The sequence below is a fragment of the Budorcas taxicolor genome, chromosome X (genome assembly GCF_023091745.1).
Source record: "Budorcas taxicolor isolate Tak-1 chromosome X, Takin1.1, whole genome shotgun sequence".
Taxonomy (NCBI): domain Eukaryota; kingdom Metazoa; phylum Chordata; class Mammalia; order Artiodactyla; family Bovidae; genus Budorcas; species Budorcas taxicolor.
This window is the reverse complement of record NC_068935.1, coordinates 15,539,956-15,669,274: the sequence shown is the minus strand read 5'-3', so window position 1 is coordinate 15,669,274 and position 129,319 is coordinate 15,539,956. Positions and strand designations below refer to the sequence as shown.

At 48.2% G+C, this 129,319-nt stretch overlaps 1 protein-coding gene across 1 annotated transcript; it reads right to left on the bottom strand.

The window, feature by feature from the left end:
• Window positions 1-8,381: 8,381 nt before the first annotated feature.
• On the bottom strand, window positions 8,382-68,867 carry FRMPD3 (FERM and PDZ domain containing 3). The gene is made up of 14 exons (XM_052663752.1): window positions 68,597-68,867; window positions 64,590-64,692; window positions 62,082-62,127; window positions 51,999-52,103; window positions 47,166-47,273; window positions 44,204-44,335; window positions 42,123-42,242; window positions 38,567-38,703; window positions 38,141-38,267; window positions 35,923-36,012; window positions 33,702-33,881; window positions 22,399-22,543; window positions 12,910-13,731; window positions 8,382-11,335 (listed from the first exon to the last, which is right to left on the bottom strand). The coding sequence occupies exons 1-14, from the start codon at window positions 68,865-68,867 to the stop codon at window positions 8,382-8,384; spliced, it is 5,340 nt and encodes a 1,779-aa protein (XP_052519712.1).
• Window positions 68,868-129,319: the final 60,452 nt, after the last annotated feature.

The window sequence follows — 129,319 nt, the reverse complement described above, 5'->3', positions numbered from 1 at the left end:
ATTCCTTTTATTAATGTATAGCAAGACACTGATACTCAGAGGGAGGAAGTGAATGCCCAAGGTCACACAGCTAGTTCTTGAAAGAGCTGCAAGTAGAACCCAAATCTCCTGGCTCCTAGTGCCGCTCTGTTACAGAGCCAAGCTAGCATGGGCTCAGGGCTGCAGAAACGCAAGTCAGATCAAAGCCTCTTCCATTGTTCAGCAGGGGGAACATCTGCCTGTTTTTGACTCAGTTCTTTGAATTTTTCCAGGTCCCTGGAGGCATTGTACATTCCTGCTGTGCCAGGCTAGGAAAGGGTCAGGAATGCTTGTCCTTGTCTCGGTTTCCTACCAATTCTCCTGTCCTTGGGGGCCAAGAATCATGCCATTGCCATATGGCATTCTCCCCCTTTTTCCTCTAAATTGTACTAGGAAGCAGGAATTTATAGGAAATGTACCATTTCCTATTGTACTAGGAAACAAGAATCTGCAAACAGCTTGCCCATACTGCAGATTTACCTTCAAATTTATATGAGGGAAATTCCCTGGTTGTCCAGTGGTTAGAACTCTGTATTTCCACTGATGGGGGCATGAGTTCAGTCCCTGGATGGGGAACTCAGATCTCACAAGCTGTGTGGCTTTCCCCCTCACCCCAATATTTTTTATATGAGGTAGGAGAGATGGGTGGGTGTCTGAGTTTACAAGTAGACAGGCTGAGGGACTGAATGATTAGGATTCTAGAGAAGGCAAAGAGAACTCTGTTTACCTCAGTGCTTAGACCATCCCCACTGGCATAATGCCATAACTGAGAGAAGGGATTTCCGATGGCCATGTTACCTAGGTCACAGGCATGCATACAAATTCAAATATCACATTCATTGCATCCTGCACTGGATATGACTAAAGCTAGCTTTGTAGGAACCCGTGAGGCATGGTATAAATTGATTTGAGTGTTAATCAGATGGCTCCGAAACCAAACATAGGCCTGTAATACTAGTTTTTATGTGGGGAGAGGAAAAGGAGGAAGACGTCATTTTGTAGGGGTGGGGGGAGGCCTAGAGGGTTATTACCATGTCGGGCATTGACCGGAGAAGGCGATGGCACCCCACTCCAGGACTCTTGTCTGGAAAATCCCATGGATGGAGGAGCCTGGTGGGCTGCCGTCTCTGGGGTTGCACAGAGTCGGACACAACTGAAGCGACTTAGCAGCAGCAGGGCGTTGACAAGCCAGAGGAATGCTTGAGGGCCCAGAGTGTCCTGGCAAGGGAGAACCAGGGATAGGGAAAGAACCAGGGGGTGGGAACCAAAGCCAGCTTTGCCTTCTAAGCCATCTTGCTGTGATCTGGGAGCTGAACTGCCTCCCCACCCCCTGCCCCCATGGGTCTTCAAAAATCATTTCTCCTGCTGCCCTTGGCCCACTGCCATAGGTTGGCAAACTTAAAGGTGGGAGTGGGATGCACAGGAGCTAAACACAGGCGCTGCAGCAAGAACTCAAAGCTGTCCCTGAGAAGCTGGCTTAGAATTTGAAATGGAAAGTTGTTTCCTGTGAACTAAGCCTGAATGTTGAAAAAAATAAAAAATGAGAAGCTCAAGTTTCCTTGAATTATAGCTGCTTTAAACAAAGAGGATAAGAATGGAGAGGAGAGGAAGGTGTCAGAGAAACCAGCTGGGGTACTGGCCAATGGCTGAAAAGAGCTTTGGGTCTGTCTGACAGGGAGCCTTGGGTCCCAGGATGGGGTTGTCTACTGAGGGAGCAGGTGGGCTTTCCAATTTCAAAAGAAAGGTCTGAGAGGGCACAGACCTCACACATGCCTTTTTGAGGGGAAGGTGATTTTTGTCGGAAAATAATGGATATTTGAAGGAAACAGACACCCAGTTTCCCAGTGCCAGGCTCTTGGTACAAGCTTAATTAGTTTCTGTGGACTGGCTGCAAACGGAGCAGTTCGATTTGCACTTGTTAATCTCTATAGCTAGGACTTTTTACAGCTGTTTTTTCAGCACCACCTCATTAATCCTCCCAGCTGCCGAGGGAGGCTGAAGACTCAGTCATCTTCATTTTAGAGAAGAGATCCAAAGAGAAGAAATGATTTGTACCCCATCAGATGACAAGTCAGCGGCCGTGCTGAAAATAGAACCGAGCCCTGATTCCAGGGGGAACCACTCACCTTACGCACATGGCCACCCTGCTTTGCCTGCTCATTGCAGAGGAAGAAATTTTGGCTGGCACAGAATCTGACTTCTCTCAGTCTGTGCCCAGGGCTGTGGTTGGTGGTTTATTTGCAAAGTCGTGTCTGGCTCTTAGCGATCCCATGAACTTTAGCTTGCCAGGCTCCTGTGTCCATGGGATTTTCCCAGGCAAGAATACTGGAGTGGGTTGCCATTTCCTCCCCCGGGGATCTTCCCGACCCAGGTATCGAACCCATGTCTCCTGTATATTGCAGGCAGATTCTTTACCACTGAATCATGGGACTGACCCTGTGCTAAAGTGTGTCAGAGGCAACACTGGGGCTGAGAAGGAGACTTTGATAACGTGTTCCATCTCCTCCTGGCGCCCCTTCCTGGGACTCTGTCATGCCAGGTCTCTCATACCCAAAGAGGTGCCTGACCCCCAGGGCCCAGATACACAGAAATAGGTGAGCCTTAGCTGTCCTCCCCTTGGGGCTTGCATCACTATATAGTTCATCTGATGGACTCAGAGCGTGTCCAGCATTTCCACCAATGCACATCTAGGGGTAGAGAAGGGTGAACCTGGACGCTGGTGCAGTAGACATGGAAATGAAGCCAGAAGTATCAACCATGCATCTTGAGTGTCTTTTGAAATAATATGTTTTCTTTACAGGAAGTTCAACTTCTTCATTCCTCTCCAAATTTTTACATAAAAACATTGAAGATTAGGGACTTGCCTGGTGGTCCAGTGGCTGAGACTCTGCACTCCCAGTGCAGGGAGTGGTTCAATCCCTGGTCAGGGAACTAGATCCTGCATGCTGTGACTATGACCCTCTCCAGCCAAATAGATAAATAATAAGTAAAATAAATATTTTTAAAAATTTGAATATATCATTCATATGGTATTTGCCTACAAAATCTTTGAGAAAAATGCCAGTGCATAAGGAGTATGGGTCATAGCCATAGGAAACTCAGATTTCCATTTGAGGAACATGCGGGAGGGGTGTTCCCCTCATTTTGATGATGGTGACTTTTTGGACACAGCTGCTTTATATGACTCCACTGGTTCTGAGAGTCACATGGCACTGGGGGCACTGGGTGAAGAGTCAGCTGGGCTTGCAGTATCCTGCACCTTCTACCCCAACCTTACCAATGACCCACATGCTGCCTGTACCTTGAGCAACAGTTACAGGCCATCCTCTGATGAATGTGGCTGCGCCTGTGCTTCTGTTTTCAGGGGGAGGGGCTTTAAAGTTGGTGCTAGGCTGAGTACTGCAGGGTAGCAGGTGAAAGCTTGGTCTGAGTTTGGAAACCAGCTAGCTTACTGCTTACCAGCTGTATGACCAAGGTAGTGAGTTAACCTCTCTAGGCTTCAGTTTCCTCCAAGAAAAGTGGATATGCTTGTAGTATCTCTAAGGATCTTAGAAAGTTTAAATAAGAACATGCATGTGTGCATGTGTGCTAAGTCACTCAGTTGTGTCCGACTCTTTGTGACTCCGTGGTCTGTAACCCATGACCAGGCTCCTCTGTCCATGGGATTCTCCAGGCAAGAACACTGGAATGGGTTGCCATGCCCTCCTCCAGGGGATTTTCCTGACCCAGGGATCAAACCCATGTCTCTTGTGTCTGCTGCATTGGCAGGTGAGTTCTTTACCACTAGTGCTACCTGGGAAACCCGATAAGATCATGCATGTAAAGTACTTAACACAGCACCCAGCATACGGTAGATGCTCATACACGTGTGTGTGTGTGTGTGTGTATGCACGCACATACATTTAAAGGCAGGGATCAAATTTTTCTGTGTTGTGGAAGGCTCCCAACTTATTCATAGTCCTTTCAGCCAAAGCAGTGAATATTAGAATGAGGCGTCAATATGCAGAGGGGACAGTCATCGCAGATGGGAGGGCAAGAAGCTCACAGTGAGCACACTGCTAAGTGGTAGGTCCAGAACCTGCAGCTGGAAAGGTCGGTGAGGGCACCAGACAGTGTCCCTGAGATACTGGGAGCATGGGCAGCACCTGCAGACTTGGTGGTGTGTGGGCCTTGATCATGAGTGGGAAGCAGAAACCCAAAGTGAAACAAGAAGTTCTGTACCTGTGAGAAGTCAGGCCTCCACGGTTTCCATGTAATGGTTGCTCCCAGCAAGTCAAGGCGTTGAAACCAAGAAACCCACCTGGAATCCAGGACATTTTGCCCAGACCCGAGACTGAACCCTCAGGGGTCATTTCCTCTGAAGACACACACCCAGAGTCTGGCTCCCAGCATGACAGGATGGAGCATGGGATGGAGTTAGTGCTCCCATCCTAGTGGCTCTTTGGAGAAATTTGATCCTAAGACAGAAAACCATACCCCTTCCTAGTGCTGGTAGCCGATCTTCCCCTGCCCCTTTGGCAGTAGAAGTTCTGGCTCAGGCGGGCCCTTTCAATTCATTGTTGATGAAATTGCCTATGATCCACAGTGTCTTGATAGCAGTTTGGAAAAAAAAAATGTGACTGTGCCAACACCACAGGCATCCTGGGCCCACGCCAGTAGCGTGAACTTATTTTCCTCGAATGGCCTGAAGTTGGAAAGGCAGGCATCAGGCTCTGGGGACTTGTGTCAGGTACAGGATGGCTGGAGAGGATCAGCTTCCGGCTCCAGCTCAGGCCAAAGATGGTGAGGAAGGTTCTGGTGGGGAGAAGCCTGTGCCACCCCCCACCCAGGTCTCCCAGATACTGCAGAGAACCACCCCAGGTCAGGAGAAAAGGAGTCCATTGAGCGCCTCAGGGGAGTTTGTGAAGCTTTTGGAAAGTAACTGGTGAAACTCAGCTCTGAGTCTGTGGTACACTTTTTCTAGTTGGCACAAAGGTATCTCATAGACTTGTGGGGACCTGTGATTACCACAAAGACCCAGAACAGGAGAAATAGAATCAGCACCCACCATTAGATATCTCTGAAAAACCAGAGAAGTCAGCTCTGTGTAGGGTCCTGCTGCTTCTATTGTACGGAAATACCCCTCTCCCTAGAAATCACCAGAGGCCATTGCAAAGTCTGTAATGGACGTGACTCCTCATCTTTGATAGGATGCCAGGCTGCTGGGCCTCATCCAACTGCACTGACTAGGGTTAGCCATTCCCAGAGAGAGGGCCTTTTTCACGAGGGACAGAGGTCTGGCAGGACTCTCTCACGGCAGTCATGTCATTCAACACATTCATTCAACAAATATTTATTGAACACCTACTATGTGCCAGGCAGGTACTGTGTGGGTGTGCACCCAGACTATAGAACTGAATGAGATATGCTTTCTGACTATAAGGAGCTACCGGTGTGGTACAGGACTGCAAGTTTCTGGACTGTCCAATCAGGTCATTGTGAGTGGTGGCAGGCCTCCGTTCACACTGGGACTGACTTCAAGAGTCCCAACCTTGATGTCATGGGATGTATCCCTGGCGGCTATTTCCCCAAAGAGTTCTGCCACCAGGTCACCCTGTGTGGCCTCCCAAATGCAGAGCCACCCAGCCTGACTATGCTGTCTCTGGTTCCTCCTCCATGCTTGGCTTCCAAACCACCTTAGCCATGACCTTTGCAAACATGAGAAAAAGCATCTGTGCCCAAGCTTTGGGAGGAAGTGACTCTTTAGGGCTACTGTACACAGTTGTATAGGATGTACACTCGGCCAGCGAAGCAAGTGGGGCTGAAATTACCAAGCTATGTGTCCAAAGGCCTAGCATCACCCAGAGGACTAGGTCTGCCCCCACTAATTCATCATGGCAGGTGGGTGCAGCAGGGAGAAACTTTTCCTAGTTGGCACAAAGGTATCTCATAGACTTGTGGAACCTGTGATTACCACAAGGACCCAGAATAGGAGAAATAGAATCACTACCCCGGTTAGGTAACTCTCTGAAAAACCATCTCTGCTTAGGGTCCTGCTGCTTCTATTGTATGGAAATACCCTTGTCCCTAGAAGTTGCCAGAGGCCATTGCAAAGGATTGGCTACCTTTAACTACAGGCTAGTTCTGAGGTAACTGGGAGCAGTTTCAGAGGGAGAGGCCCCATTTCCCAAAGCAACTTGAAAGCTGACCTGAACCTCTGTCCCTCAACTCCCGGGCTGCCCAGGGCTCCCGGCATGGAGCACATGGTGTTTCTGTGCTGCCCTTGCTGGCAGCCACGGTGGCCAATGGAGCCAAAGGCCGCAGGGCCAAGTGAAAGGAGCACCGTATCCAACTCCTGTGACCAACAGGAGACTTCTAAGAGGGGCAAAGGGGAGGCTGGAAGAGCAGGGTTCTCAGCTCTCCTTGTCCACCGGGGCCCAGATAGATGGGTGAGGGGCCCAGTGGCAGCATTCAGAGGGTTGCCAGCAATCGACAATTCAGGGACACAAGGACTCCCACACAGAGGCACTGCAAAGACTTATTGGGATAGTAAGATGAATAGATTTAATCATTCTTGTTTGAAAAACAAGACATAAATTAGTATATATATAGAATTTATATATTTTATGTAGTATATATACTATATACAGACATTAGAAAATGTGTCCTCTCCATGAGGTTGAGGGAGAGGTGAAGGATGGCGGTGGAATGATTGACACAGGTGGGGCCTAAGTGGTGAAGAGGCAGGATCAAAAGGTTGGGAGAAGAGGGAGACCATGTCAGCACGTGGGCTCACAGTGGTCGTGGGGGCAAGGGTTCCCCACCTGGCTGCATCTCTGGCCCATTAAACAACTTGGTCCTGTGGGAGGAGAGGCAAGGAAGAGGGGGGGTGCTGGCTTTTGCAGAATGAGCTCCTCTAATCCTTGCCGGGAGGAATTGCCACTCAGGGGGTCTTTTATCACACTCGGGGGTACCAAGGATAGGTGGGGCTTGAGCACAGTGTACATCTTTATAAAACTCATATAAGAACGGGAGGTTTCACATGAGCCTCTCACGGAATGATGAATGAGGCAGACACAGGGCACGAGCATGTGGGAAATGGGGAGTATGGAGAGGTGCATGAGAAGCAATCTATACAGAAGAAACATTGGCTTTCTTTGTTCCCTACAATGGGCAATTAGTAGGGACTCCGTGTCTTCACTCCCAGGAACACTGTTGGGGGACGGTGACGGCAGCAGATGTGTGTCAAGAAGAATGCAAAACAGTGTGAATTCCCTTCCAGATGACTCCAGGGGAGGGGAGAGAGAGAGAAAGGGAGAGAGAGAGGTGCAGGACTGCACCGGGTAAGGCGCTCAGCTTCTTTTCTTAGAGAGACAAATCCACAGGGTCAATACACAGCCAAAAGCATATACTCAGGATTAACATATCACGCTAGCTTCCAGAAGTTTAAGATATAGTCATCGATACCCCCCACCCCCAACCCCCTGCCCCCCACCCCCCACCCCCCACCCCCAATCTGTAGCTAAGTCGGACTCCTAAGGACAGTCTGTCTGGTAGAGAGATGTTGAGAGGAGTCGCATGCTGGCAGCGACAGCCCCTGTGCTGGGCCGGGCTGGGCAGGGCGGGCTCCGAGGCCTGCACTGGGTCTCCCCAGGGCAGACGTGGTCACCAGGTACCTTACCCAGGACAAGCGGGGTAATCCCAGATGCCTGCTCCCTAGTGGACTGAGCTGCCCTGCCCGTCAGCGAGGGACAGGGCACTTTGGGGATGGCTGGTGTGGAGCTACTGGGCCCAGGGGCGAGTGCTCCCAAGGCTGCCAGCCTATAGAGCTGGCCGCCAACAGCCCAGAGTGGCTGTTTTCTGCAGACCCACCACCTGGGCACCAGCCCTCAGGGTGGCTCCTGCCGAGTGAGTGAGAGCTTGGGCACATCTGGGCTGTGTGCCCTCTCCCCTCTGCTTGCTCGGGACCGCCATGGCCCTGGAGGGGAACAGGTGCCAAGAGGAGCTCAAGACCCACGGGTCTCCGGCTTCAGGCCTGCCTCCCTCTGACTCCCACAGTGGAGCAGGAAGTGGACCTGACGTCACGTCTCAGCCCTAGAGAAGAGAGAAAATACAGCTCTGTGACGGGCGTAGTGACGGGGGGGCCGTGGCCCTCACAGTGACGCCCAGAGGCCAGGGAAGGGGCGAGGATACCCAGGGTGGCAGCTGCCTGGAGCCCTCAGGGACAGCCTCCAATCCAGGGACTTCTCAGTCCCTGGAGACTGAGGGCTCAGGGGGCCCCTGACTGGCCCAGCAGACACATATACTCACCACAAGATGCAAAGACCACAAAGCTCAAACCTGGGGCCACGGTTGGAGAAGGGGGGCAGGCCTGGGCAGATGGCCTACTTAATAAGGGTCTTTAAGGAGCGGGTGAATGTGCTCATAACAGTCGCTGAAGTTGGGGAGCCTGGTGGGTGGCCCCCAGCTGCCCCCATAGCTGTTGCTGCCTGCTGTTGCTGCTGCTGCTGCTGGTTAAGGTTCCGGGCAGTGGACTCCTCAGCTGCGCGCAGCAGGAAGGTGTAGTTCCTCACCACCTCCTCCACCTTGGCCAGCAGCTCCTGGCGCTGGGCCTCAGAGCGCACGATGAATACCAGCCGCACGAAGGTCTCAATGAGGCTGCTCAGCACCTGGAAGCTGCCCGTGATGGCTGCCAGCATGTGCGTGGGGCTCTTGTCCACGTTGGCCACGCGGCGGCAGGAGGCCCGGAGCTCTTTGAACTTGAGAGCCAGCTCCAGTTTGTATTCAGAGATCTGGGAGACATAGGGCTTGGGGGCACGGGCCTCAGGACTGGCCACACACTGCCGCAGGACCGTCAGCAGCTCATTGGTGTCCAGCCGGGCGGCCAGGAAGCCGTCGGGCAGGCCATAGGCATGGGCCCGCAGGGCATTGATCTTGGCCAGGCTTCCCTCGAAGGTGGACACCCGCAGGTCGATCTCCTGGGTGCGGGATGCCTCGGGGCTGCTGCTGCTACAGGTGGCGGCGTCTAGCACCTGCAGGGTCCTGCTCACCACGGGCACTACCTGCTCGTCCAGCTTCATGCCGGGCAGGATCTTCATGGGGATGGAGTACGAGAGCTCGTCCTTGCCATCGCTGGCGTCATCTGCCATGTCACACTTGCGGTAGTAGAAGCAATAGCGGATGGAGCAGCACTTGCCGCTCTCACTGTCCTCGTCCAGCTCCGCGGGCTTCCGGTACACCTCTTCTGGCAGTGAGAACACGGCCATCTGTCGGGGCCCTTTGGTCTCAGGGGCGACATGGACATAGGAGGGGTCTCCCAAGGTCGGGGACTCTAGCGACTTGCTTTTGGGACCCACGCCTAGGGGGAGGCCCGCCTCTACCTCCTTGGCCTCCCTGGGCAGCATGCCCAGGGGTGGGTGCGGGTAGATGTCTGAGGTCAGTGAGGCCCTGTCACCCTGGTCCAGCTCACTGATGCTGTAGCGGCGCATCAGTTTCCTGTAGTTGGGAGCTCCGAGACACTCGCCCCCGGAGGCACAAGTGGTCAGGCAAGAAACACCACTCTCAGGGTCCGATCGGCACTCTCGGGACTCCAGGCTGGTGGAGCGGATGCGCCTGACACTGGTGGGGGTGTCGAGGCTCAAGCCTGGGCCGGCCTCTGGCTGCCTCTGGGTAGGGGGGACCCTGTCCCGATCCTTCCCCCGGAGGCTGGGCACTGGCGTCTGGGGAGCCTGAGGGCGGGCCCCCCGGCACATGCGCTTGCAATCGCAGCTGCGCCTCTGCTCACGGGACATGCCGGGTCCCTGCTGCACGGGGCTGCTGCGGAGCTGGCAGCTGCAGCGGCCTGGCGCTGGGGGTTGCAGGTACTCGGTGCTTGGCAGCTCCCCCTGGCTTGGCGGCTTGAGGAGTTCCTCGAGGAACTCCAGCTCATACTGCTTCACCTTCTGCAGCTGGGCCTGCCGCTCATCGGTCTCCTTCTTCTGGCGTGTTGGGAAGGTGGCAGAGAATAAATTACGGAGCCGGAAAGGACCCCGGGAAGATTTGGGCTTGGCAGGGCCTTCGGAGGCTGAGTGGGCTCCATCCAGGGTGGTTTCGATCTTTCTGGAGGGCATAGTGCTCACCTGCCGGCTGGCGGCTTGAGGCCTCAGTGGGCTCTGGCCTCGTGGTGGGCCGCTGGGGCTCTGCAGAATCATGGGGTAGCCGACTCGGGGGACCAGGCTGGTCTCCTCAAGTTTGCTGCTTTGGGGGGTGCTCTCCAGCTGCCCCTTCTCCCCATGGCCAGAGACGGTGCCCTGTTTGTGCACAGAAGGCTTGGCACCCTCGGGCCCACCCTTGCCTGCCACCTCCCCAGTACCTTGCTTGCCCGCTGACTCTCGACTCGCTCGAGACAGATAGGTTTTGGGAGGGAAATTTTGAACAGGCAGCCTGTCCTCTTGTGGGGAGAGGTGCAGGCTCTCAGCTCGGCTGCCTGTGGGTGCTCTGGAGCTGGAAGAGACCTCTGGGCTCAGCTGCTGCTGGGAACTGCGTGAGATCTCTGGAGCACCGGGGCTCATTTTGAACTTCAGATTCTTAGTGGCACTGCCACTCATTGTGCTAATTTCTGGCCTTACTAGGCTGACCTCTGACCTCCCCATGCTGGCCTCTAGCCTTCTCTCCCCACTGCTGGGGGTGTTCCCCAAGGCTCCGGCAGGGGCAGGTAGGCTCTTAGTGTGAACCACCTGCTGTAGGGCAGCTGAGATGATGGCTGGGGTCACGCTGCCCTTTGGGTCCAGGATAAGCTTGGGGCTCAACCTGACCTCCTTGGGCAGATTCTCCCTTAGCTCAGAGACCTGCTCTTCACTAAGGGATGGCGTGGCCGCCCTCAGTGACATCTCTAGGCCTGCCCTAGTGTGGCCAGGCCCTTTGTCCTCAGGAACTGGGGACAGCAGGCTCAGATTCTTCGGCTCACTCAGCTGTGGGGACAGTGCTGGGTGCACTGCCAGGGTGTATGTTCTCTCACGCTGTGGCTGGGCCTCCGATGAGGGCAGCTTCCTCCGAGCACCAGGGGGACCAGGACTCTGGCCTGCAACTACTGGCTGGAGGGATGAGTTGGGATCTGGGCGCCCGAGAGAATAAGGGGCCGTGAGAACAGCCTGGGCCGCGCAACTCTGGATCCGGAAGGGCAGGTCCTTGCGGGTCAGGAGGCTGTCCTTGTTGAGGTGCTGGGCCAGGAAGTAGGTGGTGTTCTGGTGCTGCTTCATGGCCGACATCATCTCCGACATGTCTGTGAGCTCTGAAGAGTTGGTCTCATGGCCCGAGTCCAGTGATGATTCAGGGGTGATTGTGGCCAGCACAATCAGACCTGGAGGGACAGGAAGAGGGGTCTGCAGCACTTACTCAGATCAAGTCCTTTCCGATCATATGTAGACAGTCTGTGAGGGTCAAGGTTAGTCAATAGGATTTCAAGCTGGGAAAATCCAGTCAGCCCTGGGGGCCCTGCAGGGCTGAGAATGTGAAGCGGGGAGGGGAGGGGACAAAGTGGCAAGCTGGGAGAGGGGTGATGAAGGGCTGGAATCCAAAAGAGAAACAATAGAGGCCAGAGAGAAGATCGGGCAGTTTGATGGCAAATTAACATGCAAATCACAGGCAACATAACATGCTAATAATCATCACTATTTTTAGACTCAACAGCCTAGGAAATTTTTGTTAATTGTCCTGAAGAGAGCTGACAAAGAGAGCTCCCTATCTCTGGCACTCCTCATTTGGCCAGGCCAGCCTACTGTCTCCGCAGCTGAGACCATTTAGCAGACCTTGGCCTCTCTCTGGCTACCACATGGGCCTCTAGCCTGGGAGCAGCTAGTGCTTGGAGCTCCAGACTCTGAGTAGAGAGTCATGCTAGGCCTAGGGGTTAAACACATAGGGGCTGCCCAACACCAAGGATGCTCTTACAGACAGAAAAGGCACATGCTCACCCTGGTCAGCTAGGCTCCCTCTGACCTCAATAGCTTCACTTTCTGTCCACACTTGTCCTTGCCTCATATGCTTTCCCATATGCCTTCTTCCTCCCTATTTCTTTCCTTTCACTACAGCACTGACCTCTTTTAGGCATATGTATATGGAAGGATGACAAGCGGCTATGGGTGCATGTCAGACATGTGGGCTTGTTTATAAGATGGATGTATGTGGGTCTATAACAGGGAATAGCATGCATGTTGTATGGCTTGCCTACCAAATAATAATAACAATGGCTATGACTTACTGAATCCCTACTATGTACTAGGAAGTGTTTATGTACTTTGCAGGAATGATCTCAATTTAATCCTCACAACACCCCTGTGATAGGACTGCTGTTCTCAAATCCATTTAAGATGATGAAAGTGAGACTCAGAGAAGGTTAAGTGGCTTGGAAAAGCAAAGGTGACACTGAAAAGTGGTGAAGGACCCAGGACTTGGGTGCATCTGACTGAGAGCCAAAACTCTGAGGCGGGATAAAGCCCTTAGCCCTGAGCAGTGATGGCTCCTGGCTCCTCTGATCCCAGGTCCCTACATGGTTAGTTGGTCATTTTGTTTTTCTTCCAGACACATGCATGCTGGATGCTCTTTGCCTGTCTTCTATATCTCTCACAGTTTTGCTCTGATCCTCCATCCTGGCCTGGCTCCATAGCTGTCATGGCCCCAATCCCTGGGGTCCATCCGCAAGACATTTCCAAAGCGATGGGATGGTGAGAGCCAGACCTGTAGTGGGGGCTGAGCAGTAGCTCCCTGTCACAGCATCATTGCTTCCCCAACCCTATCTGAACTGCCTCTGGGCCATCCACTGCCCTGACACACCACGCTGACTTTGAACTCTGCTTGGAAAGAAGAAATGTCACCTGCTGGCCCTGCCTGGCCAGGACAAGGAAGGGGAGGCAAGAGAGAGGAGGAACGGGCTGTTACCTGCAGTCTGTGGGGGTGGGGGATGTGGTCCATCCTCTGAGGCTGCCAGGGCTTCCAGAGCCTGCAGAGTGGACACCAGGGCATCATCTAGCTCCTGGGCATGATCTCGGACTGTCCGGGTCTGCACGCTGTCAATCAGTGTCACTGGAATCTCATCATACAGGAGCCCCCGCAGGTGGCGTCCTTGCTCCTGGCTCTGGGCAGCCCGGCGCTTGGGGTCATCCTCATCAGAACTGTTGTCTCGGAAACCAGGAGGTGGGGCAGCGATGGCAGGCAACAGCGAAGTGCTCTCATCTTCTTCCTCTTCCTCCTCCTCACTCCCAGGGGGTGGGAGGGACATCAAGTCCACCATATTGTCACGAGAGGAGCCAGACCTCCCACCTTTGCGAGGGCCCAGCTGCTCCTGGAGTTTGGCTTTGCAAGAGTCACAGTAGAAGTTCAGGGCTTCAGCCCCAAGGGAATTGTCCAAGGTGTAGGAGCGGGCCCTGCTGGCACAGGGCTCGTGGTCTAGGCTAGCTGCATCAAAATCATCAGGGATCGCCTCATAACCTTGGCCAGAGCTCTTGGACGTGGGGTCAGACTTGGTCCGGGGCCTGGTCTCCTCAAAAAAGATTAAGTTTTCATTGACATCCATCCGGCTTTCCTGTTCCTTCCTTTGTTCCCGCATGTGGAGGTAGCAAAAGCTGACAAGCTCAGAGTCGGCAGGTGGGGGTGTGCAGCGGCTTGACTTCCTGGGGCTGGTGCCCATGCTGCCCACATAACTACTCTCCTTTTTCCCCAGGTGGCCCCCAGTGACAGGGCGGTGGGCGCTGTGCATGTAATCTAAACCCAGAAAGAGAATCAAGAGATGAGTCCTTGTGCTGAGGACTGTGGCTGAGTTCACTTGGCGTCTTGGGCCTGGGTCTCTGGTGCCCAGCTGGGTGGTGGGTACTGAGAGAGAGCATGATTTGGCTGCTAGAGATGAGGGGAGGGGCAGCCAGGCTGCTGCTGACCCTGAAAGTACAGTGAGTAGAATTGAATGGCCTGGGTGGCTAAGAGCCCCCAGGGATGGGGGCAATGGGGGCCCCCATGGGGGGCCTTTTCTGCAATGGGAAAAGGCATGTGGTGAGGTGGGGCAGGGATGAACACCTTGGTGTCTGGGCACAGCTGGACTCTTACATGGGTATATGTCTGGTCCAAGAGTCAGCTGTACGGGTGAGGTTTGTTTCATGTTCCCTCGGAACTGTCACTGTCTCCAACCCCACTCTATTCAGAGCCTGTGTTATACTTGTGCGATGTTGTATTCTTCTAGCAGAAGGAAATGAAACTGACAAGTTAGTAGTGCTTTAGTGAGAAAGTGTACAACAGGTAGTACAATTCCAAGAGTGTGTATTTCAAAGAGGATGGTCAATGGAGGGCACCTAAAAGAATAGAGCTCTACTAGTAGAATTTGGGGCATCTGAATGTGTCAAGCATATGAGAGAGATGCTGGCATGTACATTATGTGGGAGGAGAGTAGGGGGAGCATTTTTTTCAATTCCTCAAATCACATCACTTCTCTGTATTTATATAGGGCTAGCCTGCCTGCTCTACGTACATGTGGCAAAATATTCTAGTCAAGTATTTTTTTTTCCTGACCATGCCTCACTGAAGAGGGATCTTAGTTCCCTGACCAGGGATGGAACCCATGCCCCATGCATTGGAAGCACAGAGTCTTAACCACTGGACTGCCACGGAAGTCCACTACCAAATGGATTTTAGAGAAAGTAAGTGCAGGAGGAGTTCAGAGAAGAGAGAGAGGCTTTCAGTCTAGAATGATCAGAGAAGACTTTCACAGAGGTGATTTAACAATGGTAAGTGTGCTGATCTGAGGATTATTCATAGCAAATGCTTTCTTTCTGGATGGCTTCTCTCTTTTAGTCTGTTTTTTGCGGCCCCTTCCCATGTTACTTGTGAGAATATACTCAGACAATGCCAGTTTCCTTTGCTATCAGCAGACAAACTGATGGCAAACACTAACTTAGGCTAAGGCTATATATACATGATCCCATTTAATCCTCACAACAACCCAATGAGGTAGGTGCTATCATTATCCCCATTTTACAGAGAAAGAAACTGATCCATTCATTTTGTGACTTATCCAAGGTCACATGACTTATAAATGGAAGTCTGGATTTTTTTTTTTTTTTTGGCTATGCTACACAGCTTTTGGGGTCTTAGTTTCCCAACCAGAGATTGAACCCAGGACCTTGGAATTGAAAGCTCAGAGTCTTAACCATTGGAACAGCTGGGAATTCCTTGGCAGTCTGTATTTGAGCCCAGGTTTGAGAGACTACAAAGCCCATGTATTTTTTTTCTTAAACTTTTTATTTTATGTTGGAATATAGACAGTTAACAATGTTATGATAGTTTCACTTGGGCAGCAAAGGGACTCAGGCAATTTATGCATGTATCAAAGCTAGTGGAGGTGATGGAATTCCAGTTGAGCTATTTTAAATCCTAAAAAATGATGCTGTGAAAGTGCTACACTCAATATGTCAGCAAATTTGGAAAACTCAGCAGTGGCCACAGGACTGGAAAAGGTCAGCTGTCATTCCAATCCCAAAGAATGGCAATGCCAAAGAATGCTCAAACTACCGCACAATTGCACTCATCTCACATGCTAGTAAAGTAATGCTTAAAATTCTCCAAGCCAGGCTTCAGCTACATGAACCTTGAACTTTCACATGTTCAAGCTGGTTTTAGAAAAGGCAGAGGAACCAGAGATCAGATTGCCAACATCCGCTGGATCATGGAAAAAGCAAGAGAGTTCCAGAAAAACATTTATTTCTGCTTTGTTGACTATGCCAAAGAAACAGTATAGAGGACAGGAAAACAAAGAAACAGCAGTGAAACTAAGAGCTGGTTTTTTGAAAAGATCGATAATACCAACAAACTGTTAGCTGTACAGACCAAGCTAAAAGAGAGATAATTCAAATTATTAAAATCAGGAGTGAAAGAAAGGACATTACTACTGACTCTCCAGAAATAGAATCATTTATAAGGTGAATATTTTGAATAAGCTTATGCCAACAAATTAGATAACCTAAGATAAAATGGACAAATTCCTAGAAATACACCAATTACCAAAACTGAATTAAGAAGATAGAAAATCTAAATAGGCCAATAGCAGGAAGATAAACTGAATCAGTAATTAACTCTCCCCAAATTAATCAAGTCAATCAGTCAGTCTGTCCAAGCCCCAAATGGCTGCACTGGTGAATTTCATAAAGTGCTCAAAGAAGTAATTTATAGTAATTCTTTGCAAACCCTTCCAAGAAATGATAAGGAACAGACACTTCTCAGCTCATTTTATGATTGTCAATATTACCTTGATACTAAAACCAGACAAAAACATCACACAGGAGAACTACAGACCAATATTCTTTATGAATATAGATACAAAATATAATATAGTCCTCAACAAAATACTAGCAATCAGAATCCAGCAACATATATCAAGAATTACACATCATGCCCAAGAGGGATTTATTGCAGGAATGCAGCATTGGTTTAACATTTAAAAATCAATTAATGTAATATACCACATTAACAGAATAGAGGACAAAAACCACATGATCATCTCAATAGACACAGAAAAATCATTTGACAAAGTCCAACATCTTTCACGATAAAACTCAACAAGATAGCAATAAAAGGAAATGTCCTCAACATGATAAAGGTTAACTGTGACAAACCTAAGTTAATTTCATACTTGATGGTGAAAGACTGAAAGCTTCTCCCTAAAATAAGGAAAAAGTCCAGATTTCTACTTTCACCACTTCTATTCAACATCATACTTGGATTTCTAGCCAGGACAATTAGTGAAATGAAATACAGTCATCCAGATTGGAAAGAAAGGAGTAAAACTATCTCTATTTGTAGATCTTATATATAGAAAATCCCAAGGAATCCACTAATAAACTATTACAACTAGTAAACAATCTCAGCAAGACATCCCTGAGAGTCCAGTGGTTAAGACTGTGCTTCCACTGCAGGGGGCACAGGTTCCATCCCTGGCTGGGGAACTAAGATCCTGCATGCCACACGGTGCAGTGAGAAAAACAAAACCAAAAAAGCCCAATATCAGCAAGCTTACAGTATAAAAGCTTCCTATACAAAGATCAATTGTATGTTTATGCAGTAGCAAGAAATAATCTGATAATAAAATTAGGAAACAATTCTATTTACAATAGCATAAAAATAATATACTTAGGTATAAATTTAATAAAAGAAGCACAAGAATTATATACTGGAAACTACAAAACATTTGTGAAAGAAATTGAAGAAGATTTAAATAAATGGAAAGATACTGTGTGTTCATGGACTGGAAGACTTAATATTGCTAAGATGGCAATACTTCCCAAGTTGATCTATAGATTCAACACAGTCCCTGTCAGAATTCCAGCTGACTTTATAGAAGTGAAGTGAAAGTCATTCAGCCACATCCAACTCTTTGCAACCCCATGGACTATACTCCATGGAATTCTCCAGGCAAGAATACTGGAGTGGGTTGCTGTTCCCATCTCCAGGGGATCTTCCCAACCTAGGGATCGAACTCAGGTCTCCTGCATTGGAGGTGGACTCTTTACCAGCTGAGCCACAAGTAGAAACTGACGAGCTAATTCAAAAATTCACATGGAATCAGGAGATCCAGAATAACCAAAACAATCTTAAAAAGATCAAAGTAGGAGGACTCATATGTCCTGATTTTAAAACTCACTATGAAGCAATGGTAATTAAAACTGTGGTACTGGCATAAGCTTAGACATTATAGGTCATATGGAATAGAACTGAGAGTCCAGAAAAAAAATCCCTTTTTTATGGTCAAATAGGCCAATTTAAGAGCTTCCCTGGTGGCTCAGAGGTTTAAAAAAATCTGCCTGCCAATGCAGGAGACATGAGTTCAATCCCTGTGTCAGGAAGATCCCCTGGAGAAGGGCATAGCAACCCACTCCAGTATTCTTGCCTGGAGAATTCCCTGGACAGAGGAGCCTGGTGGGCTACAGTCCATGGTGTTGAAAAGAGTTGGACACGACTGAGCACACACACACATGGTGCCTCTCTAAATATAGAGTCATGTAACCACATTGAGTGGGTTCAATTTAGATCATAGTGGCTGACTCTAGGGAACTCTGGGTCAGTGGGGGAATGGTATGTAATGACCTCTGTGCTTTAGGTAAAAAGTGCTCTAGGGGAGCAGCGAGCCAGGAGCACGAACTAGCAGTTCAGGAGGTCTCTACCCACAGGCACTGTCCACAGGACCCAGCCATGTACCAGGTGCTAACTCTCTGTGAGGCAGATGAATAATCAGCATAGCCAGCCTGGCAACAAGCTGCCATCAGAGGTGGGTCCCAGGGGCATGTGCACTAAGCAGATGGTGACTTCTCTCAGCCAAGGTCCTGATGTCCAAAGGTGGCTTCCCTCCCTGCAAGATGGAAACATCTCCCAGCACCAGGTTGTCAAGGCCAGGTGACACACAGCCTGCCACTTGGTGCTGTGGTGTGCAGATCCAAGGAGCAGCATGGGGCTGTGTGGCAGAAACAGTATGCCTGGAAAAGCCCACATCTCCGGACAGAAGGTTACAGATGCCAGTAAACTCAGCTATGATATGCTGACGGCTGGGACAGCGTGCCTCTCAGACTGAATCTGCTGTAAATTGCTCATCAGCTTTCCCCAAGAGGGATGCCCTAGTCTAGCCCCCTGTACTCAGCTACTCTTAAATGCTTGCAATGAAATAGGATGGTGATTCAACTGTGCTGTGCTTAGTTGCTCAGCTGTGTCTGACTCTTCACGACCCCATGGGCTGTAACCTGCCAGGATTCTCTGTCCATGGGGATTCTCCAGGCAAGAATACTGGAGTGGATTGCCATGCCCTCCTCCAGGGGATCTTCCCAACCCAGTGATTGAACCCAGGTCTCCCGCATTGGTGGCGGTTTGTTTGCCGTCTGAGCCACCAGGGAACCCCGGTGATCCAACTAGATCACTATATAAGTATATGTGTGTGTGTGCTCAGTTGTGTCCAACCCTTTGCAACCCCACAGACTGTAGCCTGCCAGGCTCATCTGTCCACGGACTTCTTCAGGAAAGCATACTGGAACAGATTGCTATTTCCTCCTCCAGGGGATCTTCCTGACCCGGGGATCAAACTCGCATCTCTTGTGTCTCCTGCATTGGCAGGCGGGCTCTTTACCTACATATGCTCAAGTATATCTCACACACATATACACACACACAGCAGGATGTTGACTTAGCTAGCCTCCTATTACTTGGCCTTGCTATATTCTACAGTCCAATAATCATTACTGGTTATAATAATGACCTAGAGGCTTTGGAATAAGTTCATGTTCTTTCTGACTCATCATTAAAAAAGCCTGTTACGTTCAATCTAGCTTTAGCACTCTGTGCATGTCATGGAGTTTTAACTTCATGAAAATCAGTAAGCCATGCATGGGCTATGTAGTAGCCATTAAGCATAATACTTAATTCACTAGACCAAGCTGCTTTAAAACCATGGGAGAAAACGTAGAGTGAGCTCCTCCAACTGTCGTCCCAGTTGGGGCCCCCAAATCTTATTTCCATGGATTTCCCCAGGATACAAGGGAATACAAGGCTGGAGAGAGAAGGTGTCTGCCTCTGGATTTCCCACAGCTGGAGAACTGGGATTTGTCTGAGTCTTTCTCAAGCCCAGGTATTGTTCTGTTGTGTCAGCTGAATTTCCCCGAAATAAATGCAAAGGCACTAACTGCACTGCGAAGACAAGCACCATGTCTGTTACTCCTGGCTCTATCCGCACTGCCTGGCACATAGTGAATACTAGAGAAATAATTGTTGAGTGAATAAATGAAATACCTCCTGTGGGGAAACTACTGACAAAACCCAAGAGGTAATCCCTTCCTTCCCACATCCCCATTTTCCTTTTTCATTCAGTCTCAGAGGAGAGGAGGTGCTTTCTCTTTTCAACTCTTTTCTCTTTTCTACTTTTCTACTTCTCTTTTCTACTGCTGTGGGTTTAACAGCATCCTTTTGGCCCAGCCAGCTGAGAACTGAATCAAGCTAGTTGGCAGTCAGTAACTGCCAAGGGACAAGAATAGAGAGCAGGCCAGGGAGACCAGGCCCTGAGTGGTCTGGAGCTTTGGTTCCTAAAGGTAAAGCCCAGCTGAAGTTGGCAGGATTCCTTTTCCCTATAGGCCTTGGCTAAGTAACACAGCACTGGGCCTTCTGTTCTGAAATGAAAGTGCGGGCCAACAGAGGAAAGCCATCTCAGCTTTGTACCAGGGACTGATGGCCCCTCACTGTAACCTGGGCAGAGGGCTCCTCAGTGGTACCCATTGCTGTCTTTCTAGCCTGTCCTTGGGGCCAAGGGAGAAATGCACACCAGCCCCTGACAGGCAGAGCCAGGAGGCTCGCCCTGTGCCACTGGCTGAGAACACTGGGTGGCTGCTATTGAACCCAGCATCTGACAGTCCCAAAGGCCATACAACTAGGCCCTGCTGTGGACTCAAGGCCTTGGGGAGGTGAAGCACTGCAAACAGCAGGGATACCACTGTTGTCTGTGTGGCTCCCACATGGATAAGTGAGGCCCTGTGGTAGAGACAGCCTGAGCCCCCATCACTCTGCAGGCCCAAGGGGGCTCTCAGGAATCGGGGAAGGACCCAAAAGCCACGTCCAGTTTTTTTGGAAACCTCCTTCCAGGCTGCAACACCTCCATGAGAAATGGATTTGCCTTTGGAATAGCAGCAGGGTTGCAACATACAATGTGCTCAGTGGAACTGCCAGGACACAGAAGCCTGTGCCGCTTACTTGGTGCCATTGTTCCCACAGCAAGGAGAGTACTTAAGGACAGCACTGGCTAGGGTGAGATGACAGAAACACTTTGGCAGGCCGTGTGGGACTGGCAGAGTCACTCCCAGGGTCTTGTGAAAGTGGATCCCTTTAAACAACCGTCATTTCCACACCTGGTCCTCAGCTGGGTTCCAGGCTTTTCTTTCTGGCTTTCCTTTTCCATTTCTCCCTCTTGGTGCTGTTCAGTAAGAGGTATCACTGGATGTGATGACAGAGAAGAAGACCACAGGCGACACTGACAAGGTTAACGCTGGCCTTGGCATCCTTTGGCCATCAGAGGTTTGATAGTGCAGATGGCAGCTCAGCGCCTCGGCTCCTCCTATTCTAAGTCAGGTCCTATGCTTCTCTACGTAGAACCTCCTTCATGTGCCTTGAGGCCACTGATCCTTTCCTACATCTGTGTTTGGTGGATTGCCTTCTAATTCCTTTGGACAGGGGCTTCCCCGGTGGTCCAGTGGCTAAGACTCCGAGCTCCCAATGAAAGGGTTTGATCCTTGGTCAGGGACTAGATCCCACATGCCATAACTCAGAGTTCACATGCCACAACTTAAAAAAAAAAAAATCCTGCATGCTACACAAAGATGGAATATCCCGCATGCTGCAACTAAAACCTGGCACAGCCAAATAAAATAATAATAATTCCTGTGAACAATGTGATGAGATGTAAATACAGGCTTGTCACCACGTTCGTGATGAAGAGATTATGAAGTGAGAGGGTGGGTGTGAGTGTACACAGCCCACAGGCTGCTGGTTCATCCCCCGGAAGTGTGTTTCTACTCCTCACTCTACATCACAGGTAACCATACTGCAAACCAAGACAGCCTTAAAGAGAAAAGAGACAAGCAGCAAGGCAAGCGGATGGAGCCGTCAGCATGTGAGGAAGGCAACTCCTGGGCAGTCAGTCTCAACTTCCGCCCACGATGTTTGGGTGCTGGGACAAGGCAGGCCTCGGGGGTAATACATGGAATGTCTGTTGTTTTGGTCTCCTCCCTCTCCTCCTACTGTGGTTCAGGACAGCAGTAACTGGACTGGGTTGATCTGTCCTAAGGCCCCTATGTGTTGCATCACCACCACAGCTCTGGGTGATACACTGAGTTGCCTCACTGGGAAGCCTTCTGTTGGGGGCCAGCCCTTGACTCTGTCTGATCCTAGTGATCATTCCCTCCTATCTCTGAGCCTCTTGCTGGGCTTGCATAGCCCCTGCCTTCCACGGCCTTTTACTCCAGGCGGCTCTGGCAGTGCCCACTCTGATGGACAAAAGACAGGTTTTAGCTTCATTTTCAACTGAGCCAGGACATCTGTGCATCTCTCCTAGATCACTGTACCTCTAAAGCTTTGCCTTAGATCCCATGTGATTCTCCAATTGGTTCTATGGATTGCTCGTTTGCTGTTTTTATGTTATGCTTGTTGACCAACTCAGACACAATGTATTGTCACTGGCATCCTTTGTGGGACAGGCCTATATGAAGGCCAGCTGTCTTTTCCACTGGCTTGGGCCAGGTGAGACACAGTGGTGTATCATGGACTCCTGGTAAACCAGGAGCTGGAAGAAAGGGGTGAGCCTTCCTCCATGTCTGCAGGGTCCAAAGGGCCTCTGAGACACTGAAAACTCAGGCTGAGCCCTACCTGCCTTGATCATTGGAGGTGGAAGAGGCTGGCTGGCGGGCCTGGAGAAGACCATCTTCTTGGAATCCAGCAGGAGGCGGCAGTAGCCCGCAATCAGGCAGGCAAAGTTGGTGGCTTCGGGCCACTCCATCAACAGCACCAGAGGCTGGGGGAGAGACAGGAGAAAACGTGAGGAGGCAGGAGGGAGGGGAACAGGTGCATGTCCAGGAGAACAACAACAAAGACGAGATGACTTGCATAGTTATGAGAACATCCTTTCTGAACCCCACATTAAGGCACCTAGGCTGACAGATAATTTCTTCTGATTTGAGAATTTATTTATAGTCAACTCTTCCCCAGGTATCAAAACTAAATCAACCTTTAATTACACATTTAATGAACCACTTTTACTGAAACAGACTAAAATTATACAACATCACATGACTGCCGTGTGGCTGTTTGGGTTTATTGAGGCTCGGCAGATGGGCAAGCCTGCTGAGAGAACAAGGCTGAACCTGGGAGTCTAGGCTAGTTTGGGGAAGATCCTTGACAGGAAGTTCCTCAGATGCATGAACTATCTCTTACTCAACTGTATAACCTGCTATGATACCCAGAACAGCTCCCCGGACAGGGACACTCTGAGCAATCCAGTCCTCACTGTGTCTTCTGGGCCACAAAATCTTTCTGTTCTGTAGTCCTGCTCAGACCTGCATGCTGTTCCCCCCATTTCCCTCTATTTCCCAAAGTGCCCTCACAGTGTTAACTGGTGCCACTTAAAAGAGTTTCTTAGTCAAATATGTATGTGAAACACTGAGTTAAACAAAGCTATGCACACAATTATACTTACGGGAATTCTCAGATCCTTTAATATATTAATGTGCGCTGTGAAACTTCAAGAGGAGGGCTTTAATACTGTAACTTTTCCCAAGTATTTGATCAAAAACTCTATTTTTATAGAACATCTCATAGTAGCAGGGCTGCTTTTTTTTTTGGGGGGGGGGGGGTTGTTTTATTTAACCCACACTGGAAAATACTAGCATACTCTGTTGACTTCTGTTCCTGACCCTAAATCAGTCAAATTAATCTTGGGGTTAGCCAGCTAACTACTTCAAAGACCTGGCAATGATATACCAACCCCCCCCCAAAAAAAAACAAAACAGAAAAAAACCAACCACAAAAAACACCAACAACTTTTCCAGAAAACTTCCCAATATCTGTATTCTTCAAGTGTGGCTTGAGAATAAATTTGAAGCAGACTGAAGCCAGCCATGAGAGTATTTTCCCTGCCATAGTGAAGTGGCCTCCAGGTAAAGACCACTGAAGACTAGCTGAAGAGGAAGCCATGGGGTCATGAGTCATCTTGTCTTTTGAGGGTTTCTGGACCAAGCATTAAGAGCAAAAAGAATTAAGAGGAGGGAATGAGCCTCCTCTGACTAGTGAAGAAACTACTCCAACAGTCCAGGTAAGGGGTAATTAGGACCCTACTAGGTGGTGTTGGAGAAGACTCTTGAGAGTCCCTTGGACTGCAAGGAGATCCAACCAGTCCATTCTGAAGGAGATCAGCCCTGGGATTTCTTTGGAAGGAATGATGCTGAAGCTGAAATTCCAGTACTTTGGCCACCTCATGCGAAGAGTTGACTCATCGGAAAAGACTCTGATGCTGGGAGGGACTGGGGGCAGGAGGAGAAGGGGACGACAGAGGATGAGATGGCTGGATGGCATCACTGACTCGATGGACATGAGTCTGAGTGAACTCCAGGAGTTGGTGATGGACAGGGAGGCCTGGCGTGCTGTGATTCATGGGGTCGCAAAGAGTCGGACACGACTGAGTGACTGAACTGAACTGAACCGAGGGGCTTTCTTGATAGTTCAGACAGTAAAGAATCTGCCTGCAGTGCAGGAGACCTGGGTCCGATCCCTGGGTCAGGAAGATCCCCTGGAGAAAGGAGTGGCTGCCCATTCTCATATTGTTGCCTGGAGAAACCCCACAGACAGAGGAGCCTGGTCGGCTACAGTCCATGGGGTCACAGAGTTGGACACGAATGAACAACTAACACTTCTACTGTCATGGCAGTAGCAGTAAAAAGGCACATCACAAACACTTGATGGAACTTGGTCACAACTTGACTAGCCCTATTTGGCTGGACCATCACCTTGGGAACAATTCTGAATCCAAACCAGCTCAGCTTTTAGCTAAAGTTGTACCAGTCGGTTTTTTGCTCTCTCAGGATCCTGAAACATAGCTTGCATTGAATATTTTCAGTTCATATAGACCAGGGATTGGCAAACTTTTTCTGCAAAAGGCTGCTGCTGCTGCTGCTGCTGCTGCTGCTGCTGCTAAGTCAAGTCAGTTGTGTCCAACTACGTGCCAACCCATAGACGGCAGCCCACCAGGCTCCCCCGTCCCTGGGATTCTCCAGGCAAGAACACTGGAGTGGGTTGCCATTTCCTTCTCCAATGCATGAAAGTGAAAAGTGAAAGTGAAGTCGCTCAGTTGTGTCTGACTCTAGACAGTAAATATTTTAGGCCTGGGAGGCCACACAGGCTATGTTGCAGCTTTGCTATTGTAATGTGAAAAAAGCCATAGATAATCTGGAGGCTAAACAAATAGTTGTGGTGGTCTTCTCCAAAAACTATTTCTAGAAACAAGTGCTGGTGGGTCAGGTTTGCTTCATAGTTTGCCACCTAATCTATGAGTAAAGCTACTTTCCAACTAAATACAATAGTCTGTATTCACATTCACACCTCTCAGCTTGTTTCATTTGTCAACAGTGATCTCATAGTCCTTTGAAATTCTTCTCTGGACTTGTTTCTGAGAGATGACACTGTGCTTTAGTTCTATAAGCTCTGACCACATTTGTCTCTTTCTCTCTCTCTCTGGGTCTCTTCTTGTGTAACCTCCCTGGGACCTGATGTCTCAGGCTCAGTCCTCAGGCATCAGCTTTCATTTTTGAGCTAGGGATCCCAAAGTCACTATTTCTAGTCCATTCCCCTCTTGAACTCTTTTCCTATCTCAGAGCTTGTACCGTGCTGGGTCTATATCACACAGTCTTGTGCTGGATCGAATCCTACCTTAAGTTGTTTAATAGTTATTGTTCATCCAATTATACTGCACGCCACAGTAAGGCATTTTGCATTCTGCCCCATAGGCAGTGAGTCAGTGATGCTCGTGTGGAACTCATTCAACACCATCAGGGAAAAAACAAAAAGGAACCATCTTTACCCAGAAGAGCAATGACTATTCTCTAGTGATAAAGGGACAAGGGTTGAGACACTACCTTTGAATCATTGTTTGGAAGGGGTAGAGGAGATGTTTGTACCTCCAGTTAACACATGCTTCTCAATCACCACAGAATGGTCAACTTTGTGTACAACAAAGTAGAGACAGAGGGGAATGGGATGGGGTGGTGAGGCAGGGGGAGAATAAGATCCCCTTCCTTTCTGCCTCACCCCCTGCCACCAACAGCAGAAGGATACATAGAGTGGGTGTGGATAACTGCTACTGCCATTACTAAGGCCTCTTGCCATTACTACAAGCTAGGCTGGCCTCTGGAGCATTCACAGACATCATGGCCATTGCTTCATTCTGGACCCTCATAATCTTCTTCTAAGACCAAATCTTCTCAAGGTACATGTAAATGGGTCACAAGTGTGCTGAGATCCTGAGCCCCTCAGCCTCTGGCCAAAACTGCCTCATCTGTTTATTCCAGTGGGCCATACAAATTGTGATATTTTCATGATTAGGAAAAGGTGAGGATACACTAAGCTGAGGACCTTTGATAGCCTCCTGATTGGCCTGCCTTTTTTTGTTTGTTCGTTTTCCGGCTATGCTGCACAGCATATGGGATCTCAGTTCCTGACCAGGGAGCAAACCTGTGCCCCTGTAGTGGAAGCACAGAGTCCTAACTACTGGACCACCAGGGAAGTCCCGGCCTCTTTGCTTCCAGTCTCTAGTCACTTCACCTCCATATCGCTGCCTGAGCATCTAAAACACAACTCTCACTTAAAATCTTTACTATCTCATCACCTAAAATCTGCTGCCTTCCAACGTCACACAAAGCCTCTCGTGACCCAACCTGCAGCTCCAAGCACATCTCCCACTAACTCTGACTCCTCTCATCACTGTCCTTCACCATATGCTACAGCAACGCCACATCATTTACAGGGTGCTAGACAGGCCCTGTGTCTTTACCCTCTCATACCTTAACCTATGCCATTCCCTCTGGCTGAAATGCTCCCATGCCCTGTCCACCTAGCAAGCCACTACACGCTGGCTAAATGGCTCAAGGACCACATGACCCCCTGAGAGATGCAGCCTTTCATCCTAGAGCAGGGCCAGCGTAGGTCCTGCCCTCATGGAGCTTATAATCCATCGGAAAATAAGACATAAATGAAGGGAACTTCCTCAGTGACTAGGACTCAGCACTTTGACTGTGGTGGTCTCGGTTCAATACCTGGTTGGGGAACTAAGATACCACAAGCCTCTCAGTGCAGCCAAAAAAATAAATGAAGTAATCATACAAAGGAATATGATTGCAAGGTGTGATAAGCACTATGAAGAGAAAGTGTGTGTGCATGCTAAGTCACTTCAGTCATATCTGACTCTTTCCAACCTCATGGACTGTAGCCTGCCAGGCTCCTCTATGCGTGGGATTTCCCAGGCAAGAATACTGGAGTGGGTTGCCATTCCCTTCCCCAGGGGATCTTCCTGAGCCAGGGATTGAACCCTTGTCTCTATGTATCCTGCCTTGGCAGGCGGGTTCTTTACAACTAGGGCCACCCAATATGAAGGGAAAGTTGAGAGACCTATCAGAACATAGAAAGTACTGGACTGGTGGGTAGGTGGGTGTGAATGTGTGCATGGGTGACTACTTTGGGTTCAGAAGCTGGAGAGAGCTTCTTTGCGGAAATGGCATTGACTGACAAATAGAATGAGAGGCCACTGGACCAAAGCACAGGCTGACTGACTGATGGACAGACTAGCTGGCTGCAAGCAGTCTGACTCACTGATGCCCTGGCTGATGAGCTGGCTGCAGGACAGGCAGAATGCCTAACAGCCTGACATCTTGACTGGTTAGCTGGCTGGCTGGCCAATGGATAGATCAGAGGCTGAGTGCCTAACTGGCTGATTGACTGAACTGTCTGCCTTCAATGTCCCCTCTTCTCTCCTACCCCCACTATGGCCCACTGTCAGTAATAAAACAGTATGAAGCAAAATCTTATGCCCAGAGAGGGCCAAGCATAGCCTGAGTTGGCTCAGCAAAGCACATCAGCAGCCTCGCATCTGCATCCCCATACAACCCAATCAGCTCCAGCATGGGCCAAATGTAGCTGGTGAAAGGAACACAGAGGCAGTTTTTGCCAGCAGGGGTAAAAAAAAAAAAAAAAATCAAATCAGAGGCAGGCAAGCAGAGAGATTGGATAGGTTTTCTTAGAAACCTTCAAAAACAACATTTTATTTTAAATAGGATTTTAATGATCATGACGTCTAATGTAATGCTTGTCCCGACAGAAACCACTAGAGCAATAAGGCTCAAACATGAGAACAGGAGACACACTGGGCCACAAGAGATCCTTTGGGACTTTCGTGTGATTTCTTTCTTTCTCCCCCTTATAGGTTTCCGTGGTAATGGGGTATGGTAATGGCTCAGAGCCATCTCAGTCCCAGACTGCTGTCTCCTGGAGAAAGATATTTGCAGACTACCTCATGTTCACCTCACTCAGAGCAAGTAAACTGAGTGAAAACTGTAACTAAATAGGCCCAGTGAAAAAGTGAAAGTGACAGTCACGTCCAACTCTTTGCGACCCCATGGATGTAGCCCACGAGGCTCCTCTGTCCATGGGATTCTCCAGGCAAGAATACTGGAGTGGGCTACCATTCCCTTCTCCAGGGAATCTTCCTGACCCAGGGATTGAACCCAGGTCTCCAACATTGCAGGTGGATTCTTCACTGTGTGAGCCACTGGGGAAGCACTTAAATAGGCCCAAGCCATCTTCAAATGGAAAAGAAGAGGAGAATGGAGTTGGAGGCATGGCCAGCCCTGAGAAGGTACAGCAGGGATTCATTGGACATGCTGTAGCACCAACTTCCTGGGGTGCCCTGGGAGTGTGAAGGCATCCAGCAGTTGGGGATGCCAGCTAGGGAGGGGACTGGCCTTGGGGGAGTCTCAGCTCACACTAGCATCCCTGAAAACAGGAAAAAATGGGAATTTAGAGGCCTGGAGGAGTAAGGAACAAGATGGTTGTCCTTGAGTCCCAGGGGGCTGTCCCTTTGCATTCTTGCCTCCACAGCACCAGGAAAGGCTAATTGTAATAGTCAGCCAATTCGGGGGCAAGGCAAAATATCACTTTAAGGCAGTGGTTCTCAGGCCAGATGCACATTAAAATCACCTGGGAAGCTTTAAAAACTTATCTACTCCTGACCTCATCCCCAGAAATTCTGGTTTTTAAATGGTTCGAAAAGAAGGGTCTGGGCAGCCAGTGGTTTTTAAATCTCCATATGTGAATCAAATGTGCAGTCAGAGCTGACTGCCTTAAGTGGACAGTCTCAGTTATTAAGGCCCTTCCAGAATATTCCCAAGCCAGAATAGCACATCTAGGGGGAAATGGCCAACTCAGGTTTCTAACTTCATGTTCCTTGTTCAGTAAGTTCAAAGAGTCTTTCCTCAGTGTACCTCATGCAGTGGTGTGCTGGTAAACATTGAACAACCAGTTCTCCAAAGTCCTGATTTGTAGCATTTGCTAACTTCCCCGGCATACATACTCTCACCATGGCTGTGTTCAGTTATCAACATGACCTCACTGAATGCAGAGCTGGGAGGGATATATATGCCCAATCAGCTCTCATGTGCCTGGGTGAGTTGGGTCCAGCACAACACTGGCCCTACAGAGAGACTCCTACTGAGCCCAGGAAGTCACCCTCCAGTGCAGAGCTTCCCAGACTGTCTTCCCAAATCCTCCTCCTTGTGCACATATATGGGAGAGGCATTGCTCAGTAACCACAGATACTGCTAATATAAAGTGCCTCCTGGAAGCGTCCTTAATCCCCCAGCCAGAATTAATTTTACCCTCCTCTGTATTCTAACATGGGCTTCCCATGTTAAGCACCTGGCAGCCAATGCAGCAGACTCAAGAGACACAGTTGCAGTCTCTGCATCGAGGAGGAAATGGTAACCCATCCCAGTACTCTTGCCTGGGAAATCCCATGGACAGGGGAGCCTGGTGGGCTACACTCCATGGGGTCACAAAAAGTTGGACGTGACTGAGCATGCATGCACGCACTCTAACATGATCTTGCTACCTCTTCTCCTTTGGTGTGCATATAAAGGTGTACTTCTTTCTTTCCTACAAGACAGTAAGCTTCTTGAGGGCTAGGAGCCATGTTTTCTTTTTCTTTTTTTTTTCATCTTTGTATCTCCCATTGTGTTTAGTGTCCTTCCAAGCAACAGTAAATTCATAGTAAATGACTGTCTAATGAAACCTGGATCATTTTGTCTCTCAGCCTTCCTCTTTTCCTCCTACCAGTATATCACCAATTCTGCCAGTTTACCTGAAAAAGGAACGCTTCCCTGTCCATTTCACAGGGCACTGACTTGTAAATAGAGATGCTCATGTCAGACATCTGTGAACACAGATGTGCCAGATTTTATGTTAACAGAAGTTGGGTTCTAGATGGAACATTTATCAGAGAAATGACACTTGAACAGAGTGAATGAGAGCTTCCTATTTGAAGGAATCTTAGTTTCCTGTTGCTTCTGTAACAAATTAAACTTAGTGATTTAAACAGTACATGCGTATTCTCTTATAGTTCTGGATATCAGAAGTTTGACACAAGTCTCATGGGCTAAAATCAAGGGTAGGCAGGCCTGTGTCCCTTCTGGAGGCTTTAGGGCAGAATGGGTTTCCTTGCCTTCTCTGGCTTCTAGAGGCTGTCCACATTCCTTGGTTCATGGTCCCTTCTTCCATCCTCAAGGCCAGCCAGGTTGGGCTGATTCCTTCTCACATCACATCACTCTGACCTTCTCTTCTGTCTCCCTCTTCCACTTACAAGGACCTTTATGTTGACACTGGGCCCACCTGGCTAATCCAGGCTAATCTATTTATTTTAAAGTCAGCTGACTAGCAATCTTAATTCCATCTACCACCACAATTCTCCTTGCCATATAACATAGTGTATCCACAGGATCTTGGGCTTAGGGCATGGGAATTTTAGGGGAGGTGTATGATTCTGCTTACCACACGTGATAAACCTTTTGACAAAATAGAAACATTTTAATAGAAATTAGAATTCTCCCATGGTTTCTCATATGCATTTTATCAGTGCCTGTAAGTAGAGCCAATCTGATCTATCTACCACTTGACGGTTGTATCATCTACCTAACGATTTGCTGCTTCTCACTCAGCAAAGCATAACCTTCTCATACCCTCCTCCATGCACCAACAAGATGTCCTGTTTACCCTGCGATGTAGTGTCTCACCACTTCAGCCAGCCATAGTGTGGACCGTCTGTGAGCCGTCTGCACGGCATCGTGCTTCAGTGCATTCGGTATACAGGCAGCAGGCAGCAAGGGGTAGGTATAAGACCTCTGCACTGTGTGTGTAAGAGAGAAATGTGTATGGGGATACGCAAGCAAACTCTTAGTGATTCTATGTTTCACCCTCGCTCTTGTCCATTATCACAGCTATTCCTCCAGTTCAGGCCCTGCCCTGGTCACTTTACCCTTGTACTTGCACTACTTTCCCTCTCTGCCTCCCTGACTTTGCATTAGCCTTGCAAACATCCATCTGGTACGCTGGTCTCAGTCAGCTTTTGGCTTGTCATTCCTCTCTTCAAGGGCCTAGAGTGGATTCCTAGTATTCAAACACATTGACTCTCAGTTCCTCAGACTGGCCTTCGAAACTTTTCACCAGCTTATTCTGCCCACCTCCAATCTCTCTCCAATCTCTTTTCTCGTTATTCTCCTCTCCAGCCAAGCAACTATGCTTATCGACCCGCACATATGGCTTACTTATTTCCGTGCTTGCTCTCTGTCTGTGAACACATTCCACTTCTCCTTGCTAATCCATGCCTATCACTTCAAGATCCAGCTTCAAACACTCTCTTGTGGGAAGCAAGCTCTGGTTAACCCCTTCCTCTTCTTTTGTTCCAGATTCCACACCACACTTAACCACAAAATTGACTTCATATGAACTTTTCCTCAATGCTGTTTTGCATTGGCAAAAATAACAGGTTGCATTTGTTGAGTCCTTACTCTGTGTCAGACAGTGTCCTAAGACATTTTACCTCATTTTCTCATTTAATCCTGAATGACGACCTTTGGAGACAGGCACTCCATTTTGCAGTTGAGGAAATCAGTGTTCAGAAAGGTTAAGACACTTTCTCAAGGCCACACAGCTAGGAAGTGGCAGAGCTGAGATTTGAACCTGGTCCGTCTGATTCCAGAGGTCCATCCATACATGTTCTGATGTGGTATGATTAAGGCAGGTCATGTGCCTTTATGAGTCTCCCCAGTAAGAGCGTGACCCCTCCTGGGTGGCATTCATGCCCACAACTGTGGCCAGATCACTCCTAGAAATGAGAGGAGGGTTCCTCACTCAGGCAACACCCAGCAACTCTGCTGGGGCTGGTTCCTCCCAGAACCACAGATGCAGAGGTCAGTGGTTCTCCAACTTGACGGTACTACAGAATCACCAGGGAACTGAAAAAGAAAGAAATCCTGATGCTTGGGCTTCAGCCTGACCAATTAAATCACAAACTCTGGGAACAGGGTTCAGTCATCTGTATTTTTTAAAAAAAAACTCTAAAGGAAATTCTGTTGTGTAGCCAATGTTGAGAATCACTCGCCAAACAGAGGAGACTCAGTTGGAAACCAGTTTCTCAGTTTTAAACCCTTTTAATTTCTCAGGAAGCCATATCTTCCCTGTATGTCTTGTCTTTCCTCCCCCACTTCCCTGTCTGTTTGGCTTTTCACCCAACAACATCTGAGGAGGGCAGCAATCATTGGTCGAGGCCACAAGCCAATTAAATACCGGCTCCAGGAAGGTTCCTAAACCAATGCAAAGCCTGTGAATCACAGGTGGAAAAAAATTAACATGTTAAAGCTTCCTGGGTTTCACAAAGACAAAAATAAATAATTTGCTCTTTTAGAAACAGCAAACATTCCACCTCTTAATCTGCTAACAATACCCTCCCCCCCCCTCCCCGCCCCCAGGAAATCCTTTAAGATTAAGAAAGGAAACTTGCACCTCCTCTAACAGCTTCTGCCAGCTGGCAGGCAGGCCTGCCCCCCATCCACACTGGTCACTGGGTGTTCAAACAGGAGAGCCATAGAGGGGGGTGGCTGATCACGGCTGCCAGATTCTGTACAGGCGACAGCTGCTTGCCAGTCTGAAGGAGTTGATCTATGGGAAAGGTTGTAAGATCCTAGAAGAACTTGACTCTGGAAGGTGAAATGGGGATGAAGCTCTGCCTGCTCCCTGTCCCCCCAGGACCCCTTGGTTCTGTCCACACACTCAGACACTCCTCTCCTCCATGAATCCAAGTGTGTCCACATATGGCACCCAACTGGTGTGCACACATCCCTTCAGCCTCCGGGGAAGCCAGGGGGGCCTGGGGAGGCCAGAGTCCCAGGGGCTGGTCCATTTACCCCAATTCCCCACATGAATATCAAGTCCTATGTGTGCTGTGACATGAGAAGGATTGGGAAGAGATGGCCTGGGGGTAATTCCAAGTTCCCCAATCTCTGTGCCCATTGCTAAAAACCTCTCACGGGTAGACTAGACACTTTCTAGCCTTCTCTAGCATGACCTTAATAGGGGGTCAAGGGCCTCCCTGGCGGCTCAGTGGTAAAGAACCTGCCTACCAATGCAGGAGACTCCAGTTGAATCTCTGATCTGGGAAGATCCCACAACCGCTGAGCCTGTACTCTTGAGTCCAGAAGCTGCAACTACTGTGCCCTAGAGCCCATGTTCCACAATGAGAGGCAATGAGGAGCCCGTGCACCAAAACGAAGAGTAGCCCCCACTCATCGCAACTAGAGGAAAGCCCATGCAGGAAAGCCCGTGCAGCTGTGAAGACCCAGTATAGCCCGTAAATAAATAAATACACCAAAATTTTAATTGCAAAGGTGATTTAAAAAAATGAGGTCAAGATAGCATGTCCCAGAGGGTTCAAAAGAAGAAGATAAGCCCCCAATGGCCCAGGATCTGAACCACTTCAGAATCACTGAACCTCACCTCATGGGCTAAAACTGTTTGTCAAGTTTACTTCTTCCTCTCTTCCCCAGGCCTGTTCCTGAGAAGGAACCCCTCGAAGCTGGACTTACCTTGGCATCCATGATGCTGGTCTCCACCCGGGCCACGCCCTGGTTCTCCCGGAACAGCTGGATCTTGCTGATCTTGCTGAACTCGGACAGCACAGTGGTGAGGTTGGTTTTGAGGTCAATAACATGGCTGATGCCGTGACGGGGTCCCACCAGGAGGGTGGTGGCTGACTGCTTCTCATCCTGGGGGCCCAGCGTGGTGCACAGCATTCACAGAAAGAAGGGCAGAGGAAGTGGGGCAGAAGAGGTGGAAGACGGAAAGAGAAAACAGGCATTGGACTGGCTCTGCTGGGAGATCTGGAAATATCTGGAGCTCAGGGTCAGGGCAAGAAGACAAACTCGAGGGGAAAATAGTCTGGGATGCCCCTGTTCCTAGGACAGGGCCCTGGATCGTTGGTCTAAATGGACACATTAGCTTCAGTAGCAGGGAGAGTGAAGTGGGCAGCAACAGGGCTAGTTCTAGCAAAATCATCAAAGAGGTGAGGTCTGTTTTGGTGCCTTTGAAGTACCCTTGTCCTACTAAACCCCAGAGATTTTCCCATTGGTTGCCTTGGGCCACTCAAGGCTCCCGTGGTGCTCTGTCTGAACAGGTGGCATCCTGTGTTTGGTCTTTACCCTCCCCCCCCCAACAGCTTGCACTTCTCACCTGGGGCTAAAAGCTAAACTGACAAAGTAGCCTGGAGGGGGATCTCCCTCCCTAAGAAGCTATTTGCCCTCTATAATAGGCACTATGGGCTTCCCCAGTTGACTCAACAGTAAAGAATCCACCTGCAATGCAGGAGATATGGGTTCGACCCGTGGGTCAGGAAGATCCCCTGGGGAAGGGAATGGCAACCCACTCCAGTACTCTTGTCTGGGAAATCCCATGGACAGAGGAGCCTGGTGGGCTACAGTCTATTGGGTCGAAAGAGTGGGACACAGCTAAGTGCACACACACGTAATAGGGACCACAGTAGTCTCACCCCAGAGGAATGATCTATAAGAATTTCAGCAGTGGACTTCCTAGGACCCTCAAATCCCAGTACGTAAATGGTCACCTCTGTTCCTGAGGGACTGGATTCCCTTAAGTGGTCCTGACAGGCTCCTTGGTGCTATCAAGCCTGAGCCCTCTGCCGGCCCATTCCCTGGCATTGGCATCACCCCAAGGAACCTCTTCCATCTGTTCTAGACACTTTGATAAGTTGCTTTCCATCAGTGTGCCCCATGAGCATGACAGCGTGTTCCCCAGAGCATGACAAACACCTGGATCCAGTAAGCAAATGATTTGAATTTCCTTTCACGGAAACACACGAGGGTAAACTAGCCTGGGGCACAGTCTTAGGGGGACCACTTATGCCCTACCTCAGAGGAGCATTCCTATACTGAAGGCCCTGGGTGGGGCTGGTGCAAGGGGCATCCAGGCTGGGGGATTGAGGGAATATGGGTAAGAACAATGAAATAAGGCAGGGGTTGGCAAATTCTGGCCCACAAGCCAAATCCAGTCCTCTGCTAATTTTTGTCCAACCCACGAACTGAGAATGGTTTTGTACATTCTTAAATGGCTGGAAACAATTCCAAAGAACCATATTTTGTGACACATAAAAATCATATGAAATTCACGTTTCAGTGTCCGTAAACAAAGAGCTGTTGGAACAGAGCCAGGCCCGTTTGTTTAGGCTTTGTTGACGGCCACTCTTGTGCCACAATGGCAGGGCTGAGTGCTTGCGACAGGGACCCCTGTGGCCTGCCTGCCAAGCCTAGGCAATTCACTTATCTGGCCCTTTACAAAAAAAGTTTGCTGACCCCTGAAACTGAGAAAAGGAGGCACAAAAGAGCCTGGAGGGATACTGAAAATAAATATTGTCTCCTACTTTACATTTTATTTTTTGGCTGCACCACATGGCCTGTGGGATCTTAGTTCCCCAACCAGGGATTGAACCCAGGGCCTTGGCAGCAACAGCACCATGTTCTAACCACTGGACTTCCAGGGAATTCCCCAAAGTTTTTACATTTTACTTTATTTATTTATTTATTTATTTTGCCTCCTACTTTAACCATTTTACCAGAGGTGGGACCAGAACATCACAGGACCCAATAGGGAAAAGGAAGAATGGGAGGGAAGTCTTTTAGAAATATTCACTGACAGGGAATGCCACCCAAAAGATCTAATGGAGTCCCTTCTGTCCCCCCAACCCAAGGACAAGTGCCCCTAAAGAGCTCCCACCCCCTCACTGGCCTCACTTACCAGGCCCACAGTGTTGAACAAAACGCCCGTGAACGTTGGAAGTTCATTCAGAATTCGAAGATACTGGAGTTTGGCCTGAATTGCAGAGCCCTGTGGAAACAACCCACCCAGAAGTGTGAGAAACTTGACGTGCAGAGGAAAGGCAAACCCATGTTTTCAGGAAGGAGGCTCAACAGTTTTGGATAGGCACTAGTCAGACCAGTCAGCAAGCCCCACTGCGGGACCTTTGGGAGAAAAAATCACAGGAAGGTTCCAGTTTGGACAGCTCTTGCCAGACTTTAGCATCCCACCTCCCTTCCAAAACCCTCCTGCTACCTCCAGGTCCTCATTCCTGAAGAACTGAGCTTACTCATTTTCTTCCTGGGTTAATCTCAATGCATTTCCCCAACTTCAACACCCCATGACATCTATACTTCTCTCCTGAGATCCTTGATGACCACTAGGTGCTGGCCATCCCCAACTTGATACCTTTATCCTGAGCACTCCTAACTCCCCACCCTGCTCTTCCTCTGGCAGAAAAATTTCCAGCAGTGGTCCAGGCATTCCCTGGGCATTCAGGCCAGAAACCTGTGAGTCACCAAGTCATCTTGATTCTACCTCTTAACTCCCTCTCCACCCTACACCCCTCTTCTCTTGCTCCATGGTCATTGTCTCAAGGTCTGCCATTTGCACCTGGCAGCCAGGTTACCTTCAGTACCAACACTCATTTCCCTTCACATCTTCAGTGAGAGGGAGCAGCCTAAAACTTAAATCACATCAGCTGCCCAATTAAACCCTTTGATGGCTCTCTGCTGCCTACAGGATGAAGGATAATCCCTTTTCACAGCACACGAGGCCCTCCACGAACAGGTTCCTGCCAACCTCTCTGGCCTCTTCTCTTGCTTGCACCCTACCCAGGAAGGTTTCTTGAACCTTCTCTACTGGTTTATGTCAGATTTCTCTGCCTGGGGATGTTCCTCCCTGCAACTCGTCTAGACAAACTCCTATCTGTCCTTTAAGACCTATCTCTGGCATTGGATGGCATCACCAACTCAATGCACATGAGTTTGAGCCAACTCTAGCAGACAGTGAAGGACAGGGAGGGCTGGCATGCTGCAGTCCATGGGATCTCAGAGTCGGACACAACTGAGAGACTGAACAGCTGGCATCAAATGCACCAATTCCTGGCCTTTTCTATCTCCTCCAGGCTGGGCTGGCTGTTTCTCCTCTAAGCTTCCAGGGAACCTGCATGGGTTGGATTTGTGACTGCCTCTCGTTTTCCCACCAGCCTATGCTTGACTCAGGGCAGAGACTCGGCTTTCTTCATCTTTATGTCTCCAGCCCAAGTGCTGGGGGAGGGGGGAGCGGGAGGGGGGCAGCGGCGCTCAAAAATAATGTTTGCTGAGGAGATGGTTAGGAGCCCTGAAACTCTCCACTGGGAAGAAAACAATCTGATTAAATATGCGCAGCAAGGTAGGAATGGCTTAACTCTCCGGGGAAATTTGCATCTTAAAAGAGAAGCTAGTTGGGCATGCAGGGAATGGGCGCGATATAAGAGGCCAACTGTGTCTTGTGTCTCCATCTGCGTGTGGATTCTGGGGCCTCTCACCACCGCCTCTTAGGAGGCAAGTGGACTGAGCCTTACAAGTCAGAGAAGGGCCTTCAGGGCTGGGGAGGCAGGGAGTGGGAGTCCCTCAGAGGGCACCCCAGAAAGGGAAGGAAAGTACAGCAGTGACCTGAGCCCTCAAAGTGACCTGGAGTGCCCAGCAGTGATCTGGAGTCCTATTATCCAGCTCAGACCTTGTCCCGTGGGGCTGGGCTTTTATCTCCCTGTACCAGGACTAATGAACTAGAAAGCTAATGGAGGACAGAGTAGTCGTTTCCATGGGAAATGTGTCTCCTCAGGGTTCGGGGCTTGTCCACATGACAGGTGCTTCACCAACAATGACTAAATCGGTGAAACAACCCAAGAATTTTTTCTGCCTGCATCTTGGTCCCTTTGGTTTGAGGATCCTGGGCTTTCCCAGTGACTTGCCACTGAGCTGTCTCTGGGGGAGGCTCAGGCTTGGGGAAAAATCCTCTCCACAATCATCAACCATATCTGGTCAAGCTGGATGTGTATCCAGGTCAAAAACAGTGGGGAGAGTCCCCAGAAGACCAGACTTGCTGGGAAACCACGCAGGAGTCCCCTAATGCCACTAGTGCCCCAGCAGGGGGCCCCGGGGCCAACTCTGGATACCTTGGTGCCACTGGAAGGATGTGTTTGGTGTGCCTTCAGCTGCTGAGAGAGAGATTTCCGGAGGGTCTTTTCTTTGATGCCCTGTAGGAGGGAGGGGGGAAGAAAGGGTTCCAGGCCCCACTCCTTCCTAAAAGCAGAAGAAAAGTAGGAAATTAGAGAGACAAAGTGAGACAGGAAAGGAATATGGCAAGACAGAAACAGACTGAAATCAGAGACAGAGGTGGAGGAATGGAGACTAGGGGAGACAGGAGGCAGACAAGTAGAAGCTGGAGCTCAAGGGCATCTTGGTCTAGGGGTTGTGAGGAAGTCCAGTTCTCACTCTCATCCCAGGCCCATGGTCCTGAAAAGCATAGCACAGCTCAACCACTGTACCTTCTCCCTGCGTAGCTATGTGCCCCCCTCCTGAAGGGCCCTGGCACAACTCACTCCACATTCTTGAGTGAGATCTTCTGACTAGGTCGAGTAGCTGAGACAGTGATATAGATGTGGAGGGCAGCAAGGCCCAAAAGCATCTCCGGCTTGGGGTCCATTCCAAAGCGTTCTCGGATGACATCATTCCGACTCTGCAAGAGAGGGCAGTCCAACACATCAGTTAGAGATCTTTCAGCCACTGCACCACGGACTCCCTTACATCCCAGAAGAGAATCCTGGTGTCAGTAAGCATCCCAGATCAAAGGGAAGAGGAAGGTTCTGCCCTTGGGGAAGAGACACTATTTGCTTCATTCAGCAGGTAGTTGACTGCCCCCTTCTCAGTGCCAGGTACACACAATGGCAAGGCACAAACAGGTAGAATGTCTAGGGCATTACAGAAGTGAGACATGGCACTACTCCCCTTCTTTCCTCCTGTTCCCAAAGACCTTTCTGCCTTTCCGCCTATACTCACCACTGTTCACCCCCAGCCATCTGAGGCTCCTCTACCAGTTCAGATAAGAACAAAATAAGAGAGGCACTGGGAGGGATTCTCTATAGGGCTCTGGCCCAGAAGCCCACAGTGAGAGATGGATGGCAGGCATGGGGCGGATATTCTTTTCCTTGGTGTCTGAAGATCAAAAGCAATAATGAGTCAGTCTTCCCTATGCTATCCTAAAAAGGATCTCCTGGAATTAATGGCCAAAGGTAAGACAACCCTCAGACCCTGAAGGTCAGAATCCCAGGTATCAAGGGTCAGCCTAGGTTAGACCAGTTGCCCATTGTGTTGAGGTGGAACCAGAATAAGCTAAGAGACTAGAGAGCCACAGTGGTATCACTACAGCAGAGGAGAGAGTGTAAACAGAATGCTTCATCAATGATCATCTACGTAGCAAATCCAACAGAATCAACACAAAAATCTACTAGAACTAATGAGTTAACAAGGTTGCAGGATATAATCAATATTTCAGTATCAACATAATCAATATACAAAACCAACCATATTTCTACATGTTTGCAACCATCAGAAACTAAAATTGAAAATCAAAACCATTTATAATAGCATCAAAAACATGAAATTATTAAGGACAATCTGTCAAAACATGTGAAAGACCTACACACTGAAAAGTACAAAACACTGTTGAGAAAAATTAGAGAAGACCTTAAGAAATATAGAAATGTACTGTCTTCATGGGTTGGAAGATTCAAATCAATATATAGATTCAACACAATCTCGATCAGAAGCACAGCAGGTTTGGGATAGAAACTAACAAGCTAATTCTAAAATTCACACACAAATGCAAAGGTCCTAGAATGGCCAAAACAGTTTTGAAAAAGAACAAATTTGGAGGACAAACACTACTTGATTTTAAGACTTGTTAAAAAGCTTCAGTAATCAATAAAAACGATAATAATCAATAAAAAGCCTCAGCAATCAAAAAAGTGTGATGGTAGCATAAAGATCAACAAGCAGATCAACAGAATAGAATAGAGACTTCAGAAATGCCCCACACATATACAGACAACTGATTTTTCACATAGGCACAAAGGCAACTAATGGGAAGAAAGGCTGCTCTTTTTAATAAACAGTCTGGAACAACTGGATATCCATATGGAAAAAAAAAAGAAATTTGATCAATGCTTTGTACCACATACTAAAGTTAACTCAAAATGGATCATAGACCTAAATGCAGAGCCTAAAATGATAATGCTTTTAGAAAAAAAACAATAGCAAAATCTTTGAACTTGGGCTCGGCAAAGATTTCTTAAATATGACACTATAAGCACAATCCATAAAATAAACCAAATTGACAAATTGGACTTCATCAAAATTCAAACTTCTGCTCTGTAAAAGACACTGTTTAGAGACTGGGATGAAATAATTGCAAATAACACATCCAATAAACAACTTGTATCTAGAATACACAAATAACTTTGAAAACTCCGTAATAAGTAAACAAACAACCCCAACTTAAAAAGTGGGCAAAAGATTTGAATAGATACTTCACCAAAAGAGAAGCATGATGACAAAGAGGCACAGGAAAAGGTGTTCAGTATCATTAGTCATTAGGGAAATGCAAATGAAAACCAGAATGAGATACTTCTATACCCTATTAGAATGATGGAAATTTAAAAATACTGCCAAGTGCTGATGAGGGTGTAGAGAAACTGGGACTCTAGCACATGGCTGGTGTGAATGTAAAATGGCACGGCCACCTTGGAAAACAGTATTGGAATTTCTTCAAGAAATTAAGGAAAGATAGATCTACCATATGATCAAGTCATTCCATTCTTAGGTATTCACCCAAGAGAAAAGAAAGCATATATCATACAAAGACTTGTATATGAATGCTCATAGAACCTTTATTTGTAGTAGCCAAAACCAGACAACCCAAATATCCATCAGCAGGTGGACTGGTTAACAAATTTTTGTATATCCATACCACAGAACAGTACTCAACAATAAAAAGGAATGAATTACTGATACACACAACAACATGAGTGGGCCTCAAAATCATGCTGAGTGAAAGAAGCAAGATCAAAATAAGTGTTTATACTGTATGATTTCGTTCCTATAAAACTCTAGAAAATGCAAACTGATCTACAGTGACAGAGAGCAGGTCAGTGGCTGCCTGGGGATGGGGATATGGATTACAGAGGAGACTGAAGAGACTTTTGCGGGTGTTGGATGTGTTTAATATCTTGATTGTGGTGATGGCTGCATGGATATAAACATATGTCAAAACTTATCAAATTGTCATTTTAAATATGTGCAGTTTGCTATGTGTCAATTAGACCTCACTAAAGCTAACTTCAGTATAAAAAGGGAATACAGCCGAACACATCATCATAAAGGGGAAAGGCAAGGTGGACAAGATCTTGTCACCAAATTCCAAAATATCTGAATCAAACATCCATCTCTGCACCCAGCAAACATTCATTCATCCTTCAAGGCTAAGAGCATGCATCTATCCCTTCCACTGTGAAGCCTTCGCTATGCCTCACCCAGGAAGAGTTGGCAAATTGCTTCCTGAGTACCCCTACTGACATTGTGCCCTGCCATCCTCATAGTGCCTGTCACACTGTCTTGTATTTATTTGTGCACATATCTGTCTGAGCTCTAGCAATCTGTGACAGTTCTTTGATCATCTTGATTGCCAGCACCTAGCACAGGGCCTGGCCCAGAGTAAGTGCTTCGCAAATGTTTCTGGATGAACTGATTTGAGAACTGTCTCCTTATTGGAGCTTAGAACTGAGGAGTGGGACCTCCTAGTACCCAAATGCACTTGTTAAACCAGGGTATCCTGTGAAGATGCCAGAGTTACCAGGGTTGCTTCCTCCTGAAAGTTGATGGGATCTGTCTAGACAAATAGACAAACAGACTGGTGCCCCAGACAGCCCAAGTTGCCAGGCCAACCAACTTGACCATGCCCTACCATGGTAGCCAAAAAGGAAAGAGCTACCTGAAGGTTGGCAAAATTTACAGAGCGACTTCATTGTGACAGCAGAGCAGCCTGCCTGCTTGTTTGTCCATTGATCTGTTTGTCTGTGTATCCCCCAAACCAGACTCTACCTGGATGTACAGGTACTCGAAAGCAGCAGGATCCCGACGCAGCAGCTCCACGGGGTCTTTGGGAAAGAAGCTTATCCGGAAGAGGCATTTCATTCCATGATAGTGTGTCCGCTGCACTACCTGAATCCCGGAAGTGAGAGGTGGGAGGAAAAGAGATCGGGAATCAGTGGCTGGGGTGGCAGGAGCGTGCTCAGGGCCCCCTGGGCAGAGCTAGGTGCTATTTCCTACTCTGTCTTCTGCCTGGCTGATTCCAATTACCCTTGGGGAAAGTGATGAGGAGCCGAGTCTTTTTTTGCCCTTCTGACCCAAAGCGATTAGAATTTTTCAAACCACTGATCCATGACTTGGTCTTTATCAACAACCCAAGGCCCAAGACACAAGGTAGGAAGAAAGGGCTCCCAGCAACTTCTCTGACTCTTCTTGCTGTGGGGCCTTTGCCTTGCAGAGGGGCTCAGCCTCTGGCAGAGGAAGTTGCTGATGAGCAACCAAATCAAGGACTTAAAATCCTATTTGGAGGTATAGCTGAAACAAGCTGGCAATATACCAGTAACTGCTGAAGCTGAGATGGGTAATGCGGATTCATTATCCAATTCCTTCTACTTTGGTGTATGTTTGAGTTTTTTTTTTTTTTTTTATAATAAAAATGCTTAAAAATCCCATTTGGAACAAGAGACCAATTGGATCCATAAGCTCCCCTGATGGGCAGGGAGGTGATTAGGCCTCCATCCAGGCAGGACATCCACCTTTTTTCCTTCATAGGTGGGAACCTAAGTCTCTGGACCACATTTGGCTGAGAACTACCCTTGAAGAATTCCTCTCTCTTAAATCCTTTCATTTTGGTGTGTCTAATTTAAGCTTTTGCTTTGCTTCCTTTAGACATTTCTTTCTGGCCGTCCCTCTCCAACTCCTTCTCTCCCTCTCTGAGAATATTCTTTTTTTAAAGCAAATGAAAAATTTTTTCTTTCTTTGGCCATGCCATGTGGCATGTGGGATCTTAGTTCCCTGACCAAGGATCGAACCTGTGTCCCCTGCATTGGGAGAACAGACTCTTAACCACTGGACCGCCAGGGAAGTCTGCACTTCCTGGGAATACTGATTGGCCCTGGTTGCCTGTCTTCCTCTTCATGGTGAATCACCATTAGTGAAACGTTATCCAGCAATCCTGGATTTCACTGGCTTTTTTCCATAGGCTGGGAAGATAAGACACTTTCTCCTACTCCACTTTGGAACTTGACATGGGTGTCACATGGGTGACATGGGTGACACACCGTCCATTCTTGGCTTCACTCAACCCCTCCCCAGTCCACATGTGTCGGCCTCGGGGGTTTCACTAGACTCTACTCGCGGACACTTCCATATTACAGCCCTAATCCGAAGGCTGAGTGTCCTCTCGGAGGCGGAAAAGTCTAGCAGGCAGGGACTCCGTGAGATGGTAGAGTTGACACTGCTCTTCAACTCAGCCTTCCACACAATGAATTGCCACTCCACGCCTTCCCTACTAGTGACCACCAAGACTAACAACTGTCATGCCTTTCTTACGTTACAAGAGACATTTTACAGAATGTATTTATTTATTTATTTTGGCTGAGCTGAGTGGCTTGTGGGATCTTAGTTCCCCAAGCAGGGATTGAACCTGGGCCCTCAGCAGTGAAAACATAGGGAGTACTAACCACTGGACCACCAGGGAATTCCCAAGAGACATTTTCTTTAAAATTTTTTTGGCCATGGACCATTTTTAAAGTCTCTACTGAGTTTGTTACAATATGCTTCTATTATGTTCTGTTTTAATTTTTTTTATTTTTTTGGCCATGAGGCATGTGGGATCTAGCTCCTTGACCAGGGATCAAACCCACACCCCCTATATTGGAAGGTGAAGTCTTAACCACCAGACTTCCAGGAAAGTCCCCCAATGGACATTTTTAAAGGCCTCTGTGGGTGGTTGGGACAGATTGAGAACTGGGACTTCTAGGAGCTGGCTGAGCAAATCATGATGAATTTTCCAGTAAGAGATTACCTGGTGGCCTCTTGTCTACTAGAGGCCACTTGCAAAGCTATGAAGCTGTGACAGAGGAATTACTTACATAAGCCAGGGGCTGCTTGTCCTGGAGAAGCAGGAACTTGTGGTTCTGTTCTGGTCCGGCATACTCAAGGACAAGAGCAAAGTGCTCAATGTACCTCAGGGAAAGCCGGTCCTGTAATGTCACCATCACATCCTGTAAAGACAAAAGAGCCTTGAGAGAGAGATCCCTTCCAGCTCTAAGATACCTTCTGCACCCAACATGGCAGAAGCGGACTGAACATCAAGAGGGTCCTGGGGAGAAGGCTGAGGGTGGGAAAGTGGGCCAGACAGAGCCACTGGCCTTCAGGGTGGCCCAGGCGCAGGGCTCTAGGATGAGGAGAGTGACCTAGGAGTGTTGCTCAGAGGCCTGGGCCCTGGAGAACACAGAAGGGGTGAAGGGAGGTCTTCCTAAACTTGGCTGGTCCACGTAGATGGCAAAAGAAGGTCCTGGCCCTTCCTCCCCCTCCCCCCTCCATTCAACCAATGATCTCCTGAACCTGTCCTTAGTGCCATGTGTGGTGTGGGTTCTTCCCTCAGCTTCTCACGTAAATGAGGATGTTCCCTCTGGTTTGTCCAGCAACTCTTTACTTGGGAATCAACAAAAGCCAAGGCCACAATTACATGATTTCAAAGGTACATGACTTCTGGATTCATAATCTAAATTGAATGACTTGCAGTTACTGGCAAAATATTCATCTCTGTCACCGGCTTTTAGAGATGATCAATTTAGCAACTTGAAAAATGTGTCCATGCAGAGGAACAACATCACATGTTCTATGTACAGTCAGGAATCTGACGACTTCCAAGCTCCATCTGCTCTGCTGCCCGCCTTTTAATATTAGGGTGTCTGGAACAGATCTGTGGGGGCTGCCCACATGTCACTTCTGACACTTCCCATCTATCTGCTGTGACTTTGGCATACAGCGGCCTCTAACATGTGTGTTCCTAGAGTCAGCGTGGCTCAAGCCTCCAAGGGCCAGAGAGAAGCAGACTTGGGAATGCAAAGCTCCCTTCTAGCCAGGGTTGCCAAACAAGCCCCTCCTCAGTGAACACTGAAAGCTGGTTTGCTATTCAAATGCTAGGCTGGAAACTGGCGGGTACTTGAGAGTATCTCTTTGTATTATGCAAGTAGTCACAGAGGCCCCAGTGTTGCTGGAGTGCTGGCACGGACAAATGAGGTCGTCTTTGCTGTTCAGCTGCAGTGGGACTGTGGATGGCCAAGCTGGTGATTGCCAAATTGTGTTACAAGTGTAATGGCCCCTGTGCCAGGCTGTCTATTCACTCAGGTACCTCTCCGGGACAAGTGGCTTGGCAGTCTGTCCAAGTTCCAATGAACAGCCAGTGCACCCTGAAGTCAGGGTATGGTCACCAGCCAGGGGCCGCCATTGTTCTGGAAAGCTGGGGCTACCTGGAAGCACCGGTGGTGGTGCCATTGTGAGGGGAGAAGCTACTCAGGCAAAAGAGAGTGGTAAATGCTCCAGTGTGGGAACAGATCAACAATGGCCATACCAGTCCATGATGTAACACACAGGAAGATTCTGACACACATAGACCCACTTGGACTTGGACTTGGGAGGGCACTTGGACATCACTGGGTGGCTTAGTTTTAATGTCTGTCCCATAGATGGAAGCCTTCAACAGTCAAGAGACCACCTCAGGACAGCTTTGGGAGTGTGTTTTAGTCCTAGGTTCCCTGGGGAATCCACCCAGGCCTAAGCCTTCCAAAGAAACTCTCGGTTCAATCAACACAGGTTAAATAAAGCCCAGAGTTTTGCAACTCGGCCGCTACTAGCACTTTGGACAGGACAATTCTTCATCATTTGGGGACTATTCCATTTCTTGTGGGACACTTGGCATCTCTGACCCTGAGACACTAAATGCCAGTAGCACGCCAAACCATGGGGATGACCCCGCATACCCTCAGACATTCCCAAAAACTACCTGGGAGGGGGCAATGCTGACCCAGGCTGAGAATCGCTGGCAAAGGCAATTCTGAACACCTGGTAACTCCTCTTAGGGAAAGTTTCCTGGCCCACAGCTTGCTTTAGTATAGGGTTGTATTGGTCCCAGCAGGGGTACCTCAGGAGAGCCCTGGGCCAAGTGGGTTTTCTGGGCAGGTGCTGTAGCTGCCTGGCAGTCTTGTTCAGTCACTAAGTCATATCTGACTCTTGTGACTCCATGGACTGCAGCCTGCCAGGCTCTGGGAAGCATTAACTGCATGGAAACATTCACTCTGAGGATGGCATTCTCTTTCTGGAGAGAATCCAGAAGCAGCAGGAACAGATATTTCTGTCCCAGAGCAGAGTAGATCCTGGTGGTTAATGGTACATGCCTCTCCTCCTTAGGACTAAGGGAATCACTACAACTTCCAGATGCCTGGCTGAGCTGTTAAGAATCAGAGCTCTTTAGTTGCTCTTCCTGTGAAAGGAATAGCCAAAGGGACTGTTGGTGGACTTTTTTCAATCTTGGTTCAGTGCTTAAGAGCTGGTTGTTATTTAAAAAGCAAGGCATGGCTAAGCTAATCTCCTGAGAGATGGTTTGTTGATTTCTGTGTGTAAACTTGCATAGGTGTTATTGTATCAATACAAATCACTTTTGCTTTATAAATGGTTTAATGATCATCACACTCCTTAGCTCCTAAAAGTCATGAAGGACACAGGGTAACATGACACAAAGCAGTTTGTTAACAGATGTGTGCACACACGCATGCCTACACACATCCATGCAAATGTACATGTATGCACACACACACACATTTACGATTACTAGCACACAGTTGGGCAGGCAACTTTCCCCCACCACAGTCATTCAAGGACCGTATGTTTTTAGAACCAGGTACTTCCGGGAGCAGGAGGTCAAAGACCAAGAGCACCTTGCTCTGGCAGTGAGCAGCTCTGTGCAGACTCAGAGGAACTCTGAGACCAGCAGCTGTATGTGCTCCAGAGAGTACAGTACCAACCCACGAGAGGAGACTTTGGGGGTACCTTAACAGTAGTCCGGCCATCAAATGTGAACGACTTGATCTGCCCATTTTCTAAGAAAACCTTCAGGACATTGGGGATGAGGAGGAGAGCTTCTTTCTTCATCATTTTCTGTGAAAGGACAAGGAGGGGGCTCATTTAGGAGGAGGGAAGTGGAAAGGAAGAGAAAGGAGTGAGTGAAGGAGAGGGAGCCAAAGGTGTGGAAGGACAGAGAGACAGATGAAAGAACTGATCAAAGATAACATTACACAGAGACCAAAAGCAAATTCTCCAAGAAGACAATGGGCCATATCCAAAGCTCACCCTTCATTTGATGTCACAGCACAACCACGGTCTACTGTGGCTCAAAGCTCCACAGCTCAGAGGGGGCTTGGCCAATAGAGACCACCATACACTGAAGGGCTGATGGGAGGTCTTAGGAGCCCACCTCACTCACCGGCTCCTGTCTCCTGCCTCCTTCCTTTCTACCGGGCCCTTCATACATTGAGATCACTTCCATGTCTTTGCCCTGCCAGTCTCCCTCCATCCAAGTACCTTAGGTCTTCTCTGATCTAGTCCATGCCTACTTCTCCAGTCATGTCTTATCATTCATTCCTGGTACCCACACTGTTTTTTCATACCTGTATCATTTGAGGACTGCCTCACTCCCCGAAGGACATTTAGCATCTCTGACTCTGAGACACTAAATGCAATAACAAGCCAAATCATTGGGATGACCCCAAACACCCTCCAGATATTCCCAAAAGCTCTCTGAGAATGGGCAGTACTGACCCTGATTGAGAACCACTTGCAAAGCCCAGTTTTGAACACCTGACAACTCCTTAAAGCTTTCTTGGCTTAGGCATTTCTGTATTTATAGAGTGGTTCATGTTAGGTTCTTGATAAACCTTTATTAAATAAAGACTGTTCCCTCTGCCTCCCTCTTTTGATACCTGGAAAACTCCTACTCATCCTTCAAAACCCAGCTTAAATATGAATTCTGTAAAGCCTGTCTAATATCATCAGGTACTCGAACCTGGTGTTCCCACGTTGTTCCTTTAGCAACTTATACACACCTATCAGTTGTTGTTGTTCAGTCGCTAAGTCATGTCCAGCTCTTTGCCATCCCATGGACTACAGCATGCCAGACCTCCTTGTCCTTCACACACCTCTCTAAGTGCTCTTAAGTATTTCCTTATGCATTCATTTTTTTTAATTATTATTTTTTTTATCTTTTGGCCACAATGTGTGGCATGTAGGATCTTAGTTCCTTGACTAGGGATTGAAACCACATCCCCTGCATTGGCCGCATGGAGTCTTAACCACTAGACTGCCAGGGAAGTCCCAGTGCTCTTTTTGAAGAATGTGTGTCTTTTGTAACCAAACAGTTAACGCAGCACTGTGACTATGTCCTATTCAATCTTTGTGGCCCTGACATTGAGCAGAGTTCCCAGCACACAGATGGTGCTCAATAAATGGCTGCTGAACATATGAGCAGGAGGTGCTTAATATGTGCTTATTGATTAGACTCATTATGGAAATCCAACCATTTCCTTGGGCCAACATCATCAGTTCTAGAGGACCTGAAAAGCTGCCTCAGATGTGCAGTGTCCTGAATTCTCTGAGCCTCTGCTACACACTCAGCACTATATTAAGCCTCATGGGGGTACAGCAAAAGCAGAGGACCAGGGTCTAGCCTTATACTGTTTTAAAAAAATTATTTATTTATGACTGTGCTGGGGTTTTGTTGCTGCAAGCAGCCTTTCTCTAGTTGCTGGTGAGCAGGGGCTACTCTCTAGTTGTGGTGGCTTCTCTTGTTGCAGAGCATGGGCTCAGTAGTGGGATGTAGGATCTTCCCTGACCAAGGATTGAACCTGTGACCCCCGCACTGGCAAGTGGATTCTTAACCACTAGACCACCAGGGAACTCCAAGCCTTACACTCTTACAGTGACATGGCACACACATGATCGACTAGAGAACAATAAAACCAAAACAAACCAAAAGGTATAAGTTAAGGTCTCCTAGATGAGGTGAATTGCATTTTGATTGTAAAGGAGATGGCAGGCGTGGACTATCAGAGAAGCCAGACAAGAACAGTCCAGATCTAGGGACTGTCATGGACAAGTACAAAAACATAAAGCAAGTCCTCTTGGGTCAGGGTGTGGTAGAAGGGGGGGTGGCACTGTTGTGACATCAGGTCATTTCCTGATGGAATCAAGCCACAATGGGGAGTGATGGGATCTAAAGTTGGAAAAGTGACTCCCTGGTTCTCTCCCTGATCCCAAGATGCTTCACTCCCACCAAGCCCAGAGGCCCCAGATTCCCAGGCTGATGATGCTCTGTGGTGGCAGGTTTTATTTAGCACACTGGTTTGGACTCAGATAATTACTTAATTGATTTTGCTTAAAAATAGAGTTGGCAAGGAATGCCCACAGGATTTATTTTTGCTCTTGTTGCTTAATAAAGTCTGGAACACCAAGAGAAAGGGATTCTGGAGTCATCTGGGCCTGGACACCCTGCCCCTGCCCCCCAGACCTAAACAATGGGGAGGCTGCTATGGTCCATGCTGGTGGCAGTGGTGGTGGAGGGGAGTGTTGTGACATCAGGTCATTTCCTGAGCATAGCTAGGGTGGGAAGGTTGATGTCTCGGTCTCTCCCAAACAAGAGCCTCCCACCACCCGTGGTTTACCTGACCAGGAGCAACAGAACCTGGGGTGGGTTCTAGCCACTCTGGGGCATTTCTGTCTAGATTGGTCTGGAGTGGGGGCTTTCTTCTGCCTGTGGCTAGATGTGACACATGGAGAGGCGAGTCATGTTGGAGGGTAGAACACAAGGGAGACGAAGAAAGGGGAGGAAAAAAAGGGGGGAAAGAATGGAAGGGGGAGGAGGGATACGATTCTTCACTGGGTGACCAGGACTTGGTGGGTTTTTCTGTGATGTTGATAGCTCAGTTGGTAAAGAATCTGCCTGCAATGCAGGAGATCCCAGTTTGATTCCTGGGTTGGGAAGATCCGCTGGAGAAGGGATAGGCTACCCACTCCAGTATTCTTGGGCTTCCCTGGTGGCTCAGCTGGTAAAGAATCCACCTGCAATGTGGGAGACCTGGGTTCAATCCCTGGGTTGGGAAGATCCCCTGGAGAAGGGAAAGGCTACCCACTCTAGTATTCTGGCCTGGAGAGTGCCATGGACTGTATAGTCCATAGGGTCGCAAAGCGTTAGACAGGACTGAGAGGCTTTCAGTTCACTGAGATGGGAGAAGCTGCACCTGTCTATCATGTGTGCTAAGTCTCTTCAGCCCTGTCTGACTCTGTGCGACCCTATGGACTGTAGCCCGCCAGGCTCCTCTGTCCATGGGATTCTCCAGGCAAGAACACTGGAGTGTGTAGATCTTCCTGACCCAGCGATCAAACCATCTCTCTTATGTCTCTGGCACTGGCAGGCAGGCTCTTTACCACTAGCGCCACCTAGACTCTCCAAATTCAGGTCTCATTTCCTTTGGGTGTTCAGGGCTCAGGACACAAATGTACCCTTAGTGACTTGTACCTCAGCTGATACACAAGGACTCCACACAGCTCCCTTTCCTCTCTGTGGCCCCTGCTTCTCCTAAATCTCTTCTGCTGAGACTGACATGGAGCCCAGCCACCAATTATTCAGATGGCTTAGCCAGTGGGGCCCAGTTGTCCCTTGGGCTTCACAGTCTTCCTCAAATGGAGAGGGAGGAGGGCCTTGGCAGAGTTTGGGGATAAAGGTCAGGGAAATTGAGTCATAAGACATCTCTGACCTCTATCCATCCCGCCCTCTGGGTGGCTCTGCCTCAAAGAACTAGAGGGGTGCTGGTGCCCCACTGATTCTCCACTCAGGCTCGTCCTCCTGCCTTGTCTCAGCTGCAGCTGTGCTTCACTACAGAAATGCCATGGGCCTCCCGAGAGCCCAGTCCATGACAGCCTCGAAAGCACACAGCACCTGTTAGCGCTGCTGGCCTCCTCCCACCCATCCCCGTGGGATATCACCAACTTCTGCCAACTCCTGGAGGACTTGGAGTTATCATCCATGGCCGCCTAATACGCGTCTTTATGTGCTCTACCCGCCTCTTCTCATTTGCTTATCTGCAGCAGACAGCTCAGTTCGTGTTAACCCCATAAGGCGGTGAGAAAGACAGTGGGCTGGCCACGACCCCTCCAGACTGGCTGCTGCATGACATGGGTGGTCAAACACCACCTGCTCCTCAAAACCCCATCACCCAGCGGTGGATTCTATACTGTCTCAATCTGAGTCGCCTGTCCTCCCAACATCACTGAGAGGAATCCAGAGGCAGGGAACAGGTATCTATTTTGCATCCCTTGTAGTGCTGGGAACACAGCAGGCATCTAATATTAATAAAAGTTCTGTGACTTAATGAGAGTCTATATCATTTCCCCTAGGCTGCTTCGCCCTTCACTGCCCAGTCTTCTCTAGTTGAGACCTGGAGTTGCAGGATCACTTCAACATGCTGAGGGCTCAATTTCGCCGCATCTTCAGAAAACCACTACTTCCTTCCTGTTTCTATCAAGTAGCCAAATGATGTTTATGGAGCACTTGTTCTGAGTACTGTGCTAGAGATGGAAATTTCTTGAAGTACCATGAGGCTTCTGAGTGAACTGATATATATTCCTTCTCTCCATGATGCCCAGGGCTTCTCTGGATGCCACACACCCCTCACTCGCTCCCCACCCAGAGCCCCAAGGTCCCCCCTCTGACCCCTTCATAATGCTGTCCACTTTGAGGAGCAGCAGATGAGCAACTGGCCCAAAGGGATACTTCGACAGCCTGGCTGACTCTGGCCAAGGGCTGAGGGGAGGAGGCGAAAGCTCACTTACTGCATCTGTTTCTCCAACTGCCACCTGCTCGGAAAATCGGACCTTCACAGGATTGGATCTCAGCTTGGCCTTCTTTGCCGCACTGATGAAGGCAGATTTGGGGGACTGGAAAAAACAGAGAGGGCTCATGAGTTCACCATACTTGGAGAAAACCTGACATTTGCTGCATGGAGTTAAGATGTCTCAGTACAGGTACCCCCCTTTGCCTTGTGGATCAATAAGCCAATAAATAAGTATTGATTCCCTACTAGGTGCAAGACAATGTGCTAAGTGCTTCCTTAGATGATTGGTATGTTCTGAGTAAGCTGGGCATGAATCGAATTTGAGTAAATTGAATCCCATTATTAATGCTCTAGGCCTAGGGGAGTTTGCAAAAATTCTTTGTAATAACGTACACTGAAATTTTATATATTTGGTTTCCTTAATGTGAGATATACCTAAATGGTGGTTTTTATTACATCTGAATATGAACATTGCAAAGGATTTACAGAAATAATCTTATTCATTTCAAAGATATGTCCTGCCCCTAGGAAGGAGGTTCATAGAAAATATTATTTTAGATGCAGAAGAAAGGAGGCTTAGCATGCCAAAATGATTTATCCAGTTTCTACACTATTTGACAGAAGAGACATTAGCAATTTTACCCAGGTGTCCTGGCTTCCTAGTTCTAGGCTTTCTACTACTTTGTTCATCCAACTCTGTAGAGACACTCAAACAATCAGCTAGGGTCTCTTGTGTTTGAAAACTCCCACAAATTCAGCAGGATGCATGGTTAGCAAATGCTGGAAACTGAGTCTTTCCTGGGTGCACTGTGGATTTGAGAAAACGCAGGAATCCTAGTGAGGGGCACCCTCATGTCTCTGGGGCATTTATTCATTCGTGTAACAAATTTTGGGAGGGCCCACTCGGTGCCAAGCACTGTTCTACGTGACGAGGATCTAGCAGTGAATAAGATGGACAAAACTCTCTGGCCTCAAGGAGTGCCTATCCTAGCAGGGACAGACAGACAGACAAGAAATAGAGAAACATCTCTTAGGAGGCAAATAAGGGCTATGAGAACAAATTGAGCAGACTGAGGGACCACAGCAGAGATTGAAGTCATGAGGGTGAGAGTGGTGGGGGTGTTATTTTAGACAAGACAGGCGGGGAAGACCTCTTTCAGGAGGTGACATTTAAGCAGAGGTCTGAAGGAAGTGAGGGAGAGACAACCATGAGGATATCTGGAGAAAGAGCCTTCCAAACAGAAAGAACAAGACAGTGTCTGAGGTGGGAGGAGGACTGGGGTGCATGAGGAACAGTCAGGAAGCCAAGTGTGGCCACAGCTGAGTGAGTGGGGAGCTGGGGGCTGCGTCAGGCAGGGCCTTGTGCGTCCATGCGTGCATGCTAAGTCATTCTGGTCATGTTCGACTCTGTGTGACCTTATGGACTGTAGCCTGCCAGGCTCTTCTGTCCATGGGCTTCTCAGGCAAGAATATTGGCATGGGTTATCATGCCCTCTTCCAGGGGATCTTCCCAACCCAGGGATCGAACCTGCGTCTCTTATGTCTCCTGCATTGGCAGGCAGATACTTTACCTCTGGTGCCACCTGGGAAGCCCAGGGCCTTGTAAGCCATGGCAAAAACGTTGGCTCTTGCTCCAGTGGAAGGCTTTGAACGGTTTCGCTCAGTCATGTCTGACTCTGTGTGACCCCATGGACTGTAGCCTGCCAGGCTCTCTGTCCATGGAATTCTCCAGGCAGGAGTATTCGAGTGGGTTGCCATGCCCTTCTCCAGGGGATTTCCCTGACCCAGGGATTGAACCCAGGTCTCCCACATTTCAGGCAGATTCTTTACCATCTGAGCCACCAGGGAAGTCCTTTTCCTCATCTCAGTAGATGGCATCTCCAGTCTTCCAGTTGACTCCTTTCTTTTTCTCACCTCCCACAACTGATCCATCAACATAACTTCTTGGTGCTATCTTCAGAATCTAGCCAGAATTCACTCACTTGTCATCATAGCACCATTCTTACCATCCTGGCACAAGCCTCCATCATGTTTTAACTGTATTCGTGCAGGAGACTCCAAACTAGTCTCCCTCCTCCGGCCGCCAGTCTCTGGTACTATTTTCCACACAGCAGACAGAGGCGTCCTTTTTAAATGCAAGTCAGACCCTGTCTGTTCAAAACCTTCCAGTGGAACAAAATCCAAAGTTTTTGCCTTGGCTTACAAGGCCCGGACTTCCCAGGCAGCACTAGTGGTAAAGAATCTGCCTATCAATGCAGGAGACGTAAGAGACGCAGGTTCGATCCCTGGGTTGGGAAGATCCCCTGGAGTCGGACACGACTGAAATGACTTAGCATGCACACACGCACAAGGCCCTACCTGACGCAGCCCCCGGCTGCCTCTCTGAACAGGACCTCTCCAGTAAGAAAGGAGGAAATCAGGTTTGGGGCTCTTTCAAACCACCACCACTACCAGCCTTGCCACGCAGCCTGTGAGCCCTATAATCAAGCATTTCTTTGTGTTCCCAGCCCTGAAGGGTCCCTGCCAGCTGGGAAGGCAATACATTAAGCAATTTTCTGCCATTAATGCTGTCGTTGAGATTCATTTACCAGATCAGCCACAGGAGGGCAGGGCCCTAAGATAAAGACACACCAGAAACAAACGTCCTCATCAGCTCTTGGGCCCTGGTCCCAGCTGTGTTCTCTTCCGGAGCCAACAATCTCATTCCCCACGGAGGGCAGATTGCAGAAAGCCACCTGTTCAACCCGAGTCCAGCCGAACCTCAGGCAGTGGGTCTCCGTCCTGGCTAGAGGGCAGAAACACCGGAGGGAGGAGCTTTACAAAGCACCAGTACCCAGTCCCCGCCCCCGATCAATGACATCAAATTCCTGAGGATAGGACCCAGGTATTAAGCTTCGAATGATTTCAACATACAGCTAAGGTTGGGAACCACTGCACTAAAGCAATCTGAGACTTCTCATCCCGAGGCACAGGGACAATTTGTTCAGCAGACAATATAGCACAAGGAAATCCAGGGCTGGAGATGGTTGCAGGAAGTGATGATAGTATCGATTGTTCACAGGAGTCCAGGAATGCCTTTGTGTTACATAGCTTGGTGCTCAGATCCTGGGGGCGGGGGGGCGGGGGGGGGGCATGGGCTATGGCAGGAACAAGGGAAGGGGCGAGGCAGAAAGATCTGTAGTTCTGTTCAGGCAGCTCTGTTTGACTCGTCTCCACAGTAGTCCCATTTCCACTGGAGGTGCCAGACACAGGGTAGAGGAACTCTTTGTTCCACCCGACAGTCACCCTGTCTTTTCCCTGTGATCATCTGTTGTCCTCGACTATCCTCATGTACAGTGTGGACTGAGGCATCTCTAGAGACCTGAATGGGCCATGTAGTCCGCCCTTCATTTTTACATAGGAAATGGAGCCCAGGGAAGAGGCTATGGTTGATTCAAAGTGTCAAAATAATTGAGTAGTGGAGCAAAACCCAGAACCTAGATTTTCTGAGTCTTGGATTAGCTATATAATCCCCTGCAGTGGACTGAAGCTGGAAATCCATTCCTGGTCTCTCGTTCAATGGTCTGGTTCTATCTTGGTCCCAGTGAATGGATTTGTGCAAATAAAGAACCCTAACTGGTACCGTATAGGCAGAGGGGACAGCCTCTTTGCTATCTCTACCAAAAGTCCATGATTAGATCCTGTCCTAGAGATACAACAACAAAGAAACTCAGATATTTATAGGAGCAAAAGCAGCAAGTGGGATTGGCAGTATTTTCAAGGATTTTAGCCATTTCCAGCGTGTGTTGTACGGCCATTTTCAGCTTGCTTCTGCCTCATTACTCACTGACCCCTGCCTGTTGGTTTCTAAGACTCCATCCTATTCTCAGTCTTCAGCCTCGATCACTGACAGTGACTCACTCATCGCCAGCTGGTCTCTGCTATATGTCATGGAGTCATGTCTAGCCTTGTGCTTGGACACAGATGACGCCTGCCTTGCAGTGTGACATGAGTGACTCTCAAAGGTTGCCCTGTCCCAAAGCATCTTCAAAGTGCAACTCTGGGGCCTGAAGTTTTTGATACTAGAGTGGCCCATCTGAACTAAAGTATTAAGAATTGGGAAGGCCCTGGCCCAAATTCAAATGTACTACCTGGAAGGAGTAACGAACACACTTCAGAGGCCAGCAGATTATGGGCCTGTGTGGGCCAGCTCCTGTCTACCACTTGTTTTTGGTAAATAAAGCTTTATTAGAACACAGCCATTCTCTTCATTTCTGCATTGCCTATGGCTACTTCTGTACTACCACATATGGTCTGCACGCATGTGTGCTAAGTCACTTAATTTGTGTCTGACTCTTTTGTGATCCCATGGACTGCAGTCTGCCAGGCTCCTCTATCCATAGGATTTCCCAGGTAAGAATACTGCAGTGGCTTGGCATTTCCTTTTCCAGGGGATCTTCCTGACCCAGGAATTGAACCCACGGCTCCTGACATGTCTCCTGCATTGCAGGCAAATTTTTTACTGCTGAACCCCTGGGGAAGCACAAAGCCTAGAGTATTTACTTTATGGTCCTTTACAGAAGTTCACAGACTCCTGCACTAACTTATTAGCATACTCTCACTCACTGTTTCTAAACCTTACCTGATGCTAAAAATCACCAGGAAATGCTCATTAAAACACAGATTTCTTTGGGCATTCCCTGAAGTCCAGTAGTTAGGGCTCTGCACTGTCATTGCCAGGGCACAGGTTCAGTCCCTGGCCAGGGACTAAGAACCCACAAGCCGAGAGGCATGGCCAAAAACAAAACAAACAGACTTCTCAGCCCATTGCAGACTTCAAAGGTCAGACTCTGAGAGGGCAGGGCCCAGGAATTGCTGAAAATGTCCTAATCCACGAAGCACAGATTAATTGAGTACCTTAAAGCTGGGACATCTAAGCTCTTGACTGACCCCATTTTTCCTCTAAGCAGCTGGAAGTCTCATTTTGCAACAGGCACCCTTTCTGGCAAAAGTGAATTTTGGCTTGAAACACGGGACTAGAATTTCTAAGCACCTCCAGGGCCATTGCAAGCCCCTTGAAGTAAATATGAAGCCAGCAGCTTGGTCAAATAAGCAACACAGGAGAGAGTCTGCCTTCTCCTTCGGGGCTGAATTCAGCAGCTGGTGATTCTTTGACCATTTTTTAATTTGGTGGCTCTATTAGTACAGATTTCAGGGTTGTGTTCACATATCTTGGCTGAAGACAGGTATACGGCCGAATGTTTTAAGTGTACGATAGGGCCCCACTTTGATAATTGTGAAAGGATTTGAAGAACAAGGAGCTCAGGTTCCGGAAGCTTTAACAGCCTCCTGGTTTCCCTTTCTGCTGCCTCATTTTCTCTGACACCGGAACCTACTTATAAGCAATTCCCGTAGCAATCATTGTGGGAGCCTGGGACTATGGAGGGCCATCCTGATCCTAGGGGCCCACTGATAAGGGACCTGGGGGTCCTTCCTTCCTGCATTCAGGACTGCCTGCAGGGGAACATGTCCTCTCCCTGGATTTCAAGGCCCCCCAAAATCACACATAACCCTCACTCCCTATCAATCACCTAGTCAGTTATTCTGCCCACAGCTTCTTCCTGTTTCTGTGCCTATGTCATGCTGTCTCTTCACCATCCCCACCCTTCAGGGCCCCCTGGTGTCCCTCTTGCTCAATAAATGCCATCTCCAAAACCCAGCTCAAATTCTACCTTAGTCCTGAATCCTTTCCCAACCTTGCCATTCCCCTCCCTGGATTTCCTGTAGTCCTCTTTTGTGAATCCACATAGCCATCACTCATCCCTCCAACTAGGTTGTAAAAGAAGAGGTGACATTTTGCATTACTGTGTCTCCCCCAGCACCAAGCACAGAGGAGGCACAGAAGAGAAGACAGTTGATTGCGGGGGCTAGTATTGAATTAATTCATCAATCCAGCAAATAGGACTTGAGTACCTACTGTCTGTCAGGCCCTATACTCAAGAAGCTCTGTGGAAAACCAGTTCTTCTGCAGTAGTTCCCATGATTTTGGCTTTTTTTCTGGATGGGTGGCTTCAAGCAGAGGGGACTGAGACTCTCTGGGTACAGGCTGTTTTCAGAACCAGAAAACTAGTTTCATTTGAAGGGACTGTCTGCTTGCTTTGCCAGCACTGTTCTAGGTCACCAGTCAGTACTTTATTTTAAAATATTTATTGAGGACAAATGACGTGGCAAAGTCTAAGGGTACTGAAATGAATGCAAATTCAGTCAATCATGGGGAATAGTTGATCATTCAAAGATTAAAGAACATTCTTAAATATATATAGACTTAATAAGTGGCTACCTATGCAATATTGTTTGAGGATCCCTGGGAAAGGATCCCTATGGCTGCTCAAAATACTCCCCAATGGTCTGCTACGGTAAGAGTCACTCTCTTAAAAAGAAAATGCCATCTGAAAAAGACTACACATTAGACCGTGCACCTTGGCTACATATCAGAATCATTCAAAAGATCAATACCTGGGCTCCATCCCCATAGCTTGTAATTCAATTGGTCAGGGCTAGAGCCCAAGGATCAATATGTTTAAGAGTTCTCAGAAAGTTCTAATGTATAGCCAGGGTAGAGAACCACTGTATTAGACTATTGCCAACCACACAATGTCCAAGTGGCAGGACCCTTAAAGACAGTCTGGTTTAATGTTTCCCAGATTCTACTGAGCATCAGAATTATTTACTTGTGGCTCTTATTAAAAGTACAGATTATTGAGCCACAACGTGAACCTATCAGGAGGAGACTGTCTTCTGAGAGACTGTCAAGCCTGCACATGAGAGTTTGATAAGAAGAAGCAGTCTTCATGCACCCATGAGATATCAAGTGCTACCTTGTTATGTGATGTAGGAGCTACAACAGTAACGTCTGCTGGGGGTGGGGTGCGGTCTTCAAGGAGCTTTCACTTCAGTGTAAGAGAGAAGATTCTCTCACTTGATTTTGTTATTCACAGTTGTGTTAACACTGAACTAATGAATACTGAACAACTGTTCCTAGGGGGATTGTGTGTGTGTCTCACATAGATTATAATCTTAAATTCTAAAAACAATTCATCCTGGTAGATTCGATTTTATTTCACCAGGGGAAAATGAGGTTCTGAAGTGTTAAGTGACTTGCCTGATGCCGCCCCGCTAAGAGGTATCAGAGCTGGCATTCAAACCCCATCCCACTGTCTCCGAGCTGGAGTTTCCTGGACTACACTGCACTGCCCCCTACCATCTCCATCCTCAGGGCGACTCTGCATGACAACTAAAACAAGACAGAGCATCATTCTGCCTGACCTCAGCTGGGAACAGGTACATTGGGAGACTCAAATGTTTCATGCTCCGCATATGTCAGCAAACAACCAGGAAAGCGCTGTAAGTCTGGATTTTGGAGTTACAAATAAATTTTAGGAAGTGGGCAAATTTGCAAATATGGAATCTGTGAATAATGAGGACTGACTATACATGTTTGCAAGGCTAACATTTGGTCAGGACATGCTGGGATGGCCATACCTGTTGTAAACCATTGAGGGATTTTTGCTCACTGACTGATAAGTAGTCTGTGCCCTAAGCTTTTTGGGTGCCACCTGATCTCTCCCCTGGAACCTCTTTATAAAAGATCAACCAACAAAGGGTTAACACTTGGCACAGTTAGGTGGCCTGCAAGACTCTGCTCCACCGCCTGTGGCTGGCTTACATTCTCACTGGAAGGCCCTTCCTGTATAGGTTGCTAACTGTTTGGCTATCACTTCTGTGTATATGTGCTCTCATACATTTCTATGTTTCTAGGGTTTAGAGGAGCTTCTCTGGTGGCTCAGTGGTAAAGAATCTGCCTGGAATGCAGGAGACCCTGGTTCGATCCCTGGGTCAGGAAGATCCCCTGCAGAAGGCAATGGCAACTCCAGTATTCTTGCCTAGAGAATCCTCATGGACAGAAGAGCCTGGTGGGCTATAATCCACAGGGTCGCAAAGAGTCAGACATGACTGAAGCAACTTAGCAGGAGCAGCAGGGTTGAGAGGGCACAAGGCCAAGAACTAGAATGTAAGCTCTCCAAGGGTAGGAACCCTGTTTGTCCTGTGTGCTGCTATATTCCCAGCCTGGAAGACTGCCTAGAATAGTGGGCATTTAGTAAATGTTTGATAAACAAATTAATGAACTAGAAACTTTCATTGAGGTTAGTCAGGCAAAGATGTTTGGAAGACATGAGTCTTAAGGCAGGTATTCAAGGAAGGAGCCATGTGTTACAAGAGATGTGGATTACAATAAGGATAGAAGTCTACAGGGTGGTGAGAACTAAGAAATGTACAAGGAAGAGGAGGAGAGCACCCTGGCCATGACAAAGAGGTGTTGGGGGCACTGGGATGAGAGCTGGGACAGAGATGGGGGAATGTTAGGCTCTTTATTCTGCACCTAAGTTTGGACACTTGAGTTTGATTTAGGTTTCCTTTATTCCAACAAATACTGAGCATCTATTCTGTCAGATACTGTTCCAGGTGCTAGTGATACAGCAGTGAACCACAGTCTACTCTCATGGAAAGCAGTCTGGCAGTTTCTTAATAAACTAAACATACACTTAGTATATGGCTGGACAATCACACTTTTGGGCATTTGTCCTAGAGAAACGAAAACTTATGCTCACAAAAAACCCTGTACATGAATGTTTATAGCAGCTTTAATATCACGCTAGCCAAAGCCTGGAAGGAACCAAGATGTTCTTCAATGGGTGGATGACTAAACAGTAGTACATCCATACCATGGAATACTACTCAGCAATAAAAAAGGAGCAAACTATTAATACAAGCAATGGCTTGGATGAATTTCGAGGGCATTGTGCAGAGTGAAAAAATCCAATCCCCAAAGGTTACATACTTTATGATTCCATTTATATAATATTCTTGAAATGATGAAATTACAGGAATGGAGAACAGATTAGTGGTTGACATGGATTGAGGGTGGGGAGTAGGTGCCCCATAAAAGGGCAACATGAGGCATCCTTTCAGTAATAGAACTCTCCAGTATCTTGACTGTGTTGATACATGAACCCACAAATGTGACCAAGTAACACTGAAGCATTCACATCATTGTACCAACGTCAATGTTCCAGTTCTGATATAGTACTGTTAGGTATGTAACATGTAATCACTGGGAGAAACAGGGTAAAGGATACCCAGGGATGTCACTGTACTAGCTTTGCAACTTCCTGTGAATCTACAATGATATCAAACTAAAAAGTAAAAAAAAGTCAGGGATTCCCTGGTGGTCCAGTGGTTAGGACTCCATGCTTTCACTGTGGAGGGTACAGGTTTGATCTCTGGTCAGAGAACTAAGATCCCACAAAGATTACTACGAGGATGTGATCTAGTAACAGACACAGTGCCTCTTGATTCCAACTTTTGAGAAGGGCCTAGGGACTTCTATTTTTAATAAATAGTCCTGGTGACTATTATGATCAGGCAAGCAAGGGGAACACTGATCTAGTCTAAATCCCTCAATTCACAGATGAGGAAACAGGTTCAGAAAAGGGAACTGACTCCCCCAAGGTCACGTAGGCAGTTAGTAACTGAACCTAGACAAAGATGAACCTATTTGTCTAACTGTATCTCCCCAGCAACTTTATAGTAAATCCTCCACATACAGGGCTGTGTCTAATATACCGTAGGCCATTTAGTATATACCTGTATAAATGAATGAATAAGATTAGCACCCACAGTCTTCAAGGATTAATGGAATTGGACACTGGACAGGTAAATTTTGATGGGACACAGCAAAAAAGAGGCAGAAAATATGTGTGGAGCGGGGGCAGTGGTGGAGTAGCTTAAGTGGGGAAAGCAGAGCACACAGGGCAGCGCAGCACACAGCACTATGGAGCCCTTCAAAATCCTCAAGCCTGGGCTGTGAGCACAGACAAGATGTGCAGAAGGCACGATTTTCGGTTCACTCCTAAATCGTTGGCTCACAACAATGCTGGTCCTAGTCTCTCCCATGTCCCTCTCCCGTCACTGTCACTTGCCAATGTGGGGATGCTCTTGTCTCAATCAGGAGGAAGGGTGGATGGCAAAGAGGCTCACTCACCTGATGAGTGTGCCGAACTGTAAGAACGATGAATTCCTTAGCGCTCCTACAGAGAGAAGAGGGAACAGGAGAGTCGTGTATCATGCACTGGGTATTCATCTAGCACAAGAAGGCACACCAGAATTCTCCCCTGGGCTGCATTCAGGTATATGGATTAGGACGGAGGGCAATCTAAATATCTGCATGGCTGCCTCGCCTCCCATCATTTGTGGCAGCTGACATCCACCATCCATAGAGGTTCACACAGGCTTCTGAAAATGGTATTATCATTACCTCTGGGGTTGTCATTTTTCAGGTCTTCTTTTTATATTCCTTCTCACATTCTCTCTATAGAAATCCTCAAACCCTAGGAGCAATTTTATCTATAGGCAAAAAAGTTTGCAAGGAAAACCAAAGACCTGAATTAAGGAACTCAAAGGGAGCACAATCAGAGTCCTGGGAACCATGTACTGTGATTATTGGCAATTTGGTATTTAAGTAAGAGGAGAAACTCAAAGGAAAAACCCAAAGGAGGTCATTTGGTCATCATGACTCATACTCAGCAGATTTGTTTTAATTGAAGGACCAAAAAAAAAAAAAGAGAGAGAGCCAGAGAGCAACAGATGGAAGACAAGACTCTCCAGATAGCAAACATCCAAAAGGATGAAGAATTTGAAACTCTTCAGACAAGAATTATGCCAATGATCCAACAAGCTGTGAGGTATGAAAATTCTTTCCCGATAGTACATCATCCTTTACAAGAACTAAAAGAAATGGAAAGAGTTCGCCTTGAAGGAGCTTCCCCTCTCTTTGCTGGTCTTTTTTCAAATGTTTCTGGGAACGAAGGTGTTCAGGAAGCAGAGTCAAGACACCCTTGATTCTGGGTATTCAAGAAAAGCCCAGGGCCCCTGCTCGAGGACTTGGACTGGTACCATATTCAATGAGGCAGAGTCCAGGGATGTTGTCAGCTCCTGGGTCTGGGAAGCTCCTGGAGTAAGGAAGGAGCCATGTTCCAAGGAAAACACCTGGAAAGTCCTGTCTCTTGGCCAGGGCAGGGAACTAGTATAGATTGAATTATGTGACTCCTCTGTTCCAGCCCCTGCCACACCTCCCCATATCATGTAGAACAAAGCTAAAGTCCTTGCAGTAGCTACAACTCCCCCCTTCCTTACCCCACTCCATGTGGGCTTCTCTCATATTCCCCAAAGACATCACACACACTCCTGCCTTAGGGCCTCTACACTGGGTTCTTCTTGCCTTCTCTGATATCCTCATTTCCTTCAAGTCTTTCTTCAAATGTCACCTCCTCACTGAGGCCGACACTGGCCATGCTATTTAAAGTTGCACTCTGTACCCCTGTTCCCAGCATTCCTGATCTTTATCCTGACCCCCTTTCTATTTATCAAAAACATTCATCAACTTCTAATATACTGTGCAATACTTATTTATCATGTTTACTGCTTATGATGTGTCTTCTTCCACTAGAATGTAAACTCCAATGGGCAAGGATTTTTGTCTGTCTTATTCACTGCTGTATATTCAGTGCCTAGAACAACAACTGATGCACAGGAGACACTCAATATAATAAATATTCACTGAATGAATGAATGATCTGCCAGTCCCAGAGATTATCAAATGTGTGAGCTCTGACTTGACCCAGAAGGTGCTCTGAGCAGTCTCACAAAATTGGGCTACCTTGGTACGGGGTACAAAGATATCCACAAGAAGCAAAGCAAAGACTTCTAAGGGGTCAGCCTGAAAGAACCCCCGAACATGCCCTGATGGGGTTGAAACAATTCACCCCATGGTGACGTGGTGGTGGACCATGAAGGGTGGAGAGTGGGGGAATGCAATGGACAAACTGAACTTGGAGAAGAGCCAAACTAAGGGTCATTAGGGACCAGACACATACCAGGATATTGGGCTGGAAGGGGAGCCTGTGGAGGAAGACCTGCTCTGGACTTTAGGAAGGGGCAGTGCAAACCCTTCCAGGAGTAGCAAGGGGGCATCACTCCTCTGCCTTTGCAGGGGAGGGAGGGACCCTGGAGGCAGGTGGGCTTTGGGAGAACAAAAAAGATAAGTGGAATGGAAACACTCCAAATGGAGAAGGGTTGAAGGAGATGGAGGCAGAGATGGAGCAGACTACGCCAGGCGGAGAGAGAAAGAGAGCAAGCGTGTGAGGATAGATAGCTGAGGTCCCCCAAACTGAGGTTATCCCCTAGAATTTAGAGCTGAAAGAATCTAATTCCTTTCTCTCACTTCTATTGTCTCACTCCTTATCAAAGTGTCTATGCAAGGGGGCGTAGAGTGGTGTGTGTGTGTGTGTGTGCAATGAATGAGGCTAAGCCAGAGTGTGTGAGGGCCCTCAGGCCCCGGAAGTTCTGGGTACCCAGGAGCCCTGGCTCGGGTTGCTCTCCCTGGGAAGACCCCTCTCTCAGCCAGGGAGGGCTGCAGCAGCCATAGTTACACTGCTGGCGGGATGGGGATAGCCGTGCTCAGCTCTCGCAAGGCCCAAGAGGCTCCTATTACCTGATGAGTTCTATGAACCTCTCCCTGGGGGCTTCACTCACGTCCTCCTCATTAATAGCCACAATCTGGTCACCAGCCAGGAGCTTGTCCTCAGAGGGGCCTCCTGTGGAGGAGAGGAGAGAGGCGTGAGGCCTGGGTAGGAGGGAGTCGCCAGCGCCCAAGGGAGCGGCTGCAGGCACTGTGGCCTGCAGGAGATGCGGGCCAAGTGGTGCCACTGACAGGGCTACTCTTCGAGCCCTGGGCCACTGTTGCCTGTAGCAAGTGGAGGGCAGAGGGCTGGAGAAAGAGAATGGAATGGCCCTGCTTAGGCTGGGAGTGGTGTGGTAGCAAAGGCCTGGTGCTCAAGCAAGGTTCACCAGTGATTCCCGGCTGGGACCTAGTGAGGAGCACAAACTTCAGTTTCATCAGGAGGGATCTGCTTGGGCACAAGGCATGGCTTCCAGACTACTGGAGGGGTTACAGGTGACAGGAGGGGGTGAGGAATCTTCTTACTTGAACATAATTCATACTCACTGGTCTGGAAGGATGTAGGCATTCACTTCCCTGGAGACAGGGGGATGAACTACAGGACCTAAAGTGAAAGTGTTAGTGTCCGACTCTGCAACTCCAGTAGCCTGTCCACCAGGCTCCTCAGTCCATGGAATTCTCCAGGCAAGAATACTGGAGTGGGTAGCCATTCCCTTCTCCAAAGGCTCTTCTCAAACCAGGGATCAAACCCAGGTCTCCTGGATTGCAGGCAAACTCTTTACCATCTGAGCCACCAGAGGAGCCTAAAAGGCATTTATTTTCTTTCACCTAAGAGATGTGCTGCTGTCTGAGAAATGAGAGGAACGAGGCACAGACCCTAAATCACTGGCAGTTGGAAATTTGCTTTCTCTCCTTCTCACGTCTACTGTTGAGGTTTAGAAAGCAGACCTGCCTGAGGGCCCTACCTTCCTGATGGTGGTAAAGGGTGGGTTGGAGGGGCGCCCTGGGCTGTGATGCCTCTGGTGCTTAGCAAAGATCTCCTTGGAGAAAAGGATTTTAGATATTTAAGGAGAATGACAAGTAGAACTCAGCTTAACTCAAACCCCAAATAGGACATGTCTAAGGACATGTCTCACTCTCAACCCAGGCTGGATGCTTGTTGGGGTCCACTTGAAAGAGTCAGATCCCAACTATTCCTCTCTCTGCAAAAAAGCGTGCTGTGTAAATACGACAAACATGAACAACATCCAGGTCACCATGTCAGTTGAGCATCACGCTATGGCTCTGGAGAGCGGGGCCTGTGCGCTGAGGGTGAGGCCTGTATGCTCAGCGAGCAGGATTCCCCACTCCAACTGCAAAGACCCTCAACCCACTCTTCTGACTGCACAGGGATGTCAGAAACAGGAAGCCTGTTTCTTTGCAGCAAGTCAGGCTGGGACGCTCAACTCAAATCTACAACTCAATGGCTGTGAGACCTCGGAGGAGACATTTCATCTCTCTGAATCTCTCTTTCCTCATCTAAGAAATGGAAAAATAACAGCAGAAGAATGTTGGGAGGATAAATGGGATGATGGATGTAGAGCATTTAAAACAGTTGATTGCTGTTAGTAAGAATTTAATAAGTGGTACTTATTACGTCTTCCAAGGGACAGTTCCTTCCACTCATTTCATTCCTCCTATTCATTGTTGTTTAGTCACTTCAGTCATGTCCCACTCTGTGCGACCCCATGGACTGTAGCCCGCTAGGCTCCTCTGTGCATGGGATTCTCTAGGCAAGAATACTGGAGTGGGTAGCCATTTCCTTCTCCAGAGGATCTTCCCCACCCAGGATCAAACCTGCATCTCCTGCATTGGCTGTACTGTGCTTATTTACTCAGTTGTGCTCAACTCCCTGTGACCTTTGGATTGCAGCCTGCTGGGCTCCTCTGTCCGTGGGATTGTTCAGGCAAGAATACTGGAGTGGGTTGCCATTTCCTCCTCCAGGGGATATTCCCCAATCAGCGACTGAACCCATGCCTCCTGTGTTTCCTGCATTGCAGGCGGGTTCTTTACCCACTGAGCCAGGTAGATTCTTTACCACTGAGCCACCAGGAAAGGCATTCCTCCTATCTACTTCTACCAAATATGCCAGTCTTTTAGGTACAGGCCACTCTACCTATTCCCTCCCTCCCTTCTTTCCTTTCTCCTGTACATCCATTCATCCCTCCATCCTTCCTTTCAATGGAAGAGGTCCTCATAGAACTTGGCTTTCTGACGGCAGTGGTAAGCTCAGTCTACTTACTATTTTCATGGAATGGTTTGTTGGCTTGTTCAGCCTTAACTGTTCCTTTATGCTGCTGCTGCTGCTAAGTTGCTTCAGTCGTGTCCAACTCTGTGTGACCCCAGAGACGGCAGCCCACCAGACTCCCCCGTCCCTGGGATTCTCCAGGCAAGAACACTGGAGGGGGTTGCCATTTCCTTCTCCAATGCATGAAAGTGAAAAGTGGAAGTGAAGTTGCTCAGTCGTGTCCGACTCTTCGCGACCCCATGGACTGCAGCCCACCAGGCTCCTCCGTCCATGGGATTTCCAGGCAAGAATACTGGAGTGGGGTGCCATTGCCTTCTCCTGTTCCTCTATAGGATGCATCTTATCTTTTCTTGTGGCCTCGCACTGGATGGAGGGGCACCTGGGTTGGAAGCACGTCTGCAAGCAGCCTGCTGGCCCCATGGCCTCCTGTGGTCTCCCTTGTAGCTTTTCTTCTCTCCACTCCTCCAACCCCTTCTTTTATTTCAGACCACCTGCAGCAACCCTGTGAATTCTGCCTCCTCTAAAGTTAAACCAGGGTCTCCTGGTGATCTGTTACTAAGTTTTATCTGGTCCCTCTTCCCCAGGATAAATTTGATTTTGGATCAGAGACTCAAAAACCTTTTGCCAAACTGCATGACTACCTCAGGAGCCTTAGGTCAGCCACAAACTCCTGTACTGAATTGTTTTTTACTTTATGCCCTCCAGTTGAAGAGCAAGCTTACAAAAATCTTTTTCTTTTCCTTGGAGGATTGCAAAATTCATCAAATTTCTGCTAGACCAGTTTGTACTCCGGCTGCTCCTCTTGACTGAGCAAGAAACTGTTGTAAACATCTAAAGCCTCAGGCCCAGCAATTCAGGAATAGAGCTCCTTTCCGTCTGTCTTTTCTTGTCAATGCCTAGCAAGATTTGGAACAAAACAGTGCTCAGGCCCTTTCCCATTTCATTCATAATGACAGGCTTTCACAGTTCTGGTGGGCTCATGCTTGGTCCACCCGGCATGGTCCCATTCAAGCCCTGCTTCCCACCCCACCCCCCTCAGTGGCATCACACAGGCACAGGTGCAAATCCTAGCTCTTCTACTTCTTAGTGGAGTGACCCTGGAAATGCCATTTCTCTTCTTCTCTGCCTCAGTTTTCTCATCTGTAAAATGGGAATGGTATCACTTATCTTGTGGACACAGCTGCAAGCACTGAACAAGATGATGTAAATTTGTACAGTCTAGGGGGCTTCATCAGTGGAAGGTGTTGTGTTGCCACTGTGGCTTCAGAGATTTCACTTCCTCTCCCCTTCTCTGCCACCTATGGTCTATATCCTGACTCCAGCCTTCACTGGATGACCTATTTGGTGAGCATGTACTAGTCTCCACAGCCTGATGATTAGATTCCTGGGGTCAGGAACTCTGTCTTGTATATCCCTATAACCTTGCTTAGAGTAGGCAGTCAATACATACTTGTTGAACTGAATCAGATCAGTATGTCTCAGTCAAGGCAGTATGGCTCTTCTGTGAAGGTGCTATGCAAAGGGAAGTTTTGTTAAGACCCAGACCCTACTAAATTATCAACCGCAGCCTCAGTGTTGCGTGTGGATAAATCTTTAAAAACCAGCTCCCTCACACAGTTATCGGCTGGCAAGTCTTCTCTTCATGAATTCCTTGGCAACACAGTATACTTGGGTGCTCTTTTCTCTGGGACGCTGTGTGGGTGTTTGGGGGGGTGGGAGCCAGGGCCAGGGGGACACTCTGGGTGACACCTACCTGGCCTCACAGATCGCACCACCACAGGCCTCTCACTGCCAGCCACGAAGCCAAAGCCATAGATAGGGTCCCGGTGAATGGCCACTTGTCGCAGCGTCTCTGCCGGCAGCTGCTCACATTCCATATCATTTGTGTTCTCTTTCTGCATCACATGGCTGCGGGGGAGGGGAAGATGGGAGCAAAAGAAGACGCAAAGGCAGCTAAGCCTGAGAGCAGCTGCGAGGGATGCTGACAAGGGTGCTGGCCATGGCGCCTGGGAGTTCATGCACATTGCTTCCTACATCCTCTGGCACCAGCAGAAGGGATGACCGATGCGTATTTCACATTGGAGAAAGAAGAGTCTAGAAAGGAGAAGCCACTTGTCTATAGGGCCAGGGCCAACAGAGGACATGGGTGCCATGGAGCCTGACGTTAGAGTCTGTCCTTTCCTTAAGATACTGGGACTCAGAAGGAGCCTAAAAGCAAATGTGTTGTTGGAAGGTTAACCAGTGTCACCCATGGAATTGGCTATTAACTCCCTGAGAGAAACCAAAACCTTGAGGGAAGGGACTGCAAAACAGGCAAGGCCGTGGGGAAGGAATGTGAAGTCATTTCAGAGTGTGGAGCACCTTCATGAAGTCCTTGTGTAATTTTAAACTTTAATATCCCTTAGGTCATATATAAAAAGAAAATATTGAGATGCCATATGAAAACAAACAGGCTCACATGGGGGACCAATCCCTTATACAACTGTGCATAACGCTAACTTCTGTTTGTTGTTTTTTGGCCACACCAAACAGCATGTGGGATCTTAGTTCCCCAATCAGAGATCAAACCCGTGTCCACTGCAGCAGAAGTGCAGATTCTTAACCACTGGACCACCAGGGCAGTCCCAATGCCAACTTATTTCAGTTAATGGGACAGCTGGAGAATAGCTGCCAAGGGCAAGTAGGAAGAGCCACCGCTGGAGGCTGTCAGCAGACCTGAACCCAGGTGAGCTGGGAGAAGAGAAATCGCTGCACTGATACTTGGGAGAGTTATAGATGGCGCTCCAATGCCCGTAACAGATCTTACTGAGGCTTCAGAATTACACCAGGACTTTACAAAGGGTTAACATCAAGGGCAGGGGTGAAACATATTGCAGGCAAGGATGGGTCTGAGCTCAGTATTTGAATGAAGAGCCCTAATGAGTGAAGGCATAGGGACCCTGGGCTGTGTGAAGGCACTGGGTTCAGGGGCAGAAAAGAGGAGAAAAGGGAAATGAATGACCGGGAGGCAGGATAGGGCAGGTGGAGGTGGAAGAGAGGGGACCAGAGCCAAGAGGCTTTCTGGCCTAATAAATGAGGTTGAGTTTTCTAGTCTCGGTGTGTGTTTCTGAAAAACTAAGGTTCCAGGCAGGGCCCTTCTGAACAAGATACAGAGGGCCAGGAGCTTATTAATCAAACTAGTGTAAGATTTGGAAAAGAAGTGGGAGGTTCTGGCACTAGGAGAGTGTTGACTAACTAAGAACACCAAATTCCTCAGGAGCAAATGGTTGTAAGCAATTAGGTTGTTTATCAGGACACAGATTTGCTAATTAGAGAGGAGCTTTAGGACTATCAATGGGGGGAGGGTGGGAAGATTTAGAGTAATTGTGTAAAAGAGAAATTCATAGTCCCAGACTTATCTCTCTCATAGAATAACTCAGGAAGAAAGATGGACCGTGGCTGATTGGAATCTGACCACATCAACTATGGCTGCTCCCGAGCTGACTTGGGCTCTGTCTGGTGTCCCTTAGGGAGGTGGAAGGGGCTGCCAGGGCTAGGTCAAAGCTCCTGAAGATGAGTTCAGGAACTGGCTCCTTCCGTTTCACACTGGGTAAGACAAATGGTCACTCTTTGACAGAAAGTTAGTTGGGAGCTGGAATATGGCTAGTTGGTGTTCTAGAGAGGTACCCTTCCAGGACAAGGGCTCAGCAAGGGTGGCCTCAGGCTGGCCCCTCTCTCATTTCTGCTCCTGGGGGCAGGCAGGCACTTGAAGGCTTGAAGGGAGCTGAGATCAGGAAACAGCAGGCCAAGGGCTCATTTGGGAAGCAGCCACCACGGGCTACACAGGCTGTGGCGTGGGAAGCGGGGACACCACAAGGAAGACCCATGCATGCATGAGAGCGCTCGATACCGTGGCCTGTGCTCAGGGCCCCCTGGTCACTGCAGCCTCCCTTTTGCTGCCTTTTTCTTTTTCTAAAGCTAGGGACACTCCAGTCTCCACTGGGCCTTGAAGTACCACCAATACTCATGAAAAGAGACACTCCTGGTGCCAGGGGAGCCAACAAGCTAAGAGCCTTTTGTGACCCAAGTGTTCTGCTTTACCGTTTGGACTATGTTAATCCATCAACAAGTATTTATTGAGTGCCTACTCATACAGTTGGAGATCTGGGCAGGGGGCACAAGAAGTTACAGATCTTTGCCTTCAAAGATCTTCCAGTCTGGGGTTGGGGGAGGGGGAACAGACAAGTGTACACTGAACAGGAGAACAGAATAGTATGAAAAGTCAAAGTGTTAGTTGCTCAGTCGTGTCCCGATTCTTTGCAATGACTGTGGCCTGCCAGGCTCCTCTGTCCATGGCATTCTCCAGGCAAGAATACTGAAGTGGGTTGCCATCTCCTTTTCCAGGGGGTCATCCCAACCCAGGGATCAAACCCAGGTCTCCTGCATTGCAGACAGATTCTTAACCACTGAGCCATCAGGGAGCCCATGAGAACAGTATATGAAGTTCATAATTAAGGTCCCAATAGTATGTTCATAGAAGGGAGTGGAGGACTGAAGGGCTCCCTGGAGGAGGTAGAACCTATGCTGGGTAGTCAGAAAATGGCACTGATGGGAAGAGAGACAAGAGGGTAAGCTCTGTCCATGGGTGGCCCCCAACTTTTCACAGGGGACCCAGCTATTTCTCCCACAGCCACAGGCATGTCTCCAGGTGTGACTGGAGCACTTGGTCCCTGGGTTGTCTCTGGCAGAGCTGGACTATCTGTCCCTAATTAGTTCTTCCTTGTGCTCAGTCATGCCCCCATGGGTATCCATGGGCGACCCCATGGACTGTAGCCTGCCAGACTTCTCTGTCCATGGACTTCTCCAGGCAAGAATACTGAAGTGGGTTGCCATTTCCTTCTCCAGGGGATCTTCCCAAAGCAGGGATCAAACCTGTGTCTCCTGCACTGACAGGCAAATTTTTTACCATTACCACGGTGCCAACCGCTAGATCCTCCCCCAATTCTGCAAGGAGTCCTTTTTTTGCACTGCTTGGGCCTTCCCAGCATCTGTGGTCAGAGAAGAAACCCCTCTTTTAACACACTGGGAGGCCATTTTGCAGTGCAAATGGCAGCTGTCCCCACCCTCCTGGGGTTGGCATCTTTCATTGTCTGAGGCTCAGTCAGTCCCTCCGAAATTTGCTCAGTGCATAGAGACTTGGGAGTGACATTGAAGGCCAGTGGTGACGGATGACAGCAGCTCAGCTGTCCACGGGCCACGTGACTGCCCTCCTGGGGGAAATACGCACTTTGACTTTGAAAGATGTTTGGCTTCTGGTCTCATCAAACCGGGCAACTCTGAACAAAATTATGAAGCAGCCACAGCTTATGGTCCTCTCTCCCCGCCCTCTGCCCAGCTTTGTTTCTGGGATTGGCCATTTTGTTCTTTAAACCACACAGTGCCTTCAATCTGTCCTGTTCCTACCTAAGGTCCCCAAAGGTATATCCCTTCAGCCTGCACCAGGCTTGCCCTCTCTGGTCAGTGACCTGGGTAAACGTCTAGCCTTTTCTTTTCTGCCTAATGAAAACAACACTTTATAGCCAAGTGATTATTTCTTTTTTATTCTTAAACCCATTACCTCATCCAACAAAAAGGTCCTTTCACATCCATTGTCACCTCCCAGTTGCCAAACAGACTAGGTCTCTGCTTCTCCTCCAGCCCAGACTCCAAGGTGGAGGCCAATGAGGGACTCAGCTGGAACCAGATTTCGTGGACAGGGCTCACAATCCCAGCACCCCCATCTATACCCACCCAGGGTCCCGGACCTTCTGGCTATTTAGTCTCCGTTGCAGCATTGGCCTAACCCTGCAGCCAGCAGCTCTCCACATCCTGGCCAAGTCTGACGGGCCAGCCCTCATCTTAATTCATCTGTCTTGGATCCCATTCACTCAGCGTCATTGGGAGAAGGAAATGAGATCATAGTTACAGCAACACATTAGAAGGTTAAACATATCATGTAGATGTAGAGGTGGTGATCTTACCAGTGGCATCATTTGGGGTGGCAGGCAGAGCACAGAATAAGGGCTGAAGATAAACTTCGCTTTCTACAGTCTGGGCCCTTCCCCCATCAACTCCTGGCTTCTAAGTGGCAGCCCCAAGAGGCGCTCTGCCCCCTTATTTTCCAAGCAACTGTCCCCACTATCAGACGACCTGGCTCCCTATGGACACCCTGGCTCCAGTTCCTTTGTGGGCTAAACTGATCCCCTACACCACCACCACCACCAACTCCCCCCCTCCCCCCCACATCTCTGTCTATAAAAGAGCTGGTGGCTGGAGCTCATGCTGACAACTGTTGCTAGGCAGGATGTGGTTGAAGGACAGACAGGTGAACTGAGAAGATGGACTGATTGTGAGCTGCTGCTCTTTCCCCTGAACTTCTGGGCAGGAAGACAGAAATGTTAACAGCTTAACTCCCAGGCATCAGCTTTGAGTTCCCCACCCCTCCTTGCCTTTGGCTCCTTCTTCTTTACATTTATTGGCTTCTTGGGGAGTCTTGTTGCTCCCCATTTACCCTGAAGAGTCTGGTCAGCCAAAGAACAGCCTGAGGTCTCACACAACATCTGGGAGTAAGGCGAGGACAGTACTGAGAGAGGACAGTGCTGAAAACAACAGCTACCATTTATTGAGGACTTGTGGTGTGCCAGGTACTATGCACATATTGCCTCACTCCAGCCTCACAACAACCCCATGAGTAGGAGATGTTTTCACCATTTTACAGATGAGGAAACCGAGATTGGGGAAGAGAGATTAATTTACTCCACGACATCCACCTATTTACACTGTGGTGTAGCTACAATGTCAACCCAGGTCCGTCCAACCCCAGAGCCAATTTTCTCACACGATTTGGGCCAAGAACCTGTGGGTAAGTAACGGGCATGAAGAGATGTTGGGGGAGAGTCAGCAGACTGCTCCTCTGCCAGGGCACAGAAGGCCACGCCAGTGCAGTGTGTCAGAGCAGCCTCCCTGGAAGCCACCACAGCAGAGGGGACAGGTGGGAGACTGCAGCCTCAGAACTGACTTCCTGTAAGTCCACCCTCCTACATGGGAGACTGAGCCCAGGGGGCCTCCCATGCCTGTTAACCTCAGTCACCACCAGAGAGAAGTCCACTCAACTCTGGTCATCCCTCAGAACCCAGGGGTTCTCATCCCCGTGGGCATCTGTTCACCCTCTAATGCCACCCTTCTCTTCCCTTCAAACTCTTCTGTGGTGCCCTCGGGAATTCTCGGTCAACAGCAAACTCCTCTGTATCTTTCACTGACTCTCTGGAAGTGCCCTTTCGCCTCTTTCTCAACGGAAGCCGGCTTTATTCCTTGAGGACATCACTTGCCCACCAAGCCCTCTCAACAGGAAGCTGGAGACTAAAATGGAGGATCTTTAGTTTCTTCTGTCAATGGCAGATCTGCTCGGTTATGCCCTAGAACCATAAAGAAGACTCTCGTCGTCTCAAAGACTTCCCTCCTTTGGGCATTCACTCTCTTCCCTAAGTCATCAATCTCTTCATCTCTCCAGAATCATGCTAGCATACTGATGGAAATCATCTATCCTTAAGAAAACTAACAGAAACGACCTGGTTCCACTCCATAATCCCCTTACACTTCCTGTTCCCTTTCATGGAAAAATTGCTCAAGAGTTTTCTATAAATATTTTCTCCACGTCTTCATCTTCTACTTGCTCCTCAATCCACTCTAATCTGATTCCTACATCTCTCAACTCCACAGAGTCACTCTTGTTAAGGCCACCAACGGCCTTCATGGTTCTCTCTCAGTCCTTATCTTACTCAGCCTCTAACCGCCCTTGGACACAGTTGACCACTCCTTCCTTTTTGGGAGGCTCTCCTCCTCTGATTTCTGCGGCTGCTTCCTGACTCTCCAACTACCTTTCTGCCCAATATTTCTTAGTCTCCTTTGTGGGCTTCTCCTGCACCGAATCACTGGATACCACAATTCTTCCCAACTCAGACCTTATTGCCAACTTCCCAGACCTTCTCTTCTCTCTAGGCTCTCTTTCCCAAGTGATCTCATCTGTCCCCTGGCTTGAAATACAATCTATGTGCAGACAACGCCCAAATTTCCATTCTATCCACACCTCTTCTGTGAGCCCCCAAACTCCTACATTCCAACGATCTACTTTGACATCTCTGCTCCCATGTCTCAAGGGAACTGTAAATTTAACATGTCCAAAACTGAACTCAAATTTTTCCCCCTCAATCCTAGGCCTCCCTCAGCCCTCCTCATCTCAGTACATGGCACCATCATCTCTTCAGTGACTCAAGCCAGAAACCTCAGAGTCATTCTTGTGTCCTGTCTCTCTGTTTCCCTCACCCCCACCTCTAACCTCTCAGTAAATGCTTGCAGCTATTCCTTCAGAATCTGACCAACTCTCTCAATCTCCATGACTGTCACCCAGTTCAAGCCACCATCATCTCTCTCCTTGATTGCTGCAGCAGCCTTCTTTCTGGTCTCCCTATAGACATTGCTGCCCCCCTTTAAGCCTGTTCCCTATAGATATTGCAAAAGCCCAAATCAGATCCCGTCACTCTTCTGCTTAATACCCTGAAGACATTTCCCACTGCAAGTGAAGAACATCCAAAATTCTTTTCCATGGCCTATGAGGCCCTGTTGTGATCTCTTCCTTGCCAAACCTCTCTTGTGCGTGTGTGCTAAGTCAGTTCAGTCATGTCCGACTCTGTGTGACCCTATGGACTGTAGCCTGCCACGCTCCTCTGTCCATGGGATTCTCCAGGCAAGAATACAGGAGTGGGTTGCTGTGCCCTGCTCCAAGGGATCTTTCTTACTCTTGCCTAGAACAATCTGGTCCCACTAGCCTCCTTTCAGTTTCTGATCAAGCTCGATGCTACCCTGAAGCCTTCCCAGTTGGTATTACTTTCTTCCTGGAAACCTCTTTCCTTATTCTTCACGTGGCCAATCATCCTTCCTTCAAGTCTCATGTAAATATCACCTCCTCGTGGAGGTCTTCCCTGAAAACTCTGCCCTGTGATAGTCCTAACACTGTAAACTGATCTGTTTCCTTCATGATACTCATCAGGATCAGTAATTATAGCCTCATTTCTGTGATTATTTGCCTGTAAACCTCATAAGAGTATTGATTATGTCTTTTTTGTTCAACAGTGTATCTCCACCATCTAGTGTGTACGTGGCACATAGTGGGTGCTATAATAAATATTTTATAAATGGCTTGATGGATGGATTTTGAGGCATAAGGATTAGAATCCTCTGGCTAGTCCATGTAATTCATTATCAAATGCCTACTGGCTCTGCCTCAGGTTTCTAAATGGGGAGTCTGGTCCATGGAAGAAAGCTCTCAACATCTCTGACCAAAGACAAAAAGAGGGAGAGAATGGAGTAAAAGCAAGCACACAAGGAGGGCTACAGTTTAAGAAGAAATGGCTACAGTTCTTAGAAGAGTATCAGGGTGGGAAATTAGATGACTGTTCCTTCCTGGGACAGAAAAGTCTCTTTAAAGGGCAACAACTCTTGTTTCAGAATGGCCAGAGGCCCAGGGGTGGGCAGGATGACTTCGGATAGTATTTTCCCTTCCACGAGCCGCTAGGCAGACAATTCAATCGATTACTGTCCCAGGGCTGCCTCCAGGGCTTTCCGCCCTCTTTCCCTCCAGGTCTTCATGGCCCTGACACTTCTTTCTCAGCTGAGACTGGAGAGGCATCTTCTGGAAAACTTGCTGGTGTCTGGATTCATTGTTCTTCCCCAGAGGGCTGGAATGGAGACACCTGTCACCCATTCTAGCAGGTCACAAGGGAGTAGGTAGAAAGACCAAAGCTGTTGGTCTTTCCACAAATACCCGGGAACCTGGAGTCACCTCACAAAAGACCATCCCCATGATCCTTCTGAGAGGAGGCTGCAGTGGACCCTCCGGGCAGCTGCCTCCTCCCCTCCCTATTTCTCCCCCTCAAGGGCTACACACCCAAGAAACTCAGACATGATGTCTAATAGGCCCAGATATGCTCCTCAGCCCTCCCTGCCAGCCCAGTGACAGATATGAGGGCTGTGCCAGCTGTGAGGCTGGTACCATATGGCACCATGGGTCACGAGGTCTGAAGCTGCTGCCACTGAGCTGTGGCGGAGTTTGTGGGGAGATCCTACATTTGTGGGGAGAGCCTGCATTTTAGCCCCCACTCACCTGTCATTGGCAGAGGCAGTGAGGGGGAACTGGAGCTATGAAATACTCACGGGAGCTTGCAGGAATTGTCATGTCACTCCAAAGAGCACCCTGGCCCCCACCCTCCACTTACACATGAAGTATTTCTGAGGAAGGCTGAGAGAGAGAGACTGACCGAGCCAGTGCAGGAGAAGTGAGGAGTGGAGGGAAAGACAGGCGTGGGGGCCAGACAGAGCCAGGAGGGAGAAGAGAGGTGAGGTGAAGCCGAGAAACCCAGACAGAAGCGGAGATATGAGACAAGAGGAGGGCTTTGGAGACAGTGAAGGAGAAAAGACAGGGCTGAAGAAGGCAAGCCTGGCAGAGAAACTGTGCCCTCCAACTCATTTGCCTTAGCTTTTAGGAGACCCACTTCTGTGCCTTGCCTGTTCTCTAAATACCCTCAAGCTGCTCCCAGCTCTGTCCTCAGGCTCTGGCAGTAGGCCACACAGTAACAAGAGCCCTCTGTTATAGGACTTCCAGCACTCCATCTTTTTGGGGAAGGGTACTGCTATTCTGCCACACTGACTGCATCCATTTCATGGGTGGGGATGCAGGTGAGTGAGGGGCAAATCTGAAGTAGGCTGAAGAAGAAAACCCAGGACACTGTCCCAACTGGGGCCAATTCCCCAGCCACAAAAAGCTGTATTTTTGGGGGGAAAGAGATCAAAAGGAGAAAATAGGATGGAGAGAACATCCAGAAGGTGGGAGGGAATGGTCATGATGGGAAAAGTGGAGCTGGCAGGGAAGGGAGCAGCAGGCCTTAATTCTTCCCCTCAGTGAGCATACATCTCTGAGGCCAGGCTGGGCTGCAGAGCCCTGGCACAGAACACTAAGCTGGGAGAGGGTCCCTGGCCACCCAGATCTTTCTCTTTTCTTAGATCGTAGCCTCTAGTCTTCCCATGGCTGAACTGTAAACAAGGCTTGGAGGCCAGAGAGGGGGAGCAGGTGTGAACAGGGGCTGCTGGGAATATCCCCATAAGTAGCTACCTCCAGCAGCCAAAGACCTGGGACTCCAACAGTGGCCCTGTGGGGTCTGCTTGGCAGGCACCAGCTGCACAGGGCTCCAGGCAAAACCTCCTGAAGCCAAACAAGGGCCTGCTCGTCGGCAGGCTGGCTGTGCCATCTCCCTCCCCTCTGTGAGCCTGCCAGGCATCCATGGCCTGGGCCACCAGCCTGAGAGGTCCCAGCCTAACTCCGATTAAACAGCTGGAGAATCTTGGAGTTGCCAGGGCCCTGGGAAGAAGTTATTTATTTCACCTTTATTCACTCTCTTAAGATTTGCAGAATGACAGGGGAAGGCTTTCTGGAGAAATTGCAGCTGGGGGTTATAGGAGGGGCCAGATTTGGACCCTGAGACAGAAGAGGGTGGTGAGGTGCTGTGGCAGGAGGCAGAGGAGACAGCCCAAGTTGCAGGGGCACTGGGGAGAAGTGAGCCGGGGGAGCAGGCAGCTGGAGCTGACCCAGGGAGACAGTGGGTAAACTTTGTCCTCCCTCCCTTGCTCACGTCTGGCTCTGCTGGGGCATTATGTCCTCTCCGCAGTGCCCTCTTAGGGAGCCAGTCTAGTCGTGGCTGGACAGAGAAAGGCACATCCTTCCCGCTGTTTTGCCTAGATGGCCCATCTGGCCCCTCCTTGCCTGAGATGATGCAGGTGGTAGCTGAAGCCCAGGCACCAAGCCCAGCAGGCACCAGGCTCACCTCTTGTGAGAGAACAAACTGGAGCAAGCCCCGGCTTCTCCCACTGTGCGCTGGCTCCAAGCTCTGTCCATCGGGTCCATGGCGGGAGGGGTGGCAGGGCAGAAATCAGGCCAAGAAGCAACTCAACAAAAGAGGTTATGTGAGCAGAGGCCTGGTAAATTCATGTTACCCCATCTGGAGGCGTCCAGAGATGCCAACTGCAGCTTCAGGGCAAAGAGATACCTTTTATTCTGCCTAATTGCATCTTCCTGCAGAGAGTGAGTAAGAAATTAGAAGGTTTTTCCTAAAGCAAAGAGAAGATTCTATGGGGATCAGAGAAAGGGGAACAAGGTTGGTGAACCCTCCACCTAAGAATAAAAGTAAAGGGCAGGTGCTTCCCTGGTGGCTCAGTGGTAAAGAATCTACCTGCCAATGCAGGAGGCACAGGTTCGATCCCTGGTACAGGAAGATCCCACATGCCTTGGAGCAACTAAACCTGTGTGCAACACTACTGAGCCTGTGCTCTAGAGACTGGAAGTTGCAATTACTGAGCCCATGTGCCGCAACTACTGAAGCTGTGCACTCTAGAGCCTGTGGTCTGCAACAACAGAAGCCATCACAATGAGAAGCCTGTGCACTGCAATGAAGAGTAGCTCTGGCTTGCCACAACTAGAGAAAAGCCTGCGGAGCAGTGAATACCCAGCATAGCCAAAAAATAAAAATAAATACATGAAATTATTTTTAACAAAGTTAAGGGCAAGGGCAGGTGCCGATCTCATAAGGTGTGAGTTAGCCAGCACCTCCTCCACGTTGTTAGCTGGTTTCCAGGATGTGAATGGCAGTAAAACTGCAAAACTCAAAGGGCCTGTACACTTGTTTTTGGATGGCTGTGGGGTGATAAGGAGATTACACCCAACTGTGCAACCAGGCTTGAGGGAGACAGGATCCTAAGGAATCCCAAGAACCCACAGGCTGCCTACTTGGCAACACTGCTTCAGTGATGGACCCCCCAGACTCAACTTGTTATTTCTGGCTTTAAAACTAGACCCAAACATTGTAGAAAGAACCAAAGAGGGTAAGAAAAATAACTTTTTTTTAACCTAATCCTCAGTTACCCAGAACATTCTATTAACCAGAAAAGTCCTTCCCCAAGCGTTCCGGTTTTGGCATTACAGGGTATTTGTATTTTTTCAGTGATTCACATATGCAGAGCTGGGACTCTTTGTTACATCATAATGCCAGCTCTGCTCCCACCTGCCCTCTTTTAAGAGGAATAATAGCAGAGCTATTATGATTAGCTATTATGTGCTCAATCACTCAGTAGTGTCTGACTCTTTTTGACCCTATGGACTGTAGCCCATCAGCCTCCTCTGTCCATGGGATTTCCCAGGCAAGAATACTGGAGTGGGTTGCCATTTCCTCTTCCAGGGGATCTTCCCGACCCAGGAATCGAACCTGCGTCTCCTGAATTGCAGGTGGATTCTTTACCACTAGTGCCACCTGGGAAGCCTTATTAGCTATTCTCCTCGTTGTAAGTCAGGGGCTCCCTCCACATGCTCTTACATAGCATTCATTCATACATACAATGAAAATTTACTGAGGACCTCCTATGTGCCAGGCACAGTGCTGGGTACTGAAGAAAAACTAGGGCCAGTCTCTCCCCTCAGGTAGGTTGCAGTCTGAGGTGGGGGCAGGTATGTCAACACACAAATAGAAAACCATGTGTCACCTGGCACCACAGGGGGCAGCAGGGGATGCCATGGGAAAGAGAGGAGGGCTCTTCCTCCAACCCTATGACTCCCACTAGAGCCCCCTCACCCCAAGCTGAGTGGTGAAGGTGAGGAGTCCAGCAGATGGAGAAAGCAGAGAAGGGCATTCCAGGAAGGGAAAAGATTCAGTAAAGAGGGAAACCTCTAGCTACTGAAGCTGCTATAATGAAAAAAAGAACTCATAGAAAAAAATCAGGCATAACTCAAGTCAGTCTTTAATTTCTAGGTATGGGAATGAGGGCGGAGGGCTAGTGCTACCCAGTGGCCCCTTTCATGTAGCCTTCTGAGATGATGCACTGAACTCAGAAGAGGTCACAGACACAACCAGGGACACAGCCCAACACTGGGTTACCAGCCACATATCTATACACCAGCCAAAAGGTATACACGGAAGACCCCTCTCTCATGGGAAGAGGCAGAAAGGGTGGCCCACTAGCGGATGCACTGAAATCCAGCCATAGTAATGGAGACAGACCAAAGCTGCAAAGCTCAAACGCCATTATGCCCACATGGCAGCAGGTCTGGGGAAGCCAGTTCTGTGAACAAGACAGGGCTAATAGTATGAAATGACAAACATCCCGACTGCAGGGCCACCTGTGCCCCAGGAAGAGGCCCTCCAAACCTGGCCACATTTCATTCAGTTCACAGGGGCCATCCTGGGGGAAGGAAGGACAAAAATCAATAGAAACAGCAATATTTCTACATAAGCTACAGTCTCAGTTATTGAAGTCCTGCCAGAAAAAGAGGCCCCCTCTCCCTCCCTGGGAGGTAGAGAGATGACTGCTCAGCACTGCAAATCAGGCTCTAAAAACTTTTTAGAAAACAATTCTGAACAGAGGTACTCAGATAGAGCCATAATGTCAGATTAACAGCTCCAAACCAGCAGACCAGACACTTGTCTAATTAATAAAACTTATAAAGCATAACAACTTATTGATGTTACAGGCCCAGCACTTAGTACAACAACAAAACCCAAATCCATGCAGAACGCTCCATGTTCTTTAGGAAACCCTTTCTCCACCAACATGTACAATCCTTTCATCAATGCAAACAGAGGGCTGGGGAACGGAGGGCACAGTGCAGTTGTTCAGCTGCTCAGTCGTGTCCAACTCTTTGAGACCCCACGGACTGCAGCGCACCAGGCTTCCCTGTCCTTCACCATCTCCCAGAGTCTGCTCAAAGTCATGTCCATTGAGTCAGTGATGCCATCCAACTGCCTCACCCTCTGTCGCCCCCTTCTCCTCCTGCCCTCAATCTTTCCCAGCATTAGGGGCTTTTCCAGTGCTGAGCAGAGCCCTGGGCAACTGGCTGGGGAGGAGATGGCTCAAAGAGTTGGTGCACATCTGCCAAAGGTCTGGTCCAACCTGGACTTTGGAGCCAGGGGATCTGGGCTGGAATCCCAACTCTGTGGCAAGTTACTTAACGTCTTGAGCCTCAGTTCCCTCATCTATAAAATGGGGCTCATGATAGTACCTACTTCAAAGTACCTACATGAAGATGAAAGGTACAAAGTAAGTGTCAATTACTAATGGCTATTAGCAATGACTGTTATCGTTGTTATGTTTAGATATTAATAGGATCTACTGTCCTGTTACAGCCCGCTAGGTTTGCCTCTCACCACAGAATGTAATGAGGATGATTTGGAAATTGTTTCAAATCCCTTTGGGCCTTGGGCCCTGACTTCAGATCTACAGAATAAACAAGCTTTGCTATGGGGAAAACAAAGCCTGTATTATTACTTCATTAAAGTCAAGTTCTCATCCTATTTCTAGCCATTAACAGTGGGGAGTGAAGATCATGGTGGGAGCAGGGTGGGAAGCCCAGCTCTGCTTCTCACTAGCTGTGGGACCTTGGGCTTTTCCATCCCTCAGTTTCTACCACCTCAATTTCCTCATGTGTAAAATGGGGAAAATATCAGGTTTTATCTCACAGAGTTGTTCTGAAGATTAAATACAGGTAAAGCACTTAAAACAACTGTGTCCCCATACACAGAAAGCACTGAGTGAACACCAGCTACACTTCTTATTGCACACAACTTCTCATTACTACCTAAGGAGCTTAGCACAATTCTTGGCATATAGTAATAGTAACTACTATGATCGTTGGTTTCCTTGAACTCACCTTTGTGATTTCACACACTATCCTCCCCACCCCTCAACTGTACATAGCTCAAGAAAAAAAAAGTGACAGGTACGGGCCTACATATTCCCGCCTGCCAAGCTTTCTACAAGTAACCATCATCTCGGGCGGTCTCGTTTCTCAGCCTCGCAATGCTTCCTGAACGCGAGAGGGCAGGCCAGCCTGGGTGCATCCGCCCTTGGGAAGACTAGGTGCTGTGGGGAGGGCGGCTTGAAGTCCCCATCCTCGTCCCCCCTCCCCGGCAGTTCAGACACCCAGCTCCCTCCTAGGGGCTGAGCTTTGGGGGCGGGGCGGCAGCAGGGAGGGCGGGGCCGATTCCCCCGGAGGGGTCGCCCCTGCCCCCGCGGGCGTGTGCCTCGCGGTTTCCAGCTCTCCTTCCCAACCCCCACCCCCCGCCCCCCCCCGCGCCGGCCACCCCCACTTCCAGCGGAAAACTTCCCGCTTGCGCTGCCACTTTTCCAGCAGCATCCAAACCCTCAGCCCCGCGCATCTTGTCTTCCAATTTCATAGCGAGTGGCTCCGCGAAGAGGCACGCGGGTGGCCTGTCGATCCGAAGGGTTCCCTGGGGACCCAGTATGGGAGGAGGAGGGATGTCGGTTCTCGACGCGCCAACTCTGTCTCCTCGTCCATCGACTGCTGGCGCCCGGCGGACGCACACCCTGGACCAGGGACCCATGCCAGTGCCGCCCGGAGTCGCTGCGTGGCCGGCGAGGACCCCCAGCACCCGACTCCCCCAACCGCACAGACACCGGCCTCATCAGCTGGGCGCCCCACTTTCTGGTCCTTTCCTAGGCGATCTCAAACCCGGCTGCTCGGAGGGCGGTACTTACTGTCGGGGCCCTCTTTGGGCCGGGGCTGGGCAGCTGCCCGGCCCGGGGAACCCTCTGGCCACCCTCTGGCTGTCTCCCCTCGCGCTGCCCCCGGCCGTGCCCAGCACCGACGGTAGCACGGTAACGGCAGCGGCGTCTGTAAGAAGAGAAAGATCACGCCTGCCTTAGAAACCCAGCCCCTGCTGTGACCAGAATCTTAAAGACGGAGGCGACTGGCTCGGCCCCAGAGCCGCGGCTGAGCTGAGGTGGCGAACTAGCGAGGCAGCTGGTAAACACGGCGTCTGCTGCCTCTCACCCGCTGGCAATTCGCTGCGGAGGAGCTCCCCCTTCATCCTCCCCCTTGGACGGCCCCCGCGGGGGAGCAGAGGAGGGGGGCTCCAAGTACTGTGACAGGCAGATGATCTAGCTGCCGCTGGGTGAGCACTTACTAAGTGCCGGGCACTGTGCTTTCCAATCATCTTCTCATCTCAGCATCCTCCCCATTGTACAGAAAATAAAACCGAGGCTCAGGGGAGCAAAGCAAGTAGACCCAAATGCAGCAGCTGGGAATAAGTGGTGGGAAGCCAAGTTCAGAAACACGAAGGATGGCAAATTCACTGCTACCTGCCTCAAAAGCCACTGTGCTGCTGCAAAGCACTTATTTGAAGGTGTAATACCCGTGTCCCCACCTCCTCTTGCCCCATTTTCCAGACAGGACTAGGGACAGGTGGCAACTCCAGGCCAGTCTGCTGGTGGAGGTGGGGGGTAGAGGCCCTGGGAGGTAGGATCCGGACCATTGTGCTAGTGCCCGGGAGTGGTCATCCCTCCTTACCTCAGACAATTCACCTGCTAGTGCCAGGCCTTGTGGAAGACAAAAAGGTCAAGGAGGTAGTCTCCAGGTGTGATTCAGGAGACAGCCAGTGAGTCTGCGAGGTGTGGGTTATTCTAGAAAGATCAAAGGTGGCAGGGGCAGAGGCCCTTAAAGGAGCAAGTAGCCAGTGTTCTCAGACACCCATGGGAGGATCTTAGGGAACTGCTGGCAGGGACCACACCACCCACTCCTCTTTAAAGAATGCGTGGAAGGCAGCCTTCTGGGGAGACTGAGCCCCGTAGGTTCTTAATAGGAGCTACCCTAGTCTCCCTGCCATGGCAGTGATATCTGTGAAATGAGAAAGGTCTCTTATTCCTTCCTTCCTGGTTAAAATGATGAAATAACACAGTATTCTTGCCCTTCTATTCTGATCATAAAAAAAGAGCAGTTCGAGAACTTGTATTCTTCCCTCCCTTGCCCTGCTTATTCACTCAGTCATTCATTTGGCAAATGTTTATTTGCATCCACTATGCACCTCCACAGTTCTGTGGGGGAGTCTACATGGGAAGTGGAAGGCACACAGGGCTGGTAGTTAGGAAACACATTTAAAGTCCTAGTTCTTTCGACTAAATAGCTGTGTGACCCTGGATGAGTCATGTATCCTTTTGGGACCTGTTTTCTTGTTGGTCAAACAGGGATAATAACACCTTCCCTTCCTACTTCACGGGGGTGTCTTGAGGCTCAATGGAGATAATGGATGTGAAGGAGCTTTGAAAAGTATAAAGCCACTAGACAAATGTCAGGGATTAGTCTGTCTCCAAGGTGGGAGGGGGCTGCTGGGAAGAAAAGCTTAAGAGAAATCCTGGCTGACTCTCCCAAATTGATTGCACTGAATTCCGTCTTCCCCGAATCACTGATTCTGCACTCACAGGAGTCTCTGCTCTGTGAAACAACGTCTTCCATCAGCAGTGCCCACGACACCAAGGTTAGTGATGACCTGGTCTTAAGCCAGGGAGATTGTTTGGGGGACTTGAGTGGAACCGGGGTGGGTGGCAGTTTTGCCTCTGGGTCTCTCATTCCTGGCAATGGCAGCATCCTCTCCCTCCCCTACCTCCACTGAGCCCACCAGACATATCTGGGTAGAAATCATTTGAGGCCCCCAGAGACACCCTTTCAGGAAGCAAAGGGCTCATGTCACACAGCAGCGGTGGCCCTCAGGGTGAATGCTCTACACTTTCGGAAGCTAGGCCTTCTGGGTTCAGTCCAGCTGACTGAAATCTACAACAGAACTAGTGGAGCCTCTGGGAGGGTCTTAAATTTGCTCAGTTCTCTTCTGCAAGTGCCGTAAAATAGACAATAGTGCACTTGCTATGCAAGACAGTTACGAGACACATCCCCAAATTTCCAAAAGTACTCTCCCCTACCCTCTGCTACCCCAAGTAAACACACAGACTAAGGAAACACGGGGTCTTTCCAGGCAAACCATTTCCAGAAAAATCTGCTAGCCTCTTTCCTTCTTCCCATCAGACCGTCACCCCAAAGCTTCTTCCATATAACAATACAGAACCAATGCGGAACGGGGAGGCCTCTGGGGACCATGGCTGGCTGAGTCCAGAGCTGCACCCCACAGCTCTGGGGCCAAACCAGGATGGAAGTCAGAGGCAGCGATACAAAGGAGCCTGGCCTTGGGCCAGGGCACCTTCAGTCAGCAGGTCCCTGGGGGAGGTGCAAACTCTACACCCAGCCTTCTCTGGCAGCCTCGAGGCTCCACTCAATGTCTTCACAGATTTCTTGGTCACATCCATTTCACCCAGGCTGCTCCTCTTAATAAAGTGTTCCTGCGACCACTCCAGACAGCCCGATGTTGTCCTTCACTCTCCCACCCTTCTCCCCAGCATGGGCCACACAGCAGTGATTCAGGCCTCCTAGGTTACAATACAGTTTCCTGGGGAAACGCTTCCTGAGCGCCCAAGCCAGGCTGTGACAAAAGCTTTGGATGTGGGTGTATCAAATACTCCTTCCTTGCCCCCTCAGGGTGGCCTGGGCCCTGGACTGAATCTCAGCCTGAGTTCCCACACCTATGCCAGCCTGCATCCTCCTCCCTGGGCTGGCTGCCGCTGGTCTACCCCCAGCTACATAACCTGAGTCCAATTTGCAAAGCCTTTCCTTGCTCATTGTCAATAAATCCCCCATCTATATCCTCCTGAAAGACCAGAAAGCTTCAAGATCTGAAGGAATGAATCACCGATGGTGAAATTTCAGGCACAGTGACAGGCAATTGAGGAGACATATTTGATCACATCATGTTTACCTATGTGTGAGGCTGGCCCTGAGAATATTCTGGCATTTTCCCTCGACTATAATGAAGACTTGGAATAAAAGCAAAGGAAGACATAGAAAATACACCAGGCTGGGAGCATGGACATCTTCCTGCTTATCCCAGCTCCATTAGTAATTAGATGTATGGTCCTATACTTTTCCTTCCTAGAGCTCCATTTCCCCATATGTCAAAAGAGAGCACTGGATTAGCTGATTTCCCCTTTGTGTTTAACAGGCTCAGGTTCTGGGTGATCTGGCATGGAGATAGACTGATGTTCCCTCCAGAGTGGGCCCCTACTAGGAGGACACTGGGCAGGGTACTGTGTATGCATGGGCATCAGAGGGGCAAAAGGGTTGGTACTGTGTGCATAAGCTTGGTGCTGCTATTCAACAATGTAGCCAGTGTCTGACCCACCTTTGCTAGGAAGCAAAGAGAGGATTTCTTCATTGCTCCCCACCCCATCTTGCCGCCAGGATCCCTCAGGTTCCTAGCTGCATCTTTCTGCCTGTGAACCCCCACTATACCTCCCAGGACTTATTCCAGCTGCCCTGGGATCAGGATTGACATTCTCCAGTGAACACCTGTGCCCTGTCACACGTTCCTGATTGAGTGATGGATAAACACTGCCCCAAGTTTCCTGAGTGCCCTCCAACTGTCTCCACTACCTTTGGATCCAGTGTCTGTTAGTTGCTCAGTCATGTCCAACTCTTTGCAACCCTATCGACTGCAGCCTGCCAGGCTCCTCCATCCATGGGATTCTTGCCATTTCCTTCTCCAGGGATCCAGTAACTAAAGGGTTAATGCTTGGCCCAATAGGGGGTGCTGACCATTTTGCCTGTTCAGCCATACAGGTGATATAAAAAAATAAGTTTTTCCAGCCTCATTGGCATGTGGAATGTTAGCTCCCTGATCAGGGATGGAACCCGTGCCCCCTGCAGTGGAAGCACAAGGTCTTAACCACTGGATGGACCACTAGAGAAGTCTGGCAATAGAATATTATTAATATCACTCTACTCTAGGATTCCACTCTAGTCTAACACACCAGCCCCTTCCCAGGCCATGTCTCCATGAAGATGTGTCAAGGGCTTTCTGGATTGAGGAACGCCCTTTGCTGCCTCAGTCAGGTGGGTCCTGATTGCTTTGCCAGGAAGGAAGAAAAAGTAGGAAATAGGGGGTGGGGGGACTGGCTCTGTACTTAGCAGCAGCTGACCTGGTGACTCTGTCCTGAGGTTTGGATCCACTCGCCAGAGGATGAAACCAAATGTGTTGAAACTGGAGGGACACTCCTTTTGGCTATAACCCGAACAGGGCGTTGATTCTGCACCCCTCACTGGTCTCCCCCCATCCTCGCTGCCTCCCACTCCCCAGCCCCTCCCTGGCCACCTCCCACCAAGGGCTGTGGGCACTCTTACCTGCTCCTCAGGCCCACCTGGGGTGCCTGCCACCATTTTCTTTGCCTCCTTCACAGCCAACCCCATCCCTTCTGCTCTTAGCCATGGTGAGCCTCTCCAGCTTTGAAGACCACCCCCCCTACTTGGCCCGTTTCCCCTCCCTCTGCTCTTCTACTTCCTCTCCCTGCTCAGGTCTGGCTGCTCCAATGGGTGCTCTGCCCCTGCGGTGTGAATGTTCTGTTCTCTCAGGGCCCAGTATTAATTTGCTCTCATTTGTGCACTGCTTTGTTACTGTGCACGGCCTTTTCTTGATGTGCCATGCTGCTCCCGCTGCCTCCATTACCTCCCCACCCACACCCTCCTTAATCTTGTGGTATGGGGCCCTTCCCTGTGGAGAGGGGGTTGGGCTTCCTCAAAGCTCTTTCTGGTACAGTCTTTAGTCGTTCAGGACCTCTTCGCAACTACCTGAGGAAGAACAGCGGGTGTGAGTACTGATCGCTGCGGGAAACCATGAGGAAACCAAAGCTCGGAACGCTTGCTTGTCTACATGGAGATAGAGTGATCACCGTGCAGGCCTAGAACATGGCTCTTTCCCACAGGACCCCGCATGCTTATGGTTTTCATCTTCAACACTGTTCTTTGAGGCCCTAACCAAGTCCCCAGAAAAGTCCATATACACACACACCCACATGCACTTTTGCTTATGAATTTGTGAGGGGTCATGGAACCTCAGAGGGTCAAGCCCCAGCACCAGTATTTTTTGAAGCTGCCCAGGTAATTCTAATGTGCTGCCAGGGTTGAGACTCACGGCTTGAAGGAAGGTGTAAAAATGAGAGATGAGAGTGTAAAAGCCTCAAGAAGCCAAGAGCTTTCTTATAAACATTGGGTGTCCCCGGTAAGAACTCAGTGTAGACTGGGATGGGAACTTACGATCTAGCTTCCCTGCCTCAGTTTCCTCCTTTCTGCCTGAAGGAAACCATTCTGCAGGCCTTTGTCACCCCTCCCCAGCCCTGGACAGGCTCTGTAAACCAGTCAGCACTGATTTTGTTATGTGAAGGGATATTAACAAAGAAATGTACCTCTCTCTCCAAATACACAGGCTGGCTAATTGCTAGGTAAGCACACCTTTAGTTTCCTCTGCCTACAAGGGTGGGGCTGAATTCCCCTGAGTAAGGCATTGGGTCTCTCTTGAGGTGAAGGATAGATACTCCCATGTCAATCATCTAGAATGAGGTACTCCTTAGGTAACAGGCTGGAACTCCTAATAAGAATCATATGGATAGCTATTGTGGATCACTTCCTACATTATAGGCAAGAATGCTGGGGTGGACAGTCATTTTCTTCTCCAGACCTTGCCCTAGTGAATACATTTACTCTTTTGGGTCTGGCCCTATAGACATCTATGCCTATGAACCCTTCACCCCACTCCTCTGCACTCCTCTTTACTGTGGGGAGAGGGAAGGCTGAGTATCCCAGTTTGGGAGAGTACTTGTTAGTGGTTGGGACTATAGGTGTTCTCTGGCCCATGGAGGTGTGCTGCGAGTTAGGAAGGAGGACCCCAGGGACACCAACAGTGAAAGATGACTGAGAGATATTATCTAGGACCGACTGTCTAGTCCAGCACCCTGGTCCTTATCTGTGAAATGGGCATAAAGGTGGTAACAGTACCATGTCTACCTCATGGGCTTATTATGAGGATTAAAATGAGAATAAGTGTACATACACATTTAGAATCATGCCTGGTTCAGAGGAAGTGCTCAAAAAACGTTAGCTATTTCTTTCTTCTTCTTCTCCATGTTGGTTTCCCAGAATTTTGTCATCTCCTAAGCTTTTTAAAAAATATTTATTTCTTTACTTTTGGTTGGGCTGGGTCTTTACTGCTGTGTGCAGGTTTTCTCTAGTTGCGGTGAGCAGGGGCTGCTACTCCTCATTGCAGGGCACCAGCTTCTCATTGTGATGGCTTCTCTTGTTGTGGAGCATGGGTTCCAGGTGCACAGACTTCAGTAATTGCAGCACGCAGGCTCAGTAGTTGTGGTGCACAGGCTTAGTTGCCCAGTAGCATGTGGAATCTTCCCAGACCAGGGATCAAACCTGTGTCCCCTGCATTGGCAGGTGAACTCTCATCCACTGCACCACCAGGGAAGTCCTCCTAAGCCTTTGACATATGAAACTATCAGCCTGGTCTAAACAACACTGTAAAGTGTTACTGATAGAAGAATCCTGCGATGGGTCAGTGTTACAGGGGAAGATGAATCTCACAGATGCTTCTTCTCATGGAAACCATCTCATTCTAGTGCCAACAGTGGAGATTCTGGGTGACATTTTATTAAGGGAGATGACATTTCCTTGCCTTGTTCATGGGACCACATCAGAAGGCCCTCCACCCCCTTGTCTACCTGGCAGTCTCCTACACATCCTTCTGAACTCAGCTCAAATCACTTTATCTGGGAAACCCTCTGTGAGCCTCATCTGCCTCCCCAGGTGGAGTTAATTTCAAAGTCTACCCTACACTAGAATGTAAGCTCACTGAAGGCAAAGGAGGGCACGACTTGTCCACTGGATCCCCAGTGCCCGGCACAAGTATCAGTATGGAGTAAATGCTGGTTGGATGAACTGGGAGCATGGGGATGTGGGGAAAAGAAAGGTTCAAGCCACATTTTGGGGGGATTCTCTGGCTCCCAGCACACCTTCTAAGTCTGATTCTGTGTGGCTCCTTAACTTCTTCAAACCATTACCAAACCATCACTTCATGGCAAATAGATGGGGAGACAATGGAAACAGTGAGAGACTTTATTTTTGGGGCCCCAAAATCACTGCAGATGGTGACTGTAGCCATGAAGTTAAAAGATGCTTGCTCCTTGGAAGAAAAGTTATGACCAACCTAGACAGCATATTAAAAAGCAGAGACATTACTTTGCCAACAAAGGACCATCTAGTCAAGGCTATGGTTTTTCCAGTAGTCTTGTATGGATGTGAGAGTTGGACTATAAAGAAAGCTGAGCACCGAAGAATTGATGCTTTTGAACTGTGGTGTGGGAGAAGAATCTTGAGAGTCCCTTGGACTGCAAGGAGATCCAACCAGTCCATCCTAAAGGAGATCAGTCCTAAATATTCATCGGAAGGACTGATGCTGAAGCTGAAACTCCAATACTTTGGCCACCTAATGCAAAGAACTGACTCATTTGAAAAGACCCTGATGCTGGGAAAGATTGAAAGCAGGAGGAGAAGGGGATGACAGAGGATGAGATGGTTGGATGGCATCACTGACTCAGTGGATATGAATTTGAGCAAGCTCCGGGAGTTGGTGATGGACAGGGAGGCCTGGCGTGCTGCAGCCCATGGGGTCATAAAGAGTTGGACATGACTGAGCGACTGAACTGAATCATCCCAAACTCTCTGTGCCCTTCCCAGACCTATTTTAAGGCTTACCTCTAAGATAGATGGATGGGACTGTTTTGTGGAGCCTTCCCAAACTTTCACTATGCCCTTGCTCCTTTGAACAGCCCCTCACTATGAGGGACCTATGGGCTTGCATCCCCTAGGCTCTTTAGGGTGTCCCCAAAGCACTGAGCATTTCCTGGCACATCCCTCTTGAGCATCAAAGCTGAGATGCTTTATGTCCGCATAAAACATGTGAGGCCTTGCTGTCCCACTAGGTCTTCCTTCCCAGACAACATATTTGAGTCTCCAGTGCATCCATCCAATGGGGATTTTGAGCCCTGAGAGGCTAGCTGGGGAGCTACTTCCACGTGAATAGGGTTCCAACACTACTACAGCTGGGGTGAGATTTGTACCCTCAACCCTGCCACCCTCCATTAACAAAAACACAAGGCCACTCTGGACCATGCTTGCAGCTCTGCTCCACAGTTTTTCACTCCTCCACCCCAGGTCACTGTGGCCTGGGTCACCATCTCCCACCCCACTGGAACTTCCCCACCCATTTCCTCTGGATGATTGAGTTCCTTTGCCAGGAGCAACCTGTCTTCGTGCAAAAACAACTTGAAAGCCATTAACAGAAAAGAGCATATTTCAGAAAAGCCAGATGATTTTAAAGCATTAATGGACACCTTTGCAATTCCATCTCAGGAGGAGTTAATGTCTTGTAAGGTGGCACTGGGTGGAGGACTGCTTGACACAGCAGCCCTCCAACACTGAAAAAAACATGCCCTAGAACCTAAGATTTTGCCAGAAGAGCCAGGTGAGATCTGAGGAACAGTGAGAAAACCCAAGATGAGAGCTCCCACAGAGTGTGGAGCCCAATGCCACACGTGTGCATGTGGGTACACGCACACACACACACACACACACACATCCAGAGACACAGGTGGGGCCACCGTTGGCACAAAAACACCACCCACACTCTTGCTGTAAGACCCACATGTGATTTGCCAACAAATTGCAAATTAACCTCCTAGTGAACAGATTAATGGTATTCATGGTAATTTACACTCCAAGTTTCATAGCAACAGACTTTGAGCATTCTGGTTGCATAAGAATTCAAGGATTTTCAAGTTCCTGGAGACATTGTAGTAATTAACCTGATAAGCCTATGCAAATTAGCCCCAATTTGACACTGTCATTTTTGAATCCAATATCCAAGGTATTTGCCCAGAAGGTTGCCCGTCGCCTCGCGTCACTGATCCAGCTCCTTGGCTTGAGGTGCTAAGCTGACAGATGCCAGTCTGCATTTGTCTATGCAAATGAGGCCCCAGAGCAGAACTCCCCATCAGGCTGGTGAAGGGACTGGACAGTTACAAATGGGCTCCTTGCACAGTGATGAGAATTGAGTTAAGGCTTCCGGAAGCAATGGAGAGGGGGCTGCAGTCAATCTGTGCATGACTGACTGAGCTATCATTTTAAGATCTTTGTTTGAGGACAAAAAATCCTGATTTGCACAAGAGTTTGAGCTTTCCACCTGAAGGTTGGGAAGAAGCCTCTTTGTGGTCTGTGGCTAAGTGCCAATGGAGTTTTGTTTTGTTTTGTTTTTTATCCTTCCAGAAAGATCAGCTTCTTAAAATAGAATCAAAAGCTGGGGTTCCCTGCTTCTTTCCTAAGAAGGTGAAGTTTAATTGGTTCTATTTCCCGTTTTGAGCAAAAAAAATCACAGAACGTACTCAACTCCCTCATCAAATCAATCAGCCTATGGGCACAGCGTGCATGCTCTTTCCACAGGTTGACTGGTTCCTGTCTAATAATGTTTAGCTTCGGTGGGTGGCCACTCTACCATCCCCCAACCCAGAGCTCCATCCTTGACTTCCTTCTTGTTTGAGCCCTTGAACCACCAGAAGTCACTGAACCCCCTGGGTATCTGCCCTGTGCTTCCTGCTCTGCAAGGCACAGTAATGAAGTGCCATGAAGGACATATTCCTGACCCACTGGCTAACCACTGCCGCTTCCAGCTCAGCTCTCCCCAGGACCTCAGCTGGTTGCTTTGTGGGCCCGCCACCCCTAGAGATTATTTTGGAAATGGCTTTCTGGAGCCCTGGTTTGGGGGCAGGGGTTGACGATGGAAATACTGCAGAGAAACAGTCCAGGTTGCCCAGATCCAACCTACCACTCAAGGACCGCCATCTGGTACTCAGCATTCTATGCAATACAAGGCCAGGCAGGGTAAGGATCAGAGCAGCCTCACCACTCTAGAAGAGCTAACACTTGGAGGTGATAAAAACTTGAATCTTCTACCAGGGATATTCAATAATAACTATCTTTATCTGTATTCCTGAGCAACCTTTGGCTAAGTCAGGATTTCAGAAGTATTGGAAGGCCTCCATTGGCTTCTTCTCTGAAGGCATACCTTGAGCCACCATTCCAAGATGATGCCTGGGGCCACTCTCCCTCTTGTCTACCTTCCCCTTCTCACCACGACCATGTCTCTATTCATCCTGCTACTGGCCCCTCTTCTTTGACTGCCAACAAGACTTAGAGCCCACCACACTGGCCCCCAGAACTGTGAGCTCAGGACCTCTGGGCTGCAGCATACTGCCAGAGGAATGCACATCCATATACTATGAAGCATAACCTGTGGATACGTCAGTCAAAAACCTACAATGATGATGATGATGATAAGAATTTCCATTTGGGGAACATTTACTACATTCCAGACACTTTACATAAGTTTGACATGCAATATCTCATTGCATCTTCATCACTACCTTGCGAGCCTGATACTATCATTAGCCCCATTTTGCAGGCAAGGACACTGAAGCAAAGGTTTGAGCAACTTGCTCAAGATTACACAGGTAATACTTAGAAGTGCTGGAAATTAAACCCTGGCTGACAGATGCCAGAGACTAGGCCTTTAAGCACCATCCTAAAATACCTCATACGTGTGTGTACCACCATTTGATGTGAGGCAGATGTCGTAATGAAATTCCTTTAAAAGTATCGTATATTCAGATTTCTCTGGTCATTATATATTTCTCAGTCAATGGATGCATGCATGTATGCATGCTAAGTCAATTCAGTCATGTCCAACTCTTTGCGACCCTAGGGACTATAGCCCGCCAGGCTCCTCTGTCTATGGGATTTTCCAGGCAAGAATACTGGAGTGGGTTGTTATTTCCTTCTCTTGTGGGTCATCTCAACCCAGGGATTCAACCCACGTCTCTTACATCTCCTGCATTAGCAGGTGGGTTCTCTACCACTAGTGCCACCTGGGAAGCCTGATGTCTTTGTGTTACCAAGCAAAGGCAAAAGAGCCCAGGTCTAAATAACTGTAAGAAGGGTCCAGAATATGGGTCCTTGGTTTTAGCCAGATTGAGAACTGTGCAGACAGACTGCACAGACTGTGAGAACTGTGGGTATTTTGTGCATGGAGTATTCCATTTCATGTCCTCTCAGCCATGAAGGGACACATTCTTTTATCTGCTCACCTTTTGTTTTATTTCAAAAGACCTGTGTGTCTCTGTAGCTGTGACAGGGTAGGGAGCCATGTTGAAAGCTACCTGCACAGTCCCATTAAGCAAACATTTATTGAGCTCCTACTGCCTGCCAGACATTGTTCTAGACCTGGGGGGACACTGCAGTGAGCAAAATAGCCAAAAAAAAAAAAAAAAAAATCCCTATCCTCATAGAGCTTACCTCCTAGTGACAATATACAAATAAATAAGTAAAATTACATCATATTTTAGAAAGTGAGAAAGTGCTTTGGAAGGAAAATTGAAGCAAGGAATTGGGAGCGAGTGGCTGCCATTTTCAATAGGGTGGTCAAGAAAGGCCTGTATGAGAGGGTGAGAGTCTGTCTGCACAAGGAGCCGCACAGGTGCCGGCCGGGGGCTGGAGCTTGCCTGAGGTAACCAAGGCCTGACAGGGAGTCAAGCTGGTGGAAGAGTTTGTCTGAGAGAATGTTCTATGTATAGAAGTGGATTCAGAAATGGGCTCTGCCATTACCTCTCCAAGTGGCCTCTAAGGGTCACCCTAACCTGGTTTGCAGAACTAGCTCTAGGCAAAATTATGAGGCAAACGCTTCCGTCTCTCCTCAACCTCCTAGTCCTTTCTTGTTGCCTCCTCGGGAGCCCATTTGCTCCTCTCTCCCCAGTCTTTGGGGCCTCTTCAGTGCTTTCTGCCAGCAAAGCCAGTCCCATAGCCTCAGAAATAAAGAACACAGCTTGGGGGGTCCAACAGATCTGGTCCTACCAGCTGCAGGACTTCCTCTGGATAAGTCATGTACTTCTATGAGCCACAATTTTCTTATTTTTAAAACGGAGGTAATAAAGTATTTGGCGGTTTCCTTAAGTGGCTCAGATGGTAAAGAATCTGCCTGCAACACAGGAGCCCCAGGTGTAATCCCTGGGTTGGGAAGATCCTCTAGAGAAGGGAATGGCTACCCACTCCAGTATTCGTGCCTGGGAAATCCCATGGACAGAGGAGCCTGGCAGGCTACAGTCCATGGGGTTGTAAAGATTTGGACACAACTTAGTGACTAAACAACACAATAAGGTATTGGGAGGATTAAATGAAATACATGCATGTGACATGTTGAGACCAGTGCTGGGCACATAGTCAGTGCTCAAGAAACAGTAGCTGCTACTATTCATTCACACCCACGTATAAACTCTAGAGACAACTGTGTGCCTGGGGACCCCGTGAAAAGCCTGTGGATTTCTTGCAAGGAAAATTCTCAAATATACCAACTGTGGGTTGTCAGTAGAGAGAGGGGGAAAAATGCAAGTAGAATCACCATCGTGAGGAGTGTCTTACATTTTTAACATTACAAATGGGGAGTGATATTGGTTTGGCCAAAAAGTTCATTCAGGTAATCATCCTACCGAAAGACTCGAATGAACTTTTTGGCCAACCCAATACTTAGAAAGCCAAGCAGTGCCATCAACTGGCACTGCCAGCATCGCTGAGAAGGTAGGAAATTCAAATGAAGCCTTGGATCTTCTGAAGAGATGTGAGGAGGTGTTTCCATAGTTTCTTCCCTTTACTCTGTTGCTTTTGTTCATATGGGTGCATGGGAGAGATCAGAATCATGGTTCCAAACCCAGAACAAGCAACCTCTATGGTTGGCAGGCCCTCCAACCCAAGAAGCCTAATAGTGGGAGTGTCTTCTGCTTTCACACTTATCATCCTGCTGGTCGTACTACATCCTTTTCCTGTACTCTGAACAAAACTTCCTGGCCAGCCAGAGAAAGTAGCCTCTGAGGAGGTGCTTGGTAACGACATCCAGGAAACGTCAATGACAGCTTCACCATGACCTAACCAGAGCTTGGGCATGTCAGCCCCTTACTGTACGGAATGATTGCAACCTGGACAAGTTTCTCAGAAATAAAATCTTCACATATCAAAGCCTATTTTCCATTTAACTTTTAACATAAAATTGAAGATGTGTTTCTCTGAGAAAAAAAATGAGGCCCTGAGACTTAATAAAAAGCATGTTTATGAATGCGATGTAGCAACACACTTGAAAAATCACAAATGTGAATGGCAAAAAATGAGAATTTTCTTATAAAATATTAACCGTGCCCCCAAATGAGTGGCAAGATCTGAATACAAAATAGCTAGTGTTATTTTGATGTCTGGCACAGTAGCTTAAAGGCCCCAAAGAAAAACAATGACAGCTTAACTGAACAGAACACATCGGACTGAAAAGTTGCCCAGCTCCTATAAAATTGCCTTTTTAATGTTCTACAGCGGGGTCCAGGCACATTATTTGGAGGCTCAGAGCCTGAGTTCTAGCACTCTGGAGAAGTTGCTGGATTTCAGAAATGAACAGGTTGATCTGGCCCAGAGAATAGACAAAGTGGCACAGCTGAGGCAAGGTTTAAAAATTCCCCAGGAAATGAGTTAATTGGGGCCATGGAGGTAATTGGAAGGCTATCTGATAACACAAGACTTGAAACTCTGTAAAAGTGAGACTTTGGGTAATGTATAATGAATCAGTGCCCCAGTCTCTGTCGCTCTGGCGAATGTCTTTCTATGGAGTCTCTGGACAATGAGAAATTCCTCTGGCTTTCCACTCTTGGCACTTCCCCCAAAGTATGCTGCAAGGAACACCAATCCCAGAAGAGGCTCCATAAAGGAGTTCCATGTACAAAAAGTTTAAGAAATGCCTAGGACTCCAATCAGTACTTCTCCAAATTTAATGTGCCTACAGATGGACTGAGGATCTTGTTACAATGTTGATTGTGACCCAGATAGTCTGGGCAGAGGCCTGAGATGTTCCATTCCCAGCAAGCTGCCAGTCCTCACACAACACTTTGGTGGCAAGGCTCTAAATGTCCTCTTGGAGATTCACGATTCTCATTAGTATGTTAAAGGCTCTGTGAGACCCTGTAGTAAAGTTTAGCTTATCTAACCCAGCATTTATCAAACTCATTTGAACCTGGAAACCTTTCTCTTCCCATGGTACCTATTAATCCCACACACTGTGGAAGCCAATTGGGGAGTGCTGTTCAGGCTAATACTACTCTACCTGGAGTGACTTCACATCATCTGAGAAGTCGACATTTTGGGTTGTGGCTACAAACTTCATCTAGGGCTGGCTAATGGCCCTGCAGAGACAAAGGTATGCCAGGGCTGTGAATTGCCATTGGTTTTCAAAGATTCCAAGCTCAATGACAATGAAATATCATAAAACTCTATTTACCATCCTGCCATACTCACCACTTTCCAAAGTGCTTTTACAACATTAATGTGGCTCAAGCTGAAATGAAAGCAGGGAAAAGTGAAGAGATTTGGAACAGAGAGGAGCAGGCATTTTTGAAAGAGCAATGAAATGAGATGATGAGCAAATGGCACTGAAAGCAGACAGGAGGTAAGGGACTCAAGGGTTAGTTGGGGTGAGGAGGAAGGAATAGGCATCAGTAAGTGATGCTAGTGGGCAGGGTGTCCTGGAAGTGCAATGAAAAGAAAATATACAGTCTATAAAATCCAACCTTGGGACTTCCCTGGTGGTCCAGTGGCTAAGACTCTGTGTTCCCACTGCAAGGCACCTGACTTTGATCCCTGGTCAGGGAACTAGATCCCACATGCCACAACTAAGACGTGGCACAACCAAATAAATAAATAGATTAGTTATTAAAAAGAATTAAGTGGAAACAGTGGCAGACTTTATTTTAGGGGGCTCCAAAAATCACTGCAGATGGTGACTGCAGCCATGAAATTAAAAGATGCTTACTGCTTGGAAGGAAAGTTATGACCAACCTAGACAGCATATTAAAAAGCAGAGACATTACTTTGCCAACAAAGGTCTGTCTAGTCAAGGCTACGGTTTTGCCAGTGGTCATGTATGGATGTGAGAGTTGGACTATAAAGAAAGCTGAGTGCCAAAGAATTGATGCTTTTGAAATGTGGTATTGGAGAAGACTCTTGAGAGTCCCTTGGACTGCAAGGAGATCCACCAGTCCATCCTAAAGTAGATCAGTCCTGGGTGTTCATTGGAAGGACTGATGCTAAAGCTGAAACTCCAATACTTTGGCCACCTGATGCGAAGAGTTGACTCATTGGAAAAGACCCTGATGATGGGAAAGACTGAAGGCAGGAGGTGAAGGGGACGGCAGAGGATGAGATGGTTGGATGGCATCACTGACTCAATAGACATGAGTTTGAGTAAACTCTGGGAGTTGGTGATGGACAGGGAGGCCTGGCGTGCTGCAGTCCATGGGGTCACAAAGAGTCGACCCACAACTGAGCGACTGAACTGACTGAAGTCTCAATAAAGCAGGGAGGAAAAAATAAATAAAATACAGTGTAAATAAGAAAAAAGAATTGAAGGTAATAAAAAGAAAAAAAACAACCTCAGAATGAGGAGGAAGACAATACAAAGAGTCATCTTGATTAACTGGCTTCCACCTGTACAGGTCTCAGCTATGTATTTTCTCAAAGTTCTGTGGCACAAAATGTTTGGCCACGAGGCCCTCTCTGGGCAGATCTCTCTTTCTCATGGCATTGGCTGCCAGATGGAAAGGGTCTGGATTGCCAGTTCATGCAGGAGGTCATCTGCTCACACCCACGGTGGCCTGTCACTCCAGCCCCTCTCCCAATTAGCACATGGATCCGAGAGGGCTCTCCAATGATCAGAAGCCAGATGGTGCTTCCGAACTGGAAAACACAAGAGATGGGAACTCCTGCCCTGGGGGTCAGATGGAGGCCACACCACAGCTCTGTTACTCTGTGAGGCCATGGGATAAACAAGCTCATCGAAGCCTCAGTTTTCTCCTCTTTAAAACAGGGTTAAGTACACTCATGGCCAATTCAAGTCAATGTATGGCAAAACCAATACAATATTGTAAAGTAAAATAAACAGAAAAAAAAAAAAAAAAAAAACAGGGTTAAGAATAGGATCTTCTGTCTCCCAGCAACTTGGTGAGGAAATGATTAGGGTGATCCTGGTAAGCTGGTCAGGACAGTACCTGCCACAGAACAGGAATCCAGTAACTGTTAACTGCTATCAGTTCAACAGTATTCTTTTATTATTATTATTAAAAGCTTTTTAGTGCAATTACTTGGCACAAAGAAAGCAGTTGACAAATGATAGCTGATGTGATGACAGGATGACAATGACCAAGACAATGAGGACAGTGACAACGTTGCTCTTGAGGAGGGAGCTTGCTTTGCCTCAGCCCTGCTTTGGCAGTAGCATCGGAAGGGGGTGTGGTTTGAAAGGCTCTGGGGTCACACAGTCCTGGGTTTGAATCCTGGCTCTGCTGTTGACTAGTAGGTGAGCCATTTTGCCATTTGCAAAATGGGGATGAGAGTTCTACTCACCTTTCCCTTGTGAGGAGGGAAAGAGACGATGCATGTGAAGTAGCAAGCCTAGCACCTGGTGCCCTGTGAGCACCAATACCTGAGAACCTGCTAGCTAGCCAGTCAATGTCTGAGAATTTTCGAGAGTTCTGGAAAGTAAAGTCATAGGAGTCAAGGTGCCCTTAAAGTCCAACATGAAAATCACGGACAGGCCTGTAAAAGGCATGATGTGCCTTTTCACTCATCACCATTTCACACACACAAAAGGGAAATAACTTGTTCAGGCCCGTGTGCAGAAACCCACCCCCGAGCTGAAGAGAATATCCAGTGTATGGAAAGTCCTAACTCAGTTTAACCTGTTTGTTTTTCTTTTTAAAAATAGTGCTTTTTTGTTCAGGAATAGTAGTTAAAAAAAAAAAGATGACTAAAAGCCTTTAGACTGCCAGCAACAGGCATGCAGGTTTGGGTCAACATCAACTCCAAAAAAACACCTAGTCCAGTGGCTGGCAGACGATGGTGCCCAATACATATCCACTGAAGAAAATATTGCATTTTTTTCATCTCAAGTAGTTTTGTAGCAACAGTATCTATCTATTTTTTTAGGTCATGAATCAAGGATGCTTTTCTCAGCACTTGGGAAAGTCCCGTCAACTCTGCAAGTGGGCCAAATTTGAATATTAGCCATAAGGGCTAGACACCCACAAGTACACAAAGACTCCCTCAAGTGCATACACAGACAGTCACTCTACACATGCTGTGCCAACTTTGGGCCTCCCCTGCAAGACGTGGGCCCTGCTTCTCTGGATGGAAATAGCAGAGTGCACGTCTGCAGTGGTTCTTGGAGCCAGAATGAAGGGGCCATCCAGGGTCCTTGTCAAAACCAAATGGATCTGGGGTGAAATTTCAATCATCTCATCAGCTGGCACCAGATCCCTCTTAAGGAGAGAACTGGGACTGCCTTTAGGAAAAGATGTTGATAAGCTACTTGCCTTGACAGCACGGGTAGGCAGCAGTCAAGGCAACAGAAAAGGGAGCGTAATGCCGGGTGGGGAAAGTGAGCAGAACTTGGGGGGGTTGCTGGGGAAGCAGAGACTAGAGGAGTACACGGAGGAAAGAGAGGGGGACTGGGGAACAGGCTGGGAGGCTAGAGCCTGACTGGGAAAATGACCAAGGCCTAAGGCCCAGGATTCCCAAGTTTACGTTTCTGGTTGTTTGTGCAAGCTACCAGGCAGAATCCCCTGAGGGAGCTTTTTAAAACCTGGGATGGCCCTGGGGCCTCCCTTCAGAGATTCTAATATAATTAGTCTGGGGTGGGGCCTGGCATCAAGGCTTCTAATAGCTCCCCAAGTGATTCTGCACAAGTCAAAGCTTAGAACCACCGCTCCAGATGGAACTCTTTCAGGAGAACCAGGTGCTTGGGGTGGGTGGGGGGTGAGGAGAAAGGAGGCCTTTCCTGGAAATGCAGGGGTCTGGGAGCATGGCAATTTGGAAGGATCTTTTGGGCAGGGAGGACCTGGATTAGACGGATAACTGATGCCAGTTGTTTGATTTGCGCCTCAGCTGCCCAGTCCTTCCTCCCTGCCCAAGTAATTATGACTCCCAGCTCAGCTAGCCCATTATGCTTCTCCTAATTGCAAACATAACTTCTCTCCCCTTCCCATCAAGCATTATTTGCCCTGGATCCTATTTTGTTCATGAGCCTGCTTTTGACAAGTAAAGGCCAGTGAATCTGATATATAAAAACTTTTCTTGGACCCCCCCCCCCAAATAATTGTATAAGGTCTTCAGAGGACAATGCCCAGACTCACAACAATAATGACAAAGCATGGAGAACATATTGTGGGGTGAAAGGGACCTGTGTGTGTGTTAGCTGCTCGGTAGTGTATGACTCTGCAATGCCAGGCTCTTCTGTCCAAGGGATTCTCCAGGCAAGAATACTGGAGTGGGTAGCTGTTGATCTTTCCCACCCAGGGATCGAACCTGGGTCTCCCACATGGCAGGTGGATTCTTTACCGTCTGCACCACCAGGGAAGCCCAACTTCAAAGCATACTTTGTGAGTAGATGGCTAGCCATGAAGCTCATGACTGGAGATGCACGTAGAAGAAATGTCAGGAACAGCTGGGCCCATTCTTCAGGCGGTGACTGGAGACGGCACCCAGGAAAGGTCCAGCCATCCTCCAGCCTCACGGGGCTCTTCTGGCCCCCAGCCACCAGCATCTTCCTCCCTACTTCTCCACCAGCCCTTCTAGCTCTTTACCCCTTCATTGTTTGCTACAGCTCTGAAGAAAATAAGCTCGACAGGCCAAGCTACCCTGTTAAAAGCTCACTCCATCACGGACATGGCAGGACTCAGCATTTTATTGGCGCTTTAGCCTTCGCCGGGGAAGACAGGCAGGGAAAGGCAGATTGCAGGTGCCAATTCTCCGGTTTTTATAGGTCCAAGCCCGAGGGATGGATCATCCTGTCACACCTCCCGAAGCCAAATGTGACAAATGAGCACTTTCCAGTGGGAAAACCATTAAGCAGGATGGCGCCATGGAGGAATGGTCCTCCTTCCCCTAGGCCCCTCCCTCCATGCGCTCCTGCCCTCCACACAGGGAGAGTCTGAGAGAAGGTGATGCTTCCGGAGACCCCTGGGCCTCAGAGGCTACCAGAGACCTGTCTTCACAGCTGCTTTTCCCAGGCTGACTGATTCAGAGGCAGGAGCTCGAATGGAACAGGTTGCAAACTCTACATCAGAATGAAACCTGTTAATTTGCTGACCCTTTCCTTCACTGAACTGGGCTTCCCGTCTTATCAAACACAGAACTTGAATGCTTTTTCAAACCTAGTCAGTTCAGTTCAGTAGCTCAGTTGTGTCCGACTCTGTGACCCCATGGACTGCAGCACACCTGGCTTCCCTGTCCATCACCACACCTGGCTTCCCTGCCCATCACCAGCTCCCAGAGCTTGCTCAAACTCATGTCCATTGAGTCGGTGATGCCATCCAACCATCTCATCCAGAGGTCAAATTGCCAACATCTGCTGGATCATAGAAAAAGCAAGAGAGTTCCAGAAAAAACATCTACTTCAAACCTAGTAAGCCCAATAAACCTGGGAAGGAACCCGCATATTTTCTAACATTTGTTGTTGCGGTTCAGTCGCTCAGTCGTGTCTGACTCTTTGTGACTCCATGGACTGCAGGACACCAGGCTTCCGGCCCATCACCAACTCCCAGAGCTTGCTCAAACTCATGTCCATTGAGCTGGTGATGCCGTGCAACCATCTCTTCCGCTGTCACCCCCTTCTCTTGCTTTCAATCTTTCCCAGTATCAGAGTCTCTTCCAATGAGTTGGCTGTTCACATTGGTGGCGAAAGTATTGGAGCTTCAGCTTCAGCATCAGTCCTTCCGATGGATATTCATTTCTAACACTGAACAAAATTTAAACAGCTAGTACATCTGAGCAGGAGTAAGCATCTAAGTTGGCCCAGGATTGTTCTCTGAAGACTGGAGATGCTTGTTTGTGAACTCTCTACTCTGCCTCTATCTTTCTGTTTGCTCCCCTGCCCCGCATCTGTCTGGTGTCGCTGTCCCTGTGATTCCCATCCCTGCAAAGAAAATCTCAACTGACCAGTTCCTGTAGTTGAGACCCCCTCAAGGACTCAGCCAGCCCTAAACCAGATCCCTCAAGACCTGCCTTAGCAGCAGAGGAACCCAAGTTCCATGGCACAGGGAGTCCTTCCATCCCAGGGTGCTTGCCTCTTTCCCTTCTCCTCACCAAATTACTTGGTTGGCTAAGCCCATTGGCATGACTAAATTAGAACATTCTTCTAGGAAGAAACAGGAAACAGACATTTCTGACTAAGGGCAAACTGATCTAGGGTTCCCTCCACTCTGTAACTCTTACACCTTGGGATGACCAGATCTTTGGCCTTCCCAATTAGTGAAACATCTCCTTGGGGATTTGCTCCCACACCTGGGGAGCAGACTGAACTCTGAGAAGTCTGGAAGGTTGAGGATGGTGCTGAAGCAGGCACTGGGAAAACCAGCAGCTTTGATTTCCCTGAGAGGCAGCAGCAGGACTACTGTTGAACTCTTCAAAGCCTGGGGCCCTGTCCAGCTGGTATCCACCTAGAGTTGTACTTGCCCTGGTTTGTGCATTTCCTAAAGGTCCCGGGCTTGCTGGGTCTCTATGCACCCTGGGCCAAGACCCCCTCCTTCTGCCCTGGCCCTTGGTTCTAAGCCCCAGCACCTGCCTGTGCCCCATCTCAATCCCCCTGCTCCTCATGGCAGGGACCCGCACCCAGCTCCCCTCCCTCTTGCCCCAGGGGAGCCAGCTGGAGCCAGCAATGACGCAGCTTGTCAGGGCAGGAGATTGATGGCAGGCCCTCTGCTTTCCTTCCCCGCCCCTTCTTCCACTGTCTGGTTCCTTCCAGCTCTGGGTTTTGGAGAAGGAGGGAGGAGGCAGAGAGGGAAAAGGCTTAGCTGTTCCATTCACATTCTTGATTCAAGGGCTTTTGTTGGTCCTCACTTGAAGGGGCTCAGCTGAGAGGACACTCGTCTCTTGTCAGAGTGGAGAGATTTAGGGAACTGGGCTCCTTCCCTGTCGCCTCCTCCACCCCCGGGGTCTGGCCCCAAGCTGGTCCTGATCCAAGGCCCCTTTCTGAGGCCCCATTCTTTGTCCCAGAAGCACTTTGGGCAGTGGGCTTCAGGCCCATCTGTTCCCATAATCCCCTGGTCTCTGAGAGGTCCCAGGGAGCTCATTTGGGAGCCTTGGGCCTGGGCCTCCAGGAAGTGGGGGAGGGGACACTTTAAGCATCATGAGAAGGAGCTGCTGGATCCTAAGGACTAAGCTGTCTTCCCCACCCAACCCCACCCCCAACCACGCAGGTTTCTACCTGTTCCTGGACCTGCCACAGGGAGGACAGGGAGATTATCTGCTGGGATCTGGACAGGCACTATGTGGGGACGATAAAGCTCTGCAGCTGAGAGCCCCTGGCCACCGTCGTCCTCCCTGCCCACCTCGTACACTTGTTCTTCCACAGAGAAAAGCACCAACAGGAGGCCTCTGTCCAGATCAGCAGGCAGGCAGGGAGCAAGAGTGAGCTGGTGTGCTGGAGGTGAGCCTCACCTGCCCCAGCATCAGTGCCCTACAGGCTGAGGGGCTGTGTTCTGGCTACAACAACTGATTCCAGAGGGGGCAGCTGGGAGGGCAGGGCACAGAAAACAGGGGACACAGCAGTCAGAGTCACGATTCAGACAAACAGTTGGCACCAGACTGGCAGGAAGGGAACGGGCATCCAAGATGTGGTAGCTGAGCCAAACAGGTGGGCAGAGCACAGGAGCAGAAAATGCAGGGCTGAGAGAGCTGCGAAATCTGGGAGTGTTCCTGAGGCGGGCCCCGGCCCCAAGAGGCCTGCCTCACTAGATCTCCCACCCTCGGGCTCCGAAGGTGGCTGGCAAGAACAAAAAGCCTGGGACCAGGGGGTACACAGGGAGGAGAAGAGCCTCAGGGAGGAGCTTGGGAACCCAAGGGCGGGTCACCATGGAGCACAGGAGCCCATGGCTGATGGCAGCCAGAACCACAAGTAGTCTATTCAGTGCTTTTGTGTATAAAGCTTAGGAAAAGCTACTTTCTCTGGGTAAACACAGCCCCATGAACATATGGCTTTGTCAGATGAAAAATGTACCCCTTTATCCAGGTAGACTCAGCCCTCCAGGAGGACACATGATGTGGGGAGCACAGCATGAGCGGGATTTCCTCTCCTACTTATTTCGTCTAGTAATCACCTTTATGCAGTTCACAACCTGCACAACTGTACATGGCAACCCAGACTATAACAAATAACTCCCCTCCTCCTCCATATTGAGGTGCATGGAGACTGAGCTGCTGAAAGCCTTGCCTGCATCCCATTCTCACTGGGTTAGAAGGAAAGGGATGGGCCTATGGACACGGAAAATGGTGAACCTGGCGGGGTTACCAGACCAGTGGGAGGCTACATTGTGACGTGGAGATAGATCTTTTCCTTTTTGAGGGAGTTATTCTCTAGGTCCTTCTGCCCATAAACAACTTTGCAACTTTTTGTTTTTACTGTGTTTTATTCTGTCATAGAAGCAATACAGGTATCGTGTGTGTGTGTGTGTGTGTGTGTGTGTGTGTGTGTGTGGTTTTTTAGAGGTCAAGATTTTTGGTTTGGGAATTTTATTATATTTTTTAAACTTTTAATTTTGTATTGGGGTATAGGTGATTAACAAATTATGTTGTGATAGTTTCAGGTGAACAGCAAAGGGATTCCTCCATATATATACATGTATCCATTCTCTCCCAATCTCCCCTCCCATCCAGGCTGCCACATAACATTGAGCAGAGTTCCCTGTGCTGTTCAGTAGGTCCTTGTTGGTTATCCATTTAAAATATAGCAGTGTGTACATGTCCATCCCAAACTCCCTAACTATCCCTTCCCCCCTGGCAACCATAAGTTCATTTTCTAAGTCTGTGAGTCTCTTTTTATTTTGTAAGTAAGTTCATCTGTATCATTTCCTTTTAGATTCCACATATAAGGGATGTCATATGATATTTCTCCTTCTCTGTCTGACTTACTTCACTCAGTATGACACTCTCTAGGTCAATCCATGTTGCTGCAAATGGTGTTATTTCATTCTATTCTTTTTAATGGCTGAGTAATATGCCATTGCATATATGTACCACATCTTCTTTAGGGTCAAGATTTTTAATGCAATACACACCCACAAAAACCTATATTTATTCTAACACCAACACTTATTTAGGAATTATTTTATATATTTTTTTATTTTTTAAATTGTGGTAAAGTATACATAACAACAGGCTTTCCTGTTGGCTCAGCGGTAAAGAAGCTGCCTGCCAATGCAGGAGATGCAGGTTCAATCCCTGGGTGAGGAAGATCCCCTGGAGAAGGAAATGGCAACCCACTCCAGTATTTTTCGCTGGGGAAATCCTACAGACAGAGGAGCCTGGTGGGCTACAGTCCATGGGGATAGCAAAGAGTTGGACATGACTTAGCGACTAAGCAACAACAACAAATATCTAACATCAAATTTATCATCTTAATCATTTTAAGTGTCCAGCTCAGTGGCACTGAGTACATTCATATTGTTGTGCAATGTACATATCTTTTTCACTTACCAACCTCTCCCTTGCATTCCCCACCCCCAGAGCCCTCCACATAACCTCCCTGCCCAAAGGTGCTGGCATGCAAGCCAACTCTCTGGGGACCCCATTCCCTCTTGCTCTGCTCTCAAGTGGAACCGAAATTGCAACAGCACCCCTCAGTTCCCTTATCTATACAATGGAGGCAGATCAAGGTCCCTTCCTGTTTGGAAGGTCTGTAACTCTGAAAAGCCTGTCCCACCTCCTGTCACAAGGTTTGCTTCCTGGCCCCTCCTCTCCAGCAACTCAACAGAGGGTCCTGAGGCCGGAAGCTGGTGAAAGTGAAAGTGTTAGTCGCTCAGTCATGTCCAACTCTTTGTGACCCCATGGACTGTAGCCCACCAGGCTCCTCTATCCATGGAATTCTCCAGTCAAGAATACTGGAGTGGGTAGCCATTCCCTTCTTTAGGAGATCTTCCTGAAAGCTGAGGTGGGAAAAAATATGAGCCCCAGGGCAGAATCTGGTCAACCCTGTGCTCAGAGTTGAAGGTAAAAGTTGGGCCAGGTACAGCAGAGATCAAGGGCCTCAACCTGGGACCAAGGGAGATAGCCGAGCCTGTAGTCAGCCAGCGGCTACCTGCTAACGAGCACTTCACTGACATTACCTTCATTCCAGAGTGGCCTTTCCGGTAAGTCTCTGCTGACAAAGGCATGGGAGGGGGAGCGGGCTGGAGACAGAGTGAGGACCTACTGGAGCTTGGCCTGACTCCAGAGTACGGCTGCCTCTCTGGGTAAGACAGGAAGGGAGGAGGGGCGGGCCTCTTCCAATTCCTCGCAGAGATGTTTGAGAGAATAAAGAACTCTCAGCTCATGCGGGTTTTGCCTGCCAGAACGTGTGTTATGATTTATACACAGCAGACTGGAATAGGATTCAGGGGCTGAACTAATTAATTAGCGGGGTGGTCTTGGGTAAGTCCCTTCCCCTCACGGAGTCTCAGGTTCCTTCTGTGTACCATTCGGAAGGAAACTGAGCTAATCTATCATCTCCAGCATTCTAGCCAATCCTGCTCTGTCCAATCTCCCACCCGCGTTCATTTGTTATGACGACACTGCGTCAGGCCCTGCTTACAGCCTGATTTCTTGCAGCTTCAGTCGCCATGACTTTGGAGCATGGCCATCAAACATGACGTGGAAGGGAATCCAATTTTCCAGAGGCTGAAGTGAGAACTCACTGAGGATTCATTCTGGCCAGCTCTTTTCCAGACCACCTTGCTCCCCTGCCACTAGGCCCTATTGCTTGCTCAAGTGGTTTCTCTCTCTGTCTCTCTATCGTTCTTTCTCTCCCTGGCTTGCTCCATTCTCTTGGTGGCATTTATCCATTATGGTGATTAATGTAGACACCAGGCAAATGCTGGCCAAGGGAAAATGCAAATTAAGTCCCTGTCCCTTTCCTTTGTGACTTGAGAGGGGCAGTCAGAAGACCTTCTATCCTTGTATGCTGGGGAGGGGTGAGGCCCTGGTGGGGCTGAAGCGAGTAGGTCAAGCAAAGCAACAGTGGGGATGATGTGACCCTTACAAATTACAGCTTGTCAGGACCTCCCTGGTGTTCCAATGGTTAAAACTCTATGCTCCTGATCCAGGGGGCATGGGTTCCATCCCTGGTCAAGGAACTAGATCCCACATGCCTCAACTACAGGTCTCTTGTACTGCAACTAAGACCCAGTGCAGCCAAATAAATATTAAAACAACAACAAATTCCAGTTTGTCCTGTGTTTGGGAGGACCAGATCCCACCCTAATGGCTCTCTTTGTTGAGTTCTGAACTGACCCTTAACCCCTGCCAGCAGTGAGATGGATGGCACTTTCATACTCCAGGCAAGAACATCTGGAAGGTTCCCCAGCACTAGATCCTTCTAGATCCTTCTCTCTCATCAGCAAAGGTTCAAGTGGCTGACAGAATACATGAAGGTAGGGCTGTGTGACTGAATCACAAGTCTTTCCTTTTGACTTCTCCTCTCACCTAACCTTGGACCACCAAGCCATTATGGATTAACTTTCAGCAAGCCATTCTGACACCCACCTAGAGGATGTATATTTTGATAAGATTTCAAGAGTGGTGAAGAATTGCACAAAACCAACCAACATGAACTGATGACGGTTTCAACAGCTTCTATTTCTCTATGTCAATCAGTCAGGGAAGACTCACAAGCATGCCCATGGTCCAGAGGGAGGGGTGAGGCAGAAACTGGACAGCTGGCTTCTGAGTAATTCAGAGCCCTTGAGATACCTGTAACTCTGAGCTGTGTTATGTTGCAATCTAGGGACTCTCTACATAACAACTTTCCTATCACATACGCCACATGACATCCAGAGTAGAAAACTGCCATCTTACCTGCCAACTAACTAACAATGGCCAACCACACAGCAACTCATTCATTGTCTCCACTCCATCATGGGTTCCAAATTGCACTGTGCCCATGAGGCCCATGACTCCTCTCTGGTACAATCTTTGGCTGCTTCTGACAATCATGTGTCCATTTCTCGGTAAGCCTACTCACATTAAGAGTTCTATTATGAATATTTATAGAGAGCTGCTAAAGCAGCCCTAAGCACAATATGATAACCACCTTTATATTCATCACCTAGATTCAGTATTTATTAATATTTTTGCCATTTTGCTTTATCTCTGTATGTATATTTATACATATTATTATTGCGGTAAAATATCACACATAAAGCTTACCATTTTAATCATTTTTAAGTGTACAATTCAATGGTTTTAAGTACATTCATACTGCTGTGCAACCATCACCATCATCCATTTTTGTACCCATTAAACTCCCCATATTCCCAACCCCTATTTATATCTTTTGAAATGCTGTATCAGTTTAAAGTTTCAAACATCATGATGCATCGCCCCTAAATACTTCATCATTCATCTCCTAAGAATGAGAATATTCCCACATAATCACAATGTCATTCTCACACTGAAGACAATTACCGATCTGCTACCCAGTTGTCAGGGTCTTCTTAAATAAGCAAAGGGTTCTCTACATGTAAAATGAGGGGAATGAGTCACATCCAGTCATTTCATAAACCATGGAGTGCTGGATAAATGTGAGGCATTAATAATCTTATTAGACGATCTTACAAATTTGTTTCAGCTCTAAAATTCAATTCGTGTTTATGATTTTCCAAAAGGTTCCACCTCCAGATCAGCTGATGTGCCAGAGGCTGCTCCCCACCCCCTCCCCAGTGCACCAAGGCAGCGAGACACTCCTGGGGGGTGAAAGCCTTCATTCCAGCCCTGCCTCTTCTACCCTTACACCTGATCAACAATCAACAAATATATCAAATCTGACTTCGCTGGTGGCTCAGTGGTAAAGAACCTACCTGCCAATGCTGGGGACACAGGTTCAATCACTTGTCTGGGAAGATCTCACATGCCTCAGAGCAACTAAGCCCGTGTGCCACAACTACTGAGCCCACATTCTAGAATCCGTGCTCTGCAACAAAAGAAGCCCCACAATGAGAAGCCCACACGCCACAACTAGACAGTAGATTCTAGTCGCCACAACTAGAGAAAGCCCATGTGCAGCAACAAAGACCCAGGGCAGCCAGAAAAAAAAAAAAACAACAACAACTCCCCACAAATATATCAAATAAATCTGTACAAATCCAACGACTGACTCCACAAAGGAGTAAAAAGGCCATATAAAGTAGGTTCTTGAGACTTGAAACATGAGAGAAGCCATGCCAAGGAGGCCTTTATCAGACCACCAATGTGGCCGCTGGCCCAGGGAGCAATAGGTCCCAAAGAAAGTGGGGTGTCTAGGGCCCTCCCTCCCCACCTCTAGCATGCTCCCACCTCTCCTCAAACCAGATTCTCAGCTCACTCAAATATTTGAGCTCCTTGGTGTCTGTATTTGTCTCTGCCTTCAGATATCTGTGCACAGTCACCAATCATTTGAGTTTTTGGCTGCTTTTTTCCCAGCCATCTTAACAATCAACTTTGGTATGATTGCACAGCTTGGCTTTGCAGTCTAGCACAACCAGGCACTGAGTCAAACATTTTCTTTTTTCTTTATTTATACTGTGTCTTGTTTCAGAAAGGATTTAAAACGAGGAGACAAACATTTAGTAAACACCCTGGACCAGATGCCTGAAACTCTGCTAGGTGTTGTGGGAAATGCGACAGAGTTTTTTTGGGGTTTTCTTGTTTTGTTTGTTTTTACCCTCAGTCGAGTTTACAATTCACTTGGGGAGAAAAGACTCTCTAAGGAGGCAACTAACTCACAATAGCTCTGGCCCTGGGAACTGGGAACTTGAACACCTGGGTTCTTAACTTCAAGCCTGGCCACTAGTTAGCTGTGTGATCTTGGGCAAGTTGCCTCATGTCTCTGGGCCTCAGTTTCCTTACAGATAAAATGAAGAAGCTGTGTATGAGTGTAGAGACAGAATGAAGAGATTGGTAATATTGGTTTTCTGAGGGGATGGGATTAGAGGGGCAGAAGTGGGGGATAATTTTTTTTTCTAGAAGCTTCTCTGGATTTTTTTTACTTGTAATGAGCATGCATGACTTTTGTGGTTAAATACATCTATGATTTACAAGTGGGAATGGATGGAACTTGCTACATTCTGGTTTAGCTCTAACCACGGTCTGTGAGTATTTGTGGTTTGGACAATTCTTAACCTTTGGAGTTAGGAGACAGAAAAGCTCACCGACAGCCCTGATAATCAGGGAGAGCTTCCTGGAGGAGAGGAGACTCCAGGCGGATCTGAAGGACTTGCATGCTTTGGATTAGTAGAGACATGGAGAGAGCATCCTTGGCATGGGGTGGAGATGGGCAACAAACGAGCTGAGTCCATAATAGAAGATGGAGGACCAAGAGTAGAATAACTTTCCCGAGGCCCAGAACCATCTTAGGTTGGGGATTAGGGTTAGCATCCCAGGCTGGGGAGGGAGCCTGAGAGCAGGAACAGTCCAGCTCAGTCCCTTTCCGGGGGCAGCCCCCCAGGCCCACCTGCCATCACAGCAGCTGCGAAATCTGAGTGGCAGAATGTCTGGAGGCCCCAGCCTGGTGCTCTTGGATCACGGAGTAAGCATAACACTTGGGTATTAGCTAATCAATCTCGTAAATTCATCTCTCTTTTACTGGGATCTGTCAGGAAGCTGATTAAATGCTGTGCGAGTGGGATTTGGCTCAGATGCTAGCCGGGAGCTTGGGGCTGAAGTTTTTCAATGTTCAGCTCATGCATAAAATTCATAGTTTATCATTATCCAGACTTGCTTCTCTAGAACTATCCAGATGGGACTATTTCTATGTGACAGTCCTATCCTGGGTGAGCTGGTTGCCTGGCCTCTCTCCCCACAGTTTCCTCTGCAATAGGTGCTGCCCCCAACCCCACTGAGCTCTGTCTGTAGAATCACAAGGCCAGGATGCCAAGAGCCCTGGGCACTCAGCTGGCTCTTTCTCTTTCCTGGGTCCCCAAAGGGATTCCCAGGGACAAAGCCAGCACCCTATACCTCCAGTATCCTTGGACAAAACTGGGGAGGAAGCTGGATGTCTTTAAGGAGTGACATGTGTATGCCACCCCTACCACCTCCTGCCCCCATCCCTGGCTAGATGCCCTCTGGTTGTCTTTTTAGCCTGGGTGCCCCTGTTTGTCCCTGATCTCCACTCTCAAGACCCCAAATTCTCCCAAGTCATCTAGGCCTGGGTTCCTTCCCCAGAGGCCAGTCCCTCCTTTATCCTCAACCCTCGGCCTAAGCAGGTGAAGTAGTCCCAGCTAACAGGCAGATGGGAAAGGACCAGGGAGGAGATGGAACCCAGACCATAACCTTCTTCAGCTTTTGCCTCTCCGTCTTCCTTTCCCCCTATCTGCTCTGAAGGGATGGTGCTTAGATTTTCCACCGGTGTACTGCCTCTGACCTTGTTTCCTCATCTGTAAAGTCTCTTCCAGCTCTGCTATTCTCCTTGCTATGACTACAATACAATTCTAGCAGTCCAAGTGGAACTGGTGATTCCATGTTTATTCCTAGTATCTTCTCCAGTTTTTAGGTAGCCCCCAAAGAAGAATGATACTACGACCAGCAACTACCATGTGTTAAGCACTCACTGAATGTCAAGCCCTATATGTGTCCAGATCTCAAAGCAGGGATTCTGTCTGAACCTGCAGCTTGGCCAGTGGTGGAGGGATGAAGGCATCAACAAGGCACCACTGTGAAAGATGACTAAGCATTGGGTAGGTGCTTGCGACTGAACTGGAAGCTAAGGGGTTCAAATGGTGTGCAGTGGATATAGTGTGTATCCTCAGGGGTTAAAAAATGGGACAAATGGTGACATTTCAGTCAACAAAAGATCAATCTTCCAATGCATCAGTGATCATATACATTTTTTTCTTCACTTGGCTGTTTGGAAAAAAAGGCAAAGGATAATGAAATAAAGCCAGCATGAAGGAAAGATTCAAGTAAGTAATTTTCAGGAAATAGTCTGGATTCAGGATTTTCACCTATATTTTCTCCATCCTATAAAAATAACAAAACTCCATTTGACAGATGAGGAAATGAAGGCTCTAATAGGATAAGCTACAGACAAAAGTCACACTGCTAGTGGGTGGCCACATTGGAAGTAGAACCCACATCCTCTGACTTCTAGAAATCAGTGTTCTGACTGATATACTATACTATCTTCCTGTGACCCCAAACATCAGGGCTGATATTTAGAAAACAAAGTCCTTAGTCATCAAACAGAATCCAGTTCACTGAGCCTTACATTCTAAGGCAAGAAAAGGGCCTCAGACTTTGGAGAGAATGTCAACAATGAATCAAAATAAAAATCCCCAATCCACCAGAAAACTGCATTATTATCTGCCCATTCTCAAATATTCTGGTCAACAGAGGTTTCGCTCCTTCTATGGATAATTCTCTTTTAGGCATCTGGAAACAATGGCTGAGCTGACATCTCATTGGCTCAGAGATTCTTCTCAAACCAATGACTGCTTCCCCCTTTGGATGTTGTTGAGGAAATAGCAGCTCAGGCTAAGGTTGGGGCAGAGGAAAAAGGAACTGCAAAAAACAAAAACATATTCCCAGCTGGGGCCCCTCTTCCACAGAGCAGAGCAGACACTTGACAGAGCTCAGGGGGGAAAGGGAGCTGAGATGAAACGGCCTTCACAGGCCAAGGAAAGATCCTCTGTCCCCTGGATAGCAGACAGGGTGCATAATCCCTTTCACATACACTCTGTGTGTTATCCATGGGTGTGCAATGCGTCTATGTACAGGGAGAGGAAATGTTCCTCTCTAGGAGCACACACAGATATGTGTGTGTGTGTGTCTGTGTGTGTGTCTGTGTGTGTCTGTGTGTGTGTGTGTGTGTCTGTGTGTGTAGAGAGAGAGATTCGGTAACAGAGCTAGCCCTACTTTTGGTGGAGGTGGGCCTGATAATTCTCTAAAATAAAATTCTGGAATATACACCCATTCTCTTTGGGGCATCTCCTGTATCAGGTTTTGATTTAGTCAACTTGTCCTCCTCGGACTGCTGAGCAGAAAGTCTCTATCAGCTCCCCTGCCCTCTATCCCCTTCAGGACAGTTTAACCTGTTGCAGCCTTCGTAGGGGTTTCCCAGGTGGCGCTAGTGGTAAATAACCTGCCTGCCAATGTAGGAAAACAGAAAAGACAGGGGTTCCATCTCTGGGTTGGGAAGATCGCCTGGAGGAGAAAATGGCAACCCAGTCCAGTATCCTTGCCTGCAAAATCTCATGAACAGAGGAGCCTGGCAGGATACAGTCCATAGGATTACAAACAGCTGGACACAACTGAAGTGATTTAGCATGCACACACAGCTTTTGGATACTGACCCTTCTGCTTTTTTCCCTTTTCTTTACTTCCTGCTATTTGATTTTCTTAAATCTCATGTGCACATAGGAGGCACTTTACAAATGCTGCTCATTAGTGCCAGCAGGGCCAATGGGTGGATGGGGGAGAAACCACTTTCTCATCAATCTCTAATAACATCTGCCCTCTGCAAGCTACCCCCCCCCCAACAATATGTACCCTAAGTGAAAACCATGTGTAAAGGCAGCTTCCAGACAAGGCCCCTCAACTCTCTACCCATGAGACTGTTGCCCCTCCATGTTCATCCTGTATGACCATTGCGGAGACCACTCTTCGAGGATTTCTCTGCATTTTGCAACTCTATTCCTTAATTTTCCACCATTCCTCACATCTCTCACACTCCACTCTCTTCATTTTCTCTTCCCTTTCCCTTAGCCATTCTCTCAATCCTTGTGCTTTCTATTCTCTGTCCTCTTTTGACCTCTCTGATCTGCATATTCCTCACCTTGCCTCCCTCTCTCTCCAGACCAAGCCTCAATTCTAGAATCTTCTCCATTCTGTATTCCTTGCCTCAAGTACCAAAGCTTTCCAGCACTTCCCTCTTTGCAGGAGTGCAGATAAAGGAGAAGAGGAGTCTATCCTGAGCTTACTCAGGGCCCCACCACAGGGACCGCGGTTTCCCTTGGTAACGAGGGGAGGGATGAGGGGAGTGCATCTCTCTGTGACAATGACTGTGCTCTTAGAGCTTAGCATTTCGAACAGGTCCTCAAAACACATCCGCATTCGCTTCCCCATTTCTTCATCTCAGAATGTGTTTGAAAGAAAATTAGCTATTTGGTAGAAAAGTGTGTGTGTATTTTGGGGGTGGGGGTGGGAGAGTGTTGCTACACAAAGGAGAACCTCTACTCCTGGCTTAGGCATGTGGAGATGGAGTAGAAACTGCACTGCAAAGTCAAGTTTCTGGGGCTCCAAAAGGTTGTATGATCTGTACCCCAAGCCTTCCTTCGTCTGGCTGTCTATCCCCATCATGTCCTGAAATTGGTCTAAGGGCCAACAAACTGTGGGTAGGATAGAAAAAAGGGCAGATTTGGGAATATGACCTGGATTACGGTCCCAACTGTGCTACCTGTTATTAGCTGTGCACCCCTGAGCAAATCACTTCAGCTCTCTGAACCTCAGTTTCCTCCTATGTGAAATGGTCAGTGTGCCTAATCCACAGAAATCCATGTAAAGCCCTGACCGAGAAGAAGACACTTACACTCAGAGAGGTTTTCTGATTGGGTTGGGAAGTGGGGTCTTGTGTTGTGAGAGATCTGCCTCATTTGGGTTGGGTGCCCTGGGTCAGAGCCAGGTATATAAGTAACAGCAGCTACCATTTACTGTTACTTTCCCTACAGGAGCTCACAATATCTCACAGCAACCCTGCAAGCTAGGGACAATTCATCTCCATTTTGCAGAGGAGGAAATGGAGGCACTGAGAAATGAAAAGACTTGCCCTAGGTCAGGAAATCAGCAAGTGGTAGAGCCAGGATGAGAACACAGAAGCCAAAACGGAGGAGGCGGCACTGGCAGATAGTTGCTACACGCACCACTACTGACTGAGCCCCTACCCAAGGCCCAGACCCATCACACCCAACGGAGCCCACAGTCCGTGCAGTCCTTCTTCACTGTTAGCCAAGCTCACCACCCTGCAAACAGCGTCTTGGAGCTGACATGGCTGCAGTGGCCTGTGGGAGGCATCCAAGGGCTAGCTCAGCAGAAATGACAAACCCTCCTGCTTCAGCCCCTTGTGTGAGGCTAAAATTAACAACTTTCCCCACTGCAAACAAATGCAGCTGCTGAACCTGCATTCCCCTCTCTTGCTTCGGCTGCCACTGGGCTTCCTGGACCTTGTCCCAGCTCCCTCTTCTCTCCCTGGCCACGCCCATAGAGAGGGCCTGGTGGGCAAGGGCAGGGGCGCTGATACCACTGGAAACATTTGGGCTTGGAGCAGAGGGTCCCGGGACATTTGGCAACCCCAGTTGTGGATCAAACACCTCCTAGCTACCACCCAGGCTACTTTTTTGCTCCTCCCTTTGCCTCTTTGGTATGCAATATTTCTGGCCACCACTAAGTCCAGTAACCATTTTATGCTGACCCTGAATTGGCCAGGATGTTCCAAGTTTCCACTTCACTGAGGCCTTTTTATCACCTACCATCAATCCTCATCCATTTATGGTAGGCAACCTCTACAATGGCCCAAATAATCTCCACTTTCTGATACTTACATTCTGTATATCCACTCACCCTGAGCTTGGGCTAGATCTCAGGGCTCACATGTAATGAACAGAATATGGCAGAAGTGATGGGATGTAACTTCTGAGATAAAGTTATCAAAAGACTGTGGCATCTGCCTTGGACTGGCCTACCCTTGGTCACGTACCTGCTCTCTCTGATCAACTGTACTGGAAGAAGCAAGCTGCCATGTTGTGAGACACCTAATGGAGAGGCCAAGAGGCATGACAAGGAACTAAAACTCGACGTCTGCCAACAGCCACATGAGTGAGTTCGGAGGCAGATTCTTCAGCCTCAGTGGAGTCTTTGGCTACTACAGCCCTGACCCATAGCTTGACCAAAACCTCAGGAGAGGCCTTGAGCTAGAACTGCCCAGCCAAGATGCTCCCAGATTCTTGACCCACAGAAACTATAAGATGATCACTTTGTTGTTTTAAATGGCTCAGTTTGGGCCATTTATCTAGCAGCAAAGGATAACTAATATACCATCTTGTGTCCCATTCCTTCAAAGCTCTGCTTTATTCCAGGTAACAATGGCCAATGAGCTAATGTTTTGATTTTTTTTAACAGCCAGACAAGAAGAAACCCTAATTTAGTTAAAAATGCTTGAGGGACTTCCTTGGTAATACAGTGGATAAGAATCTGCCTGGCAGCATAGGGGACATGGGTTCGATCCCTTGTCCAAGCTGATTCCACAGGCTGAAGAGCCACTAAGCCTGTGCACCACAACCGACCTGCGCTCTAGACCCCATGCTCTGCAACGAGAAGCCACTGAAATGAGGAGCCTGCACACTGCAACTAGAGTAGCCCCCACTTGCCTCAATTAGAGGAAGCTCATTGCAGCAAAAAAAGACCCAGTACAGCCAAAAGTAAATTAATTAATTTTTAAAAATATTTTAAAAAATGCTTGAGCCTCTAACTCACCACTAAAGAACAGTGATGGTTTTAGCTACTGGTACGAGGCTAACAGAAAAGATTATTGGGGAAGAAGTCCCACATTTACTTTGTATACATTGGGCCCTGAGCCCAGGCAGTGCAGGGCTGATCAAATTGTGACCAGAATAACTCAAGGTTCATGGCAACATCCACACTGTACCTCTTCATACCAGTCTCGTCCTTGGATAACAGTAGCTAAGGTCGAAGCACTTCATATATTGTACAACACAGGAATATAGCCAATGTTTTATAATAACCACAAATGAACTATGATCTTTAAAAATTACGATTCACTACATTATATACCTGTAACTTAAATCATACATCAACTATAGTTCAATCTTTTAAAAAGTCTAAGCACTTCATAATGATTAATTCATTTAATCCTCACAATAACCCCATTCTACAGAGGAGGAAACTGAGGCATAGAGGAGGTAAGTAACTTACCCAAGTTCAAAGTCAGTAAGTGGCAAAGCAGAGATATGAGCCCAGGGTCATAACCATGTGCACTAGGGGAGCCCACGTGTACTGGGCAAAAGGATGGATTCTGGTTACTCCAAGTTGTCAGGATCTTTCCTTTTTTTCCTCTATCTTCCTTTCATTCAGTTCAGTTCAGTTCAGTCACTCAGTCATGTTCAACTCTTTCTAACCCCGTAAACTGCAGCACGCCAGGCCTCCCTGTCCATCACCAAATCCTGGAGTTCACTCAGACTCTTGTCCATCGAGTCAGTGATGCCATCCAGCCATCTCATCCTCTGTCGTCCTCTTCGCCTCCTGCCCTCAATCCCTCCCAGCATCAGAGTCTTTTCCAATGAGTCAACTCTTCACATGAGGTGGCCAAAGTACTGGAGTTTCAGCTTTAGCATCATTCCTTCCAAAGAACACCCAGGACTCCTCTCCTTTAGAATGGACTGGTTGGATCTCTTTGCAGTCCAGGGGACTCTCAAGAATCTTCTCCAACACCACAGTTCAAAAGCATCAATTCTTCGGCACTCAGCCTTCTTCACAGTCCAACTCTCACATCCATACATGACCACAGGAAAAACCATAGCCTTGACTAGATGGACCTTAGTCGGCAAAGTAATGTCTCTGCTTTTGAATATGCTATCTAGGTTGGTCATAACTTTCCTTCCAAGCAGTAAGCATCTTTTAATTTCATGGCTGCAATCATCATCTGCAGTGATTTTGGAGCCCAAAAAAATAAAGTCTGACACTGTTTGCACTGTTTCCCCATCTATTTCCCATGAAGTGATGGGACCCGATGCCATGATTTTCGTTTTCTGAATGTTGAGCTTTAAGCCAACTTTTTCACTCTCCTCTTTCACTTTCATCAAGAGGCTTTGTAGCTCCTCTTCACTTTCTGCCATAAGGGTGGTGTCATCTGCATGTCTGAGGTTATTGATATTTCTCCTGGCAATCTTGATTCCAGCTTGTGCTTCTTCCAGCCCAGCATTTCCCATGATGTACTCTGCATAGAAGTTGAATAAGCAGGTTGACAATATACAGCCTTGACGTACTCCTTTTCCTATTTGGAACCAGTCTGTTGTTCCATGACCAGTTCTAACTGTTGCTTCCCGACCTGCATATAGGTTTCTCAAGAGGCAGGTCAGGTGGTCTGGTATTCCCATCTCTTTCAGAAGTTTCCACAGTTTATTGTGATCCACACAGGCAAAGGCTTTGGCATAGTCAATAAAGCAGAAATAGATGTTTTTCTGGAACTCTCTTGCTTTTTCAGTGATCCAGTGGATGTTGGCAATTTGATCTCTGGTTCCTCTACCTTTTCTAAAACCAGCTTGAACATCAGGGAGTTCACGGTTCACGTATTGCTGAAGCCTGGCTTGGAGAATTTTAAGCATTACTTTACTAGCGTGTGAGATGACTGCAATTGTGCAGTAGTTTGAGCATTCTTTGGGATTGGAATGAAAACTGACCTTTTCCAGTCCTATGGCCACTGCTGAGTTTTCCAAATTTGCTGGCATATTGAGTGCAGCACTTTCACAGCATCATCTTTTAGGATTTTAAATAGCTCAACTGGAATTCCATCACCTCTACTAGCTTTGTTCATAGTGATGCTTCCTGAGGCCCATTTGACTTCACATTCCAGGATGTCTGGCTCTAGGTGAGTGATCACACCACCATGATTATCTGGGTCATGAAGATCTCTTTTTGTACAGTTCTTCTGTGTATTCTTGCCACCTCTTCTTAATATCTTCTGCTTCTGTTAGGTCCCTACCATTTATGTCCTTTATTGAGCCCATCTTTGCATGAAATGTTCCCTTGGTGTCTCTAATTTTCTTGAAGAGATCTCTAGTCTTTCCCATTCTTCTGTTTTCCTCTCTTTGCACTGATCGCTGAGGAAGGCTTTCTTATCTCTTCTTGTTATTCTTTGGAACTGTGCATTCAAATGGGTATATCTTTCCTTTTCTCCTTTGCTTTTCGCTTCCCTTCTTTTCACAACTATTTACCTTGCTCAAAAACTGACAGCAACTACCCACTGCTTACTGGATCAAGTCCAAAGTCCTCTTCACAGCCTTTACCATAATTTGGCCCCGGTCCACATATCTTTTTCTATTCTCCAGGATGTAACTTCTACTTTTAGCTCCAATAAATCCCGATTTTCTCCCACTGATAAGCTATCTTCCTGTTTTGTCTTACCTGGAAAGCCTCAATATTTATAGCTGGAAACTACCAGGTGTGACATAGAAAGGTTTTTATACTCAGATCATCTGGGAAAATCCTGAAGACCCTTCCTCTCTCAGATTCCAAGATTAGGAATACTCTACCTGGATGTAAGTGCAGCTGTCAGTGGTCAATGCTCTGTGCCAAGCATGTCACCCAGCCAAACCCCATCTCCTCCTGAAAGCCCTCCCCACTTTGTTCTGCTGGTAGGAAGTCTCTGTCTGAAACACACAGCATGGACTCTGCTCAAGCTATTCCATTTTGAGCTTGAACATCACCTCTGCAAAAATGCCTTTCCTGTTACTCCCCATCCCTGCCACTGTTAATTTCCTTCCTGGCACTCACTGATACAAGTGGTTCTTGCTTATTTGTTTGCTTTCAAAATGTTCCCATATAGCACATGAACTCTGCTCAATGTTATGTGGCAGCCTGGACTGGAGGGGAGTTTGGGGGAGAATGGATCCATGCATATGTATAACTGAGTCCCTTTGCTGTCCACCTGAAACATAATCAGCTATACTCCAATACAAAGTGGGCTTCCCTGGTGGCTCAGATGGTAAAGAAGAATATGCCTACAATGCAGGAGACCCAGGCTTGATCCCTGGTTTGGTAAGATCCCTTGAAGAAGAGAATGGCTACCCACTCCAGTATTCTTGCCTTGAGAATTCCATGAATAGAGGATACAGTCCATGGGGTCACAGAGTTAGACATGACTGAAGCAACTTGGAAGGAATGATGCTTAAGCTGAAACTCTAGTACTTTGGCCACCTCATGCGAAGAGTTGACTCATTGGAAAAGACTTTGATGCTGGGAGGGATTGGGGGCAGGAGGAGAAGGGGACAACAGAGGATGAGATGGCTGGATGGCATCACTGACTTGATGGATGTGAGTCTGAGTGCTCTGGGAGTTGGTGATGGACAGGGAGCACTGGCGTGCTGTGATTCATGGGGTCGCAAAGAGTCGGACACGACTGAGCGACTGAACTGAACTGAACTGAAGCAACTTAGCATACAATACAAAATAAAAAGTTAAAAAAAACCAAACGTGTTCCCACTGAAATGTATGTACCACGAGGAATGAGATTTCATCTATCCTGTTCACCATTGTGTCCCCTGTGCCTAAAACATAGTGAGACACATTGGTGATTCTCACTGAATATTTGTTGGTTGAGCAAAAATGATGTTTCACCTGGAATTTCTTTGTTTTTTCCCAGAAGTAGTTGGGAACAAGTGTCCTAAGGGCAAAACCCATGTCACAGTCTTCAGTTTTCCATGGCATGTAGAAATAACACAGAATGTATTATAACACAGGATGTAAGTAAATCCTGAGACCATACGTGTGGAGTAAGACTGCTGGGATGTCTTGCCCATGACAGTGTTTTCCACCCATTTAACTGTACTACTCCGACTTCCTGGGCTGTTGGGGATGCGGAGCTGCAGAGTGGCATGGGTTTTATTTTAGTGCATGATGTTCTAGTCTCAACGCTTCCAAGGGGGTGATCGGGATGGGGTGGGGAGGAATGGTTTTCTGCAGGGCCTGGGTAGGGGAGATGATACAGCAAAGTCAAAAGGAAAGATGGAAGGGGCTACCCTGAGAGGCAACAGCTGAAGCCCACGTAAGTCAGAGAACAGGAAATCTTGGTGGTGGAGCAGAGGGTGAGGGGAGAGCCATTTACGGTATTCAAACTGCAGCATGGCCATGGCATTTGAGGCTTCAAAGCAAATGCTGGAGGTCTCTATGTGAGTAGGAATGTGGACTGTTATTACTGCAGGCCTTGGTGACCTGGCGTGAGAGAGGGAGACAGAGAGAGAGAAGAGAAGGAAAGCCTGGGGTCTTCGTGTCTAAAAATAGAAAGAATCTAGTGAGAGGAAAAAGCCCATTTCCGAACCTTAATGCAGTTAGGCAGCAGAATAAACTGCCTAGCGAGGAGGTTGAGTCACTGGCATTAGAGGCATTCAGACTAGGTAAGATCAGATCCTAAGGGGGTTTTATCAATACCAGCAAGCCTGTCCAGGCTGTGGGCAGTGGGGGAGGTGGTGGGGCTTCAGATGGATCCACTGAGAGGCCTTTTGCACGGTCAGTCCCCAGGGGCAGCTGCGTGTGTGTGTGCTCAGCCAACTCACACTCCTGCACCCTCCGTGGAGTGGAATGACCTTGCTTCCTCTTGTCTGTTTCACTGAGGATGAAAGGGGCTATTGCACTCCAGAGATTTCACCCCTTCTCCCTACTGCCAAGTCACTTATGTGATCCTGATGCACCTGCAAGGGCCCAGGTGTCCCCTAGGCCTCCTCACTCAGGAAAGCTTTGACAAGCCTACGGATTTACTCTCTCTCTCTCTCACACACACACACACAGAGGCATGTGGGCTTCCCTGGTGGCTCACCGGTAAAGAATCTGCCTGCATTGCAGGAGACACAGGTTTGATCCCTGGATCAGGAAGATCGGCTGGAGGAGGACACAGCAACCTGCCCCAATTTTCTTGCCTGGAGAATCTCATGGACAGAAGAGCCTGGTGGGCTACAGTCCATAGGGTCACAAAGAGTCGGGCATGACTGAGGCGACTGAGTACGCACTCACACAGGCATGTACACGAATACGTGTGTAGTCTGTATACTTCAAATACATTCTCTCCCTCTCTGGCTCCGTCTCTCCAACCTGAGCTACTTTCAATAGCTAGCAGTTGGACTCCTTCACACTTGTGTCCCGCTGGTTTCCAGAGGGCACCCCTTGCCTTTCTGACACTCCACGCTTCCTAGAGTCTCTTGATAAGAGACAGGAATTGTCTCTGCCTCTGGGGGTATCCTTGCTCTCTCCTCAAGGCCCAGCAATGGCTATAGAGGTGCCCGCCCATTCTGCTCTGAGAACACAGACAAAATGCAGACTATACTCGCCCAGGGGTCCGGCAGAAGAGGTCACGTTCTTTTCCTCCCCACCCCGCTCCATCCTTTTGTTCCTCCCCTCTCTGGGGAGCAGAGAACTCAAAACCCTCTTCAGTCCCACCGAAGGGAAGAGGAAGAAACAAGACCCAAATGAAATGGAGCAACTAGTAGTCTGAGAAATTGAAACTGTGCCAGAGGCCCAGGGAGGAAACGGAGAGCAGCGGGCAGGGAATGAAAGTGGAAAGGCCCCAGCTGAGAAGCCAATGACCACAAATGGCTCTGCAGGGCCCTGGCCTGGCCAAAGCTGCTCCGCTCTGCTCACGGTTGGCTCAGAGCTGAGCATCTAGCTGGGCGGGCCGGGGGTGAAACTGGGAAGTAGGTGGAGCTAGTCTCTGGTAGCCCCTGGCTTGTTTTTATCCCCATATTGAGACCTTCTCCCAGGCACCCAGTGCTTTCTCACTGTCCCTCACCACCACCAGATTTCCCCAGCCTGGTGTCATTTCTGCAGAACCCTGGGTGCAGCAAGTCATTTGTGCACCCAGGTGTGAAATGGCAGGTCAGGGCTGAAAGCTGAATCCTCCATAGCTACTGCATGGATGTTCATAGATTGTATTCAAAGAGGAAAAGAGAAAGATGGTGGCCTGTGATCAAATATGTACTGAAAACCTTAACCAAGGATAGTAGTTTCTCTACTGTGGGACTTCTCAGAGCCTTTAATATGCTAAGATGCACTGTGAAGATCTAAGAGGGGGATCTAGCCACACAATCTTTTTCTTTTTCGTAGAGCAGCTTACAAGAGTACTGGAGAAGGAAATGGCAACCCACTCCAGGACTCTTGCCTGGAAAATTCCATGGACGGAGGAGCCTGGTAGGCTACAGTCCATGGGGTCACTAAGAGTCAGACATGACTGAGCGACTACACTTTCACTTTACAAGAGTGGGTTTTTTGTTTGTTTTGTTTTTGGCCAAGCTGCACAGCCAGTGGGATCTTAGTTCTCCAAATAGGGATCGAACCCTCCCCCCCTGCAGTGGAAGCACAGAGTCTTAATTACTGGACTATTACTACCAGGAAAGTCCCAAGAGTAGTGTTTTACTGGATGTATTTCCCCTCTCAGATAATATACTTGCATTTTAACAACAGTCTCTAACACCTACACCTGAAAGAATGACTGTGATAGTGGGAAAGCAAGTGCCCAAACAGCCCAAGTGGTGATGGCTACACTCAATCAACCACCAGGCTGTAAGAAACATATTTCTGGCCAGATGACCTGGGTGGTATGGCTGTCTCATGTTGCACATTACAGGTGATTGTTACTTAGCAGCTGGCCTGGTCCTGCCCCATACAGTCCCGAGTACCTACTATTTATCTTTTTTGTGCTGTGTCTGAGTGACTGGCATGAAGGGAATAGATAGGAGCCTGTCTCCCCAAGACGTGCCTATTTCTCATGCTGACACACTCCTTCCTTCCTGAAGCATTTGACATTTGTGACCTTGTTCTTCACTGACACCACCAGTCCCCCATACTCCATCCTACAAAGTCCCCCTGGGCCTGCTACATCAAGAAGGGCCAGGTATGAGACATGTGCACAAACCAAGCATTCCTTTACAGTGCACAGACTTGAGAAAATGGGGACAGTGCAGAGAACTTGAGGGCTCTGCCTGGTCACACTGCTCCTCTGCTGGCCTGCTAAGTGTCCTGACCAGACCAGTCCCCACAGGGAAACTCCACTAGCTCCTGATGAAAGAAGTGAGAGGTTTTCAGCATGGTGAGCTGAGGAGTGGGTAGCAAGAAGCTCTTTGGAAAGAGGTGACTTAGTCCTGAAACTGTGCAACTCAGATTGGGACTTGAACCCAGGATCTTTTAACTGAGATTACATCTGGTCTCAAGACTTAATGAAGCTCAGGTTCTTGATGTCTCATCACAGTAAGAATTCAGTGAGAGACAAAGTGATAGGTAAGAAGTGGATTTATATTTAGAGAGAGACACATTCCACCAGGTGTGGAACATCTCAGAAGGTGAGAGGCCCTGAAATGTGGGGCAATTAACTTTTTAAATTTTTAATTAACTTTTAGAGTAGTTGTAGATTTACAGAAAATCTGCAAAGAGAATGGATTTCTCATATACTCATACCTAACTTTGCTGTTACTCACAACTGGTTTTAGTATGGTGAATTTGTCACAACTAATGCACCAATATTTTTACATTATTATTAACTTAATTCTGTATTTATGTAGTTTCTTAGTTTTTTAAACTCTATTTTTATTTATTTTTTACTTTAAATTTATTTTTAATTGGGTAATTGCTTTACAATGTTGTGTTGGTTTTTTCCATACATCAACATGATTGAACTTCCCTCCCACCTCTCTCCTCATCCCACCTCTAGCTAGTCACAGAGCACCAGATTTGAGCTCCCTGTGTCCCACAGCAAATTCTCACTGGCTGTCTAATTTTACATATGGTCCTGTGTATGCTTCCATGCTACTCTCTCCATTCTCCAACCCTCTCCTCTCAGTGTGTCCACAAGTCTATTCTATATGTTTGCATCCCTACTGCTGCCCTGCAAACAGGTACATCAGAACCATCTTTCTAGATTCCATATATATATGTTAATATATGATATTTGTTTTTCTCTTTCTGACATTTCACTCAGTTTTTTTTTTAAACTTGTTTTTGTATTGGGGTATAGCCAATTGACAAGGTTGTGATAGCTTCAGATGCACAGCAAAGTGACCCAGCCATACACACACACGGATGCCTTCTCCCCTACTTCCCTCCCATCCAGGCTGCCACATAACATTGAGCAGAGTCCCCTGTGCTATACAGTAGGTCCTTGTTGGTTATCCATTTTAAATATAGCAGTGTGTACATGTCCATCCCAAACTCCCGCACTATCCCTTCACTTTGGGGTGGTTAGTTTCTATGGGCTGAGTAATTTCATAGGCTACTGAGGGGGAGGGATATTCCAACTGTTGAGGGGAAGGGGTGGAGATTTTCAGGAACTGGTCCACTGCCCATTTTTTGATCTTTGATGGTTGGCCTCAGGACTGTCATGGTGCTAGTGGGTGTGTCACTTAGCTTATGCTAATGTGTTACAGTGAGCATGTAATGAGGCTCAAGAACCACTGGAAGTCATACCATCTGCCATCTTGGATCTAGTTAGTTCTAACCAGTTTTTGTTCTGTCCTATGGCTTTGTCACTCTAAAGGTTGTGCCCTGCTCCCTTCCTTCCTGTTTCAGTCCTGGTAAGGGTAGGTTACCTGAGAACAAGATGTTTTCTCTGAGAGTTCTCCAAAGGTGAGAACTGTATAATATCAAGCTGTTCATAAAAGCACAGTGGCTACTGTGTGCTGGTTAGAGGACCCTGAGAGGACTGTTTTCAGCTCTGCACAGGACCCCTCAGAGGCACCCTGACAAACTGGAGTGTTACCGAAGACTGACGACTGAGATGCTGCAAGACCAATGGGTTAAGGCCTCTTCTAGGTCCTGGACTGGTATTGAATGTTATGAACCCAGGGTGAAGACATGTAGGCACACTTAGCCAAGTGAAAACGTGAAAGGGAGACTGAACTAGACGATCTTTCAGAACCGTCTTCCCAACTTCATCTTTCCTTCTGTCCCCTGTTTCTGTCTGTCACTGAGAACCTTCCTAGTTTATTGCAGATCAGAGTCACACTCTTGCCAAAAAAACTAACCCTAAAAGGCAAAAGCAGGTGGGAGGTGGCCCAAGCTCTGAACTGGCTGTCCGCCTCAATTCTCCACTCCCACCTAGTATCTTGTACTTTGCTATCCCCCTTACTAGGACTCTCAGGGGTTGCTTGGTGCTATCTAGTTGATCTGATAAACTAATCTGCGCTAATGGGATCATGAATGCTAATGAATTAATGTGTTACTTTCCCAAGTGACATATTTACATTTTAACAGAGGTCTTCAAGAGATAATGCCTTAACTCAAAGGAGTGATTAATGTTGAAATTTCACCTGTTTGGCAGTTTAGTAAAGGAGATATATTTGGAAAGGGAACTTTTTCTACCCTTTACATCACACCATCTGCTAGAAGAGGAAAAAGTATGTCCCTGCCCTTGAGGGGTTTACAGTTTATAAAGTTGGGGAATTACAATGGCTGATATTTATTGAGCTTCCACCAAAGCGTCAGGCCCTGTGCTAAGTGCTATATAAATATTATCTTTCAGCCTTCTGATGTAAGTACATATTCTGCAGAGAAAAGGGTTGGGGCTCGGAGAGGTTAAGTAACTTACTACCAGATTTCATTGACTCTGGATATTAGAGACAACATTTTCTTAGGTTTCCCTGATGAAGAAAAGATGCCGCTGACTTTGCACCATGGCATCCAAGAAGCATTTCAGTTTCAGAAAGGTTCAAACTGTGTCTTCGAAACCATGGAATACAGTAAGTGGTGAGGCTGGCTCCAGAGTAGATACTGTGCCTAACACTATTCCCAGAACTCAGATGGGAACTAACTGGGCAACACACTTTGATATGATAATACAATGGCAAGCACATATTTTAATAGAAAATCATTACACAAGGACTGAGGAGGTTGCACGCTGAGTCTGAGGTTAGTGGCAGCATGGATCGATGGGGTTATGAAGTTCAGTAGTGAAGAGAAACAGGGATAGAGTTCCACGTACAGGGGTCAGGTTGTGCAGGGCTTGGGGCCCAGGTGGGGGGATAGTAAGTAGCAAATAACCTACTGTCAGATACCCTTTCACTGGGGAATTAGGATTTTGAGGGTATGGCACTCTGGCTGGCTCAGCTCAAGTGAAGGGGTTTGTAAGGGAAACCATGAGAGATACTTTAGCAAGATGTGACAGGGAAGGAAAGTGAACTGGCAGATGGTCTTCCAAGGCCGTACATGTGTGCTCAGTCTCTCAGTCGTGCCCAACTCTTTGTGACCCCATGGACTGTAGCCCGCCGGACTCCTCTGTGCACGAGTTTCTCCAGGTAAGAATACTAGAGTGGGTTGCCATTTCCAACTCCAGGGGATCTGCCCAAGCCAGGGATTGAACTCGTGTCTCCTGCATTAGTAGGTGGATTCTTTACCACTTAGCCACCAGGGAAAGCCCCCTTCCAAGGCCAGGATAAGACATTTCAATTTGATAGTGTGGACAAAGTAGATAATTATTGATTCTCACAATTTAATGCCAACATATTAGGAAAGACTCATTCTGACCACTAGGATGAACTAAAGCTCTCACGTTAAAGCCAGGGGCTTCCTGAAGGGGAAAAAACCCATCAATGGGCAAGGGGGTAGTGTCATTAGAGGTAGCAGAGTTCCAGGGTGCTAGGAACCCCGGCCTCTTTGCTGTCTCTCTGGATGTGCAGTCCCCTCTTTCAGGTTGCATTCCTTTCCTGGAAGAGGAAATAGCAGCACCACCTACCTAGGGACCTGCTCTCCCCATGGCGATGAGGGAGGGGTACAGACTAGATGATGTACGGCTTATCT

Bases quoted from the DNA above. Each gene is read 5' to 3' on its own strand.
- FRMPD3 (XM_052663752.1), bottom strand. From the start codon at position 68,867: ATGTGCATGAACTCCCAGGCGCCATGGCCAGCACCCTTGTCAGCATCC. The intron at 13,732-22,398 runs GTAGGGCTCAGC...TTCTGGGTTTAG, and splicing joins ACCTCCAATGATCAAGGCAG to ATTACATGCACAGCGCCCAC. The intron at 11,336-12,909 runs GTAACAGCCCGT...CTGTCCCTCCAG, and splicing joins CCCACCCCCACAGACTGCAG to GTCTGATTGTGCTGGCCACA.